The following is a 144,179-nucleotide window of genomic DNA, read 5'->3' as shown; positions in this document are numbered from 1 at the left end:
GGTATTGGTAAGATGCTTTTTAGTTTAGTTTAGTTGAGAGATACAGCGAGGAAACTGGCCTTCTGCCCACCGAGTCACACAGAGAGTTGTGAGTGTGGAATTCTCTGCCTCAGAGGGCGGTGAAGGCCGGTTCTCTGGATATTTTCACCAGAGAGCTAAATAGGGCTCTTAAAGATAGCGGGGTCAGGGGATATGGGGAGAAGGCATGAACGGGGTACTGATTAGGGATGATCAACCATGATCACATTGAATGGTGGTGCTGGCTCGAAGGGCCGAATGGCCTACTTCTGCACCTAGTGTCTATTGTCTATCGACTCTACGTCGACCTGCGATCCTGCACACACTAGGGACAATTTACAATTATGCCAAGCCAATTAACCTATAAACCTGTACGTCTTTGGAGTGTGTGAGGAAACAAGAGATCCTGGAGAAAATCCACGCAGGTCACGGGGAGAACGTACAAACTCCATACAGACAGCATCAGTAGTCAGGATCTAACCAGGGTCTCTGGCGCTGTAAGGGAGCAACTCGACCGCTGCGCCACAGTGCTGACTCTCGAACCATGGTGGTCCTTCTGGGGAATAGACACTCACAGTGGATTTAGACCATGTGACAATGAAAGAATGATAATGGAAGAGAGACAATGTCATGCTGAGACAAGATAATGTGTGACTTTTGAGGGAACCTACAGGCATTGGTGTTCCATTATACCAGCTGCCCTTGACTTTCAAAGTGATAGAGGTTAAGGTTTGAGAAACGTTGCAATAAAAAGTTACCAAGTACAATTTTGTGGAAGTAGTGAACGCATTAAACTGCGAATAGTCAAACTTATTTTTCCCATTGTACTACCGTAGCGCAGCGGTAGAGTTGCTGCCTTAGAGCACCATAAACCCGGGTTCGATCCTAACTGCAGGTGCTGTCTGTATGGAGGTCGAACTTTCTCCCTGTGGTTTTCCCCGGGTGCTCCGGTTTCCTCCCACATTCCAAAGGTGTGCAGGTTTGCAAGTTAATTGGCTTTGGTAATTATCGTTAACATTGTCAATTGTGTTAGTGTATGGGGTTCACTGGTCGCCATGGGCTCAGTGGGCCGAAGGCCCCATTTCTGCACAGTATCTTTAAACTGAACTAAACTAAACTAAACTAAACTAACTAAACCTGTTCCTCAAATATCAATGGAAAAGCTTCATGATGAAAATGAAGGTAGAAGAATTTTTGCCAAATTGTCCTGAGGGTGTAAGATAGAACGAATGAGAACGGGTGATTGCTGATTGCTGGCTGCAGGCTTGTGGGCCTAAGGGCCTGTTTCCACACTGTATCTCTAAAATAAACTAAAGCAAACTGAGCTAAACTTAACTCAAAATGAAACCTAAGTGAATGTGAGGTGAATTCACCTCAATTACCACAGCTAAATCGCATTGGCATTAATCCCAAGGTATACTACTCATAGCACTTAACATAACTGCAAAAGGTTATATACAACAAGGAACTGCAGATGAGTTGTACAGTGAGATTGACTTATTTAGGCAAGGAGGCAGCTAATTCCAACTTTTCATTACATGGATAGATTTGTCCAATAATTACCTATTTTAACAAAAATGAAATGTGTTCTTCAGGAGCCGTGCTTTGCTTACTTAAAATAATCTCTGCACAAAATAAACAATAAAGATATTACCCAATGATTAATAGTGCCTTCTGGTTTTCAGCAGAGAATATTAAAAGCTCCCTCAAGACAATGCCATATGCATCAATCTCACTTCCCCGTGTTGTCAATAGTACATATCAGCAGCTTATATCAATTGCATTAAAATCGATTGATGGAACTTAAAGGAATTGGCATGCTCAAAATTAAAGGGTCTGCATTATTAATGGTTAATGCATCTCTATGAATTGCTGTATTTACATGCTAGTTTTTGCCGTGCAGTTAAACTAATTCCCTCACAGGCAATTTAGTGGCCCTGTCCCTGCGATTATCTGGCAGAATGAAAATAATCACAGACCAAATTGCTTTATTCTGTTGTTAAGTAGCCTAAAATCCAAATCCTTATGGTGGACATACTAAGAATCAGCGTTGATTTCAACAGCTAAGTCACTTGGGTTTTCTTTCATTAGATAGACACAAAATGCTGGAGTAACTCAAGCGGATCATGCAGCATCTCTGGGGAAAAGGAATAGGCGACGTTTCGGGTTGGAACCCTTCTGGGTTCTCCAGTCTGAAGAAGGGTTCTGACCCGAACCGTCACCTATTCCTTCACTTCAGAGATGCTACCTGACCTGCTGAGTTACTCTAGCATTTTGTGTCTATCTTCGGTATAAAGCAGAACCTGCAGTTCCTTATTGCACATGGATTTTCGCTTACTCGCCAGGGTTTCCATAGATGGATGTTGCAACGTTACACTTCAGGGTTGGGTTTGAATCAAGCTCAGATAGAAAGAATCAAAACCTAGAAACAAAGAACTGCAGGCGCTGGTTTATGCCAATGATATACACAAAGTGCTGGAGTAACTCGTGTCTCGACCCGAAATGTCATTTATTCCGTTTCTCCAGAGATGCTGCCTGTCCCGCTGAGTTACTCCAGCACTTTGTGTCACTACAATGTTTGTGGCTGCAGGAGTCAATACTTTACAAACTGTCTTGAGAAATCTTATGTATAAATTTATTTGCCAGATTAATGACTCTTAAAATGAAATCATCTTGGCCTTATCAAACATAAAGGACTTGTCCCACGAGCATGCGACTCCATGCGGCAAGCGCAACCTAAGCGACTCCATGCGGCAAGCGCAACCTAAGCGACTCCATGCGACAAGCACTACCTAATGTAGTCACTTGAGGCGTACGGCCTCGCGGGGCCGGTCCCACTTCGATCGCCGGAGCCGTATGGAGTTGTGCGGAACTGATCCCGACATCGTGCGGGGCTCCGATAAACCGACCGTGTTCAAAAATTCCGTGCGGCAACGGCCTGCCGGCCCGCAGCCACCTCAACGGCGTACATCATGCGCGAACTTTCCGCGGACTTCGCTCGAACTTAATGTCACTCACTCGACCTCCGCATGGCCCCCTCTTCTGGTTTGGTCGCGCTTGCCGCATTGCAGTGGCATGCTCGTGGAACAGGCCCTTAAGGTTTAGCACTACACGCTACCAATCCCAGCTGTGGAGACATTGGTATAGTGTGTCTTGTAGGATACTGTTTTTTTAATTCTTGATCTTGAACTTTTGAACATTGTGCTTTTGTATGTAATTTATTGTGCCTTTGTATGCAATTTATTCTATGTAATGTCTTGTCTTTTATCTGGTCCTTGAGTCTGTAATAAAAAATAAGTTTAGTTTAGTTTAGTGTAGGATCAAAATCTCTTGTATTTGCTCGCCATGGTCCAATTTAACAGTGGTTTTACAATCTTTACTTCTGCTGCTCCTGGCCAACAGCCTACAAAATAGCACTCTTCTATTTTGACATTAATTGGAGATTACTTTAAGAGTTTGCAGGATTGCCGGTGTGGAGCGAGAATGTAACATACTCTCACAATGGATTGAGAGGGCCACAGGGAATTTCTATTCAGAACTTCGGATGCAGATTCAGATTAGTTTATTGCCATATGCACTCGGATGCAATGAAATTCCTTGCTCACATGAATCTCACAGAATAAACAGTGTATGTACACTAATGATACACACCACAATAAATACAAGGGATTTGGGGAAAAAGCAGGAACGGGGTACTGATTCTGGATGATCGGCCATGATCATATTGAATGGCGGAGCTGGCTCGAAGGACCGAATGGCCTGCTCCTGCACCCATTTTCTATGTTTCTAAATCATACAATGCATGAGTACTATCAAGCTATACATAGGTATAACAGGTTTTACTAAGTTTCTATGCTTCAATGTTTACATTGTTGAGTGCAAATCAACAGAATGGAGCAAGGCTGTGAATGTAAAATCCAAACAGTGCAACAGAATATTAATGTTCAATACTGAATAACTATTTGAGGTAGAGTTATGGATATGGGTCAGCACCTTTGGGAATGAGGTGTCAAAGGGGTCGTTGGTTGTGGAATACGATAGCAATGGGGAAGAAGCTGTTCTTGAGTCTGGAGGTCAGAGTTTTCAAGCTCCTGTTTCATCTCCAAAATGTAAAAAGTAGAAGAGAAAATAGTGAATGGCCCAGGGTGATCCTTAATACTTCCAGCCATGAAGATAGAAGATGGAAGGAAAAGATGAGCTTGTGGATGTACTCTGTGACATTGCAGAAACACAACATGATAATGCCTTAAGGATGCAGCAGGGACCTACCCATAATATTTATAATCTGAAAACAGAACTAACACTGTGAACATTTTGTCACAAGTTCTGCGATGGTTTCATGCCCAAATTTGGAAAGCCACTCATTTGATAAATGTTTATTGTTGTCACATGTCATCTGTATGTAAGCTTTAGCAAGATGAAATCAGACAGGGCCTTTGAGGAATATAAAGAAAGCAGGAAAGAACTCAAGCAGGGAATTAAGAAGGACAGAAGGGGCATGAAATGTCATTGGCATGTTGGATAACAGACAATCTCAAAGCATTTGATACGTACATAATAAACAAAAGGATTACCAAAGAGAAGGTAGAACTGCTCAAGGATAAAGGAAGTATTTAAGTAGACACAAAATGCTGGAGTAACTCAACGGGACAGGCAGCATCTCTGGAGAGAAGGAATGGGTGACATTTTGGGTCGAAACTCTTCTTCAGACTGATCAGTTTAGTTTAGAGATACAGCATGGAAACAGGCCCTTCGGCTCACTGAGTCCTCACTGACCAGTGATCCCCGCACATTAACGCTATCCTACACAAACTAGGGACAGTTTTTTTACACTTATACCAAGCCAATTTACCTACATACTGTACGTCTTTGGAGATGAGAGGAAACCGAAGATCTCGGCGAAAACCCAAGCAGGTCACGGGGAGAATGTACAAACACTGTACAGATAGCACCCGTAGTCGGGATCGAACCCGGGGTCTCCAGAGCTGCAAGCGCTGTAAGGCTGCAACTCTACCGCTGCGCCACCGCGCCAGGACACAAAAACAGGGATGTAATGCTGAGGCTCCATATCTGAGGAAGGATGTGCTGGAGTGGGAGAGGGTCCAGACAAGGTTTATGAGAATTATCCCAGGGATGACTGGGTTAACATATGATGAGCTTTTGACATTACTGGGCCTGTCCTGACTGGAGTTTAGAAGGATAAGGGTGACCACATTGAAACTTGCCGAATAGCGAAAGGCCTGGATAGAGTGAATGTAGAGAGGGTGTTTCTACTAGTGGGAGAGTCTAGGACCAGAGCCCATAGCCTCAGAATAAAATGACATACCTTTATAAAGGAGATGAGGTGGAATTTATTTACATAGAGGGTGGTTAATCTGTCAAATTCATTGCCACAGACGGCTGTGGAGGCCAAGTTGAGGGATATATTTAAGGCGGAGATTGACAGATTCCTGATTAGTAAGGGTGTCAGGGGTTACATGGAGAAGGGAGGAGAATGGGGTTGAGAGGGAAAGATAGTCACGCAGTCTGAGTTGGATGATCAGCCATGATCATATTGAATGGCGGTGCAGGCTCGAAGGGCCGAATGGCCTACTCCTGCACCTAATTTCTATGTTTCTATGTTTCTATAGATCAGCTATGATTGAATGGCAGAGTAGACATGATGGGCCGAATGCTCCTCGAACTTATGACCTTATGCTTGCTTCCAAAGGAAGAAAACAATGTTCAGTCTTGAGTCGCCCACACACCTCAGCGACACTGATCTCAGTCTCCAAGGCTGACATCCGAAGTTCCTTTATAAGAGTAAACCCCCGAGAAACATTCGGCCCTGATGGTTTAACTGGCCTCATTTCTAAAATGGCCGTGGTGTACACGGACCGCTTTAACCTCCTACAATTACCGCCTCAGGTCACCTCCAGTTTTAAAAGGACATCCATAGTACCGGGTCAGATTACAGGAGGAAGATCAATAATCTGGCAGAGGGGTGCCAGAGTAACAATCTTGCTTTCTGTATCAGCAAGACCATGTGGCTGATTGTTGACTTAGAAACGCAGAAACATAGAAAGCAGGTGTACGAGTAGGCCATTCGGCCCTTTGAGCCAGCACCGCCATTCAATATGATCATGGTTGATCATCCAGAATCAGTACCCTGTTCCTGCTTTCTCCACATAATCCCTTAGTTCCGTTAGCCTTAAGAGCTCTATCCAACTCTCTCTTGAATATATCCAATGAATTGGCCTCCACTGCCTTCCGTGGCAGAGAATTCCACATATTCACAACTCTCTGGAAGGGGGAAGTGAAGGAGCGTGTGTACATGTTGCATCAGCTGAACGGCAGTCGGGAGAGAGTGTCGACAGCTTCAAGTTCCTGAGCGCACATATGTTTGATGATATGGCTTGGGCCTTGCATATTGCAATGGGATTGGTATTAGTTTATCATTATCATGTGTACCTACTGATATAGGGCGACACGCTAGAGTTGCTGCCTTGCAGAAATAATCTGTCATTTTATTTATATATCATAAATTGTGGCTCCACACTTCTAAAGTTAATTTCCAGTACTTGAGAGATCGTTTTCCATTATTAATACATCACGCAGTTTCAAAATGTACTTTTTCTGATGAGTTTAGTGACTGTCAGATCTTCATGGCCTTCCATGCATTTCATAAGTTCATTAGCCACGGGAACAGAATTGGGCCATTCGGTCCATTTAGTCTGCCCCGCCATTCAATGTAAAATAGGTGAGGTGCAGCAAATTGGAACAGCAGCACTTACTGAGGTGTAAGGCAGTTCAGGTAAAAGCCTCCAGTTATTTGTAGGAAGGAACTGCAGATGCTGGTTTAAACTAAAGTCTGAAGAAGGGTCTCGACCTGAAGAGTCACCCATTCCTTTCTCCAGAGATGCTGCCTGTCCCGCTGAGATGCATTTTGTGTCTACCTCCTGTTCTTTTTTGGGTTCTTTCTTTAGGATTAGGTTTATTAATGTCACGTGTACCGACCGAGATATAGTGAAAAGCTTGTTTCGCATTCAACCCAAACAGATCAGATATAATAAGTTCATAGGTTGTAGGACTAGATTTAGGCCATACAGCCCATAAAGTCTACTCCGCCATTCAATCATGGCTGATCCATCTTTCTCTCACAACCCCATTCTCCTGCCTTCTCCCCATAACCCTTGGCACGCTTACTGATCAAGCATCCATCAATATCTACCTTAATACCATGCATAGATACAATCAGTTCAATCTCAAGTAAAATAGACATAACAAAGGGGAAGATACAGGGTGCAGAATATACTGTAGTTTGTTTCGTTTAGTTTAATTTAGTTTGGAGATACAGAGCGGAAACAGGACCTTCAGCCCACCAAGTCCACACCGACCAGTGATCCCTGCGCGCTAACACTAGGGACAATTTACATTTATACCAAGCCCAATTAACCGACAAACCTGTACGTCTTTGGAGTGTGGGAGGAAACTAAAGATCTCGGAGAAAACCCATGCAGGCCACAGGGAGAATGTACAAACTCCAAACAGACAAACTCCTGTAGTCAGGATAGAACCCAGGTCACTGGCGCTGTAAGGCACCGTGCCACCATTGTAGCAAATTCTTGTGCATCAGTTTCATAGACAAAGTCCAATGAACCTCAATGGGAGAGAGGTGTATCGAACAGTCCCCCAAATTATGGAAGGACCATTCAGAAGCCTGATAGCAGAGGGGATGAAGCTGTTCCTGCCTCTGGTGGTGCTGCTTTCAAGCTTCTGTATCTTCTGCCGGACGGGAGCAGGGAGAAGAAGGAATGACAAGGGTGGGACAAGTCTTTGATTATATTCAGCTGCTTTTCCGAGGCAGCGTGAAGTGCAGATGGTGTCAATGTGGCATACCTGCACAGTTAAATATTTCAGTTCAAAAAAATCAAGCTACTGTCTTATCATTGTTTTGCTTGTTCTCTTGCTCTTAAATAAATGTGTTTGCTCCATAAAGTCTGAAACAAGATCTGATGTGATAGTCTGCCACTATTTATAATGGAAAAATAAGATGCTGTGAAGGCAGGGGATAATTAGGGTGGCTGGAGTAATTAATGCAAAGTGTTTTCCTTGATTATTCAAGACAGAACTGAAATGTCAGGAGTATTGAGGAAACTTTGGATGTCAGAAGGAATTATTAGGATACTCCGAAGAATAAACATAGTATAAAAATCTCGAGTAGGCATACAAAAGAATAAAAGAGATAACAAAACTATATAAATGCAAAGTGATTCAATTGTAATTTGAATCAGTACAATCTGAAATAATCATGTTCTTCCTAAAAAAAAAAGATAGAGAATTGATCTGCAGAGAAGGGAGATGGAACACTATTCTATCGGATGAACAAATCTTATTTAGTTTCATTCTTTAGTAATATTCATTCAATTTAAATTAAATCCAGGTTTCATGAGCATTACTTTTGCTTTTAGAAGCCTCTGGCGCAGTGGTGCAGCAGTAGAGTTGCTGCTTAACAGCGCCAGTGATCCGGATTCGATCCTGACTATGTGTGCTGTCTGTACGGAGTTTGTATGTTCTCTCCGTGACCAGCGTAGAATTTCTCCAGTTTCCTCCCAATTTCCAAAAGAATCTCTGGAACTCTGTGCCACAGAGGGTAGTTGAGGCCAGTTCATTGGCTATATGTCGGGTGGGCGGCGCGACTCACGTCGCAGCGACCTCTGCAGTCCGTCTGTCGTTTTTTTATTTTTTGTCTTGTTTGAATGTAGATTTAATTTATTTTTTTAAACTGCGTATGTGTGTGGGAGGTTGGTGGGGGAAACTTTTAAAATCTTTCCCCTGCACGGAGAACCCGACCTTTTCTCTGTCGGGTCTCCGTTGTCGTTGGGGCCTGAGCACCGTGCAGCGGCCTCCAACCGGAACGACCTGGGGCTCCAGTCGCGAAGCCTGCGGACTACTCACCATCGCGGAGCTGGCCGAGTTGGGAGCGTGAGAAGCTGTGGTGGCGTGCTGCTGCGACCTGATCCCGGCCACGGGACTGTTAGCGCACGCCGGGGGCTCCAACACCAAGACCCGGAGTGTGGTCTTGCATCACCCGGCGCGGCTTTAATGGCCACGGGACACTTACCATCGCCCGCCGGGGCTTTGACTCTGACACCGGGAGGAGAATGAGGAGTGCAGGGGAGAGATACGACTTTGCCTTCCATCACAGTGAGGAGGAGATTCACTGTGATGGATGTTTGTGTAAATTGTGTTGTGTCTTGGTTCTTTTTTCTTGTGTGTATGACTGCAGAAACCAAATTTCGTTTGAACCTCAATGAGGTTCAAATAAAGGGATTGGCTAAAGGGATCAGGGGGTATGGAGAGAAGGCAGGTACAGGATACTGAGTTGGATGATCAGCCATGATCATATTGAATGGCCTATTCCTTGAATCGCCGATTCCTTGAATGGCCTACTCCTGCACCTATTTTCTATGTATCTATGTATCTATAAGTGCAGGTTTGTAGGTTAATTTGCTTCTGTATATTGTCAATTGTCCCCAGTGTGTAGGATAGAGCAGGTGTACAGGGTGGTCGCTGGTCGATGCGGACTCAGTGGGCCAAAGGGCCTGTTTCCACACTGTATCTCTAAGTCTTAAATATGTATGTCTAAAGTAAAGACATTTCAGGGGACAGTTAAGAGTCAAACAAATACCTGTGGTCCCATGAGCAATATTGAAAACAGGAGTAAACAGGTTAGGGACAAATATACAATGGTAGACAAAAGTGCAGGATAAATTCAGCAGGTGCGGCAGCATCTATAGTGTGAAGGAAATAGGCAACGTTTCGGCCCAAAACCCTTCTTCAGACTGATGCAGGATGGAGGGGGGGAGGCGGGAAGAAGAAAAGAAGAGGAGGAGCCAGAGGGCTGAGGGAGAGCTGGGAAGGGGAGGAGACAGCAAGGGCTACCGGAAATTGGAAAAGTCAATGTTCAAGGTGCAGGGATGCAGACTGCCCAAGCGGAATATGAGGTGCTGGTCCTCCAATTTCCGGTGGTGCTCACTCTGGCCGTGGAGGAGGCCCAGGACAGAAAGGTCAGATTCGGAATGGGAGGGGGAGTTGAAGTGCTGAGCCACAGGGACATCAGGTTGGTTAATGCGGACCGAGCGGAGGTGTTCGGTGAAACGATCGCTAAGCCTACGTTTGGTCTCACCGATGTAGATCAGCTGACACCTAGAACAGTAGATGCAATAGGTGAGGTTGGAGGAGGTGCAGGTGAACCTCTGTTGCACCTGGAACGACTGCTTGGGTCCTTGAATGGAGTCAATGGTTTGTTAATTCAGAGGCTTGATCATATAGGTCAGACTGGGTAGAGTTACGAGACTTACTTACCCAAAGGACATTTTAAGATAAGGGTGCATTTCTTAGGAGGTTTGGCATGTCCCCTTACAACTCTCACCAACTTTTACAGGTGCACCATAGAAAGCATTTTATCGGGATGCATCACAGCTCGGATTGGGAACAGCCCCATCCAAGACCGCAAGAAATTGCAACGAATTGTGGACGCAGCTCAGACCACCACACAGACCAACCTCCCTCCTATTGACTCCATTTATATCTCACGCTGCCTCAGCAAGCCCAGCAGCATAATCAAGCATGAACCACACCTTGGCCACTCCCACTTCTCCCTTCTCCCATCAGACAAAAGGTATAGAAGTGTGAAACCGTACACCACCAGATTCAGGGACAGTTTCTTCCCTGTTGTTGTCAGGCAACTGAACCATCTTATCACCAACCAGAGTGTCTCTGGAGAAAAAGGATAGGTGACATTTCGGGTTAGGACCCTTCTATGGATTGAGGGTTGGGGGCAGGAGGGAGGGTGGATGAAGAACTGGAGGCAAGGAAAGACCAGGACAAATCAGGGTCAGGCAGGGTGGAGCCCTGGTAGGCCCATTGTTGGCTAGGGAAGGTGTGATCTCAAGAGGGATGTAATGTGGTGAACTGTGGAACTGGTTAAATGGCTAGAGTAGATGAAGTGGCGATAAGATGGTCGCGGGACACTTACCATCGCCCACTGGGGGCTTTGACTCTGACATCGGGAGGAGAATGAGGAGTGCAGGGGGGGAGAGATAAGACTTTGCCTTCCATCGCAATGAGGAGGAGATTCATTGTGATGGATGTTTGTGTAAATTGTTTGCGTCTTGGTTCTTCTACTTGTTTGTATGACTGCAGAAACCAAATTTTGTTTGAACCTCAATGAGGTTCAAATGACAACAAATAAATGGTATCATTGTATCATTGTAAAGGAGGAAAGAGGGAATGGGAAGCGAGTTAAGTAGAAGTTACTTAAAGTTAGAGAATTCAACCACGTGTCTGACTGCACAGCCTTTGAAGAAATGAGACTCCGAATAATAGATTATGACCAATTCTTAAGGAGTTGGTCTCCACATCTCCGAATACAGATTTGAAAAATTATCTTTTAAGGGGCCTTCTCTTCTATTTCTACTTTCCACTTTCTCTCTTCCTTTTTTATTTTTTATATACACACTTCACGGGAGCATTTCATAAGGTCATAAGTGATAGGAGCAGTCTACTCCGCCATTCAATCACAGCTGATCTATCTCTCCCTCCTAACGCCATTCTCCTGCCTTCCCTTCTTAACCTCGAACACTGGTACTAATCAAGAATCTATCCAGTTCTGTCCTAAAAGTATCCACAGATTCACCAGAATGTAACAACTGGAGGCCAAGCCTACAGAGCTGTGATAGGGAATTTTATGTGACCAGGAATGGGATTTCCAGCAAGATCAGAAAGAGAGGCCAGACAACATGATGACCTAAGGAATCCTTGAGGAGCGGCGCTGTAGGACTGGGAGAGCAGGCAAGCTAGTCTGAATCAGAAAGTTGCTACATGGAATGGGCTTTTAATGCTTCAATGATGCATTCCTACCTCTTCTATTGCACATGATATCTGGAAGGATGCAGAGTGGGACATCCCCAGCAATTAGTTATGGGGCGGTGGATAATTAGGAGGTGTCACTGAAGGCACTAGGCGTGTTGCCCCAACTCCCCCTTGCAGGAGATCTAACAGTGATGGAATAAATGGTGATAGATATTTAAACAATGGGAGACACAGCAGGAGAGAGAAGAATTCTACTAATGTTAACCCCTCGAACAAACGGATATTTTTAAGGCGAAGATTGAAAGATACTTGATTAGCAAGCCTGTCACGGGCTTTGAGGAGAAGGCAGGAGAATGGGGTTGAGAGAGAAAGATGGATCAGCCACGATTGAATGGCGGTGTAGACATGATGGGCTGAATGGCCTAATTCCGCTCCTATCACTTATGAACTTATGGTCTGGTTTAGCTAGTATAATTGATCATTTATTGTATATTGATTTGTGGTTTTGTTATGTTTAATAGACAATAGACAATGGATAATAGGTGCAGGAGTAGGCCATTCAGGCCCTTCGAGCCTGCAAATGGGCCTGCAAATCTCCAGCAAGTAAGAAACTCATCGTTCTAGTCCTGTTGCACGTGGCAATGAGTGCCTCAAGAAGTTATTAAAAAGTAGGCTTGTATTTCAATTGCACCTTCCAGGATTCTGATTCTGCATTATGGACGTATGCTCATAAGTGGGGTAAAAATGGAGGCTGATTGATGACTTTGAAGTGAAACACTAAAGTGAGAATGAAGGCTATTTTGTGCACAGCACTCTCTCACACTAATTATGAGATGACTTCCACAAAGCCCTGGTTAATCCTCACCTAGAGCAATGGGGGAAATTCTGGGCAGCACACATTAGGAGGGATTTTCTGGGCTTGCAGGAAGATTTACCAAAATGGCACCTGGCCTCCAAAGTTCAAATCATGAGGAAATAGTACACAGCTTGGATTGCTTTCCCCAAAAATTAGAAAGTTGAGGGGTGTTCAGATCAAAGTCTTCAAGGAGATTTAACAAGTGCAACAAAGTAGGTAAACTATTTCAGCTAATGGTAAAGTCTAGATCCACAGGAAATATCATCTAAAACATTAGAGCTAGGCCTTGCTGAAGTGGTTTGGAACAACATGTCCATTGGTACAGGTCTGACGTTCTCTACCTCAATTTGGGGTAGCACAGAAGCACAGCGGTAGAGTTGCCGCCTTACAGCTCCAGAGACCCAAGATCAATCCTGACTATGGGTGCTGGCTGTATGGGGTTTTGTACATTCTCCCTGTGACCTTGTGGGTTTTCTCCAGGTGCTACTGGTTTCCTCCCGCACTCCAAAGATGTACAGGCTTGGTTTCGGTAAGATTGTAAATTGTCCCGAGTGTGCAGGATAGTGCTAGTGAACAGGGTGATCGCGAACTCGATGGGCCAAAAGGCCTGTTTCTGTGCTGTATCTCCAAAGTCTAAAAACCAAAGTAAATGTCTAAATGGTAGTTGACATCAAATTTAAATCTGTGAGTAATAATAATTTGGAGTCAAGGGATACGGGGATGGACGTGTGAATGGAGCAAGGCTCAGATTAACCATTATCTCCTTGAATGGATGAACAGCCTCGAGGGGTTAAATGTTTTCTCTTATGTTCATACGAAACAGAAAAGAGAGTCAGGATAAATGGGTTATTTTCACGTTGGAAATCTACACGTTGTCACAGATCAATGTTACTGCTTCAACTATTTACGATCCACATGATTTACTGTATACAATTCACATTAATGACAAGGACAAAGGGGATCTGAAGAAGGGTCTTGTCCTGAAACGTCCCACATTCCTTCTCTCCAGAGATGCCTGTCCCGCTGAGCTACTCAAGCTTTTTGTGTCCATCTTCAGGACACAGGGGAGACTGACTGTATTGTGTCCAAGTTTGCTGATGACCTAAGGATGGTTGGGATAGCCAAAACGAAGGAGGACATAGAGTCTGAGGATGCAAAAATGGTGGATGGAGTGAAGATGGCCATAATGGGGTGAAATATAAAGTTATCCACTTTAGGAAGAATAGCAGGGCAGAATTTTGTAAGATTGGAAAGATACAGCATGGGCGACACGGTGGCACAGCGGTAGAGTTGCTGCCGTATAGCGCTCGCAGCGCTGGAGACCCGGGTTCGATCATGACTACGGGTGCTGTGTGCGGAGTTTGTATGTTCAAGGTTTCAAGTTCAGTGTATTGTCACATGTACCAATTAAGGTACAGTGAAATGTGAGTTAACCGTGACATGTGGGTCTTCTCCAAGATCTTCGGTTTCCTCTCACACTCCAAAGTCGTAAAGGTTGAAAGGTTAATTGGCTTGATATTAATGTAAAATTGTCCCCAGTGTGTATTGGGTGGTGTTAATGTGTAAGGATCGCTGGTCGGTGTGGACTCGGTGGGCCAAAGTGCCTGTTTCCGCGCTGTATAAACTAAAAAAACTAGAACTGAAGCACGGAAACAGGCGCTTTTGCCCACCAGGTCCACACTGACCGTCCATCACCCATTTACACTAGTTCCGTGTTGTCCCACTTTCTCATCCACTCCCTGCACACTCGAGGCAATTTTACAGAGGGCCAATTAACTTCCAAACTCGCACGTCTTTGGGATGTGGGAGGAAACCGGAGCACCCGGAGGAAACCCACGCGGTCACAGGGAGATCTCCACACAGACAGCACCCGAGGTCAGGGTCGAACCCTTGATCCGAGCGCCTCTCGCTACTGAATCATTGTGAGTCACGTTCCCAATATGAATTAAATGGTTTGCGCCAGAAGAAGGGTCTTGACCCGAAACGTCACCCATTCTTTCTCTCTAGAGATGCTGCCTGTCCCGCTGAGTTACTCCAGCTTTTTATCTTGCGCCTATTGAATGTCAGGGTTTAGAGAATCACCATTACAGGCCCTTGTCTTTCCTTCCAAATGCATGTAATCAATCAGATTTAATTACTCCAGCTGCCATAATGGGATTTGAAATCATGTTCTCGGATCAATAATCATGTGTGGCCTCGCCCATTTACACAATGACCATCTCATCTGAACGTATGGTGGATAATTAAGAAGCAATCTGAAACAGGCTCCGTTTCAACACTGAGCCAACATGATCTGTCTCAGAGCAAAAGGTGCCAGGTAGGAAATTAGGCAGCGTGTAGCAATTTGGGAGTTGGCAGCAGAGCAATGGATACCCAACAGAAAGAGTTCATGCCCCGCTGATTAGTGCAACAGAAAAACAAGAACTGGATAATATGTGGTTAGGCCGAAGTTTCAAAAGATAATTATAGTCCACAATGAGCAACAGCTCCCTTGAATACAAAACCTCTTCTACTGCTGTCATCTGCTGGAGGATTTGGTCAGGTTTTAAGAGTGTAAACAGTGTGAAGTTTTGCTTAAATGGGCTGAGCTGTTGATGATCGAATGTACAGGGACTTTACCCTCTGTGTGTGATGGAACCCATGATATGTGTAAACTGAGTTCAGTTCAATTTAGAGATACAGCGCGGAAGTACCACCAGGGGGCGCCGCACGATGGTTTGTTTTATGTGGGGGGTGGGGGCGCGGGGCGGGAACCTTTTTTTCAATCTGGTACCTTGGAGGAGATGCGGTTATTTTCCGGCTCGTATCTCCGGTCGCTCTGCAGCCTAACATCATGGGCCAGGCGGCCTTGCTCGGGACTGACTTTGAGCCCTACTGCGGGGACGTGGACTTACCACCGGAGCCGACCCTTCGCCCAGGATCGACGCTCCAACAGTGGCCTGCGGATTTCACCATCGAGGAGCTCGCAGTCTTGCGTAGAGACCGATGTTGGGAAGCTCCAAAGTCGCAGAAGGTCGACCAGCCCCGACCCGGGGTCAGATCGCCCGGCGCGGGGAGCTGACATCCCCTCGATGCAGGAGCTTGATCGCCCCGACACGGAGGGCCTGACCGCTGGATACGGGAGTCATGATCGCCCCGTCAGCGGAAGGCTCGAGGCCCCTGACCGCGGGAGAACAAAGAAGGGAAGGGATTAAACTATTTTTCTCCTTCCATCACAGTGAGGAATGTGGAGGAGTCACTGTGGTGGATGTTCATGTTAACGTGTCTTTTGTGTGTTTTGTTGCTTTTTACTGGTATGACTGTCTGGCAAATCCAATTCCTCGTATGTTGCAAAACATACTTGGCTAATAAATTATGATTATGATTGTGATTATTATTATCATAATTATGATTATGAAACAGGCTGAGTCCGCACCGACCAGCGATCCCCGCACATTAACACTCTCCGACACCAGGGACAAATTTTACATTGATATCGAGCCAATTAACCAACAAACCTGTACATCTTTGATATATGGGAGGAAACGGCAGATGCTGGAAGGAACTGCAGATGCTGGTATATATACCGTAGACAGAAAGTGCTGGAGCTACTCGGCATGTCAGGCAGCATCTCTGGAGAAAAAGGGAAAAAGGACGGACAACATTTTGGTTCGGGACCCTTCTTCAGACATTGGGAGAGATTGGACCAAGGCAGATAGGATGGAAACTATTCCTCTCGTTATTTTGTACACGTTCTGATTAATAAAATGCTGGATACATTCACCAGGCAAGGAGCATCTGTGGAGGAAGAAACAGTTAATATTTATGGTCAATGACTCTTCCATTCTAAGTGAAGGTTGCTCAGTTTGCCTGCTGGGCATCTATGAATGCAAGCTTTAACATCTTCATGGTATTTCCATCTTTCATTTCGATGCAGCTGTCCACTTCTAATGTGGCAAACTTTTGATAGTTTCCCTTTTCATTACCCAGCCATCTCCTACTTCCTGGCTCTGAATCTCTCTCTGTCTCTCCCTCTTCAAGATACTGGAGGAGCGCCAGAGATTTTAAACTAACAAGACAAAGGTACTTTAGTTGTAAAAGAGCCTCCATTGCACAGAGCAACATTTCTTACAGTGGCTTTGTCAACAGAGACAGATAGCTTCTCTCCAAAGGCAGACAGAGAGACCCTGGAAGCCTCTACACTGAAACATTTGTATCGACGGCATTATGAGAATAGTTGGCCAGATGAGACAATTCCTGAAGGGTTACACACAAATATTATATAAGATGCATTTGTTTTACTTCCCAAAATGGGCTCTTATTTCTTGGGTCCTATTCATTCAGGTTTGTGTGTGGAACCTGTCTCCTTATCCAAGTTTGACTGAATGCATCTCAAGGCACTAAGGTCAGTTCATTCACCATTGAATCTATCTTCGTCTCTCTTTGCACTATGCGCGCTCAATGCTCATTATATGATAACACTTCCTTTGGGAGTTCAATATTAATAACAGCATTTATGAGCTTGGTTGAATATTCCATGTAGCATGAAAGCAAGGAAAAGCATCAATAATTTAACACCAAATGCAAGATCCAAACAAAGAAGATAGATATGTAAATATTTTTCTACTTAAGCAGTATCAGTGCGATGTTGGACTGTGACTTTTAGTTTAGTTTAGTTTAGAGATGCAGCGTGGAAACAGGCCCTTCAGCCCACCGAGTCTGCACCGACCAGCGATCCCCACACGCTAACACTCTCCTACACACACTAAGAACAATCTACAATGTTACCATGCCAATTAACCTGCAAAGCTGTATGTCTTTGGAAACCAGAGCTCCTGCAGAAAACCACGCAGGTCACTGAGAGAATGTACAAACTCTGTACAGACAACACCCTTAGTCAGGATCTCTGTAACCGTAAGGCAGCAACTCTACCACTGTGCCACCATGCCACCCTGTTGATTGATCTTATAATCATTTTAGCTTCCCCCAACTTTTGTTAGCTGTTTCCCCACCGTGTGTGGCATTTAATTTGACAATATCTGTTAAATAGCTCGTCATCGTCCAACTATCTTCTCCCTTCTTGTGTGGGGGCAATGGGTTCTATTAACAGGAGCACCTTTGTCTCACACAAACCACTCCTTTAGGTCTGAAGAAGGGTCTCGACACAAAACGTCACCCATTCCTTCAGAGATGCTGCCTGACCCGCTGTGTTACTCCAGCATTTTGTGTCTATCCTTTAATCTATTCGTCTGCCTGACCACAACGTTGCCATTTCACTTTCTTTACTCCCTCTTTGTCGCAAAAAGACCAATTGCAGGAGTGAGTGATAATGCAGGAGTGAGTGATAATGAATGAATGAATGAATGAATGATTGAATGAATGAATGTATAAGTTTATTGGCCAAGTATATTCACATACAAGGAATTTGCCTTGATGCTCCGCCCGCAAGTGACAACATGACATGCAGTGACAGTTAGGAATGACACATAAAACATGTATTGATTAAAGATGTGAAAATACCAGAGCAGAAGGAGGCTACAGATTTTTGGTTATTGAGTAGAGCTACTACTCGTGGAAAAAAAGCTGTTTTTATGTCTGGCTGTGGCAGCTTTGATAGTCCAGAGTCTGTCAGGCAAAGTGAATTGGTGATCACTGCACCATACAGATTGTGACAGCTTTTTAGCTAAGACTCTTTCGCTTCAATTGCATTCTAAATTACATCAAGAGAGGCAAGGGAGTGTTTAATTGTCATGCCCACTGGTATGAGAACAATGAAATTCTTACTTGCTGCAACTTTACAGGCACATTAACTCAACAACACAAAGAAATAAATATACAATGATCAATAATACATTCAATTATCAGTAATAGAGGGATATGGGCCAATTTTAGAGGGATATGTGCCAACCATGAATGAATGCAACTAGCTTTAAATGGGTCATCTTGGCCAGCATGGATGAGTTGGGCCAAAGGGCCTGTTTCCATGCTGTTTTACTTTATGACTCTTATACTGGCGACCGCACCATAATAGTGCAAAGTACATTGTGCAGCCTAAACAAAGTCCATAGTAGATCGTGACTGGGGTGGTGTTGTGAGTTGGGTTGTGCAGTATGGTTCAAAAGTCATACGGTTGATGGAAGGAAGCTGTTCTTGTGCCTGGAGGTCATGATTCTCAGGATCTGTCCCTGTACCTACCTGCCGATGGTAGCAGCGACATGCGGTCAGCCTGTCAAAAGGATGGCGTTTTTCTTTGAGGAAATTAGCTGCCTGCCTTTCTGAGGTAGAGCTTCCTGTAGATCCCTTCAATGGTGCTATGGTCAACACCAGTGATGGCCACCATCTCTGCAGCCTCCTTCATTCATGGCCATCCAAGTTACTATATCAGGCCATGATGTAATCAGTCCATATGCTCTCCACCGTGCATCTGTGGAAGTTCATTAGAGATTTAGTGGCATGCCGAATCCCCGCACCCTTCTGAGGAAATAGAAACATTCAGAAGTTCATATGATTTAGGAGCAGAATTAGAAACATATAAATATAGAAAATAGGTGCAGGAGTAGGCCATTCGGCCCTTCGAGCCTGCACCGCCATTCAATATGATCATGGCTGATCATCCAACTCAGTATCCTGTACCTGCCTTCTTTCCATACCCCCTGATCCCTTTAGCCACAAGGGCCACATCTAACTCCCTCTTAAATATAGCCAATGAACTGGCCTCAATTACCTTCTGTGGCAGAGACTTCCAGAGATTCACCACTATCTGTGTGAAATATGTTTTTCTCATCTTGGTCCTAAAAGATTTCCCCCTTATCCTTAAACTGTGACCCCTTGTTCTGGACTTCCCCAACATCGGGAACAATCTTCCTGCATCTAGTCTGTCCAACCCCTTTAGAATTTTGTAAGTTTCTATAAGATCCCCTCCTCAATCTTCTAAATTCTAGCGAGTACAAGTCGAGTCTATCCAGTCTTTCTTCATATGAAAGTCCTGAAATCAGTCTGGTGAACCTTCTCTATGGCAAGGTTCTGTCTCTATGGCAAGAATGTATTTCCTCAGATTAGGAGACCAAAACTGTACGCAATATTCCAGGTGTGGTCTCACCAAGACCCTGGACAAACTGCAGTAGAACCTCCCTGCTCCTATACTCAAATCCTTTTGCTATAAATTTGGCCATTAATTAGGCCATTCAGCCCATCGTCCATTCCGCCATTCAATCTTGGCAGAATTCCCACCTTCCCACTCATCCCCATTCTCCTGCTTTCTCCCCATAACCCCCGACACCCGAAACTGTCAATTTCTGCCTTAAAAATACTAATTGACCTGGCCTCCACAGCCTACTGGGGCAATGAATTCCACAGGTTCACCATCCCCTGACTAAAGAAATTCCTCATCTCCGTTCTAAAGGAAACATTGGTGAGCTGTCTTGTGAAGGCATCAATATGCTGGGCTCAGGACCCAGCTTCAGAGATACGAATGAGCACCTAGTGTGGAAACACACCGAGTATGTGTACCTAGTGTAAAAACACACACCTCCAGGTTCAGGGACAGTTTCTTCCCAGCTGTTATCAGGCAACTGAATCATCCCACCTCAAGCAGAGAGGAGTGCTAAACTACTATCTATCTCTTTGGCGACTCTCAGACTATCCTTGATTGGACTTTGCTGCCTCTACCTCGCACTAAACGTTATTCCCTTATCATGTATCTCTACACTCTATATAGCTCATATGTAATAATGTACTGTCTTTCTGCTGATTGGACAGCACTCAACAGAAGCTTTTCACTGTACCTCGGTACACGTGACAGTAAACTAAACTGAACTGAACAAGGAACCGAAGCGTTGATTCTCTCCTCCTCAATCCTGTTGATGAAGCTGCTTCATCGACCCTTGACTTTCTCTTCCTGAAGTCAACAATTAATTCCTGTGTCTTGCGAAAGTTGCTCTGGAGATATGCTCCTGGTAGGACCACCCATGGCGGCAAGGTCGAGGGGGAGGTCTCTGACAAAGAGCAATCCAACCAAGGCCTCAACGGTGGAGCGGGCTGTGGACGATGGCTGACCTTAGTGGAGCATCACAACGGCTGGGAAGGCGGATGAAGGCTGCAACAGAAAGGGGTCTCCGGTCGTCTTGGTCTCCATGCCACTGGATCCTGACCCAAAGACCCTGTCAAGGACCTTGGGGTGGCTTTCTGTGCACCAGTCTCCCCACGTTAAACAAAGTAACGTACAGGCGTCCGTCCTCCATATAGGGAATAATAGCACCCTGGAGACACCCATGGTCAGACATGACCGAAGGAGGCCTATTAATCAGACTCATCATTTACCTATAATTCGTCCAATAACGGTGGTATCATCGGTGAATTTAAAGAACTCTGTCTGACTGCACAGCTGTGGATATTGAGAGAGTAGAGTGTGGATCCTAGCGCAAAGCCTTGAGGTATGGATTCATGTAAGAATGTAAGTGGCGGCACGGTGGCACAGCGGTAGAGCTGCTGCCTTACAGCGCGAGAGACCCGAGTTCGATCCTGACTGCGGGTCCTTGTCTGTACGGAGTTTGTGCGTTCTCCATGTGACCTGCGGAGGTTTTCTCCGGGATCTTCAGTTTATTCCCACACTCCAAAGACGTACAGGTTTGCAGGTTAATTGGCTTGGTGTAAATGTAAAAGTATCCCTCGTGTGTGTAGGGCGGTGTCGGTGAGCGGGGATCGATGGTCGGCACGGGCTGGGTGGGCCGAAGGGCCTGTTTCCCTGCTGTATCTCTAAGCTAAGCTGAACTAAGAATGACTAAAAAATACTACCAATGATTCATTCACACAAATTTTGAAGGTGTCACTTTTAGAAGTTCATTGCTATAAATAGCCAAGGATTCCAATGTAGTAGTGTCATGTGACAGCCAGGATGGTACAAGGTGAATAAGTAAAACCTGGCTCTTTTGTCATCCAGAATATCCTATGTTTAACATTTTTGAGATGGAAATAAATGTCCTTATTCTTCCTTTATCCCATTGAAGGCTTCTCATGTGGACCTCTCTTTCTTTAGCAGAAGAGGTGCAGGAGAACTGAGCACACAGCTTTAAGGTGAGGGGGAGAGATCTAATAGGAACCTGAGGGGTAACTTTTGCGTACAGAGGGCAGTAGACGTATGGAACAAACTGCTGATGGAGGTAGTATTGAAACATTTGGACAGGTACATGGCTGGAACCGGTTTAGAGGGATATGAGCTAAACATAGGTAGGTGGATCTAGAGTAGATGGGACATGTTAATTGGTGTGGGCAAATTAGGCTGAGGGGCCTGTTTCCACGCTGTATAACTCTAGGATTCTATAACAGGCATGAAGTGGGTATCAATACCGGCTCACCGAGTCCATGCCGACTCTCGATCACCCATTCAGGCTGGTTCTGTGCTGTCCCACAGAAGCCAATTAGTCTACAAACCTGCACATCTTTGGAATGTGGGAGGAAACAGAGCACCCGGCGGAAACCCACGCTGTCACGGAGAGAGTGGACAAACTCCGTAAAGGCAGCACCCGTAGTCAGGATCAAACCCGGATCTTTGATGCTGAAAGACAGTGACTCCATTGCTGCGCCACCATGCCACTTCAAGAACTAGTTCCGTGTTAATCTTCTTCTTCTAATCGAGTCCACACACAAGATGTTCAGTCAGAGTTGGACACACGTCTCGGCATCAACGTACAATGGTGTCTGTCTTGTGCTCCTTGTGCTTCTTGTGCGTGGTGATGGAACGATTGGTGGAAACAGGGCCGCGATGTGAACGCTCTTTCCTTGACATAGAAACATAGAAGGAGGAGGCTATTCTGCCCTTTGAGCCAGCACCGTCATTCATTGTGATCATGGCTGATCATCCCCAATCAATAACCCGTGCCTGCCTTCTCTCCATACACCTTGATTCCACTAGCCCATAGAGCTCTATCTAACTCGCTCTTAAATCCATCCAGTGATTTGGCCTCCACTGCCCTCTGTGACAGGGAATTCCATAAATTCACAACTCTCTGGGTGAAAACGTTTTTCTCACCTCAGTCTTAAATGGCTTCCCCTGTATTCTAAGACTGCGGCCCCTGGTTCTGGACTCACCCAACATTGGGACCATTTTCCCTGCATCTAGCTTGACCTCATGTTAATCTACAAGCCTGTACAACCTTTGGGATGTGGGAGGAAACCAGAGCACCCGGGAGGAAAACCACGCGGTCACGGAGAGAATGTACAACTTCCGCATCAAGACCACCTGTAATCAGGATCGAACCGGGGTCTCTGGCACTGTGAGGCAGCAGCTCCAGCAGCTGAGCCACTGCGCAACGCTGACAAATGTATTACCTGCAAATATTTAACCACAATCGCACCTGCACCTGCGACACTTTCAGGCAGTGAATTCCGGGTCATAACAATCGCTGTGTATTTTTTTTCTCCTCTCTTCATCCTGAATTGTTTGAATTCTTACCTGAACATGTGGCGTACTCACAACTGTATTTGCTCATCGCACCTTTGTTTGAATTGCTTGCGTTGTTCTGCTGATGAGCTGATAAAAATAGATGCCAATAATCTCGCTGGTAAAACTTTCGATACTTAGCGAGTGAATTGGCATTGACACAATTAGCCCACTGCTGTTTGCACACAGTACTATGAAGCAGGGATGCCAGAGGCATTGTGTGCCTGACAATTCCTGCCTTCTGAATGTAAAAGCTAGGAAGATACATGGGACTATGCAGATGGGAATCAAGAACCAGAGGACGTAGGTTTAAGGTGGGGAGGAGGGGGGGGGGGGGTGGGGGGGTAGTGTGTAGAGTTGGGGGGTGCGTGGGGGTGGGGGGGTGTGGGTTGTGTGTGGGGGAAGTGGGGGGGGGGAACTTGCTACTGGAGGAGGTAGTGGAGGCAGGTACTATCGTAACGTTTATGGTACAACAAGTACATGGATAGGATAGGTTTAGAGGGATATGAGCCAAATGCAGGTAGGTGGGACTAGTGTAGATGGGACATGTTGGTCGGCGTGGGCAAGTTGGGCCTAAGGGCCGGTTTCAACCAGGAGTGGTTCCATTTCCCCTGGACTGCAGTATGTCTGAGGAGTGTCCCCACTGGGCTCTGCCCCTCAATGTCATGCTGCAGAAGGACCCTGGATTGTGGTCCTCCTCATAGAATCTTGACATTGGCTGCACCGAGCTTCAGTGCGTCCCTCAGCACATACTCCTGCAGTCTGGAGCGGGTCAGTCGGTAACATTCTCCAACGAACGTCTCACTCTGCTGGGAGACCACTAGGTTTCAGGCGGACCAAATGGCATCTTTCACCAAGCTGATGGTCTTCCACCAGCACTTGATGTCCGTCTCCGAATATATCCCTAAGATAAGCCCATTAACCTCTTCAGGATTTATTAGCGCATCAGGCAGTATTAACTAGCAGGTACATGGATAGGGCAAGTTTGGAGATCTGTGGGCCAAACGCAGGCTGGTGGGATTAGTGTAGCTGGGACATGTTGGCCCGTGTGGGGAAGTTGAGCAAAAGGGCCTATTTCCATGCTGTATGACTCTATATGACTCCATCAGGTTAGCTGGCCAGTTGCCGATTGATTCAGGGTTTCTATGTTTCCCCTTCACCTTAAACCTATCTCCTCTGGTCCTCGATCCACCTACTCTGGGCAAGAGACTCTGCTTCTGCCTGATCTATTCCTCTCATGATTTTATACAGCTCTATAGGATTACCCCTCATCCTCCTGTGCTCCAAGGAATAGAGTCCCAGCGTGCTCAACCTCTCCCTATAGCTCAGACCCTCTAGCCCTGACAGCATCCTTGGAAATCTTCTCTGTAACCTTTCAAGCTTGACAACACCTTTCCTATAACACGGTGCCCTAAACTGTACACAATGCTCACCAACGTCTTGTACAACTGCAACATGACCTCCCAGCTTCTTGACTCAATACATAACAATCTGTCTGGCTTATATAACAGTTGGCAGTCTGCTAACACCAAATGAGTTGGCACTCATCTCCTCTATTGAAGAAAGACTCATAGAATCTTCACTATCACCTCATGTGGCATCATCAGCAAATAACAACCCACCCTTTCATATTATCCCATATTCATGGAGTAAGTATAGGGCGGCACAGTGGCACAGCGGTAGAGTTGCTGCCTTACACGGCTTTCAGCACCAGAGCCCCGGGTTCGGTCCCAACTACTGGTCTATCTGTACGGAGTTTGTACGTTCTCCTCGTGGCCGCATGGGTTTTCTCTGAGATCTTCGGTTTCCTTCCACACTCCAATGACGTACAGGTTTGCAGGTTTGCAGTATCGCTGGTCGGCACGGACTCGGTGGGCCGAAGGGCCTCTTTCCGCGCTGGACCTCTAAACTAAAAACTAAACTAAAGTTAAGTGATTTTCTTTTCCCATTTTAATTGGGATCTGCAACACGGGGTCCTGATGCAGGAAAATTTTACGATGACGTTGGCAGTTTTCGCTTTGCATAATTCATGGAATATCATGAAAACTTCTGCTGCTCCAGGAGACTGAGCAGCCCGATGGAGCTCTGTGCGCCACCTGGTGGAAAGCCAGGGAACAGAGGATGACTCAGAATGGAAACCTGCATTTTATCAGCTACATCAGCTCACATCATCAGAGCATCTGCACGCACATCTGTACCAGTGACTTTATTTTCACTGCAGGTATTTTTCACCCCCCCCCCCCCCCACCCCTGATTTTCCACTACATACCTTGGGGAAATCTGTCCGATTCCTACTAAAATAATACATAATAATAAAATGGCATTTAACAGCTTTGCCCACCATTCGGTTTATTTTCTGACCTTCTGTGAAAGTCATACAGCACAACCAGAGGCAGCTCCTCAGAAATTCACCCTCTGATTCTACATGCGCCTGCACCAGGTAATCCGGCAGCTATTTCATACAATCCACAATAGCAGGAGCAGCAGGGATGTCACGCTGAGGCTCTATAAAGCCGCATTTGGAATATTGTGCACTTTGGGCACCATATCTGAGGAAGGATGTGCTGGCTCTGGAGAGAGTCCAGAGGAGATTTACAAGAATGATCCCAAGAATGAGTAGGTTAAACTATGATGAGCATTTGTCGGCACTGGGCCTGTACTCACTGGAGTTTAGGATGAGGGGGGGGACCTCATTGAAACATACAGAATAGTGAAAGGCTTGGATAGAGTGGATGTGGAGAGGATGTTTCCACTAGTGAGAGAGTCTAGGACTAGAGGTCATAGTTCTTTTAGGAAGGAGATGAGGAGAAATGTCTTTAGTCAGAGGGTGGTGAATCTGTGGAATACTTTGCCACAGAAGGCTGTGGAGACCAAGTCAGTGGATATTTTTAAGGCAGAAATAGATAGATACTTGATTAGTACGGATGTCAGAGGTTAAGGGGAGGAGAATGGGGTTAGGAGGGAGAGATAGATCAGCCATTGACACAAAGATTGGTGGAGTTGTAGCTTGCCCAGGGATACAATGGGACATATTGTAAATCGGATAGAAAGTAGGGCGGGGAAGGTAACAGATGGAATTTAATTCAGACAAGTGTGAGGCATGAACATTGATTTCTCTAATTTCAAGTAACAACTGCATTCCTTTTCCATCCTTTTCTCCCTCCCCCCTCTATGCCATAATGCCATAATGCCAACATGTCATTAGCTTTCATCACTGCCTGCTGTACCTGCATGCTTACTTTCAGTGACTGATGTACAAGCACACCCAGGTCTCGTTGCACCTCCCCTTTTCCTAATCTGACATTATTCAGATAATAATTTGCCTAGGTAGATAAAATGCTGGAGAAACTCAGCGGGTGAGGCAGCATCTATGGAGCAAAGGAAATAGGCAACGTTTCGGGTCAAAACCCTTCTTCAGACTGATGCGAGGGTGGGGGGGGTGTGGGGTGTAAAGCAGCAACTCTACCGCTGCACCACCCCACCACCCATGTTAGTGATTTTGAGTTTGCATTTGATCCACCTCCTGAGTTTAAACAAAGAGTTACCACTTGTACCCATACTTCAAACTCAATGAAAGACTCATGTATTTTTAGAGCGCCTTTCATGTTCCATTCAAATGCTTGAAGGCACTTTACAGCTAAATAAGTACTCTTAAAGTGTTGTCATTGTTGTAATGTGGTAAATGTGGCAATTTGCACTTAGCCATCTCATAAAGAGGGGAACACAAAGTGCTGGCGTAACTCAGCGGGTCAGGCAGCATCTCTGGAGGACATGGATAGGGGATGTTTCAGGTCAGGATCCTTTTTCAGACTGATTGTGGTGGGGAGGGAGGGAGGGGGGGTTGGAAAAGAGGTGGAAAACAAGATGACTTTAAACTGGAAAGAGCGCAAAGAAGATGTACGAGTACATTGCCAGGACTTGAGGGGCTGAGCTATGGGGAGAGGTTGTAACTGTGAGTGTTTAATTTAGTTTAGTTTAGTTTAGTTTAGTTTAGTTTAGTTTAGTTTAGTTTAGTTTAGTTTAGTTTAGTTTAGTTAATTTAGTTTAGTTTAGTTTAGTTTAGTTTAGTTTAGTTTAGGTTAGTTTAGTTTAGTTTAGTTTAAGTTAATTTAGTTAAATTTAGTTTAGTTTAGTTTAGTTTAGTTTAGGTTAGGTTAGTTTAGTTTAGTTTAGATTAGTTTAGTTTAAGTTAATTTAGTTAAATTTAGTTTAGTTTAGTTTAGGTTAGTTTAGTTTAGTTTAGATTAGTTTAATTTAGATTAAGTTAATTTAGTTAAATTTAGTTTAGTTTAGTTTAGTTTAGTTTAGTTTAGTTTAGTTTTTTAGTTCAGTTTTGTTTAGTTCAGTTTAGTTTAGCAGGAACGGGGTACTGAAACAAAGGTCAAAGCTCTGTTGTCATTCGGGAATCAATAGAAATTTCGGAACTGATAGAGTCCTAGAATCATAGAGTCCCACCTGCCTGCATTTGGCCCATATCCCTCCAAACCTGTCCTATGGCATCTGAAGGCAGGTACAGGATACTGAGTTGGATGATCAGCCATGATCATATTGAATGGCGGTGCAGGCTCGAAGGGCCGTATGGCCTACTCCTGCACCTATTTTCTATGTTTCTATGTTTCTATCCATGTACCTGTCTAAATGTTTCTTAAATGTTGCAATAGTACCTGCCTCAACTTCCTCCTCCAGCAGCTCATTCCATACACGCACCACCTTTTGGGTGAAAAGGTTACCTCTCAGGTTCCTATTAAATCTTTTCCTCCCTCACCTTAAACCCATGTCCTCTGGTTTTCGATTCCCCTACTCTGGGCAAGAGACTCTGTGCGCCTACCCAATCTATTCCCCTCATGATTTTGTGCACCTCCATAAGATTAGATCTTTGTTTAAATTAGGGTGTTCAGAGAATTGGAACCAAGGCAGTTCAATGGAATTAAAGTAGAAAGCAAAATGATTTCCTTAAATGGCAGAACAAAGTCTAGAGGACCTGGATAGCCTAGTCCTGCTACAATGAAATCCATAACAACGTTGCAGTAACAACAGGTAGTGCTCCCTTTAGAATGTGTTTTGCTGTTTTCCCACATGAACCAACAGGAACTACGAATAAATTGCTTTGAAGTGTTTTGGGATATCCCCGAAAAAGGGCTAATTCCTTATACAGTCTCGCCCAACTTTCAACATTCAAAATTCTCCTCTTTGCTGCAAGGTGAATATAAATGCAATAAAGTTCTCACCCTCCTCCTGGGTATGGGACATCTAATATCAGGCTTTGAATAATGACACCACAAATGGCAGTGCCCGTGTGTTTAATATATGCAAAACGAATTTCACTGGGTAGTTGCATATGTAACAAATGGTGCACCATTGAAGTATTGAATCATGCCGAGGAAAATGGTCTATGGCCTTGACTCAATTTTACTGTCGGCCCATGACCAGTGACACTTAAACTGGTGCACGGTGAAATACAGACAATAGAGGCTGCAGGCCCTGGAATCTGGAGCAAGACGCAAACTACTGGACGAGCTTGGGGCCGCACGGCGGCACGGCGGTAGAGTTGCTGCGTCACAGCACTTGCGGCGCCGGAGACCCGGGTTCCAACCCGACTACAGATGCTGTCGGTACAGAGTTTGTACGTTCTCCCGGTAACCTGCGTGGGTTTTCTCCGAGATCTTCGGTTTCTCCCCATGTCTTCTCCAAAGACGTACAGGTTTGTAGGTTAATTGGCCTGGTATAATTGTAAATTGTCCCTAGTGCATGTTGGGTAGTATGAATGTGTGAGGATCATTGGTCGACACGGACTCAGTGGGCCGAAGGGCCTGTTTTCTCTACTGCCTGTATCTCTAAACTAAACTAAATGAGCCTCCATAATGAACATACAGCATATAATCCTCCGACATTTTTGCCACAAAATCCAACGGGATCCCACTACTGGCCACATCTTCCCATCTCCATCCCTTTATGCTTTCTGCAGAGATCCATTCCCTCTGCAACTCCCTGGTCAACACGTTCCATCCCACCCAACCCACTCCCTCCCCAGGTACTTTCCCCTGCAACCGCTGGAGATGCAACGCCTGTCCCTTTACCTCCCCGCTCGACTCCATCCAAGGACCCCGACAATATTTTCAGATGCGGCAGAGGTTCACTTGCACCTCCTCCAACCTCATCTTTGGGCTGTCATGGTGGTGCAGCGGTAGAGTTGCTGCCTTACAGCAAATGCAGCACCGGAGACCCGGGTTCGATCCCGACTACGGGTGCTGTCTGTACAGGGTTTGTACGTCCTCCCCGTGACCGCGTGGGTTTTCTCCAAGATCTTCGGTCTCCTCCCACATTCCAAAGACGTACAGGTTTGTAGGTTAATTGGCTTGGTAAATGCAAAAATTATGCTTAGTGTGTAGGATAGTGTTAATTGCAGGGATCGCTGGTCGGCGTGGACTCGGTGGGCCGAAACGCCTGTATCCGCGCTGCATCTCCAATTTTTTTAATAAATTAATAAATAAATAAATGTGCATTAAATGAACCTCCATATTGATTCTTATAAGGCTGCCCCTTGTGTGATTCATTTGTGCCATTAGGCTGAAGTTATGACTGCACTCAATCAAAGTTGGGTTTACAAGCTTAACGTACTATTAAGGCTTGGCAGATACTATAAGACTTTACTGAAAGGCACCAAACTTCATAACATTGAATTGTGATGACATACAAAGAGACCATTTGCCTCAGTGACTTTATTTAGGCTCAGTCATGGAGTCCTACAGAGTGGAAACAGGCCCCTCGGCCCAACTTGTCCACACCAACCAACATGTCTCAACTACACGAATCCCACCTGCCCATTTCCCTCCAAACCTGTCCTATCCCTGTACCTGTCTAACTGTTTCTTAAAAGAAAGCGAATGGTATGTTAGCATTCATAGCAAAAGGATTTGAGTATAGGAGCAGGTTCTACTGCAGTTATACAGGGTCTTGGTGAGACCACACCTGGAGTATTGCGTACAGTTTTGGTCTCCTAATCTGAGGAAATACATTCTTGCCATAGAGGGAGTACAGAGAAGGTTCACCAGACTGATTCCTGGGATGTCAGGACTTTCATATGAAGAAAGACTGGATAGACTTGGCTTGTACTCGCTAGAATTTAGAAGATTGAGGGGGGATCTTATAGAAACTTACAAAATTCTTAAGGGGTTGGACAGGCTAGATGCAGGAAGATTGTTCCCGATGTTGGGGAAGTCCAGAACAAGGGGTCACAGTTTAAGGATAAGGGGGAAATCTTTTAGGACCAAGATGAGAAAAACATATTTCGCACAGATAGTGGTGAATCTGTGGAATTCTCTGCCACAGAAGGTAGTTGAGGCCAGTTCATTGGCTATATTTAAGAGGGAGTTAGATGTGGCCCTTGTGGCTAAAGGGATCAGGGGGTATGGAGAGAAGGCAGGTACAGGATACTGAGTTGGATGATCAGCCATGATCATATTGAATGGCGGTGCAGGCTCGAAGGGCCGAATGGAAGGGCCGAATGGCCTACTCCTGCACCTAATTTCTATGTTTCTATGTCTATGTAACATTGGGATAGTCCCTGCCTCAACTACCTCCTCTGGCAGTTCGTTCCATACACCCACCAGCCACCCTTTGTGTGAAAAACTTCACCCTCAGATTCCTATTCAATCTTTTAACCTTCACCTTAAACTTATACCTTCTTTAGTCCTCGATTCACCTACTCTGGGCAAGAGACTCTGTGCATCTACACGATCTATTCCTGACATCAGAGAGAAATTCTGTCAATCGCACCTATTCTTTCCCCAGAAGTCTGCGATTATTCTCTCTCACCTGCCTATCCAGTTCCCTTGGTAATTCTTCTTCTGCCAATCCCCAGAGTTCAGCCAGAACCTATCCAGCCAGAGAGAAACAAGAAGGTACACAAAAATGCTAGAGAAACTCAGCGGGTGCAGCAGCATCTATGGAGCGAAGGAAATAGGCAACATTTCGGGCCAAAACGTTGCCTATTTCCTTCGCTCCATAGATGTTGCTGTACCTGCTGAGTTTCTCCAGCATTTTTGTGTACCTTCGATTTTCCAGCATCTGCAGTTCCTTCTTAAACAGAGAGAAACTAGACAGCACTCACAATGCAACACGGCCCAGAGCTCTTTTAAAAGTTAATGAACACCAATAAATGCCACAAATAAAATATAAATATTATTATTAATATTTTTATTAAAATATAAACACTACATACATAGAAACATAGAAAATAGGTGCAGGAAAATAGGTGCATTCGGCCCTTCGAGCCATTCGGCCATTCGATATGATCATGGCTGATCATCCAACTCAATATCCCATCCCTGCCTTCTCTCCATACCCACTGATCCCTTTAGCCACAAGGGCCACATCTAACTCCCTCTTAAATATAGCCAATGAACTGGCCTCAACTACCTTCAGAAAATTCCACAGATTCACCACTCTCTGTGTAAAAAATGATTTTCTCATCTCGGTCCTAAAAGACTTCCCTCTTATCCTTAAACTGTGACCCCTAGTTCTGGACTTCCCCAACATCGGGAATAATCTTCCTGCATCTAGCCTGTCCAACCACTTAAGATTAAGATTATATAAGATTCCCTCTCAATCTTCTGAATTCCAACGTGTACAAGCCGAGTCTATCCAGTCTTTCTTCATATGAAAGTCCTGCCATCCCAGGAATCAGTCTGGTGAACCTTCTCTGTCTTTCCTCAGATTAGGAGACCAAAACTGTACGCAATACTCCAGGTGTGGTCTCACCAAGACCCTGTACAACTGCAGTAAAGCCTCCCTGCTCTTATACTCAAATCCTTTTGCTACAAATATTTCATCACAAGATGTTGCTGAAGATGATATGACATTCAACACAAGTTGTAGTACGTTTATGACCGCTCTATTCTGTAGTGTTAACCCTTTATTGTAACATCTATGTTGACTCTATGTAAGTAATCCACCCGTTCTTTAGATATTACTCATTCATTGACCCTTTACAGACAATCAACTCTATCCTTAGATTCTGGAAAATTGACAAGTTTATGATCCAAAATTCAGATCAGCAGCGGTTTGTTTGATGTAACTTGATGATTATACAATCTTTGGTTTAGTTTAGTTTTAAGATACATCGTGGAAACAGGCCCTTCAGCCCACTGAGTCTGCGCCAACCAGTGATCACCCGTACACTAGTTCTATCCTACAGACTAGGGCCAATTTACAGAGGCCAATTAACCTACAAGCCTCTATGTCTTTGGAGTGTGGAAGGTAACAGGAGCACATGGAAAAAAACCCACGTGGTCACAGAGAGAACGGACAAACTCTATACAGACAAGCACCTGGGGTCAGGGAGGAACCCGGGTCTCTGGCGCTGTAATGCCCCTGTCCCACTTAGGAAACCTCTGGAGACTTTGCGCCCCACCCAAGGTTTCCGTGCAGTTCCCGGAGGTTTTTGTCAGCCTCCCTACCTGCTTCCACTACCTGCAACCTCTGGCAACCACCTGCAACCTCCGGGAACCGCACGGAAACCTTGGGTGGGGCGCAAAGTCTTCAGAGGTTTCCGTTCAGGTTTCCTCAGTGGGACAGGGGCATAAGATAGCAACTCTACCACAGCGCCAATGTGTCGCGGTCTGTTCAAATGACATCACTCTATGTGGGATGACATGGACTCAATGGCCCGAATGGCCTCTTTCTGTATCTCTCGATATTTCCTTCAGCTTTCAAGGATTTGTGCACTTGTACGAGGCATAGTGGCGGTGCAGTGATTGTTATTGGATTTGTAATACAGATGCCTGGAGGAACAATGTAACAATCCAAACAACATCAAAGGAGCTCTGGAACTCTGCAATGAGTTAATTAACTGGGATTTTAAAACTACCGGGGCGTTCGGCCCCGTAAGTGGACCAGCAAATCATTCTTTACAAGGGCAATTCGAGGGCGGCACAGTAGCGCAGCTGTTAGTGCTGCTGCCTCACAGAGCCAAAGACCCTCGGGTGCTGTCGGTGTGGAGTTTGCATGTTCTTCCATGTGACCACTGTGTGTTTCCACCGGGGTTCTCTGATTTCCTCCCACATCCTAAAGACGTGTGGGTTTGTAGGTTAACTGACTATAAAAATAATTCCCATCGATCAGTGGATGGTAAAATTGGAATAATATAGAACTAGTGTGATCCATCGTCGGCACGGCCTATTTCCATGTTGTATCTCGCAAAGGAAAATTGGGGATGAACAAGAGATGTTGGCCTTGCTAATGATGACCCAATCTCCAAAAACATTAACAAGTGAAAGCACCACATTCCATCTGATTAGCCACAATTTAGAATTGTACCATTTAATCTCTAATACTGTCTGCAAAAGATTGTCACTTCACGAGTCTCTTTGTTGTTTCAGCTGCCCACTCAGCCAGTCTATGCCCGTCCAAGGGTCGCTGCCTCAAAAATGCAGCCGGCATCAACAGAGACCCACACCATCCTGGCCACACACTCATTTCACTCCTGCCATAGACAACAGGCAACAGACAGTAGACAATAGGTGCAGGAGTAGGCCATTAAGCCCTTCGAGCCAGCACTGCCCTTCACTGTGATCATGGCTATCATCCACAGTCAGTACCCCGTTCCTGCCTTCTCCCCATATCCCTTGACTCCTCCATCTTTAAGAGCTCTATCTAACGCTCTCCTGAAAGCATCCAGAGAATTGGCCTCCACTGCCTTCTGAGGCAGAGAATTCCACAGATTCACAACTCTCTGGGTGAAAATGTTTTTCCTCATCCCCGTTCTAAATGGCCCACCCCTTATTCTTAAACTGTGTGGTTCTGGACTCCCCCAACATCAGGAACATGTTTCCTGCCTCTAGAGTTTCATCGGGATATAGGAGCCTGAAAACTGTAACGTCCACATTCAGGAACAGCTTCTTCCCTACAACCATCAAGCTATTAAACACAACAACCTCTAAATCGCCTCTGAACTATGTAGATTTGGGGGCATTATTTTTTACTTTGCATTATTATTGTTTATTTATTTGTCTGATTGTTTATTTATATACATTTTCTTTAAACCAGAATATTATTTAAATATAATGAAATTACATTTAATTTTTTTTAATTCAATATTAAAAATATGAACAAGAATTTCATTGTTTGTGATTGGAGATTCATGGCATTAAAACTTTCTTGACTCTCTTGACTGTTACATCATGTTCATATTAGTTTATTCAGATTAGAAATTGCAGCGAGTTCTGGAAGCAGCCCAGACCATCGCACAAACCGACTTCCCTTCTATTGACTCCATCTACGCTTCACGCTGCCTCGGCAAGGTCACCCAGCATAAACAAGGATCACTCCCACCCTGGTCACTCTCACCCCTCCCCTCTCCCATCAGGCAAGTAGTTCAGAAGTGTGAAAATGTCAACCACCAGATTCAGGAACAGTTTCTACCCAGCTGTCATCAGGCAACTGAACCATCCTACCAACAACTAGAGAGCTGCCCTGACTCACTATCTACCCCAATGGAGACCTGCGGACTATTTTTAATTGCTCCTTGCTGGATTTTATCTTGCACTAAACTTTGTACCCTTTATCATGTATCTGTACACTCTGCATGGCCCAATTGTAATCATGTATAGTCTTTCAGCTGACTGGAGAGCTTTTCACTGTACCTCGGAACAGTTTGACAATAAACTATACTAAACTAAACTAAAATTCATGTACACCCAGGTACAATGAACCTTGTCCTTCCTTGCATGAAGCTGATGGAGTGTACAGTCTACATAATAATGGTGGATATAACAATGTGTACAACAACAAATGAAAAACAAAAGAATGGTGCACAGATTGTAGTGAAGTCTGAAGTAGTGCAAAGACGACTTTTCTCCTATTTTAAGAAAGTACTGCAGATACTGGAAAAATCGAAGGTAGACAAAAAGCGGGAGAAACTCAGTGGGTGAGGCAGCATCAGTCTGAAGAAGGGTCTCGACCCGAAAATGTCACCCATTCCTTCGCTCCATGGATGCTGCCTCACCCGCTGCGTTTATCCAGCTTTTTGTCTACCTTTCTCCCATTTTATCACACTTCCAAGTTTAACGTCAGCCACAACAACGGAAGTTTTATCCTGCAAATCCAGGTTTGTCACTAATCCACACAGATCAAGGCAGTGGTTCCAGCACAATGATCCCTGAGGATCAGCACCACCTCTTACGCTCCAATCTGAAAATAAAAACCTTCCTTATCCACGGTGCTCGTGACCCTTTCCTTCTGCCGGCTGCAATGTTGCTAAACGGCCGCGTGTATCAGATGTCAGCGCAGACAAAGAGATTCAGAATAAAGAAAAAATATTACGTCTATGGGAAGGCAGGCAGGGCCCAAATAAAAGATAAGCCTTTTTGCAATCATGTAAACAGAATGCTTAACAAATCAACTTATAATTTGTCTGTAACCCTTTTTCACGTAGCCCACAGCTGGCCTGGTTCCTTTATCATTGTTACTTTTTTTGCATATCTTTCATTCATTTGTTCTATATCTTTCTGTATCACCTCGTTTACCTTTCCCCTCTTCACCTGACTCTCAGTCTCAAGTCAAGAGAGTTTATTGTCATGTGTCCCAGATAGGACAATGCAATTCTCCATTGCTGCAGCACAACAGAATATTGTAAGCAAAAATACAAAACAGTTCAGTTCAATATACGATAAAGTGCTGTTACAGTTCAGAGTCTGTTTGTTGGCGAGTTTGGCTGTGGGGAATCAGGCTATTAAACTCGCCAGTCTGAAGGTCTCGACCCGAAACGTCACCTATTCCTTTTCACCACAGATGCTGTCTGACCCGCTGAGTTACTCCAGCTTTTTTTGTGTCTTTCTTCAAACCATGGGTATAACCCTGTGCCAGAGAATACATCCAAGACAGGTCGGGAGGTGTATCAAATGTTACTGGTATGAAATGAGGGTTCAATGTTTAAGCTCTGAATATTCCTTCCAAGCACATGGACACAGGGCGGCACGGTGGCACAGCGGTAGAGTTGCTCTATTACAATGCCAGAGACCCGGGTTAGATACAGATTACAGATGCTGTCTGTACGGAGTTTGCACGTTCTCTCCGTGACCTGCGTGGGGTTCCCCGGGTGCTCCGGTTACCTCCCATTCAGGTTCATTTGGCTTCTGTAAAAAATGTGAATTGCCCCTGCTATGTGTAAGGTAGTGTTAGTGTGCGGGGATTGCTGGTTGGGCATGGACTCGGTGGGCCGAAGGGCCTGTTTCTGCGCTGTATTTTTAAACTAAACTTAAAGAAAAATACTCTGTGATTATTTTGTTGTAATCAAAATTTGTCGATCAATCAGAGGTCATGTCCAAACTTCTTGACACTGAGACCAGGTTGAACCTCAGTGGGTGGTGATGCAACCCTTGGTGTTAGCACACTCACTCCCCACACACACACACACACACACACATGATATAGCCACACCTAAAGTTAGTCATCAGGATCCGTTGGGCATGTTTGCCCATCATTTGTTTGGAGGATCCTGTCGTGACACACATGATTCATGTTGGATCTTTGAATTAATTGTACTATGGATCATGTGGCAACTGAACAGTGTATGTATGGGCTATACTATTTTTTTTATCATTAATGTTTTATTATTATTAATGTTCAGTGTTTTCTGAGTCATTCATAACTGTCACTGTATGTCATGTTGTTACGTGGATGGAGCACCAAGGCAAATTCATTGTATGTGAATACTTGACCAATAAACTTACTTACTTTTTTCAAAATATATATTTTAATCATAATCTAAACTCATTGTGATGACAGAAATTCCTTTAGGTTCAGTCAGGAGATGAGGAGGAATTTCTTTAGTCAGAGACAGTGTATCTGTAGAATTCATGCCACAGACAGCTGTGGAGGCCAAGTCAATGGATATTTTTAGGTGGACATTTGACTGTTTTTTTTCTTAAATTGGTGGCGTTACAGCGCCAGAGGCCCGGGTTTGAACCTGACAGCGAGTGCTGTCTGTACAGAGTTTTACGCTCTCCCCGTGACCCGAGTAGGTTTTCTCCGAGATCATCGGTTTCCTCCCACGCTCCAAAGACATACAGGTTTGTAGGTTAATTGCCTTGGTGCAAATGTAATTCGTCCTGGTGTGTGTAGGACAGTATTAGTGTGCGGTGATCGCTGCTCAGTGCAGGCTCGGTGGGCCAAAGGGCCTGTTTCCACGCTGTATCTCTAAACTCAAGTGAACTAAAACGGTCAAGAGTTATCGGGCAAAGACAGGGGAATGGGGTTGAGAGAGAAAGATGGATCAGCTATGATTGAATGGCGGGGTAAATTTGATGGGCCGAATGGCCTTATTCTGCTCCTAGAACCTCTGACGTTGCTGTAGAAACCCACCATTCATGCCTTGCTTCCTCCTTGCTTAATCTAGCTCGAAAAGTCCAGGCAAGTCTCCCAACTCCCGTCTTATGTAAATTTACACTTCACCAGTCATCAGATCAAAGCGATTGTATATGTTTAGTGTCATTAAGACGTGGATTTACACAGGCACTGTGTGACTGCTGGATCTCACTTCAATTATGCAAACTACAAAGAGCTTATTTTATCAAACACACTCCGCTGTCCTTGAAACTGAATTCTGCTCATGTATTTGTGTTACATTCAAAGCGACTGAGGCTGTGATTTTGTAATTTTGAACTGAGTTCTGCTGTGTCATATTTGCGATGGATCTTTCATCCTCTGTGTCATAAGAGTTTAACGTTAGCTCATGATGAACTTGTTCAGTGTCACCTTAACAGGCTTCTCAACCGCGGCTCTCTGTGGTTTAGGAAGCCCACATCACTGACTGATTCCACAGGCTCCAGCAATTTAAAGCAAGTGGAGGTAATTCACAACTGCTGCGTATTGTCATAAGCGTTTTGTCCTCCAAACCTTCTGCAACAGTTTTGGCGTTTACCGCCTGTTTCCTCTGGACTAGTCGGATATGGAGAGGACACAAGTGCTGGAAAAACTCAGAGGGTCAGGCAGCACTTTTAGATAGACACCAAAAGCTGGAGTGACTCAGCGGGACAGGCAGCATCTCGGGATAGAAGGAATGAGTGACACACTTCTTTATCGTCGTTAGCTTAGTTTAGTTTACAGATACAGTGTGGAAACAGGCCCTTCGGCCCATTGAATCCACGCCAACCAGATTCAGATTCAGATTCAATTTTAATTGTCATTGTCAGTGTACAGTACAGAGACAACAAAATGCATTTAGCATCTCCCTGGAAGAGCGACATAGCAAACGATTTGAATAAAAATAATAATAAGTGTCCGGGGTGGGGGGTGGTGATTGGCAGTCACCGAGGTACGTTGTTTAGTAGAGTGACAGCCGCCGGAAAGAAGCTGTTCCTCGACCTGCTGGTTCGGCAACGGAGAGACCTGTAGCGCCTCCCGGATGGTAGGAGGGTAAACAGTCCATGGTTGGGGTGAGAGCAGTCCTTGGCGATGCTGAGCGCCCTCCGCAGACAGCGCTTGCTTTGGACAGACTCAATGGAGGGGAATGAGGAACCGGTGATGCGTTGGGCAATTTTCACCACCCTCTGCAATGCCTTCCGGTCGGAGACAGAGCAGTTGCCATACCAAACTGTGATGCCTTTGTTGGTAAGGATGCTCTCGATGGTGCAGCGGTAGAAGTTCACCAGGATCTGAGGACTTTGTGAGGACAGATGGACTTTCTTCAGTCTCCTCAGGAAGCAGAGACGCTGATGAGCCTTCTTGATCAGAGTAGAGGTATTGTGGGTCCAAGAGAGCTCATCGGAGATGTTGACTCCCAGGAACCTGAAGCTAGAAACACGTTCCACCTCCGTCCCGTTAATGTGGATGGGGTGTGCGTGCCGCCTCTGGACGTCCTGAAGTCTACAATGAGCTCCTTGGTCTTCTTGGAGTTAAGGGCCAGGTTGTTTGTCAGACACCATGCTGCTAAGTGCTGGACCTTTGTAATTTCCCTGAGTAGGCCAGCTCATCGTTGTTGCTGATGAGGCCAATCAGAGTTTAATCATCTGCATACTTGATTATGGTGTTAGTACCATAACAGGTGTGCAGTCATAGGTGAAGAGGGAGTAGAGGTGGGGGCTCAGGACACAGCCCTGTGGAACTGATTCCACAGGGTGAGGGTTTCAAGAGGTGTGGAGGTAATTCAACCTCACAGACTGGGGTCTGTTGGTTAGAAAGTCCAGTATCCAGTTGCAGAGGGAGGGGTCGATGCCCAGGTTACTGAGTTTGGTGATCAGTTTTGATGGTATAATGGTGTTGAATGCTGAGCTGTAATCGATGAACAGCATTCTTACGTAAGTGTCTCTGTTGTCGAGGTGGACTCAGCGAGATCTCTGTGAAGTGCCGTTGGGATGGCACACCTCTTTATCGTCGTTAGCTTGCGGTAGTTTAAAGATATAGGGATCCAGTGTGGGGGGTAGGCAGCTTTTGAGGTGTGCCAGGACCAGCCAACGATCACTGGTACACTAGTTCTATCTTACACACTGGGGACAATTTACAGAAGCCAATTAACCTTAAATCCTGCACGTTTTTGAAATGTGGGAGCAAACCGGCACACATGAAGAAAACCCACATGGTGACGGGGAGAACGTACAAATTCCGTACAGTCAGCACCCATGGTCAAGATAGAACCCGGGTCTCTGGTGCTGTAAGGCAGCAACTCTACCGCTGCGCCACTGTGCCACGCCCCTGAAGAATTGACCTCTGAAAAAAATGTCCCGGGCCAAAAGGTCAACTATCCATGTTCTCCAGAGATGCTGCCTGACCTGCTGAGTTACTCCAGCATTTTGTGTAAACCAGCATCTGAAGTTCCTTGTTTCTTGGATTATTTCTCTGAGTTTCTCTGAAGAACGGTTTCCCCCTTACTCTACCTGCTTCCCCCCACATAAAATACCGAAACAAATATTGAAAAAAAACTAAAAGACACACTCTAAACATAACAAATAAAAAAAGACAGCCACACCGTGGGCGGAGGCTACAGCGGATGTTTCCTCCCACACCCCAAAGACGTGCTGGTATGTAGGTAAATTGGCTTGGTTATAAATGTAAATTGTCCCAAGTGTGTGTAGAATAGGGTTAATGTGTGGGGAATCGCTGGTCGGTTGGGACACGGTGGGCCGAAGGGCCTGTTTCTGTGCTGTATCTCTAAACTAAACTAAACTAAACCAAACCCCTCATCCTGAAGGAAAGAACTGCAGATGCTGGATTAAATCAAAGGTAGACACAAAAAGCTGGAGAAACTCAGTGGGACAGGCAGCATCTCTGCAGAGAAGGAATGGGTGACGTTTCCAAGGCTTGCGCTCCAAGGAATAGAGTCCCAGCCTATTCACCCTCTCCCTATATTCAGGTGTCCTCGAGACTCTTGATAGGCGCCCATAAATAAAATGTATTATTATTATTATTATATTTCAGGCCATCCCATTAGATGTGATGTTTAAAATGTATTCATGTCACTCCCAATGGCAGCATTTATTATCTATCCCTAATAACTCCTTCCTGGAAGAGGTAGTTAAGAGGCAACTATATTGGTGGGGCTGGTCACATGGGTGGGCCAAGTATGGTTTCTTTCCCTGAAGAGAATATGAACCTGATGATTTTTTTACAATGTTCCCATAACTTCACAATTACCATTTCCAAGAGTAGCATTTATTACAGAGTTAAGCATCGGTATTGGTTTTTTATAGTTATGTGCACCGAGATCCAGTGAAAAACTTTGCTTTGTGAGCTATCCAGGTAGACCACACCATTCATGAGTGCAATCATACCATACATAACTACAATAAGATTATAAGATCAGAAGATCCTAAGTGATAGGAGTAGAATTAGGTCATTCGGCCCATCACATCTACACCATACATCTTGTCCCCCTAAACCCATTCTCCTGCCTTCTCCTCATAACCTCTGACGCCCGTACTAATCAAGAATCTATCTCAGTTTGCTTTAAAAAGCTCGCAAAACAAAGTTTTTCACTGTATCTCGGTGCACATAACTATATAAAAAACAATACCGATGCTTAACTCTGTAATAAATGCTACTCTTGGAAATGGTAATTGTGAAAAATATCCACTGACGGCCTCCACAGCCATCTGTGGCAAAGAGTTCACCACCCTCTGACTAAAGAAATTCCTCCTCATCTCCTTCCTAAAAGAACGTCCTTTAAATCTGAGGCTATGACCTCTAGTCCTAGATTCTCCCACTAGTGGAAACATCCTCTCTATATCCACTCTATCCAAGCTAAATCCACTCAACCCATCCATAGAAGCAAAAGAGAAAAGAAACAGTTCTGATTATAGTATTACAGCTACAGAAAAGTGCAGTTTTTTTTTAAGTACAAGGGCCTCAACAAGGTCAATTAGCAGATCTTAAGCATATGAAAGATCTATTCAAGAAGCTGATAACCGCAGGGAAGAAGCTGTTCTTGAAAGTGGACTCTTGTATTTAGATGTCCTATTGTGAGATTCATATTCATGTCCACAACTCAATGGTCCAGAACTTCACCTGTCAGTCCAATAACTCAACAGCTAAGCTATTGTTCCTCCTGTTGATTAACAGGGTTGTCCCTGCACGTTTTCCATAGTTGGTCCAGTTTGATTTACTGTGAGAAATATCTGTCTGCTTTCCCACATCGCAATTGATAATCCTCTGGCTACATTTAAACTTCAAAGTAAAGGAAGGATCTAACTGTTGACAAGCATCGAGGTTTGTCGGTGAATCTACACTCTGCCACCTGGAGATCCGTTATGAATTATTCAATATCCTCTTGTCAACAACCAACAGCACTCCAAGAACATTATTACTGTTTTTTGATCGTCAGCCATTATCTGAGTCAGTTATGGGTCATGGTCATCCACGATTTACTGCTCATCCTTCTTTGCTTTGTGGAGATGATAATTGAGTTCATAAGTTCATAAGTCATAGGAGCACAATTAGGCCATTCGGCCCATGGAGTCTGCTCTGCCATTCAATCATGGGTGATCTATCTTTCCCTCTAAACCCCATCCCCCTGCCTTCTCCCTTGAACACTTGACACCCTTAAGGGCCTGTCCCACTTGCATGCGATTGCATGCGTCTGGCGTGACCAAACGTGGTCGCTTGAGGTGTACGGGCCGCGCGGGGCCGGTTCCTCTTTGAAGCACGTAGGCGTATGGAGTTGTGTGGGGCTGATCCCGACATCGCGTGGGGCTCCGAAAATCGCGCACTGTCCGAAAATTCCGCGCGCCAACGGCCTGTCGGCCCGCAGGCGCATTGAGGGCGTACGCAGCATCGATGACGTCACCGCCCGATGCTGTGCCGCACCCAAATTCAGTCGGCCCGCCTCCTAGCTAGCTGATTGGTAAGTATGACGCGAATTATTTCACGCGTGTACTTTGCGCGTACCTACTGCGAACTTAGCACTAATTTAGCGCGAACTCCGCTTCCGTTTTGGTCGTGCCAAACGCATGCAGTCGCATGCAAGTGGGACAGGCCCTTTACTTCTCCTTTTTTTGCGTATGGCGTGCACAGCCTAATGTTGTAGGACAACTTGTTCTATTTTATCCTATTTGATTGTGCATGCCGGGTTGATTGCATTCGTCGAAACAGGGCGGACCACATGAAGGTTGCAATCTCCCACCCCAAACGCCCTTACTAATTGAGTACCTGTTAATTTCTGCTTTAAATGTTTTTCTTTGTTTGTTTCTCATGTGTATGTATGCATGTGGATACACACTGGACTCATTTTTCCTCGTATATTATATTGTTTACAGTATACAATGATTACATATTCCTTTGTGCTGCTGCAAGTAAGAATTTTATTGCTTTATCAGGTACATGATATGACAATAAAACACTCACGACTCTCTTGACTCTTGACTAAAAATACCCAAAGACTTGGCCTCCACAGCCGTCTGTGGCAATAAATTTGATAAATTCACTACCCTCCAGCTAAAGGTTTTTTCCCTGAATGCTATAGTTCTTTGTGGTATTTTGAAACAGATGCACATCAAATATTGAATTCAACCTTGCATTGTAGTATCGATATAGAAAAGGAAGTGCAATAATAATCCTATAAAAATTCAGAAACAGTAGTTCAGTCGGTGTATCGCAGCCTAGTGCAGAAGAAACTGCCAAGGACATCTGAAGGCCCCCTTCCATGGCGTTAAATAAACTGATGTTAGTTACGATACGATACGATACAACTTTATTTATCTCAGGAGGGAAATTGATCTGGCAACAGTCACGAAACATAAGATGGATGAAACATGAAATTAGAGTGACGAGTGGAAAGGATTAGGGATGTGCAAAGATTGGGGAGGAGGGAGGAGAGTCAGAGTCAGTCTACCCAACGACAGAAGGGGGAGGAGTTGTACAGTTTGATAGCCACAAGGAAGAAGGATCCCATGTGACATTCTGTGCTGCATCTTGGTGGAACCAGTCCGTTGCTGAACATACTCCTCAGGTTGACCAGTGTGTCAAGGAGGGGGTGAGCTGTATTGTTGGATGACAATACATTTACCACAGTTCAGACGTGGGTCCAGGAGAGATACTGCTTCTACTGCTTTGCGTTAATTCCCTCCGTGCTTATGTGGGTTTATCTCAGGAAGACAATCAGCCCTCATTGTGTTGTCACAAGGTAATACAGTACAGTACAGGAACAGGCCCTTCAGCCCACTATGTTTGTGCCGAACATGATGCCAAATTAAACTGATATCATCTGCCTGTACATGATCCACACCCCCCCCACCAGTCTGACTGTCCCTCTGATTCCATTGTGTCTCCATTTGCTTTGGAACTAGATAACAATGGTTCTACATTTCACTTGAATCTGTATCTCTTTTGATCTTTAACACTTCCTTATTTCTGTAACTCCCTCTCCCCTGACACTCAGTCTGGAAAAGGGTCTAGTGCCGAAACGTCATTACTTCTCTCCGGAGATGCTGCCTGTCCTGCTGAGTTACTCCAGTACTTGTGTCTATCTTCGGTGTAAACCAGCAACTGCAGTTCTCCAACACAACCCTAATTCCTGAGCAGTTTTATTGCCCTCAACTTAGTGTACAACACTCAATGTTTATTTTAACTAAACTAGCTGTGCTGTGGAACCTAAACACCGTGATAAATCTATTTACTGCCTCACTAACATCCTTGGGTACCATACGTTGGCCATTTTTACCATCATAATTCCCATGTCTGTAAGCTCGATGGTTCAACACATTACAAACTATTCATTTTCTCCGACACTGACTCAGTGTACTACAGCTATACACTTGTACTGTATGTGATATGCTCATCTAAAATGGATCTTTTAAGTTTAGAGATACAGCGCAGAAACAGGCCCTTCGGCCCATTGAGTCCACACTGACCAGCGATCCCCACACATTAACGCTATCCTGCACACACTAGGGACAATTTGCACTTATACCGACCCAATTAACCTACAAACCTGTACGTCTTTGTAGCGTGGGAGGAAACAGAAAATATCGGAGAAAACCCACGCAGTCACGGGGCGAATGTACACACTCCATACAGACGGCACCCGTGGTCGGGATTGAACCCGGGTCTCCTGCGCTGCAAGAGCTGTAAGGTAGCAACTCTACCGCTGCGCCACTATGCCGCCCAGGCCAGGTGGACATTTTGGGTGGGCCGTAGGACCATTTTCTGTGGCGTTTGACTCGATCACTCAATGGTCATGTCAAGTGAAGGAGTAAATCTCCAGTTACTGTAAGCCGTTCCCATAGAGCACACAGGGGTCTCATCTTGCACTGCAATATTCTGGTAATGCAACTGCAGTTGTGAATCTCAGGCTACAACCTGGCATTACACATCTTCGGTCCTGTCCCTGTCATGAATGAGCCATCGGGTGCAGAGTACAAATCAATACGTTCCTTGCATTTCTTCAGCCTGGGCTGTTAATACTCACAGATTCGATTTACAGAGCAAACTATCAATCAGTCCGACATATAATCATTTAACAGCCCATGTACACTGTGTGGAGGCACCTATCATTAAAAGACCAATGGATGGGTTGGCTAACATCAGACAGTTATAAAGATTCTCATCTTCTCAAGCATCTAGTACTATGTTAAAGGCGCTCTATAAATGCAAGTTGCTTTTTTTTTTAATTCAATTTAACAGCCTCACAAAAGTACAATCTTCAGCACAGCATTACAGGTTTAGATTTTCAGTTTAGTTTAGTTTAGAGATGCAGCGTGGAAACAGGCCATTCGGCCCACCGGGTCCGAGCCTACCATCGATCCCCGCACATTAACACTATCCTACACACATGAGGGACAATTTACATTTATACCAAGCCAATTTACCCACATACCTGTACGTCTTTAGAGTGTGGGTGCAAACCGAAGATCTCGGAGAAAACCCATGAAGGTCATGTGGATAACGTACAAACTCCGTACAGACAGCAGCCATAGTCGGGTCTCCGGCGCTGCAAGCGCTGTAAGGCAGCAACTCTACCGCTGCGCCACCGTGCCTGCCCAATGCAGGGCCCATATACAGGCGTACTGTATATGCCCAATTTCAGGGTCCCATATTGCAGGACTACTGTTTCATAAGTGATAGGCCCTACATTTCAATAAGTATACTCCACATTCAATCATGGCTGACATTTCTCCATCTTGGACTCACCCCTAAAATTTCAATAAGTGTATAGGAGCAGAATTAGGCCATTGACTTGGCCCATCAAGTGGCAATACTCAGCAGATTCAACGCTCATGGCTCACCTCCTTCCTAAAGAAAAACATTTCATTCTCTCCCACACATCCTCTCCCCACTCTATCCAACCCTTTTGTCTCCCAGATGCCTTCTCCCCATCACCACCTGAAAATCGTATTAATCAAGAATGTATCTGTCTCTGCCTTAAAAATATCCATTGACTTGGCCTCCACAGACTTCTGTGGCAATGAATGCAGCAGATTCACCACCCTCTGTCAAAATAAATTCCTCCTCACCTCCTTCCTAAAGAAACATTTTATTCTGATGCTCTGGCCTCTGGTCCTAGACTCTCGCACGAGTGGAAACATCCTCTCCACATCCACTCTATCCAACCCTTTCACTACCTTTGTCTCCGTCACTGTCCGGATCATACAATAGACGAGAAGCTAGTGATGAGTGCAGATCTGTTCTGCGATACATGTTGTGGATGAGAAGTGAAAAATTGTACACGGTTTTCGGGAGGAAAAGTAGAAATAAAATTCTACCTGCTGGACCTTTGTCCTCCGTTACATGCGACAAGTGGGCAAAAGATTCTTTGAGTTCAGGTTGTAACGTTCAATACCAAGAAAGTCAATGAAACTAAGTTTCAGAAGCAGAGTTCAATGTGGAAATCAGACGTTACAATGTGTTTAATTATATTAGAACACATTTGAGTATTGATTGCAGCCCTCAATGCAGCTTTCAAGTAATTACAACTAAATTTGCGAAGCTGAGGGTAAATTAGACCCATGATTGTAGGGAGTGTAGCCAGGTAGATCGGGTTTGGGGTAAGAAGGTCAAGAAATCCTTTAGATTATCTTTCTGTGAGGATAAAACTCATGAGGGGAATAGATGTGTGAATGACAAGAGTCTCTTACCCAGAGTAGGGTAATCAAGAATCAGAGGACATAGGTTTAAGCTGAGAGGGGAAATGTTTAATTGGTACTTGAGTTTCTCACACAGAGGGTGGTGGGGATATGGAATGAGCTGCCAGAGCAGGTAGTTGAAGCAGGTACTATAACAGCATTTGAAAGACACCTGGGTATGAAGGAGCTGCAGATGCTGGTTTAAACCAAAGATGGACACAAAAGGCTGGAGTAACACAGGCAGCATTTCTGGAGAGAAGGAAAGGGTGACGTTTCGGGTCGAGAACATTCTTCAGACACCTGGACAGGTACATGGATAGGAAAGGTTTAGAGGGACATGGGCCAAATATAGGCAGGTGGGATTAGCGTAGTTGGTGTATCTAGGTCAATATGCACAAGCTGGGCCGTAGGGCCTGTTTCCATGCTGTATGAATCGAACGGGTAGCATTTTGAATTCAGCAAGAGTAAAATGAGGTGCTTGCATTGACAATGTGAAAAGTACAAGAGAGGGTCTGTTTTACCATGATGGCTTGAACGGTGGCGTGCTACAGATGTCCAGCATGTTGGAGTGAGTGACCCCCATTGCCGAGGTTGGTCCAGGATCACTTCCACCATCGCCAAGACACTGTGTTCCAGGCATGGCTGGATTATAGCCTTGCAAAGGGGTGGATGTGTTTCACTTGGTGAAATAGAGAAAACAGAGGGACAATACCAGAGGTGTTCCTTAGAAAGAGAATGATGTGTATTTTGATTTAGTTTAGTTTAGATTAGTTTAGTTTAATTTATTATTGTCACATGTCCCAAAGTACAGTGAAAAGCTTTTTTGTTGTGTGCTATCCAGTCAGCAGAAAGACTGTACATAATTACAATCAAGCCGCCCACAGTTTACAGATACAGGATAAAGGGAATAACGTTTAGTGCAGGGTAAAGTCCAGTAAAGTCCAATTAAAAATAGTTCGAACCTTTCCAATGAGGTAGATGGTAGGTCAGGACCGCTCGTTAGTTAGTGAGAGGATGGTTCAGTTGGCTGACAACAGCTGGGAAGAAACTGTCCCTGAATCTGGAGGTGTGCATTTTCGCACTTCAGTACCTCTTGCCTGATTGAAGAGGGAGTGACCAGGGTGAGACTGGTCCTTGATTATGCTGGCGGCCCTGCCGAGGCAGCGTGAAGTGTAGATGGAGTCACATGAGGATAATGTCTCTCATTCTCTTAGCAATCATAAGGAAGAATGGGAACAACATAAAGAGAGTTGACATCTTTGAAAGAAACAGTGCTACGCTGCAGGTACAACTTTATAGCATAAGTTGCAAATGAGGCGTATTAAAACAATCTTTATTTCACCATCCAAGGAATCTACTGGAAACACGAAGCTGAACGTTTAACTGATGACATGGAGACGCAAGTTCAAATCTCACCATAGCAACTGCAGAATTATAAATTCAGTTAATTGAATAATCTGCCGTAAAGGTGCAAAAAGCTAGTGTTAATAATGGTGACCTTGGATTACCTGATTACAATAGAAACCCATCTGGTTCATTAATGCCCATTAGAGTTGGTAATCTGCCATTCTGACCTCATCTGGTCTTTTAGACTCCCACGGCCATTTTAGGACTGCAGAGATACAGCGCGGAAAAGTGTCCTTCAGCCCACCAAGCCCGCCCTGACCAGCGATCACCCCACACACTAGAACTATCCTACACACTTGGGACAATTTACAATTTTACCGAAGACAAACCTGTACGCCTTTGGAGTGTGGGAGGAAACCGGAGCACCCGGAGAAAACTCACACGGTCACTGGGAGAATGTACTAACACCATACAAACAGCACCCGTAGTCAGGATCGAACCTGGATCTCTGGCGCTGTAGAGCAGCAACTCTACCACTGCACCACCAAGACACACGTAACCTGTGCTCTAAGCAAGCTGCTCAGTTGTATGAAACAAGACGGTGGCGCAGCGGTAGAGTTGCTGTCTTACAGCACCAGAGACCCGGGTTCGATCCCAACTACGGATACTGTCTATACGGAGTTTGTACGTTCTCCCCGTGACCTGCGTGGGTTTTCTCCGCGATCTTTGGTTTCCTCCCACACTCCAAAGATGCACATGTTGAAAGGTTATTTGGCTTGGCATAACTGTAAATTGTCCCTTGTGTGTATAGGGTACTGTTAGTGTGTGGGGGTCGCTGGTCGGTGCAGACTTGGTGGGCCGAAGGGCCTGTTTCCGCTCTGTATCTCTGAAACTAAACTAAACTAAAAGACATAATCACTCATTACCATGTTGCACCTTGGCAGTACCTTTACCGCATTAGCTGCTGTGGGTCGAGGAGCTTGCTCACCGCTAACGTCCCAAGGACCTGCTTCCAATGATTGCAATGGACAATAGACAGTAGACAATAGACAATAGGTGCAGGAGTAGGCCATTTGGCCCTTCGAGCCAGCACCACCATTCAATGTGATCATGGCTGATCACCCACAATCAGTACCCCGTTACTGCCTTCTCCCCATATCCCTTGACTCCATTATCTTTAAGAGCTTTATCTAACTCTCTCTTGAAAGCATCCAGAGAATTGGCCTCCACTGCCTTCTGAGACCGAGAAGTCCACAGATTCACAACTCTCTGGGTGAAAAAGTTTTGCAGCCTGCAAATGAATGAAAAACATCACACCCCCTCAGTTACCTTGCATCATTGTGAATCCACAACCTTTGTTTTACTCTTGCAAGTAATTTAAGGCCTGCCAGAGAAGCTTTTAGTACAGATTAATACAAATGGGTAATTTAAAACTATATTAAAGAGCCTCTTACAAAGGTTAAACATGCTACATTGTATTGTCTCTCAACAAGCCCTATCGGAGGCTTAAAGATTATTTACAACCTGTCCTGTTTCTAATACCCTAATTTGCTCAATGTATATTTATGGCAGATTTATAAATTATTATCCTCCTTACAAGTCAACAGCAGCGGTTACATTTTCTCTGCTGACCGAAGACTCTTCAGTGCCATCCTCAATGTGATAAGGTTTTAGAGCACTGAAATTGGAAACATGTGGTCAGGGATTAAGGAATATTGCTTTAATCCAGGATTTCTCATCTACCCCTGAATGTAATTACAGATAATCCAATACCAAGCGCAAACGAGAACAGATGCTCAGTGTCTCAGAAAAGAATTATGTATTTAATATATCCCTGATGCTCTGATTTAATGCAGTAAATGGAGGTCAACTATTCCTTCCAAAACCTAATGATACAGTTGAAATTCCGGATTACGCACAGAGCTGGTGTGTGGACATATTGGTGGGTGTGCACATTTAAATTGAACAGAGAACATTGACACAATGAAAGAAGCCATGGATTAATGGCCCAGCAAGTAATCCACATTTGTTTAGTTTGTGCCAGAGGTACATTGACCCTGCATAATTGTCTAGGAAAATGACAGGGCAGCGGCATCTTCTCAGGTTGCCTTGAAAATCCCAGAGTTACAATGTGGTTTAATTTAGTGTTGTTTAGCTTATTTTATTTTACTTTAGTGTATCTTAGCTTAGTTTAGTTTAGTTTATTTTAGCTTAGTTTAGCTTAGTTTCATTGTGCTTTGTTTCGTTTCATTTAGTTTAAACCAAGGATAGACACAAAACTCAGAGGGACAGGCAGCATCTCAGGAAAGGGCGACCTTTTCAGGTTAAGACTCTTCTTCAGTCAGGAATCACAGAGGGGGAGCAACGAGGGAACTTGTTCCAGAATGCTCGTCGGAGAAAGGACGAGAACCTCTTCAACGTAGGCATACCTTGAGGAGATTTCGCAATGGAGAAAACAAAATGTGTAGGAAGGAACTGCAGATGCTGCTTGCACTGAAGATAGACATAAAATGCTGGAGTAACTCAGCGGGACAGGCAGTATCTCTGACCAACTGTGGTCAGCTTAGTTTAGTCTCCTCGATATCCCGCAGCTCCGCTCTTACTCCCCCTCCCCCCATTCGTAACAAGGAGAGAGTCCCCCTTGTCCTCACTTTCCGCCCCATCAGCCGTTGTATACAACATAAAACCCTCCAACATTTTAGCCACCAATAGGATCCCACTACTGGCCACATCTTCCCATCTCCACCCCTTTCTGCTTTCTGCAGAGACCGTTCCCTCTGAAACTCCCTGGTCAACTCGTCCCTTCACACTCAAACCACCCCCTCCCCAGTTACTTTCCCCTGCAACCGCAGGAGATGCAACACCTGTCACTTTACCTCCCCCCTCGACTCCATCCAAGGACCTAAACAGTCTTTCCAGGTGAGGCAGAGGTTCACGCACCTCCACCAACCTCATCTACTGTATCCGCTGTTCCAGGTGTCAACTTCTCTACATCGGCGAGACCTAGCGCAGGCTCGGCGATCATTTCGCTGAACACCTCTGCTCAGTCCATCTTAACCTATCTGACCTCCCGGTGGCTCAGCACTTCAACTCCTACTCCCATTCTCAATCTGACCTTTCTGTCCTGGGCCTCCTCCATTGTCAATGAGGCCCAGTGCAAATTATAGGAACAGTGGCTCATAATTCAATAAGGTAGTTTACACCCCAGCGGTATGAACATTGACTTCTCTAACTTCAGATAGCCCTTTCTTTCCCTCTCCGTCCACTCCCCCTTCCCAGTTCTCCCACTAGTCTTACTGTCTCCACCTACATTCTATCTTTGTCCCGCTCCCCTCCCCTGACATCAGTCTGAAGAAAGGTCTCGACCCGAAACGTCGCCCATTCCTTCTCTCCAGAGATGCTGCCTCACCCACTGAGTTCCTCCAGCATTTTGTGACAACTTTTAGTTTGGTTTAACTTAGTTTAGTTTATTTTAATTCAGTTCAGTTCAGATCACAGGTGCAGGTTTGAAATAGACACTTCATCCCACCGAGTCACACTGATCACCCGTTCACACTAGTTCTATGTTATCCTACTTTCTCATCCACTCCCTATACATTAGGGACAATTTTACAGAGGCCAATTAACCCACAAACCCGTACATCTTTGGGATGTGGGGAGTAACCCGGAGCACCCAGAGCTCTTGTCACACATCTAAGTGAGTCCCATTTGCTCACATTTGGCCCAGATCCCTCTAAACCTGTCCTATCTATGTACCTGTAGGAATGTATTTTAAATGTTGTTATCATACCTGCCTCAACTACTTCCTCTGGCAGATCATTCCAAATACCCACCAATCTGTGTGTGAAAAAGTTGCCCATCAGGTTCCTATCTTTCACCTAAGCAGTCGCACTGAGTCATAATAAAGCGTGGAAACAGGCTCTTCAGCCCTATTTTCAAATACATATATTTTCAAATACTTGCCCACGCTGACCAACATGTCCCATCTACACTAGTCCCTCTTACATTTGGCCCATATGCCCTCTAAACCTGTCCTATCTATGTCCCAGTCTAATTGTATCTTAGACGTTGCAATAGTCCCTGCCACAACTACCTCCTCTGGCAACATGTTCCATACACCCACCACCATTTGTGTGAATTTCCTACTTTAAACCCACCCTCCTGTTCTTAATTCCCCAAACTTGATTAAAAAAAGACCTGCATTTACCCTATCTATTCTTCTCATGATTTTATAAACCTCCGTAAGATTCCCCCTCAATCTCCTGCGCTCCAAGTCCTAGCCTGCCCTACCCCTCCCTATAGCCCAGGTCCTTGAGTCCTGGTGACATTTTCAGAAATCTTCTCTGCACTCTTTTCAGTTTAATGGCATTTTTCCTATAGCAGGGTGACCAAAACTGAACCAAATACTCCGTGCATTCTCAGCAACGTCTTGTACAACTGTAATGTAATGTTTCAAATTCTATATTTAATTACTTGTCTGATGAAGTGACACAAAAGCCTTCTTCACCACCCTATCTGTCTGCGATGCCACCTTCAGTATCATCCGACACTTTTTCAGCATCAATATCTACCTTTGCCATGAGGTGGCTCTCCTCACATACAGTCTGTCTGTCCTTTGCGTCTTTTTTTTGTTATTTTTAGTGTGTTTTAAATGTATGTGTTAATGTTCTCTGGTTTGTTTTATGTGGGGGGTAAGCGGAGGCGTCAGGGGAAACTTTTTTTCAATCTCTTACCTTGCCGGAGTTGAAATTGTTTCCAGGATCGTATCTCCGGTCGCTCTGCAGCCTAACACCGTGGAGCTGGAGACCTTTCTCGGGACTAACTTTGAATGTGGACTTATCATCGGAGCCGATTCCTTGCCTGGGATCGACGCTCCAACCGCGGCCTGCGGACTTTAACATCAAGGAGCTCACAGTCTCGGGTTGAGACCGACGTCGGAAAGCTTGAAAAGCCGCACGATGTTCGACTAGCCCCGACCCGCGGTCAGATCGCCCGGCGCGGGGGAGCTGAGATTCCCGAGTAGGAGCTTGATTGCCCCGACGAGGAGGCCCGCCAGCGACTTCGGGAGTAAGATCGTCCCGTCAACGGAAGGTTAGAGGCCCCTGACCGCTGGAGGACAAAGAAGGAAAGAGATTGAACTATTTTTTCGCCTTCCATCACAGTGAGGAATGTGGAGGAGTCATTGTGGTGGATGTTCATGTTAAAATGTATTTTGTGTGTTTCTGTTGCTTTTTATTGGTATGACTGTCTGGCAAATCAAATTCCACGTATGTTGGAAAACAAACTTGGTTAATAAAGTATGATTATGATGTCCCATCTAAATTAGTTCCACCTGCCTGCATTTGGCCCATATTTGAATATAATTCAGTAACAATATTACTCTGAGATAGTTTATCAAATCTCACTATGTTTTGGTGCCATTTTTCAAGATTCGGGTCAAAGCGTCATACAGCGCAGAAACAGGCCGTATAGTGCAGCGTGGTCATACTGGCCAACATGTCCCATCTACTCTAGCCCCACCTGCCTACGTTTGGTCTTTATCCCTCTAAACTTGTTCTATCCATGTACCTGCCTAAATGTTTCTTCAACATTGCGATAGTCGCTGCCTCAACTACCTCCACCAGCAGCTCGTTCCATAGACCCACCACCCTTTGTGTGAAAAAGTTACCCCTCAGATTCCTATTAAATCATTCCGTCCTTCACCTTAAACCCACATCCTCTGGTTCTCGATTCCCCTGCTCTGGGCAAGAGACTGTGCGTCTACCTGAGCTATTCCTCTCATGATTTTGTGCACATTTTACAGAGTACAGATATTGTATAATGTATAATAAATAGAAATTCAATAAACAAATAGCAATAATACTTGTGGAAATAAAAATCTCTAAGTATTTTAAGTGCAACTAAAGACAACCCATAGAAGTTCATGATTGAGGTTGGAGTTGTGTGGTGTTACAAAGAGTTTGATGGTTGTTGGGAAGAATTTATTCTTGAATCTGGTGACCACAAAATGTCCAGCCCGGGTTTGAAGGTCAGTGCCAAGGGAATGCCGCAATGATGAGAGGTTTAAACCCCCTTAACAACTTCCGTGGTGGGATTCATGGGCAGTTCAGAGTGCCAGAGGTTATGAGGAGAAGGTAAGAGAATGGGGTCAGGAGGGAGAGATTGATCAGCCATGATTGAATGGCCGAGTAGACTTGATGGGACGAATGGCCTAATTCTATTCAAATTCCTTTTGACCTTATGTAAGTTTGTAGATAACTCTAAAGTGGATGGCATTGTTGATAGCGAAGATGGTTAACAAAAATTACAGCAGGATCTTAATCAGTTGGGCAAGTAGGCTAAGGAATGGTTAATGGAGTGTAATGCAGATAAATTCGAGGTGCTGCATTTTGGAAAATCAAACCAGGTCAGGACCTTCATAGTGAATGGCGAGGCCACTTGTGATCCTTAAACGAGTGAAGTAAACTTCCAAGCTAATGCTTTCCGCTGCGCGTTTTGTCCAGCCCTTTTGAGTTCCTCGTCCCATTCGCTCGTCACATCCGCTGAAAGTAAAGTTTGGGGAAGTGCTTGAGGAGGAGGGGGCGGTTGTTGAGCAAAGTTTTGTTAGCGGGGAGAAGGATATTCCGAGTAAGTTTCACCGCCGCCGCCCCAATGTGTCAATTTCCAGGCGGGTTTGCAGAATGAAATAACATTGGTGAAACCGCAGAGTTGCACCTCTTGCGGCGCCGACCGCTACACACGGGAGATGAAGCTACTCGCGGGGTTACTGCCCTTCTTCCTCTCGGCGCTGAGCTGCTGCCGAGCCGGCTACTTGCGGCTGGACTTGAAGATCTCCCCCATCTCCAACATCTCCGGAGAGTTGCTCTTGGAAAGGTGGAGTCCCTTGCTCAATGGCATCGCCCTCGCCTCTCAGCCCGCTGGTTCGGTCAGCTTCATAAACATGGTCAATAACCTGAAAGGAGACGTTGGCAGGGGCTACTATTTGGGAATCCTAATGGGAACGCCTGCCCAGAAGGTGAGGAGCACTTTTTTTTGTTCAAGTTTAATGGGAGTCGGGGGAGGGAAGGGGAGTGTGCAACTTTTTCATAGCCTGTGGGGAACCCCATTTGGGTCTGAAGAAGGGTCTCGGCCCGAAGCAGCAACTGTTCCTTCGCTCCAGAGATGTTCCCTGACACGCTGAGTTTCTTCAGCTTTTTGTGTCTACCTTCGGATTAAAAACCAACATCCGTATTTCCTTCCTACACGTCGTCTATGTCTCGGGTGGGATAGAGAAGGACAATAGATACAAAGTACTGGAATAATTCAGCGGGACAGACAGCACCTCTGGAGAAGTTTCGTTTGTTGTCACGTGTATCGAGGTACGGTGAAAAGCTTTTGGTGGGTGACGGTTCGGGGGCCGGGACCCTTCTTCAGATAAATAAGGGCAGATTATCAGCTCTGCCCCGCCCCGGTGAGTCTGCATCTGAGGCAAACAGTTGTACGTTTGATTCCTACACTAGGCGCCCTATCACACAAAAATCTGAACATTGTAGTTGCCTACAGTAGCCACTATTGGAGGAACAGCACCTCATATTTCACTTGGCCAGCTCAATTCACAACACAATGGTATGAATTTTGATTTCCCTCCCCCACCCTAGTTCTCCAACTAGTTTTACTGTTCTGGTGAATTTTACTGACTCCTCGCCACCATCCACTGAGCTAACAATGAACCATTTTACATTTTCCTTATTGTCTGCTTTGATCTGTTGTTCTCACACCTTACCCCCCCCCCCATATCTCTAGACTCCTTCTCCGTCTGATGAAGGGTCTCGAATAGAAACGTCACCCTTTCCTTCTCTCCAGAGATACTGCCATCCCGCTGAGTTACTCCAACATTTTGTGCCTTCACTAACACAGAACGCTGTCGCACAGCCTGTTCCTCATCATCTTGGTTGCTGGAGGTATCTGAAGAAGAGTTCTCCACCCGAAATGTCACCCGTCCATCCCCTCCACAGGTGCTGCAAGGCTCGCTGAGTTCTTCCAGAACTTTGTGTTTTAGTTTCTGGAGTTGAGTTTAATTTATTGTCACGTGTACCGAGGTACAGTGAAAAGCTCCAGCTGCGTGCTAACCAGTCAGCGGAAAGACAATGCATGATTACAATCGAGCTACCCACCGTGTACAGATGCACAATAAAAGGAATGATGGGAATACATTTTAGTGCAAGATAAAGTCAATGAAGTCCGATCAAACATAGTCCGAGGGCATCCAAAGAGGTAGGTAGTAGCTCAAGACTGCTCTCTAGCTGTTGGTAGGATGGTTCAGTTACCTAATAAGAGCTGGGAAGAAATGATGGTAAATTGGCTGCCCTCGTTCCTGCGTTCCAACTTGTTGTAAGCACTTCTTTAACTCTATGGTGCTTTGGGATGATATGTGGCTGTGAGTGAAACTGCCTAAATTGAAGACTTTCCCCAAAACATATGCATTGTCCTGGCTACACAAAATTGCTGGAGAAACTCAGCGGGTGCAGCAGCATCTATGGAGCGAAGGAAATAGGCGACGTTTCGGGCCGAAACACTTCTTCAGACCCTGTCCATAGATGCTGCTGCACCCGCTGAGTTTCTCCAGCAATTTTGTGTACCTTCGATTTTCCAGCATCTGCAGTTCCTTCTTGAATGCTTTGTCCTGGCATTTTGTGCCCTGGTGAGTGATCCTTTCCCCTTAGAAATCTAGCCCACTGAAGCTGAGTATAATATCAATTCAAACAGCTTGAAAAAAGATAAGGCACAAAATGCTGGAGTAACTCAGTGGGTCAGGCAGCATCTCTGGAGCAAAAGAACAGGTGACTTTTCGACTCGAGACCCTCCTTCGGACTGAGATTCAGGGGGGCGGCAAACTAGAGGTGTGAATAGGTACAGAACAAATCGGAGCCGGCACCGTTTGACCAAGGAAAGTTGGAGCCCACAATGGTCCATTGTTGGCTGTGTAAGAGGTGATAACAAACTGAAACGAGCAGTGAAATTAGCAGGGCAACTAGGGTGGAGGAGGGATGGAGAGAGAAGGAATGCAGGGGTTACTTGAAATTAGAGAAATCAATATTCATACTGCTGGGTTGTAAGCTGCCCAAGTGAAATATGAGGTGCTGTTCTTCCAATTTGCATGTGGCCTCACTCTGACAGTCGTGGAGGAGGCCAGGACGGAAAGGTCAGATAGGAATGGGAATTGTTTGAAAAATATATAGTGACCAACGCCCAAACCAGCCAGCAGCTTGGAATGAGTTTGTGAGAGTGTGGTTTTCAAATCATCTTGTTCTGGTTTATTTTCACAGCTCGAGGCTGTCAGCCTCGAAAACATTGTGTCCCATGACCTGCCAAAAAAAGTTTCATGAAGTTGTTAAAGTGACCACCCCCTGGGTTACATTTTCTAGAAAGTCTGAAGAAGGGTCTCGACCCAAAATGTCACCTATTCCTTTTCTCCAGAGATGCTGTCTGACACATGGAGATACTCCAGCCTTTTGTGTCTATCTTCGGTTCAAACCAGCATCTGCAGTTCCTTCCTACGCTCCCTTCCATTTACTCCCATCTACACTTCATGCTGCCTCGGCAAGGCCAGCAGCATAATCGAGGACCAGTCACATCACGGTCACCCCCACTTCTCCCCTCTCCCATCAGGCAAAAATGTGCAGAAGTGTGAAAACGCACACCTCCAGATTCAGGGACCATTTCTTCCCAGCTGTTATCAAGAAACTAAACCATCTTATCACCAACTAGTGAGAGATTCTGGGTGACTCTCTACCTCATTTGGAGACCCTCGCACTATCTTAGTTCGGACTTTTCTGGACTTTATCTTACGCAAGATATTATTCCCTTTAACATGTATCAGTACACCGTAGATGACTCGATTGTAATCATTAGCAAGTGACTGATTAGCACGTAACAAAAAGCTTTTCGCTGTACCTTGGTACACGTGACAATAAACTAAACAAAATGTTCATGTGCCTATCTAAAAGCCTCTTAAACGCTATTGTCGTATCTGCTTCAAACACTTCCCCTGGCAGTGCGTACTAGGCACCTACCTCCCTTTGTAAACAAAAAAAGCTTGCCCCATACATCTCCTTTAAACCGTCCTCCTCTCAACTTAAAGCTGTAGTATGTGACATTTCCACCCTGGAAGAAAGATTCTGACTGTCTACCCTATCTATTCCCCTCCTCATTGTATACATCTCTAACAGCTCACCTCTCTGTTTCTGATGCTCCAGAGAAAACAATCCAGTTTTGTGCAGCCTTTCCTTTTGGTTTATACCCTCTGATGGAGACAGCTGTTCTGATAAACTTCACCTGCACGTTCTACAAAGTCTCCACAGGTTTGCTGTCGTGGGGCAACCACAGATGCACACAATACTCCAAATGCAGCCAAAGCAAAGTTATACTCAGCTGCAACGTGACTTCCTGACCCGTACTCGATTCCCAGACTTGTGAAGGAAAGCATACCATACACCTTCTTTCCCACTCTACTTGAAATCAGCCTTCCTCACCTGCTTTGGTCCAGAGATGATCTACAATAACATGGTTGATTCTGATGTGAACTGAGTAGCACAATAGACCACTTTTAGTCGTAATTAGAAAGGGGAATAATTATTCAATTTTCCATCAACATTCATATTTTGCAAATTCTAATGCAGGGCGGCACAGTGGCACAGCGGTAGAGTTGCTGCCTTGCAGCGTCAGAGACCCAGGTCCAATCCTGACTATGGATGCTGTCTGTATGGAGTTTGTACGTTCTCCGTGTGACTGCCTGGGTTTTATCTGGGTGCTTCGGTTTCCTCCCACACTCCAAAACACATGCAGGTTTGTAGGTTAATTGGCTATAGTAACATTGTAAATTGTCCCTAGTATGTAGGATGGAACTAGTGTAGTGGTGGTCAGCGTGGGCTCGGTGGGCCGAAAGGCCTGTTTCTGTGCTGTATCTCTAAATTAATCACAGCTCATAGTGTTGGTGCTGAACACGTCAAGTTAAACTATTCTCTTCTGCCTACACATGATCCTTATTCCTGGCCCTCCCTAGATACCATGTAGATTTCGACTGTTCTATACTTGCCCCATCCTGCCAGCTTGTTTGTCCCTAGATTCTTATCTTTCCTTCTCCCTTCTTATGCTCTGTTTGCTTATGGAGGCGACCTAGATAAATGTAACTTCCAATATCACACGTGCCTCAGGGGAAACTGGTCACATGACTCGGGGGAATGTGACCAACTGATAAAAAAAAGTTGAGTGGTGCTAGATAGACACAAAAAGCTGGAGTAACTCAGCGGGTCAGATAGCATCTCTGGAGAGAAGGAATAGGTGACGTTTCAGGTCAAGACCCTTCAAGGTTGAGATACAGGGGAAAGGGAAATGAGAGATATAGACGGTGGTATAGAAATATAGAACAAATTAATGAAAGAAATGCAAAAATGTACCGATGGTAAAGGGAACGGGCCATTGTTAGCTGTGGGCTAGGTGAAAATGAGTTGCGGACAACGAGACTCAACAAGACAAATTGCCAAAGATTTTGAATCAAAATTGAGATTGCCAATTTAAAACCTATTCTAACCTACAAGCTGGTTTGAAGAGGTCAGTTTTAATGATATTTCATGCAGCATAGAAATAATTAACATTCTGAACTGCTTCTAGTAACAAATTCTATTTTTATGCAATAGTGCCACAAAAGCACCTCGGAACTCGTAGAATCGTACAGCATGGAAACGTGCCCTATGGTTCACTGAGTCTGTGTCCACACTAAAGCTCCCAGTTACAATACTTCTTCACTGAACCCATTTTGATTTAATTCTCCCCACGTTCCTATCAACTTCCGCAAGTTTATCTCAATCAACCACACCCTGGGGATAATTTACGGAGCCATTTACCTATCAACTTGCACATCTTTGAGAGATGGGAGTAAATGGCGATAAACCATGCATTTTAGTTTAATGTATTATCCTCGCGTATTGCAAAAGGCTTTTGTTTACAAGCTATCACACGTTCACAAGTTATAGGAGTTGACGGGCCATTCGGCCCATCGTGTCTTCTCCGCCATTCAATCATGGCTGAACTATTGCCTCCTGTTCCCATTTTCCTGCCTTCTCTCCATAACCCTCGACACCCGTTCTAATCCAGAATAAGTCTATCTCTGCCTTAAAAAATATCCACTAACTTGGCCTCCACAGCCCTCTGTGGTAATGAGTTCCACAGATTAACTACCCTCTGACTAAAGAAGTTCCTCCTCACCTCCTTTCCAAAATTGCGCCCTATAATTCTGCGGTTCTGACCTCTGGTCCTAGACTCTCCCACCAGTGGAAACACCTTTTCACATCCACTCGATCTATGCCTTTCATTATTCTGTAAGTTTCAATGAGGTCCCCCAACCCCCTCAACCTCCTAAACTCCAGCGAGTAGAGGCCCAGTGCTGTCAAGCGCTCATTATATGCTAACCCACTCATTCCTGAAATCATTCTTGTCAACCTACTCTGGTTCCTCGACAGAGCCAGCACATCCTTCCTCAGATATGGGGCCCAAATTTGCTCACAGTACTCCAAATGCAGCCTGACCAGCCAAAGAAAAGACTATCCATGAATACCATGAAGCTGCCCACGTGTCTAATATATGCAAAACGAATGTCACTGTGCAGTTGCATTTATGACAAGTAAAACCCTAAAGAATATTTCATGGAATAAAGAATAAAGGGCGCAGCATTTTTCAGGGAGAATGCAAACTCCACATAGACAGCACCGGAGGACAGGGTTGCGAGATTGTGAGGCAACAAGTTCTACCAGCTGTAGATAGACACAAAATGCTGGAGTAACTCAGCGGGACAGGCAGCATCTCTGGAGAGAAGGAATGGCATCCAGAGACACAGCCTGTCCCGCGGAGTCACTCCAGCATTTTGTGTCTATCTTCGGTGTAACCCAGCATTGGAAGTGGCGGCGCTGGTGAACGGCTGCGGCTCGCCTGCAGTCCATTTGTGTTTACTTTTTTGTGTTGGTTTTTTTTCGTTTTGTCTAGTTAAGTTTTTGGTTTTTAGGTTGTGTTTATGTGGGGGGGGGGGGTTGAAACGGGGCTTGCTGTCTCTCCTTTCGGGGGAATGCGACTTTCTTGTCGTATCCCCCTTCTCTGCCTCCGTCTGCGCTGAGGCCTAATGGCGGAGCTGGCGACCTCGAGACTCCGGAAGCAGAGCCAGTCAGGACTTGCCCTGGGCTCGCTCCCGTGAGGGCGGCCCGGCTCAGGGCTGGAACGGCGCTCCCTTGCGGGGCTGTGACGCTCCCGTGAGGGCGGCCTGGCGCAGGGCTGAGACTCTTCCGTGAGGGGCTGTGGCGTCCCGTCGGAGCGGCCCAGCCCGAGGGAGGAACGGCGCTCCCGTCGGAGCGGCCCAGCTCGAGGGAGGAACGGCACTCACGTGAGGGCGACCCGGCTCAGGGCTGGTACGGTGCTCCGATGGCTGGGACGGCATTCTGGCAGCGGTGACCTGAGTCCAGGGTTCAGCCGTGGGCCGGCGGCTGCGTCCGCTGGACTGGAGGGCGGCAGCTTCGACCACCCCAGGCCGCGGTGTTTGAGCCGGACCGTTTGCGGGGTTCGGTGAGCCGCGGGACTGTTTGTGCCATCGCCCGGTGGGGTATCACCTCAGCGCAGAGGGAGAAGAGGAGGGAAGAGACTGCAGCCCTTAGATTTTTGCCTCCACCACAGTGAGGAAGTGCATCGAGGACTCACTGTGGTGGATGTTAATTTGTGTTTATTGTTGTTTATTATTGTATTATTGTATGTATGACTGCAGGCACGAAATTTCGTTCAGACCGTAAGGTCTTAATGACAATAAAGGTAATTCTATTCTATTCTATTCTATTCTATCTGCAGTTACTTGCTACTAGCTTTATCATATTCCCAAACCATTTGCCCAGTGTTCTTTTTAAAATGTGTGTGTTTTTTTTGTATATATATGTTCCCTGTCTCCCAATTATGTTCACAGTAAGGTTAACTTGATTTAATTTCCAACAGTACTATGATCTGGTAGGATTTAATATACTGGCATTTTCCTATGTGGTTGTCTGATTGCTCCTCTGTGACGTGTCTTGTATGTTTCACTACTTTAGTCACACAATGGGAGTTCAAGTTGACTGTAATGCATAGTTTAACTAAAGCCGAATGATTCTTGCGCTTAATTATGGAGAAGTTGACACACGAAACAAGTCTGCAACAGCGTCGACTCGTAGACTCGCAGGGAATGACACAACGGGAAGTCAATTATCGTGCAGTAGACAATCTATGTCTAATTCAACCAACCCCTTCAAACACGTCTCTGAATTCTGCCTGTTTAAAACGTTGCAATCCGCAGTGCTGTCGTGTGAAAACCTCTTTCCTTCTTATTACGCAAAGCCTCTGGCCGATTTTACAGATGACACAAAACCAAGCCTTCGGGCTCCCAGTTCAAATTGAGCGCATTCCTGAATAAAAGCACACACTCAGTAGTACGCCTGCCTCACAAGGTTCCTCATGATTCCAGTAGGCGTTCTCCATGTGACTGGGGTGTTCACAATGCACTTCTCACAATCTATCCCCTTGCCCTGCCTCCTGCAAGTAGAATCACTCTTTATGAACAATTTAACCTGGGATTCTGAGAAAGTCACTCCAGATTCAAAGTGAACAGGCATTTTCAATGGTTCAATCAATGGAACGTTATTGTCACATCTACTGAGGTACAGTGAAAATCAAATTTTCATACAAGTCAATAACAATATTACCAATATACTGCACATTCATTGGTAAGTACAAGTGTGTAGGGTGCTCATTCCACACCGCCACCACTCTCTGCGTAAAGAAGTTCCCCCTCGTATTACCCCTAAACTTCTGTCCCTTAATTCTGAAGTCATGTCCTCTTGTTTGAATCTTCCCTATTCTCAAAGGGAAAAGCTTGTCCACATCAACTCTGTCTATCCCTCTCATCATTTTAAAGACCTCTATCAGGTCCCCCCTTAACCTTCTGCGCTCCAGAGAATAAAGACCTAACTTATTCAACCTATCTCTGCTTAGTTGTTCAAATATTACCTATATACTGCACATTCACTGGTAAGTACAAGTGTGTAGGAGATATACTGAGACAGTACACAAGACTCGCTATGTTTTGGTGCCATTTTTCAAGATTCGGGTTACAGAGTCGTAGAACATGGAAACAGGCCCTTTGGCCCAACCTGCCCACACCGGCCAACATGTCCCATCCACACTCGTCCCATCTACATGAGTCGCCTGTCTGCGTTTGGCCCATATCCTTCTAAACTTGTCCTATCCATGTACCTGTCTAAATGATTCTTAAACGTTGCAATGGGACTTGCCTCAACTACCTCCTCCGGCAAGCTCATTCCATACACCCACCACCCTTTGTTTAACACAAAAAGTTCCCCCTTGGGTTCCTATTAAATCTTTTTCCACCTCCCAGTAAACCTATGTCTGCTGGTTCTTGATTCCCCTACTGGGGAAGAAACTGTGCTTTTATCCGATCTATTCCTCTCATGATTTTGTGCACAGTGGCCACGGGATGGACTGGGAATTCTGAAGACGGGGAAGAGTTGGAGAAATGACCACTCCGAAGGCATCAGTGAGGGAGCTCTATAGAAACAAGGAACTGCAGATGCTGGGTTACCCAAAAGACACAAAGTGCTGGAGTAACCCAGCAGGTCATGCTGCATCGCTGAGGAGCGTGAATGGGTGATATTCTTCTGGTCAGAACTCTTCTTCAGCCTCGGAATTGGAAGGACTCGCTTCAGAAGGAGTGAGGGAGGTCTACTACTCCTCCTCATCCCTACGTTCTGAAGGTCGAAGGCTGCACCAAGACGTTAAGTTCCGCTAGTGTCTTTGCCTCTGCCTTTCTGGCTTCCAATTAATGATTGCTGTGTTTCCTTTGCTTGTAGATGAACATACTGGTTGATACAGGCAGCAGTAACTTTGCTGTGGCTGGTGCACCCTCTAACAATGTGGAGACCTTCTTCAACCCAAAACTGTAAGTCCATACGAGTTGGCGATGGTGGGCCTCTATTTTGTTGGAGTGGTGAGGTAGGGGGGGGGGGGGGCCTGAGTGCAGTGGTTTGAAGAGGGTCTTTGTGCAGCGTAGACACCAGTTCCGAGTTTGCAATATTATCGCTGCTATCTGTGGAGTTAGTCATCATGTGTGAGAAGATTGCCTATATTGGTCTAATGTTACTCGGTGTGGCTATGTTTAATGTTAGTATTGTCGAGCTCCATCATGGAGTTTGATGTAAAAGAAGTTCAGCATTCAACTTCTCTTACATCAAATCACAGGGGGAACGTACAAACTCCGTGCAGACAGCACCAGTAGTCATGAGCGAACACGGGACACTGGTGCTGTAAGGCAGCTACTCTACTGCTGTGCCACTGTGCCGCCTGAGTTGATCTACCCATTCCACCCTTTAATATAACAAGGGGTCCAGAACAAGGGGTCACAGTTTAAGGATAATGGGGAAATCTTTTAGGACCGAGATGAGGAAAACTTTTTTCACACAGAGAGTGGTGAATCTCTGGAATTCTCTGCCGCAGAAGGTAGTTGAGGCCAGTTCATTGGCTATATTTAAGAGGGAATTAGATGTGGCCCTTGTGGCTAAAGGGATCAGGGGGTATGGAGAGAAGGCAGGAACAGGATACTGAGTTGGATGATCAGCCATGATCATTTTGAATGGCGGTGCAGGCTCGAAGGGCCGAATGGCCTACACCTATTTTCTATGTTTCTATAACCTTAATTCATGCAGGCTCCAACTGAATTATTGCAACTCGCTTAGTGTTGGGGGTTATAACTCCTGGGTAGGTTCATTTTGAAAGTGTCCATCCATCTTGGACAGTGGAAGAAGTACCTTAGTATGATTCTCGCTGTCTCCAGCTGGTTCTTCCTAATTATTCAATTTCCACTTGGATGCGGAGAAGTAGAAGTGTGAATTAGAAATCGCAACCATTGGCTTGTTCTTTACCAGTTTTTGTGCTGCAGTGTGTTTGTTTATTTATTACAAATTTATTATTTGTGTCCACGTGGGCGATGACAGTTTCTGTTTTACATTGTATTAGTTTTTAGTTTTAGAGATACAGTGCGGCAGCAGGTCCTTCGGCCCACCCAGACCGCACCGACCAGCGATCCCCGCTCGTTAACAGTATTAAAAACACACCAGGGACAATTTACATTTATACCAAGCCAATTAACCTACAAGCCTGTACATCTTTGGAGTGTGGGAGGAAACAAAAGATCTTGGAGCAAACCCACGCAGGTCGTGGAAAGAACGTACAAACTCTGTACAGTCAGCACCCGCAGTCGGGATCGAACCCGGGTGTCCGGCACTGTATTGCCCCTGTCCCACTTCGGAAACCTGAAGGGAAACCTCTGGAGACTTTGAGCTCCACCCAAGGTTTCCGTGCGGTCCCCGGAGGTTGCAGGTGGTTGCCGGAGGTTGCAGTTAGTGGAAGCAGGTAGGGAGACTGACAAAAACCTCCGGGAACCGCACGGGAACCGCACGGAAACTTGGGTGGGGCGCAAAGTCTCCAGAGGTTTCCGTTCAGGTTTCCTAAGTGGGACAGGGGCATAAGGCAGCAACTCTACCGCTGCACCACCTACTTGAAGTACAGCTGTATATTTGTTGGCTTGGATTTGATTTCAGTGATGTACGTCCACTTAATCTGTTCCGGCTCATTGGAAGAGAGCTATGACTATTTGATTCTGTTTCTCTGGATGGTTAGATAATTCCACCAGCCGCCAGTCTTGTGATTTTGATTAGCTAAAATATTTCAGAGAATGTTTGTAAATGGCAAATGTTAAAATGGAAGTAACAAAGGTCTAGCAACTGTGGAGCGATACACGTATTAGGGCCTAACAGCTTTTCTGCAAATCAGCAGTTTGTTTAATATGTGAACTAACAATCCACAGCAGACTATTTAGTCAAGAATATTGAACCACTACAGAGGGAACGACTGTGAATCCTCCAGATAATCATATTCTGGGCCTTTAAAGGATCTACTTTGAAATCAAAGGAAGTGATGAGGTGGTTAGTGAGCTATCAATGCTAGTCTTCAATCTGACTTCACTGTTTCTCTTGTGTGTGAGGAATTGAGGAATTAATTAAGTCTCCAGGGAATTGCTTCCACCTCCCAGAATGCAAGCATTCCCGACTCTCCAAATGTCTTATGTATCCCACCAGAGATTATTTAGCAGAATCTCTCTGCTTTTGCATTCTATTTGAATTTCACGTTAAGTATTTATATTGTTTGACACCAATAATCACACGTTTTATTAGCTTTGGTAACTTTGGAATATGGATAGAGGATAATGTGTGTCAGTTCTCAGTTTCCATGAGGTAATATTGTGTTGTTAATTGTTAAATGCAGGACATGTATAGCACAACGAGCTTGTCTACGTAAAAAGGACACAGAGTGCTGGAGTAACTCAGCGGCCCAGGCAGCATCTCTGGAGAACATGGATAGGTGACATTTCATGTCAGGAGTCTATAGAAGAGTCCCAACCTGAAACGTGTTCTCCGGAGCTGCTGCCTGATCCGCTGAGTTACTCCAGTACTGTTCTTTTGTGTAAACCAGCACCTGCAATTCCTTGTATCTAAGTTTATGTAAGTACTTGATTAGTTAGTGTAACAAGGTACAGTGAAAAGCTTATACGTGTTGGCTGTAAACATGAAACTAAATCACAGGGAAATCAAGTCTTAAACTGTTTTCTGACAGCATTTATTGTCTTTCAAGTCACTTGAAAGACACTTGAAGCATGATTATAAAAGTTGAATTTGTGTGCTGTTAGCAGTGGTTCAACGAGAACTATCTCCGCCAACTGGGTCAAAAGATTCTGATTTCTATTTGTTTAATTTATTATCCTCGCATGTACCGAGGTAACGTGAGAAGGTTTTGTTTGCGTGCTATCCAGTTAAGAAGGGACTATACGTGAATACAATCAAACCGTCCATAGTGCACAGATAAAGGACACGACATTTAGTGCAAAGATATAACCTTGAAGTCCGATTAAAGACTTGAAGTTCGTTTATAACATTGAAGTCTGTTCAAAGGGCACCAATGAGGTACATGAGCAGTGAGGACCGCACTCTAGAATCACACAGTGTGGAAACGGGTCCTTCGGCCCATCTTGCCCACACCGGCAGACATGTCCCAACTACGCTAGTCCCACCTGCCCGTGTTTGGTCCATATCCCTCCAAACCTGTCCTATCCATGTACCTGTCTAACTATTTCTTAAACGTTGTGATAGTCCTTGCCTCAACTACCTCCTGTGGTAGCTCGTTCCGTACACCCTCCACCCTTTGTGTGAAAATATTACCCCTATAGATTCCTATTAAATCTTTTTCCCCTTCACCTTAAACCTATATCCTCGATTCACCTACTCTGGGCAAGAGACTCGGTGCATCTCCACGATCTATTCCGAGCTGAAGAGGACTACACTCTATGATAATAATCGGCATACACAGAGTGGACTTTATTTTGGCAATGGCAAGTGAACCTTAAAAGTCATGCAAGTCAATTTAAAGATGTATTTAAGAAGGAACTGCAGATGCTGGAAGATCGAAGGTACACAAAAAATGCTGGAGAAACTCAGCGGGTGCAGCAGCATCTATGGAGCGAAGGAAATAGGCAACGTTTCAGGCCGAAACCCTTGGGTTTCGGCCCGAAACGTTGCCTATTTCCTTCGCTCCATAGATGCTGCTGCACCCGCTGAACTCAAAGATGTAGTTCTTTCCCTTTTTTTCCCTTTAAGGATCTGAGGAAGTAGATCAGATGACCTTCGACAGTTATCTTGCTGCTGTTAAATCTGTTCCTCGTAAAACCAATCTTGTAAAACCAAGAAGGGTTGGAGAATAATGGCAAATATTAGATAAAAAATTTACTTAAGTGAGACGGGTAGTTGACCGAACAAGTTAAACACAAGTTAGGTTTATTATCCTCATGTGTGACGAGGTACAGTGAAAAGCTTAGTTTTGCACGCAAAGAAAACCAGATCATGTTATACATAAAGACAATCACGTCGACTCAAGTACAATAGGTAGAGCAAACGGGAAGATGGTGTTGAATATAGTTTTCAGCCTTGTAGTATATCAGTTTGATAGGCAAAATTTAATGTCTACCGATAGACACAAACAGCTGGAGTAACTCAACTGATCAGACAGCATCTCTGGAGAAAAGGAGTAGGTGACGTTTTGGGTCGAGACCATCAGATTGAGAGTCAGGGGAAAGAGAAACAAGAGATATAGACGGTGATATAGAGAGAGAGATATAGAACAAATGTCCGCAAATCAGTAAAGGTGAATCGGGCAGTGCCCTAGCTTCTGGAAGGAGAATTTATCCTATCCAGTTATATCAGTGTGTTGGTCTATTCCCCAATTCCTCCTGTACTTATCTCGCTTTCCTTCATGGTCTTCTGGCACAATTCCACCCAGGGGCAAATTCTACTTTTGTGTGTAGACACTGTGGGCCTGATGAAGAGCGACAATTGATGCTGCCAACTCTGTCAGTTTGAGCAGTGAATCAGAACTGGTATAATGGCCTCCTTTAGACTTTACTTTATACTTTAGAGATACAGCGTGGAAACAGGTTCTTCGGCCCATCGTGTCCTTGCTGACCAGCGATCACCCGTTACACTAACACTATCCGACATACTCGGGACAACTTGCAATTTTACCGACACCATTTAATCAACACACCTGTAGATCTTTAGTGTGTGAGAAGAAATCCGAGCACCCGGAGAAAACCCACGCGGTCACGGGAAGAATGTACAGACAGCACCCGCAGTCTGGATCGAAGCCCGAGGTCTCTAGCGCTGTAAGGTAGCGACTATAACATTGCATCACTGTGCCCTCCTCGAAGAGAGAGAGAAGCAAGGATTCTCTCTTGGGCTCAGGAAAGCATTGCTGCCCCTTCTGAGATGTCTACAACAAACGCCCTGTCCCCATCGCCCAGGGTCATCACTCGCACAGAGCCATCCTCCCAAATGGCCAATGGCCTATTTTGACCCCTACTTCAAGGACACTATCTCTATTGAGTTCTAATAAGATGCAGGCTAGATGCAGGAACACATTTACCTATGTTGGGGCAGTCTAGAACTAGGGGTCACAGTTTAAGAATAAGGGGTAGTCCATTTCGGAACAACTTCTTCACCCAGAGAGTTGTGAATCTGTGGCATTCTCTACTACAGAAGGCAGTGGAGGCCAATTCACGGGATGTTTTCAAGAGAGAGTTAGATTTAGCTCTTTGAGTTAAAGGAATCGAGGGATATGGGTGGAAAAGCAGGAACGGGGTACTGATTTTAGATGATCAGCCATGCTCGAAGTGCCAAATGGCCTACTCCTGCACCTTTTTTTGTGTTTCTATGATGCAACAGAAGGCTGTGGAGGTCAAGTCAGTGGATGTTTTTAAAACAGAGATAGCTTCTTGATTAGTACGGGTGTCAGAGGTTATGCAGTGAAGACAGGAGAATGGGGTTAGGAGAGAGAGATCAGCCATGATTGAATGGCGGAGTAGACTTGATGGGCCGAATGGCCTAATTCTACTCCTGTCACTTATGACCTTATGCCCCCTGAGGTTGTGAATTAAATAGAGTTACAGCACTGATGACTCCTGACATTAGCTCCCCATCTGCTTGTCATGGAGCCCTGGATGAGATGAAAGTTAGTGAAGCATGAATAGCCCCTGGCAGGAAAAGTAGTGACATTGTTAAGTTGATCCTTGTTTCATTTTAGCCCTCGAATTCTGCCATCTGGGCAGTTGTTCCCTCTGAATGGGTTTGATGCATTGCTTTCAGGAATTGCATTGCCATTTTTATGAAGAATCCCGTGGTACATCTTTTTATGGGATTAAATGGGAAAATTATTTGGTGGTGTGCCAAGAATCTGCCGGAACTTCAAGAGAAAACTCTCATCAGCAAACATCAATAATGTTTGTTTTCTTTCCAGAACCCATTCAGATCCTCCCCTGAATCTCAGTCTGAAAAAGGGGTTCGACCCAAAACGTGGCTGTCGAAGGTTTCGACAGCCATGATCACAATGAATAGCGGTGCTGGCTCGAAGGACCGAATGGCCTCCTCCTGCACCCATTCTGCTATGTTTTTTAAAACATAATCTATTCCTTTTCTCATAGGTTTTAGGTTGTAGGAGCAGAATTAGGCTATTCGGCCCATCACGTCTACTCTGCCATTCAATCATGGCAGATCTATCTTTCCCTCTCAACCCCATTCTCCTACCTTTGCCCCGACACCCATTCTTGTCGCGTGCTATCCAGTCATTGGAGACACTATACATTGAGGCGTCCATAGTAAGCTACAGTAGGTGAATTCGATCCACCTCTGCCCCATTCGAACATTGGATTTATTGCCCAACCTTGGTGGAGGGCACTGGACAATTTGGTTTAGTTTAGAGATACAGCATGGAAATATGGCCTTCAGCCCATTGCATCCACGCCGACCGTCCATCACCTGTTTACACTAGTTCTATGTTATCCCACTTTCCCATCCAGTTCTTACACACCAATGCATTCTCGATGTCCTTTCTGTACTCCATCTCATCATTACCTGATATCCGGCCCACAAAGGTGGGATCGCCTGCGTGTTTGAAAACTCTGTTCGATTTGAACATCGCCGCACAGTTGAGTGTGAACAAGAAGTAAAGAAGGGGGGCTAAGAACACAGAGATACTGTCTGACCCGCTGAATTACTCCAGCTTTTTGTGTCTATCTTCCATCAAAATTCATGTCTGACATTCCCTAGCTACATTAAGCGGAAGTGCAAAGATTACTTGGTTACGCAGAATGTCTTGTGTTGGAGATCAACGGGGAAGATTGCTGCAAATTGGTGGGCGGGTTTATTTCATTATAACCCACTGCCAAATATCACATATCACATGTTTATAAAGCACTAATAATATGTTGGGCTCCATGTTTAGTTGTGGGCCATTGATTAGTTAACCTCTTTAGTCAGAGTGGTTTACAGTTTCAGAGCAACATAACCTGCCTTCTGGCAAGGTGAATGTATACTGTATGCTTGGCTTACCCTTTACTTTTGACAAGGAGTTCCTGGTCTGCTGTATAAAAGTCCTGTTCAATTTTGACATATTTCTTCTCTGCTCATTCACATGGCACTGGTCCAAGCCTCCAAACTCCATCCTTCTAAGTGAAGTGTGACTGAGGAAAGGTTAGATGTGGTTGGGAAAACAAAATGCAAAGGATTTCAACCCTTTCACACAAAGGGTGGTGGGTGTATGGAATGAGTTGACAGAGGAGGTAGTTGAGGCGGGGACTATCCCAACATTTTTTATTTTTATTTAACTTTGTTAGAAGTTCAATAATGTGGTACCACAGTACCTAATACTTGTTGACATATTACATTTCATATACAACTTCTTATTTTTTAATTTAATAATAAAACAGAAATAAGGAAGAAAAGAGTAGAAAAGAGGATATCCCAACATTTAAGAAACAGTTGGACAGGTACATGGATAGGACTGGTTTGGAGAGATATGGACCAAACACGGGCAGATGGGACTAGTGTAGCAGGGACATGAAGGGTAGTGTGGGGAAGTTGGGCCAAAGGGCCTGTTTCCCACACTGTATCACTCTATGATTGAGTGGGGCAGTAAATGTTGGGGGCAAGGAGAGAGGGGTGGGGCGAAAGGGAGAAGTGGTAAGTTTTAAGTATAGGATAATGAATGGGTTCTGGTTTTACAGACATTCATAATTTAATTAATTTTAAGTTCATTTTTATCCCTAAATGATGACAATTACATATAATTATCACATGGTAACCACACCTGCATGGTATTGTAGGAAATAGCACACAAGACTGAATAAAAAAGATCATGTTGTTTTGAATCTGTGGTGAATCTCTGGAATTCTCTGCCACAGAAAGTAGTTGAGGCCTGTTCATTGGCTATATTTAAGAGGGAGTTAGATGTGGCCCTTGTGGCTAAAGGGATCAGGGGGTATGGAGAGAAGGCAGGTACAGGATAATGAGTTAGATGATCAGCCATGATCATATTGAATGGTGGTGCAGGCTTGAAGTGCCGAATGGGCTACTCCTGCACCTAATGTCTATGTTTCTATGTTTGGTCATTTAAAAATAAATCGGGTTAGATCCTGATTATGGGTGTTGCCTGTACGAAGTTTGTATGCTCTCCCCCTGTTAATTCTGGCCAAATTGGAGCTGAGTAAAGGCTTCTGTGCTGCTAGGCCATTTGGTCAATTTAAATGTACCTTCTGCAGAAATGAGACAAGCTGCAGATTGGTGCCAGCTTGCCTGTGGCCCAGATAAGAGGTGCAGTGAAAGAATGGGATATCTGCAGATTCTTACAATTAGGTGTAAATTGCATGAAACGGATTGGGTGAATGCAAACCAGACACACATATTGTAAATATTGTTGCAAAGCTTTACTTTGCCAGATGTTGATTGGATTAAGTGTTGAGCCTTGTCTGGGTTACTTGAATATCTCGGCACATGTTGCATAATTCATCTTTGTTAACTTGCATCCAGAAACTTCATCAGATACATTGTATTAGTTAATGTATTATTGTTAGGGAATTGTTTGTCATGTACTGTGTTCATCGATATGTGTTATTGGACTGTATAGAGACCACCCCCATGTGGTTCGGCCCCTCAAGGTTCGGGGACCTATAAAAGGTAGCTCCCACGAGGTCCAATGTCGATCTTCTGGATGAACGCTTGGGACTGGGTGACCTTTTGTAGTGTCTCTGCTTGCACGAGGCTAGAAGGGATTGGCCAAGCAGATACAAGGATCGAACCTACGGTGATTAGGTATAAGTAGTGGGGAACTGTTATTGTGTTTTTCTAAAATAAAGTTTAGTTGCACAAGTGCTGGACTCAGTATTTTCTTGACTTAAACTAGACTGGTGGATGCTTAGAACGAGCTAATTACACCCGTGACTGCGTGGGCCTTCTCTGGGTGCTCCGGTTTCCTCCCACACTCCAAAGACGTATAGGTTTGTAAGTCAATTGGCTTCGGTAAAAAAATGTAATTGCCCCGAGTCTGTAGGTTAGTGCTAGTCTGCGGGGATCGCTGGTCGGCGCGGACTCGGTGGGCCGAAGGGTTTGTTACCGCACTGTATCTCTAAACGAGACCAAACTAAACTTGGTCTGCAGAGGTTTAAAATGGAGCAGCTCAACATTGCCATCTTCCCACATGGGCTGAAGACTTGACCACCACTCACACATAATCACAGAAGCTTTTCCATTAGCAGAGCATGCCAAGCAGCCAGGAACACTACAGAAATTACCCACCCACTTTAATTACCTACATACCCTTAAACACAGCCCCCTCGCTCCCCCATCTCTCATTAGTGCCAAGGGTTAAAATCTGGCCTCAAATCTCTAAAATGTTTAATTCTTTTTTTTTGGATGGTGCTTTAATTGTATATTTCAGTCCTACAGCGTTTCAAAATTAAAGCTGTACATGAGCCAAAAATAAATTAAGCTAGTGGGTCCAAGGAGATAGGGATTTCCACAGAGCTGTCAGCAATCAAAAGATTGATGAGAATTCATTAACTCCATGCAAAGACATTCACTGTATGGTGCAAGCCTGTAATTAGGACACTGTACAATGAACCCGTTGCCACCTTTCTTAGCAGACATCCATTCTGGAAATGTTAAGTGGTCTCCAATTTTAAGTCTGCCTCGGTTTTTGGGAGATGGACACAAAATACTGGAGGAAACTTAGTGGGGAAAAGGGATAGGTGACTTTTTCGGGTCCAGACCCTTCTTCAGACAGACTGAGAGTCAGGGAGGGGAACTAGAGGTATGGAAAGGTACAAAGAGCAAATGACTGAAAGGTACGAAAGGAACAAATCAAAGCCAGCAATAATGATCAAGGAAAGGTGGAGCCCACAATGGTCCATTGTTGGCTGTGTAAAAGTTGACATTGTGTAGATACCATTTCCTTCCTGGGATAAATAAAGTTCTATCGTATTGCATGCAAGCAGTTAAGCTAAGCAGGGCGGACTACTCGGGTGGGGAAGGGACAGAGAGAAAGCGAATGCAAGGGTTACTTGAAATTGGAGAAACCTGTAAATGCACATTGCAAAGCCAGACAAATATGTGCCTGGAATCCTCCTTTGAACCTCTATTGTTCACTGCAATGGGCTACCCATCCTGACCCTCTCCCTTTAGTGAATTGTGGAAACTTAGAAATTATCAATCGCATTGATGTAGTCAAAATGTCAGTATGGCATTATCCAGAAAATGGCATGAAAACATGTACAATTTGGGCGGTGCGATGGCGCAGCGGTAGATTTGCTGCCTTACGGTTGCCAGAGACCCGGGTTAGTTCCTGAAGATGGGTGCCATCTACAGAGTTTGTACGCTCTCCCTGTGACTGCATGGGTTTTCTCATGGTGCTCAGGTTTCCTCCCGCACTCCAAAGATGTACCAGTTTCTAGATTAATTGGCTGTTAATTGACCCTAGTGTGTAGGATAGAACTAGTGTGCAGATGATAGTTGGTTGGCGCGGACTCAGTGGGCCGAAGGGCCTGTTTCCATGCTGTATCTCTAAACTAAACTAAACAAGTCATATACTGTGGGTAGACACAAAATGCTGGAGAAACTCAGCGGATGAGGAAGCATCTATGGAGAGAAGGAATGGGTGACGTTTCAGGTCATGACCCGAAATGTCACTCCTTTCCTTCTCTCCATTGATGCTGCCTCACCCGCTGAATTTCTCCAGCATTTTGTGTCTACGTTCGATTTTATCCAGCATCTGCAGTTCTTTCTCCCAAGTTATATACTGTGACTCGCATCTTTTCCTATGCGGAGGAGAAGAATGTGTTTCTTTGCTCTGAAGTGGGATGATATTTTGTGCAAGACATTGTTCAGTTAACACAGTAGGCGGTGCAGCCAGATATTCTGTTCATTATTTCCAGTACTTTGTGTTGCTGTGTAACATCAGTAAAAGGCATCTGTCCTTAACAAAATTAATGGGTTTTGGACGGGCAGTGTAGACTGGTGTAGCAGACAGGTGGGCCCGTTAGCCCACCAAGGCTACAATGGCCATCGAACGTATATTAATTCATCCAATTTTCTTCCAGTACTCTCATCAACTTCCTCTTTCCAACATCTTCCCTCACTGATTTTGTCCTCATCCACTAACACAAAGAGTAATTATAGAGGACAATTAATTTATCAACCTTGATGTCTTTGGGAAATGGGAGGAAATAGAGTCATAGGGACAGACAGCCCTTCGGCACAACCTGACCATGCCAACCAGCTTAGCCCATCTAAGCCACACATTTTGTCCATATCTCACCAAAACCTTTCCTATACATGTGCCTAAAGAAGGGCGTCGACTGAAACATCACCCATTTCTTCTCTCCAGAGATGCTGCCTGTGCCTGGCCCACTGAGTTACTCCAGCTTTTTGTGTCTATCTTCGGTTTAAACCAGCATCTGCAGTTCCTTCCCACACATATCTATCTAAATGCCTTTTAAAAGTTGTTATCATATTTGTCTCAACTACTTACTCTGGCAGTTCATTCCATATTCTCATTCCCACTGTGTCAACCAAGTTGACCCTCAGGTTCTTATTAAATATTTTCTCTCTCATGTTAAACAAATGTCCTCTAGTTCTTGATTTCCCTATCCTGAAAAAAAAAAGTATTTATGCTATCTATGTCTTCACAATTTTGTACATAACTGTAAGATTATTCTTCAGTCTCCTGCACTCCAAGGAATAAAGTCCTTGACTGTCCAAATTATCTCTAAATCTCAAGCCCCCAAGCCCTTGCCACATCTTTGTAAAGGATAGTCCAAGGGTCACCAAGATAGATAGTAGTTCAGCACTGCTGGGAATAAACTGTCCCTAAATCTAGAGGTGTGTTTTCCAGATTACCTTTGGCCTGATGGGAGAGGGGAGGAGGGAGTGGCTAGGATGCGATTTGACCTTGATTATGCTGCTGGCCTTGCCGAGGCAGCGTGAGGTACAAATGGAGTCAGTAGAAAGGACGCAGCCAACCTGTTCAGCCACTCTTGAAATCTTCTCATTCCACAAAGCCAGTCTGGCTTTGTTCTGCCTCCAGGAAGTATTACATTTTTTTCTTTAGATAAGAGGATCAAAACTGTGTGCAGTATTTCTGGTATGGCCTGGCCCACACCCAATATCATTGTAACAAAGATTCTCTATTTTGTAAACCCAATCTGTTGTGATAAATGGCAAGATGATGTTTGCTATCTTAACATCTTGCTGCACCTGCCTGTGTACTTTATTGTAATATTATGCAAAGAGCAAATGCATCCCTACATGTTTAATTCATTTAGACTTTAGACTTTCGTGATGCAGCACAGAAACAGGCCCTTCGGCCCACCGAGTCTGCGCTGACCAGCGATCACCCGTACGGTAACACTATCCTACACGCTAGGGAATTATGAAAAATTTTTGCGGAAGCCAATTTAGTTATAATGGCGGGCGAATAAGCAAGCCACCTGTGGTGAATCGCAGAGATCTTTATCGTTGAAAAGAACAACACGCCACAACACCATCCCCCCCACCCAAAAAAAACTCAGCTTCTGCTTCTCCCTGCAACTGCTCCATCCCCAAGCAACATCCTGGTGAGTTAGGCACCAAAAGCTGGAGTAACTCAGTGGGCCAGCCAGCATCTCTGGAGAGAAGGAATGGGTGATGTTTCGGGTCGAGACCCTCCTTCAGACTGGTTAGGGATAAGGGAAACGAGAGATGTAGATGGTGATGTAGAATGATAAAGAACAATGAATGAAAGATATGCAAAAGAGTAAATAAAGGAAACAGGCCATTGTCAGCTGTTTATAGGGTGAAAATGAGAAGCTAGTGCGACATGGGTGAGGGAGGGATAGGGAGAGAGGGAATGCCGGGACTACCTGAAGTGAGAGAAATCAATATTCATACCAAGCGACATATGAGATGCTGTTCCTCCAATTTGCGCTTTGCCTCACTCTGACAATGGAGGAGACCTAGGACAGAAAGGTCTGTGTAGGAATGGGAAGGAGAATTAAAGTGTCCAGCAACCGGGAGATCAGGTAGGTTCAGGCGGGCTGAGCGTGATTGCAACATCCTGGTGAGTCTCCAGTGCTTTTACATCCTTCCTATGCCTTGATGATCAGAACTGACTAGCTGTGTTTTGACCAAGTTTTGTAATGTTGAAGTGCAATCCCTCTACTCTGTGTTCAATGCCCTGACTTTTCACACAGAGAGTGGTGAATCTCTGGAAGTCTCTGCCACAGAAGGTAGTTGAGGCCAGTTCATTGGCTATATTTAAGAGGGAGTTAAATGTGGCCCATGTGGCTAAGGGGATCAGGGGATCAGGGGATATGGAGAGAAGGCAGGTACGGGATACTGAGTTGGATGATCAGCCATGATCATATTGAATGGAGGTGCAGGCTCGAAGGGCCGAATGGCCTACTCCTGCGCCTATTTTCTATGTTTCTATGTGAAGACCATTATTCCATTTTCCTTCCCAGCTATGTTATCTACCTGTATTGCCACCCTCAAGGATCTAAACATTTGCACTCCTAGACCCGTCTGTTCCTCTACCACATTGATAGTGCAAGTCCTAGCCTCATTAGTGCTCCCAAAATGCATAATCTTTGCCTTTTTTTAGGATTAAATGCTGCCATTTTTCAGCACATGCGCGGCTGAGTAGCACAGCGGTAGAGCTACTGCCTTGCAGCACCAGAGACCCGGGTTCGATCCTGATCACGGGCGCTGTCTGCACGGAGTTTCTACGTTCTCCCCGTGACCTGCGTGGGTTTTCTCCATGATCTCCGGTTTCCTCCCACATAACAAAGACATCCGGGTTTGCAGGTTATTTGGCTTGGTATAATTGTAAATTGTCTCCAATGAATGTAGGATAGTGTAAGTGTGCAGGGGTCGCTGGTCGGCACAGACTCGGTGGGCCGAAGGATATGTTTCTGCGCTGTATCTCCAAACTAAGCTGAACTAAACATCAATATCTCTCTGCAGCCTAAGACTACCCATTTCACTTTTGTAAAGTGTAATGTAATTCTACCCTTATGATGTCCTTGATAAAAAAAAGATGCCATATGGAAAAATGTTGGGCTTGGTTTTTCCTGCCTTTATAATGTCCAGGGCTGAGTGGTACACTATGTTCCCTGAGTTCACTATGACCTTGATGTTGTTTCCACAACATGGCCAGATTACTTGAAGACTGCACTCTTCCACCTGCGATTACCTCTGGGAAATATTCAAAGCATAAACCTGGCATTTACAGAATCACTTTTATTTATCTGTTGGCTAGAAGGAGGACAAGCTTGAATTGTTTTTCTCTGAAACATCGGAGGCTGAGAAGAGACCAGATAGAAGTATATGAAATTATGAGAGGCATGGATAAGGTAGACGGTCAGAACCATTTTCCCAGATGGAAATGCCAAGGACCAGAGGGCACAGTTTTAAGGTGAGCGGGCAAAGTATAAAGGAGGCGTGCAGAGCAAGCTTTTTTTAATACACAGAGTTTACCTGGAACGTGCTGCCAAGGATGGCGTTTGATGCAGATATGGTGGTGACATTTAATAGGCTTTCAGATGGGCAGGAAATGGAGGGTTATACAAGACAGGGGAGATATAAGCGGAGTAGGTTCATTTAATTGGATATCATGTACATGATGGACACTATGGGCCGATGGGCCTTCGCTGTATGGTTCTAAGGTGCCACTTCTATTCTGCATACTCGTCTGGCCATTCTTGTATGATATCTGTGCTTTTACCTTTTAGCTATTTACCAACGCCATAGTCTCTTCCAGCCCTGTATCTCTTCAATAATTCTAAAGCTCTGTCATTCTACCAGGTCTCATCCTTGGATTTTTAATTTTAGTTTTAGCGATACAGTGCAGAAACAGGCCCTTCGGCCCATCGAGTCCGTGCCAACCAGCGATCGCCGTACACTAGCACTATCCTACAACCCTGGGACAATTTTACAATTTTACCGAAACCTGCAAACCTGCACATCTTTGGAATGTGGGAGGACACCAGAGCACCCAGAGAAAACCCGATGTGGTTACAGGGAGAATGTACAAACGCTGTACGGACAGCACCCGTAGTCAGGATTGCCGTTGAGTCATTGGTAACAGTCTTAATCCTGTCGCCTTCCAGTAAGCTCTAGAATTTGGCCACTAAACATCTCTGCATTATTAAGTAACTCTTCTGTACCTCTGGCTGTCGTGCAGTCATTGCGTTTCCTCATAACCCAGTGTGTGACTGTCATGTTTTGCTTGATAAACTGTGAAGTGCCTGTGGCTGTGTCTGCTACATTAAAGAGTTATATATAAACAAGCTATTGTCAGGCATCACCCATTTGGATAAATATGTTTTTCCTGTTTGCCGTGCCTCTGAATAATTGTGTTTCCGTCTCCCTGATGTTCTGGCGAAAATCACAAGAAAATGACATTTTCCACAATACGTTTGTTTAAGAAGGAACTGCAGATGCTGGAAAATCGAAAGAAGACACAAATGCTGGAGAAACTCAGTGGGTGAAGTTTGAAGAAGGGTCTCGACCCAAAACGTTGCCTATTTCCTTCGCCCCATAGATGCTGCCTCACCCGCTGAGTTTCTCCAGCATTTTTTTCCACAATATTAGTGATTTGATTTTTTTTTCCCCAAAGAAAATATAACTTCAAAAGCTGAGCCTTAAAAATATTAAAACATGCTGAACTTGGTTTTCATTTTTTATGTTTCACCCAGCCCACGGCTCAGAAGCCAGAATTGAGATTTCACTAATGTGTAGGAAGAAACTGCAAATGCTAGTTTATACCCGATGATACACACAAAATGCTGGAGTAATTCAGTGGGTCAGGCAGCATCTCTGGCGGGGAATAGGTGGCGGTTTGGGTCTTATGAACAAAGCTGACCATCACATTAATCAGACCCGGATCTGCAATAACTTGATTGATCCATCTATTTATAATTAACTTGACCATGTTAAATTTGCACTCTTCCTGCTGCTTGCTTAAAATAATGGCTTTCGTATTCTTTTAAATGTAGTTATAGTTTAGTTTAGAGATACAGCGTGGAAACGTGCCCCTCGGCCCACTGGGCTCTCGACGACCAGTGATCACCCGTACACTAGTCCCATCCAACACACGAGGGGACAATTTACAATCTTTACTGAAGCCTACAAACCTATTCAGTTCAGTTCAGTTTTATTTGTCATATGAAGGTTAACACAGGGTCAACGGTACAATGAAATGTGTTAGACAAGACATCGGGTCACCTCAGGAATGATATTGCAAGGATAAAAATAAGATTAAAAAAGATAAGATAAAAGTGACACTGGTAGGTAAAAGACAATAATAAATAAAAAATAAAATAATCAACATATATGATGTGTTTATAAGTTCAGAAGCATGATGGCCTGATGATAAAAACTGTTCTTAAGTCTGGTGGTACATGCAGCCTTGCTCCTGTATCGTCTGCCTAACGGTAACAAGGAGAACAGTCTGCGTGCTGGGTGGCTGTGGTCCTGTGTGCCTTCCGCAGGCACCACCTGTGGAAAATGTCCTGAATGGCCGGGAAACAGTTGCCAGTGATGTGCTGTGCCGCCTTCACCACTGTCTGTAGCAATTTGCGGCTGTGGGCAGAACAGTTCCCAAACCAGACTGTGATGCAGCCCGTCAGCAGACATCTTTGGCGTGTGGGAGGGAACCAGAGCACCGGGAGGAAACCCACGTGGTCACAGGGAGAGCGTACAAACTCGGTACAGATGGCACCCATAGACAGGATCAAACCCGGGTCTCTTGCGCTGTGAGGCAGCAACTCTACTGCTGCCCCACCTTGATCCATCTGTTTATCATTTCCTTGACATTCCTCCACCATCCGGCCCCCACATATCTCACTGACCTCCTCTCCCCCTACCAACCCTCACGGTCCCTCAGATCCACATCTGCCGGTCTCCTCTCCATCCACAAGTCCAACCTCCGCAGTTTAGGGGACAGAGCCTTCTCCAGGGCAGCTCCCAGGCTCTGGAACTCCCTCCCCCAACTGATCCGCAATTCCGTGTCCCTCACCATCTTCCAGTCCCGCCTCAAGACCCATCTCTTCACCTCTGCCTATCCTTAGCCCCACGTCCCCCTGCCTTTTCATCTGTGCATTAATTGCCTTATGTATTGTATTGAATTCTGTCTTTACTTTGTGTACTAGTCATGTCTCTACTATTTATTTCATTCCCCTTACATGTTTTTCCTCTACCTGCTATATGTTTGTAAGGTGTCCTTGAGGCTCTTGAAAGGCGCCCATAAATAAAATGTATTATTATTATTATTATTATTATTATTATTATTATAAATTTACATACTTCCTGCTGCTAGCTTAAAAAATATCAGTCTGGATCAGTCTGAAGAAGGGTCTCGACCTGAAACATCACCCTTTCCTTCTCTGCAGAGATGCTGCCTGTCCCACTGTTGCTCCAGCATTTTGTGTCTATCTTCAGTTTAAACCAGCATTTGCAGTTCCTTCCTACATATGCTTAAACATATGGCCTTTATTGTCTTTCAAATTGTGAAGGGGCTTCCTTTCATTTTCGATGATCGTTGATTAGATCTGTGGCAAGGATTAGGTATCATTGATCACTAGAGCCCCACTTGGCACTGTGCTTTATTTCCTCATATTTTCTCCTCTACCTTGGTTCCTGCTCCATTGTTTGTTTGTTTGTTTGTGTCCCAAGGCCCTATCTAGATAAATGGCCAAGCCTAACAACAGTGGATGCATCGCGCGGCGCCTGGTGAATTATTTATTATGGAAATGGCCGTTTGGTTTTGGTGTTTATTGCTCTGGCGTGCGACTTATCATTTCCACTCTGCGATCCTGTTAATGCTTTAAACTTCAGCTTTGTCTTTCCGTGGCTCCTGGCTGGCTGCCAGACTCCCCGGGAAGTCTAATACCTGGTAATTATCGAGCAAGCCTGAAAAAAAATATTGCTTGCTGGGGCGTAAAATACTTGGAATCTGTCCTCGTTGAGAGAACAAAGTGATGATGGTGCAGTACCCGGACGGAAGAGGTCACTTTGTAATGTTGTCTCCTGCTACGCAAGGGTAATGCATATCTGGGAACATTTGCTGACCTCGTCGGGAGTCCGACCACTCGCTGGTGCTGCAGTGGCTACGTTTAGTTCATTGTCACGTGTGCCGAGATACAGTGCAAAGCCCCTGCGTGCTAACCAATCAGCAGAAAGACAATACATTATTACAATCAAGCCATCCGCAGTCGACAGATATAGCATCAGTAACAGATACCTGTCCTTAAAATATTGTTGGGTTTAGGACTGGCAGTATCGACTCATGGAGCACATGTGTTCCATGGTGGCTCACCATGTCTTCAATGGCAATCAAACATGCGTTAACCCAATTTTCTTCCTGGACTCCCGTCAACCTACTCTTTCCAACATCCTCACTGATTCTGCTCTCAACCACTAACGCTGACTAATTACAGAGGACTATTAATTTGTCAACCTGGATGTCTTTGGAAAATGGGAGGAAATGGAGTCATAGCAATAGACAACATGGAATCCAGCTCTTCTGCCCAACTTGACCATTCCGACCAGCTTAGCCCAGCTAAGCTAGTGCCATTTGCCCAGTATTCAGATACAATGATGTAAAGGGAATAATGTGAATAACGTTCAGTGCATGGTAAAATTCAATCAAAGATAGCCCGAGAGTCTCCAATGAGGTAGACAGTAGCTCAGGACTGCTCTTTAGTTGTTGGTAGGACGATTCAGTTGTCTGATAACAGTTGGAGAGAAACTGTCCCTGAATCTGGAGTTGTGCATTTTCACATTTCTATACCTCATGCCTTTTGGGAGAGGGGAGAAGAGGGAATGGCCATGGTGGCCTGGATAGAACAGAAGTGGAGAGGATGTTTCCACGAGTGGGAGAGTCCAGAATAAAAGGACGTATCTTTATAAAGGAGATGTGGAGGAATTTATTTAGTTAGAATACGGTGAATCTATGGAATTTATTGCCACAGACGGCTATGGTGGCCAAGTCATTGGGTATTTTTAAAGCGGAGATTGACAAGTTCTTGATTAGTGAGGGTGTGGAAGGTCACGGGAAGAATGAGGTCGAGAGGGAAAGATAGACTAGCCATGATTGAATGGCAGACTAGACTCGATGGGCCGAAGGACCTATTTCTGCTTTATGACATGAACTTGGTGATACCAGGTACCCATTGTGTAATGGCCAAGAATCTCAAGGAATTGGTTGTTAACTTGGGCTCTCGTCCAGCTAACATAGGAGATATAGCAACAATAACCAGCCCTTCCCTACACTGTCCACTCGAGTCCATTTTGTCTACTGTACAATGCCACTGAAACCAGCAAATCCACTCTGTATGGGTGCTGCTCATGACCTCTAAGGGGTAGTGCCATGGGGTGTTTCTTGTTCACTCAAGGGTAATTCTGAATCTACTGGACTCTTCTGTCACTCCACCAGAGCAGATGATTTGAGTCACGGTGGGTATTTATACAAAACTTACTCTAGGTACTACCAGCGAGCCAAACTGATTTTATTTTGGTTTAGCTTATTTTGAAATTTCATCCATAATGCTATTACATTATGTGTTGATACTGAAGAAGGGTCTTGACCCGAAATGTCACCCATTCCGTCTCTTCAGAGATGCTGTCTGTCCCGCTGAGTTACTCCAGCATTTTGTGTCGACCATGTGTTGATTGAGTTCTGGCAAGGAGTTTCAATTACATATGCAAGCACCTCGCAAATTATACATGTTGGATTTATGCGTTTTTAAAATGCAGCGCTTTTTTCTTTTAATTTAATTTACGCGCTCGTATTTTTGAAATAACTCACTCACATTTACTGCCGGCATCACCTTAGCATATACATTTAATTGCGTGGTTTTGAATCGCACGCTATTTTTCAATCACGTAACCCCAGCGTAAAACGCGAGGTGCCTGTACGTAGGGTTTAGTTTAGACCAGTGCTTCTTAAACTATTGAGTGCCATTCACCCTTGAGTCTTTATCACAAAATATCTTTCATCCTCAACTAAAATTTCTTATGTTTTTTTTGGTAATTTCCGTCTCATTCTCCCCTGTGTATAATTGTATATATAATAGTAAGATTAAACGAGAACTTACCAGTTTGAAGTTTGATCTGTATTTTATGAGGAGTTACGATGAGGGATTACGTGAAGAAGCCCGCCCCAGGACGCATTGCGGCATAACTTCAAAGCAGCGGTGTGGAATCACAGACAGACACGTATTTGAAGTAACATAGTAAAGAATAAAGAGACATCAATTATCAGTTTGATCCATGTAATGAGGGTGGGAGCGGAGGGCACGTAATCCCTCATCGTAACTCCTCATAAAATACAGATCAAACTTCAAACTGGTAAGTTCTCGTTTAATCTTACTATTTTACTTCGGAGTCACGTGAGTGACTTCGTGAAGATTTCAAAGCTCTGTGATTTCAAACCGTGTAACAGCTTATATCACTCGCTGCCGAAGCCTTTGAGGGAGGAAGCATGTTATCATAATCAACCAATGATTCTGTTTATAGAAAAAACCAATGGTATTTTTACAATAACACTGAAGAATTTTAAATGCTCCCCTTGGCTAATTTGAATATTTGCAGATTGGAATCTTCCTGCAAATAAAAACAGGTTTTGTCAACAGTTTATAATTATTTATTTCTCTGAACGTTTTACCCCCACTATTCTGCTGTAGCCAGGATGTGGTTTACAGGCACGTCCATTCTTTTGCCGTTGACGTGGAAGCTTCTCCTGTGGGATGACAACTTTGTACATGTTAATTTATCCCAGGAGCTTTAACCTGCTTGAGCCATTTCAAAAAAGGCTTGTTACCCGACCACAAGGTGTTTTGTGACCAACCCACAAGGCTTTTCATCTCCCTCGCATAATTAGGTTGTGTCTATGTAAGGTAATAGGGTCTTGGCACATACCGTGTTTTCGGGCGGGTAGCTCGGTTTTAGGACTGGATAAGGTGTTCCTGGTCTGGTTTGACCATTCCCTGAACAAATGATAGAGATCTGGTCTGAAGCTGTGAGCATGGTGTCCAGTTGAAAATAGGAGTAGTGACTGGACACTCTGTGCTGCTCCATGTGCCTTTAACATATGTTTTAGTGCATAGAAGGTTCAGGTTTAGGACTCTGGCTGGTGGGATCCCCTGAAGTGTGGTTAACCACTGTGACATCCCATATATAGGTGTACCTAGTCTAGGGGTTTAGAGTTTTAATACCCTTCAAATTTACCACCACCCCATGGCCTGTTATCCTGTAGCTGTTTTGAAAAAGAACAGGCAGGGCAATTCTAGCTGTGTTGATGGCACTGTAGCCGAATCCTTCATCATGATGAAGGTTCTCCAGGAATTCCAGTTCGTAGTACCTGTATCGGATGAGTAGGTTCTCCCTGTATCCTTGCAGTACTTCTCTTGATGCTGGACAAGTGTTGTAGTCCAGTGGATGTTCAAAAGGATGCTGACATGGTGTCGATTATTCAGTATAACAATCCCAGTCCCAGAGGCTTGCGCAGAATCTGCAGCTCAGGAGCTTATTTCTCATGGCACAGTTGATTTGTGCCCGGCTCCGATATTAATAATTCTGGGTACTGGAAAAACACCATCCAAGTTTCAACAGCCATGTCATGGCGTGAAGTGAAACAAGGGCTGCGTAAGTCCGTCAGGTACTATCAAATACCTGAAGCAGAATCCTTTTGTACTGTGCATTGTTCTCGATTGGTGAGGCAGAAGGGAAAAATACATAAAATTAATTTCATCAATGCAGCGTGAACGCATTTGTCTATCAATATTATAAATACATTCTTGAATGACAACATGACCTATAGGTCAGAAAAGTTAATATATATAGCTGACGATCTTTCTGCTGGAACTATCTGTCCCAGAGAAAAATTTTTAATGAGGATTCCACTGGCCCAGGGTCTGGTTTCCCCCTGCGACATACATAGGACATCCCCAAACACCTGGTGATATAGCGTTAATGCAAATAATCGATATCAGTTTCACATTCCATTTTAATTGTCATTGTCAGTGTACAGTACAGCGACAATGAAATGCATTAATATCTGTTGCATCATATAGCTTAATAGTTTTGTTAACTTTATATGAAAACATCTAATTGATGTAGTCCTTAATATTATGTGACCTGGTGTCTGTCACTGTATTTTCCTTACCGCCCAGGTAAGTTGTTGATGGTCAAATACATCTATGGATATACCATTGCCAAATTGGTTTGACCAACTTCTCATATGATACCGACTTTATGCTGCCATATGGTTAATATAGGCCACCTCCATAGTGTAGTCTATTTATACCCATACATGCAAGTGCTTTAAAACTCATAAAATTCACCCGAACATTTTTTAGATAATTAATGCCCAGTATAAGTGGTAACCCCACCACTGTCTTTCTGATATTACTTCAGTGGGTAACTTCATGAGATGCTCAATGACAACCTATATGTTGTTTTTGATACTAACATCTGAATGATGTAGACAGAAATGGTACCATTTTTTTTTTTTCCCAATTACTCTGTTATTTGTCGAGTAGTTGGTAGTTTGACCATTACTTTGTGCTTGTTTGTGCCAATTCAACTATGTTGTCTCTTGGCATCCTTATAGTTACGTGGACTGAATTAATATGAAAGCCAAGATAGTCCAAGAAAGCGCTCTATATGCTGGTAGGAACCAGACCCACCTACCTCCATGGTTATTGGCGGTTTTGTGTTTTCTGTTTTCTGAGTGCTTTTGTTCTGAGGATGTGCTGGCGACGTTGGGGGGGACGCATTTTCCAGGGGGTCCGCGGCGGGCCCTGATCTAAAAGATCTTTGGGGATAGTGCGGCCCCAAGCTTTCACCAGTCCCATATTCTAGACATAGACTGGTGGATGCCGTGAGGTGCTGCTGTTAGGGTATCGAAAGTCGTGGTTTGCTCGTCCCTTGGCCTGCCCTCATGATGCCGAAGGTTTTTGATACCTCTTCGATCTCCTTGAGCTTTTTGTTCAGATCTCTCCCAAATAGCAGTGAGTCTGCCTCTGCTGCTGGGCTTTGCTCAAGCCTGCATCTTTGAGATTGAGGGCAGGTGTTGTATTTCCCTTCAGAGATTATTTAGTTCGAATCGTGGTACACCTTAATACCAGCACTTTCTGGTGGCATGTGTTGATCTCGTTATCTCCACAGAACAAGCATAGGCTGTGATAGCTGACATCAGGAGCCTTCGGATCCGCTGTAGCTTGAGTTTTTATGCCCGCATAAGGGCCCCCACAACTTCCAGATTTTGCTGTTTTAGGCTTATTCCCCTTAAGGCCTCATAGTTCTCTGGTGCTGTATATTCTTGCTGGCTGCCATTGTTTTGGCTCCGGCGGTGCTCCAGCCCGTGGGGTTGCTACGAAGCGGTCCACCACACCCAACAGCTGTTCCTGATCCTGCACATCATGCATACTCCCGATTTTGTCCGCCTGCCCCATTTGCAGACCAGCCCTGCCCTGGTCACCAATGCTAGCCTCCTGCTCCAGCCCGTGGTATGAGGGTAGCAAAGGGCAGTGCCTGAACGACACTATGGAGGAGGTGCCTGTCCTGTCTCGCCGGGAGCGCTGCTGTTCCCGGTGGACCTTCTCCTCCAGGAGCTGCTAAGTGCAGCTCAAGCGGCTGTCTCTCTCTGCTTTGGTAGAGACATGTCCCCCTCCGACGAATCGGAGACGACCGGCCGTTTGGCTTCCTGGCCGCTTTCCCAGTCCGCCGTGTAGGCTCTGGCGAGACTGGCTTGGCTCGGTCTCAGGGATAGCGAAAACGCTCTGCGAGCGACGCTGCCGCCGGTTGCTGCCCCGCTGGTAGAGTTGGAGCGGGGCAGTTTCTCTTTGCGAGTTTTTTGCGTTGAGTTCCTGAAATCTGTAATAAAACACAACTGCAAACTCACCTTTCCAATGCCCAAGAGCCGCTCCTGCAGCTCAGGCGGCTGTCTCTCCCCCTCCTGGGTGGAGAGACGTCCCAGTCCGATGTCAGCTCCACCGCCGGGTTTTACACACATCCAGCCCGCTGCTCAGGTGCTAGCGGGCTGGCTCGGTCGCGGTGTCGGGTTTGTGGACCGCCCGCTAAGCGGTCCACCCCTGTTTGCTGCCCAACGACGTCCTTTCGTCGAGCGGGCAGGTGCAGCATTTCCCCCCCCCCAAGCCCGCAGCTGATGCTGACGGCTTGGTGCAGTGTCGGGAGCGGGCCGCTGATTAGCGGTCCTTGCTCTCTCTCTCTCTCTGCACTCGGGCTGCTGCTCACCTGCACTCGGGCTGCAGCGCACTCCACGCCAGCACTGCACAGTGGGTCCCCTTACCGGCTCCGCAAATGTCGGAAGCCTCCTCCCGCCCGCCTGCCTGCCTCACCTGGACAGTACTCGAGGGCGAGCGAGGACTGAGGGGAACCCCAACGCAGTGCCAGCGCCGTCTTCCTGCGCTCTCTGGATGTCGCCCCTGTGGAGTGTTACCGGCACCGGCACAGCTCCCATCCATGGTCCGCCGGTGAGTGCGGTCCTTGTTGCGTCTTTCCTCCCCTCCCGCGAACGGAAAAACTCCTCCCGGAGTCCAAGGGGGCCGCTTGCACGCCCTGCGGGGAACAAGCAGACGCAAAGGGGCTGTAACAGTAAAGGTAAGTACTTACCTAAACTTAGATTTTTTCTCGTTTCTTCGGGAGCCCTGACTCCCGGCTGCCGCTTTGCATGTCTGAAACGTAATGCCGCAATGCGTCCTGGGGCGGGCTTCTTCACGAAGTCACTCACGTGACTCCGAAGTAAAATTTATGTTGTCACATGAGCAAAAAACATAAATTAACTCGTTTCTTATGTGTTTATTTTATTCAACTTTTTGAACATCCTAAAAATATGTAAAGAAAAACAAGGAGTGAATGAGTACACGCCAACCAGCGATCTCCGTACACTAACACTATCCTACACACACTAGGAACAATTTACATTTACACCAAGCCAATTAAACTACAAACCTGTACGTCTTTGGAGTGTGGGAGGGAAACCGAAGATCTTGGAGAAAACGCACGCACTCACGGGGAGAGCGTACAAACTTCGTACAGACAGCGCCCGTAGTTTGGATCGAAGCCGAGTGCTGTAAAGCAGCAGCTCTACCGCTGCGCCATCGTGCCACCCTTTAAAACCTTGTTTTAATTTTTGTCTTCTTGCTCAGATCTACCACCTACAAACCTCTCGGCTTGGATGTCACGGTGAGATATACCCAGGGGAGCTGGGAAGGTAAACTTGGCTTGGACGACATCTCCATACCTGAAGGTCTCAATGGCACCGTCACGATCAACATTGCCACAATTCTACAGTCAGAAGATTTCTTCTTGCCCGGAATTAAATGGCAGGGGATTCTTGGCCTGGCCTACAGACAACTAGCAAAAGTAAGCTTGCTTTTATTTTAATTTATAAGAAAAGAATTATTGTTCCAGTTATCTTTGTCCTTTCTGAAGAAATCCAACTCGGAATTATTGAAAATAAATTGGAATTATTGGGTGGGGGGGGGGGGGGGGGGGGAAATCTCTAGCCAAAAAAACCCAAGATATTCGCTTAACATAGATGCACAATGCTGGAGAAATTCAGCGGGTCAGGCCTCATCTCGGGAGAAAACAGATGTGAAGTTTTGTATCGGAACTCTTCATTAAACTGATGGTAGTGGGGGGAGCAGAAAAAAACAGAAGTGAGAAAAGGAAGGACAAATCGGGGCCAGCCATGGATTACCTAGGGTGAAGATGTTCCCTGATAGGCAGATTATTGGATAGAAGCAGATGTGAACCCAAGAGGGATGCACAGTGTGTAGGAAGGAACTGCAGATGCTGGTTTAAACCGAAGATAGACACAAAAGGCTGGAGCAACTCAGTATCTCTAGAGAGAAGAATGGGTGACGTTTCGGTCGAGACCCTTCTTCAGACTGGTTGTAAACTGTGAAGCCAGCTAATGGACTTTTAGTGGCGGATGGAGGAGGAAAAAGGTGGGGAACATTTGCTTTGCTGTTTCTCGCAGGGATCCATTCAATTCCTATGCATTTTGTTCCTTTTGCAGCCGTCCAGTTCCATCGCGCCTTTCTTTGACTCCCTCGTCAGACAGCTGGAGATTGCCAATGTATTCTCTCTCCAAATGTGTGGCGCGGGCCTGTCAATGAGTACAGAAGAGCAATCAAGTCCCGTGCAAGGCAGTTTGGTAAGTGACGGGGGGGGGGGGGGGGGGGGCTTTTTCAAGTACACAAGACGCTGGTTGTGCGCATAGCTAAGTGCTTCCAAACCACGGGGACTTCCTAAAGTGTCGCACTGTGTTGCAGAGAGAGCCGATAAGAATAGATTGAGATGTCCTGGCTGAGTGTGCACGGGGAGAATGTACAAACTCCATACAGATAAGCAAGCACCCGTAGCCAGGATCAAACCTGCGTCTCTTGCACTGTAAATGCTGTAAAGCAGCAACTCTACCGCTGCACCACCGTGCCGCCCTTCTTTAATAAGAGGACCATTAACTTCATTAGTTTGGTCTCCATCATTGACAGCAGCTTGCCCTCCACATCTTTTAGAGAAGTATAAGCTCACAAGAGAAAAAGACAGGGTAAATGCACAGAATCTTTTGCTCAGAGTAGACTTGAGAGATACAACAAGTAAACGGGTCTTTCAGCTCGCTCAGTCGACGCCGATCACAGAAGACTTCATGCACTTTTAATTAATGTCTACTTTCCAAAAAAGTGCTGAATATTGTTTATTTTTCTTGTTCTTTTTAGATTTTGGGTGGAATTGAACCAAGTCTTTCTCAAGGGGATACTTGGTACACCCCCATCGTAGAGGAATGGTACTACCAAATTGAGGTTCTTAAGCTGGAAGTGGGAGGACAAAATATCAACTTGGACTGCACAGAGGTAAGCATGGTAATAATACAGAGGTGTGGTTTTCCTACAGGTGAGACCTCACTTTTCCTATAGGTAAGGCACGGGGCGGCACAGTGGCGCGGTGGTAGAGTTGCTGCCTTGCAGCGCCAGAGACCCAGGTTCAATCCTGACGATGGGTGCTGTCTGTACGGAGTTTGTACGTTCTACCCGTGACTGTGTGGGTTTCCCCCAGGTGCTCTGGTTTCCTCCCACACTCCAAAGATGTACAGGTTTGCAGGTTAATTGGCTTTGGTAAAAATTAAAAATTATTCCTCTTGTGTAGCATAGTGTTAATGTACCGACCGGGTGATTGCAGGTTGGCATGGACTTGGTGGGTTGAAGGGCCTATTTCCACGCTGTATCTCAATTCTAAATCTGAAGCAAAGTATGACACAGTATCAGTATGTATCAGTTCAGGAAGAATTTGAGACTGGTAACTTCAACGAGTTTACACACTCACACATTAACATGACAGGAACTTGAATTCCATTTGTTGACAATGAAGTAAAGTAAGTGTTTAATAACCTCATTATTCAGGCTTGCATTTCTCATGTTTTAAGATAAAGATCCCCCAATTAGTAATGTATACTTTTTTCAATGATTATATCTCGAGCATGGAATATTTGCGACATGGAATCATAGTAATAGAGTCTCACAGCATGGAAACTGGCCCTTCAGCCCAACTGGTCAATACTGACCAAACTAGCCCCAAAGTGAATCCCATTCTTGAGTGGCAGCATTTTGAAACAGTAATCCATGCCTTTATTACATCTAGGCTGGATTACTGTAACACACTATTTTGGAGTTGCACGATCTTCACTGGCTCATCTCCAGTTGGTTCAAAATGCTGCTGCTCGCCTTTTGGAAACTGGAACTCGAAAGAGGGAGCACATAACGCCAATTCTGGCCTCCCTCCACTGGCTCCCGGTGTACTTTCGAATTCATTTTAAAATTATTTTATTTGTTTTTAAATCTCTAAATGGGCTCGCCCCGCCTTACCTCTCTGAACTGCTCCACCCATACGCTCCTGCCCGGGTGCCTCGGGTCAGCTGATCAGCTGCTCCTGGAGGTACCGAGGTCTAAGCGGAAGCTCAGAGGGGATAGAGCCTTCTCTGTTGCTGCTCCGGCACTCTGGAACACCTTGCCGTTGCACATCAGACAGGCCCCCTCACTGTCCATCTTCAAAACCAGTATTAAAACACATTTATATTCCTTGGCTTTTGACACTGCTTGAGACTTTGCTCCTGTTTTTAGTGCTTTTAATGTTTTTAATTTTATTGTTTTTACTCTTTCGTTTAATGTTTTTATTATTATGTAATAATTTCTTGTCCATGATTAGTCGTGTACAGCACTTTGTTGCAACTGTGGTTGTTTTTAAAGTGCTCTATAAATAAAGTTATTATTATTATTATTTAGTTCAGATTGACACAAAATGCTGGTAAAATTCAGTGGGTCAGGCAGCATCTCTAGGGAAAATCGATCAATCACAATATTACTTTATTAGCCATGTATGTTTTTGCAACATACGAGGAATTTAATTTGCCAAGTCAGTCATACAAATAAAAAGCAACGGAACACACTAAATACATTTTAACAGACATCCACCACATTGACCCCTCCACATTCCTCACTGTGATGGAAGACGAAAAAAAAGCTCAAATCAATAAGTGACGTTTCAGGTTGGGGGCCTTCTTCAGATCTGAAACGTCACCCAAACATATTCTTCAGAGATGCTGCTTGACCCATTGGTTCACTCCAGCATTTTGTGTCTATTTTTGGTATAAGCCAGCATCTGCAGTTCTTTTTCATTTCATCCCATTTGTTATTTTGGAGATAGTCTGGAAACGGACCCAGCAATCCACCCAATCACCCCGTACACTAGCACCATCCTACACACTAGGAACAATTTAAAGAAATTAGCCTACAAACCCACACAAATTTGGAGTGTAGGGAGAGGAAACCAGAGCACCCGGGAAAAACCCATACACTCACGGGGAGAACCTGCAAACTCCGCACAGACAGCATCCGAGGTCAGGATCGAGACAGCCTTTGGCGCTGTGAGGCAGCTACTCCACTGTTGCATCGCTCAGTTGTACGACAGGTGAAACCAAGCTACAGAGAATTTCTGGACAGAAAGATGATGGTGCTGTTATTGTGAAATCACACATTTCTTTGCACTTGGCAAAATATGCGGTGTGACCTAGAAAAATCTTAAAACTTTGGGGGAAAGTTAACAGATTGTGTACCTCTTTTGAGGGATGAAGAAGCAAAAAGAACCACTTGACCTCGTATTTTGTGCAAGTGTTTTTTTCTGCCTGAAGTTTGTGTGTGTGTGTGTGTGTGCGCGTGTCTCTGTGTGTGCGCGTGTCTGTGTGTGTGCGTGTCTCTGTGTGCGCGTGTCTCTGTGTGTGTGTGTGTGTGTGTCTGTGTGTGCGCGTGTCTGTGTGTGTGCGTGTCTCTGTGTGTGCGCGTGTCTCTGTGTGTGCGCGTGTCTCTGTGTGTGTCTCTGTGTGTGTGTGTCTCTGTGTGTGTCTGTGTGTGTGTGTCTCTGTGTGTGTGTCTGTGTGTGTGTCTGTGTGTGTGTGTGTGCGCGCTTGGGCAACAGCAGGAGTACTCTGTTGTGTGATGAGGCGTAGGCTGGGATGGAGATGGGCGGCGCGGCTCTGGCCAGCAGCGGCCTCTGCAGTCTGTCCGCGTATTTATTATTTTCTGTCTGTGTTTTAATGTAGTTTTTGTTATTTTTTGTTGGGGTGTGTGTGTGGGGGGATGGGGGTGGGGTGGGAGGGGGGGGAAACTTTTTAAATCTCTCCCTGCACTGGAGACCCGACCTTCTCTCGTCGGGTTTCCCTTGTCGTTGAGGCCGCAACGAGGAGCGGCCTCCAACAGGGGGAAGCCGGGGACTCAGGTGCTACTCACCGTCGCCGTCGCGGGGCTGGCCGAGTCCGGAGCGGTTGGAGCGGGTGGAGGAGCGCTGCTGCTGCTGCTGCCGCTGCTGCTGCTGCTGCTGAGTCGGAGGCTGCTGCTGAGTCGGAGGCTGCTGCTGCGGGTCTGCGGACAGCGGCGCCGGGAGCCCGCGGATCCCTAGAGAGAGACCGCTTTTCGGGGCTCCTGCAACGGCGAATTCTCCCGCCCGAGTTGCGGGGTCGAAGAGCTCCTGGAGCGGGGCCTAACACCATTGCCCCGCGCGGCTGGAACGGCCGCGGGACTTTACGAGCGCACACCGGAGGCTCCAACACCAAGACCCGGTGTGCGACCTCGCACCACCCGGCGTGGCTTTAATGGCCGCGGGACAATCGCCATCGCCAGCCGGGGGCTTTGACTTTGACTCTGACATCGGGGGGGAGAGAGTGCAGTGGAGAGATAAGTTTTTTTTGGCCTTCCATCACAGCTATGTGATGGATGTTTATGTAAAATGTAATTATGTTGTGTCTGGGTCTATTTGTGTGTAATGTATGGCTGCAGAAACGGCATTTCGTTTGGACCTCTAGGGGTCCAAATGACAATTAAATTGACTCTTGACTCTTGACTCTTGAGATGGACAGAAATGTAGAGAATGTAGCGAAAGGTCACACACACGGAAGCTACATCATTCCTCCAATGTAATTATGCAATTATTGATGAGGTGAAATCTGACTGTGGTGCCCCAGTAGTTGAATAGTTGTTGACTTGCTGAAGACTTAACCAATGAAGAGTAGCCACCACAATGTGCATTATTACACCCTGATATGAGTTTGTTTCTTCAGAAACGAATGGAGGGGGTGTACACCTCCACTACGGTCCGCATTAACCAACCTGATCTCCCTGTGGCTCAGCACTTCAACTCCCCCTCCCATTTCTGGCCTGGGCCTCCTCCATTGCCAGAGTGAGCACCACCGGAAACTGGAGGAGCAGCACCTCATATTCCGCTTGGGCAGTTTGCACCCCAGCAGCTTGAACATTGAGCTCCAATTTCTGGTAGCCCTTGCTGTCTCCTCCCCTTCTCAGTTCTTCCTCAGCCCTCGGGCTCCTCCTCTTCCTTTCTTCTTCCCATCCCCCCCCTAATAGGTACCTGAGGGTTAACATTTTCACACAAAGGTTGTTGGGTATATGGAGCAAGCTGCTGGAGGAGGAAGTTGAGGCAGGAATGATCATAATAATATTTAAGAGATATTTGAGCAGGTACATGGATAGGATAGGTTTGGTGAGATATGGGCCAAGCGCGGGCAGGTGGGACTAGTGCAGAGGGGGCATGTTGGTCGGCTGTGGCAAGTTGGGCTGATGGGCCTGTTTTCACACTGTATGACTCTGACTATCTCTTCAACCACTGAGCAAGGTGACTAATCATCTGCTGAAAAGTTACTTGGCAAACATCCCAGTCAGCCAATCTGATTTTAAATGATCCAGTTCCAGGTAGCTGACGTGTACAAGCGATCAGTAAAGCCACAGGAATGTTGATTTAAGGTGGTGTACTATCAGTGGAAAATATTAATGCAGCTTAAACCCAATGGGTGTTTCATTAAAGGAGCCTCTGCAAGTGAGATAAGGTCACAGTAGCTTTAAACAGGAGTAGTTTTGCCTGCTGTAAGTAGCCTTTAACTGGGGGCTGAGAATGTAAGTGGGGTTTCGCTGGAACGGGGTGAGGCGTGTACACTGCAGTGGAGATTAATGATTAGACAGATGAGTTTAGTATCGATTCATTTAGGTTTCACGCAAACCTCTGTTGGTGATAGAATGAAAGAATTTGCATATACAGATCCTTTGTCAACATTGTCAGCCCTAACTTTGGGCTGCGCTTTAACTGTTTGGTTGCCTTCAATAGCTGAACTTGTTTTTAATGTTTGGCTCGGAATGTGTCGGAATGCTTCTCACCCACATTGCAGTATTCTTGTTTTTCTACAACTAGGTTCTTCTGTGAATAAACAATAGTTTGTTTTTTAAACCAAATGCAGTTGGAAAAACTGCCAGGGGGTGAATTATATATATTTTTTAGTTTAGAGATACAGCATGGAAACAGGCCCTTCGGCTCACTGAGTCCGCACCGATAACACGATCCTACACACACTAAGGACAATTTTTACATTCACCAAGCCAATTTACCTACATACCTGCACGTCTTTGGAGTGTGAGAGGAAACCGAACGATCTCAGAGAAATCCCACGCAGTAACGGGGAGAATGTACAAACTCTGTACAGACGGCAAACACCTGTAGGTCCGTAAAAGGGATCGAACCCAGGTCTCCGGAGCTGCAAGCGTTGGAAGACAGCAACTCTACCGTTGCGCCCACTGTATGGTGTGTTATTCTTAATGACCTTTGGATGATAAGGGTATCAGAACACAAGGAAATCTCAACCAAAACTGACCCTGCAATGTTAATGTGTAGGAGGGAACTGCAGATGCTGATTTCAACCAGAAATAGACACAAAATGCTGGTGCAACTCAGCGGGTCAGGCAGCATCTCATACGAAAAGGAACGGGTGATGTTTCATGTCAGGTCGGAAGAAAGGTCTTGACCAGAAACATCACCAATTCCTTCCCTCCAGAGATGCTGCCTGTCCCGCTGAGTTACTCCAGTATTTTGTGTCTTTCTGAACCAGCATCTGCAGTTCCTTCCTACACTTTTCTCCGGAGATGCTGCCTGGCCCACTGAATTACTCCCAAGACTTTTTGTCTATCTGCAATGTTAATGATTGGCAATAACTCTTAACACAAATGTAAATAAAATTGCTAAATCGCACGCTAGCATGATTTGTCTGCACTGGCCAAATTCTAGGCTGGCAACTCAAATCGTACCACCCTCCCACAGTAGTATGTGCTGGTTAAATTGTCTGAATTGAGGATCTGGGCTATTAATCTAGAGATGTTACTTTAAATCTCCTGCTGACAATTGGGGAAATTGAAATTCAAGTCACTAAATAAGACTTGGAATTAAAATGCTAGCATCGTTTTGTCTATGAAAATAGTGAATTGTCTTGCAAAACCTGTTCAATTGTTCACTGAAAACCAAAAAAGCCTACTAATGCTGGAAGTCTGAAATAAAAAGGGCAAATGTAAGGAAACTCTCCATCACTTCGGCAGCATCTGTGGAAGGAGAAATAGAGTTAATGGTTCTGATTTAAGAAACTCTTGTCAGAACTTATTAAGTTGGGTTGGCACTGTAGCGCAGTTGATAGAGTTATTCCCTGAGAGTTCCAGTGACCCAGGTTCAATCCTGACCTTCGGCACTATGTGTGTGAAGTGTGTACACTCTCCGTATGGCCGTGAAGGTTTCCTCCAGGTGCCTCAATGTTTGGTGGAGCAGTATTTCTAAGATGACACTTCCACAAACTGGTCGACATTCACGGAAACAGGCCTTTCGGTCCACCGAGTCCAGACCGTCTAGCGATCCCAACACGTTAACACTACCACACACACATACGCGCGCGCACACACACACACACACACGCACACGCACACACACACACACACACACACACGGGACAATTTTACATTTATACAAAGCCAATTAAACCACAAACCGGTCGGTACGCCTTTGCGGCTTGGGAGAAAACTGAAGATCTCGGAGAAAACCCACGCAAATCACGGGGCGAACATGTAAACTCCGTGCAGACAGCACCCATAGTCAGGATCGAACCCGGGTCTCTGTCGCCGTAAGGCAATAGCTCTACCGCTGTGCCACCGTGCAGCCCACTTGGATTAACATTTTCACCCAGAGAGTTGTGGAATTACCTGCCAGAGAGGGCAGTGGAGGCCAAATCACTGGATGGATTTAAGAGAGAGTGAGATAGAGCTCTAGGGGCTAGCGGAATCAAGGGATATGGGGTGAAGGCAGGCACGGGTTATTGATTGGGGACGATCAGCCATGATCACAATGAATGGCGGTGCTGGCTCGAAGGGCCGAATGGTTTCTGCACCTACCTTCTATGTTTCTATGTAACCCCATTAATTTGGTTGACCGCAAAATGCCTTCTGACCTGAAGACACTATCAGGCCAAAATGAACTTCCAACATGGAGATATAAATCTATAATGTACTGATGCAAAATAAACTGTGTGTGTTACTATGGAGCCCAGGCTAACCACTGATGAATACCTTGCCGTTCAGTTCCTATTTGTGTACATTTTTCAAAGTGGTCCACCAGAAGGTAGGCATATTTGGTGGGAAGACCATTGTAAATATTTACGTTGTTGGATCAGTCCAGTTCTTTCACTTGGATTTAGGGGTGGGAGATTGCAACCTTCAACGTGGTCCACCATGTTTCGACGAGTGCAATCTACCTGGCGTGCATAAACAGAAGATCAAACAGATCACGCCATACGCAAGAAGAAGTAGACTTAGATTTAGATATGTGTTGGCAATTCTTGCAAGAATAAAAAGCAAAGGATATGTGTATTGCCAGACTTGGATTTGTATTGGCCACAAATGCAACCACCAAGCGATTGAACAGTACTAACTCTTAACTAAACTTCAAACTACAAACTTATCTTGGTTGAACTGGGGACTTTGGGCTTTTGTTTAGTCTTGCACAATATTGAGGTTTTTTTATTGAACTACTTTTGCTTGTTTATTATGTAACCTGTATTATGTACAGTGCTGCTGCAAGTAGGAATTGTCATTTCCAACTTGTCGAGACCCAAAATGTCACCCGCTCCTTCTCTCCAGAGATGCTGCCTGTCCCGCTGAGTTACTCCAGCTTTTTCTTCTATCTTAGGTTCAAACCAGCATCTGCAGTTCCTTCTTACACACTCTTTACTTTTGACTCTCTTGGAGTGAGACTATCTTGTTTAGTTTCGAGATACAGCATGGAACCGGGCCCTGTAGCCCACCTAGTCCAACCATCGATCACCAGTATACACTAGTTCTATGTCACCCCACTTTCTCATCCACTCCCTACACACTGGAAACCAAATATCCTGGATACCCGCACATCTTTGGATCTCTTTACCTCTCATGTTTAGTCCAGCTTATAGTCCAGTATAGCATTCAGCGGAACCTGCCATCTCTTTAGAATGTGAATTAACATTAGGTTGTTTTCTTTCCCTCCTCAGTATAACACAGACAAGGCCATTGTGGACAGTGGCACCACCCTCCTGCGTCTCCCAGTGAATGTCTTTCTTGCAGTTGTGATGGCCATTAAAGACAGCTCACAGGTAAGAGACTCAGTCATGTTCTAATCCCTTGGCCAGGCACTGGGCCTGTACTCGCTGCAGTTTAGAAGGAGGAGGGGGGAACCTCATTGAAACTTAGCAAACAGTGAAAGGCCTGGATAGAGTGGATATGGAGATAGTGTTTCCACTGGTGGGAGAGCCTATGACCAGAGGTCATAGCCACAGAATAAAAGGAATTATACCTTTAGAAAGGAGATGAGGAGGAATTTCTTTAGGCAGAGGGTGGTGAATCTGTGGAATTCATTGCCACAGAGGCTGCGGAGGCCATGTCAATAGATATTTATGTGGTGGAGATTGATTACTACTCATGACGCCATTCTCCGGTCTGCTCCCTGTGTACTTTGATGCCCTTACTAAGCAAAAAACTATCGACCTCTGCATTAAAACTACCCAATGCCTTGGCCTCCACAACCGTCCATGACACATAATACCCCATATGTGGCATAACCATCGTGCTATGAAGCTGCAACATGACTTTAGATTTTTAATTTGGGATCGTGTGTAAACAGGCCCTTCGGCCCACAGAGTCTACGCCTTGCAGCGATTCCCGCACACTGACACTATCCTACACACAGTAGGGACAATTTACAATTATACAAAGCCAATTAGCCTACAAACCTGTACGTCTTTGGAGTGTGGGAGGGAACTGGAGCACTCAGAGACACCTCACGGGGTCATGTGGAGAATGTGCAAACTCCGTACAGACAGCACCAGAAGTCAGGTTGGAATCCGGATCTATCAAAGGTTAAAGATTATTTTATTGGTCACATACAGCTAGGTGTAGTGAAATGCTTCTTGCCAATGCAGCACATAAAGAAAGAATACAGACATAACAGTAATAAAGAAATTTAAACATAAAAACATCCCCCCACAATGGTTCCCATTATGAGGGAAGACACAATGTCCAGTCCCCATATGGCACTGTAAGGCAGCAACTCCTCCACTGTGCCACCATACTGGCCCATGTCGGTAATTGAGTCCATGTTAGTAATAAATTGAGGGACAGCTGCTCCTTTAATTGGGGAAAAAGGCCCAGTCCCCATATGGCACTGTAAGGCAGCAGCTCCTCCGCTGTCTCTGGGGGGAGGACTGATTGCACTCTCACATATATTCTTTTGCCCAGCCCATCAAAGGGAAGCCACTTCTCTTGTCCTCCTGATTGAATATTACTGATTGTATGCTGCGGTGTCACCTTCAATTAACCATTCTACATTTCCTGATCACTTTCTGCTTTGATCTGTCCTGTTCACGCCTTCCCCTTCTACATCTCTCTCGACTCCCTCCCCCATGACTCTCCGTCTGAAGAAGGGTCTCGACTCGAAACGTTACCGATTCCTTCTTTCCGGAGATGCTGCCTGTCCCGCTGAGTCACTCCAGCACTTAGTATCTATCTTCGGTGTAGACCAGCATCTGCAGTTCCTTCCCACACAAGAGAAGCCAGTCGCAGACACGTGCAGTCATTCTGTTAATTGGGCATTGTTTGAGCACGGTTCCTATCTGCTCAAGTTCAAACAAATGCCTCAAAACTCATTGGCCAGCGGTTCATTCTATAGCGATAATGATCCCAAACATACTGCTAAAGCAACAGTTTTTCAAAACTAAAAAATGGCCAATTCTTGAGTGGCCAAGTCAATCCCCCGATCTGACCCAATTGAGCATGCCTTTTAAATGCTGAAGAGAAAACTGGGGATTACCCCCAAAACAAGCATAAGCTAAAGATGGCTGTAATACAGGGTCTGGCAGGGCATCACCAGAGAAGACACCCAGCAACTGGTGTTGTCCATGAATCGCAGACTTCAAGCAGTCATCGCATGCAAAGGATATGCAACAAAATGCTAAACATGACTACTTTCATTTACATGACAGTGCTGTGTCCCAAACATTATGGTGCCCTGAAATGGGGGGAGGGGACTATGTATAAACACTTCTGTAATTTCTACATGGTGAAACCAAAATATATAAAACTGGCCTTTATTAAAATCTAACAATGTGCATTTTAACCACGTGATTTTTTTTTCTATTTCAAATCTCAAATTGTGGAATACCGAGGCAAATAAATAAATGATGGTTCCTTGTCCCAAACATTATGGAGGGCACCGTGACTGCACAGCACAGGACAGGAACAGGCCCTCTAGTCCACAATATCCAAGCCGCACATGGCACCCAGTTAAAAGCCTCTGTCTGCATGGGATTGTGTTACTGTTTCTTGGAAAGACTCCTGTTGACCCATCACCGCGTGCGATGTATAGAGTTTGTCGGCTATATGGGTTGACAGCTGAAAATCTTATTGCATGAACCCTACCTTGTGTCTAAATCATTTGTGCTATTCTGCTAAATCAAAGAATGCATATCTTCATCAAACCAGACACTGGTTGAATGTGAAGCCAGCCACAAAATGCTGGAGTAACTCAGCGGGGCAGGCGGCATCTCTGGAAGGAAGGAATGGGTGACGCTTCGGGTCGAGACCCTCCTGGATACCAATCCCTCTACCAGACGTACACCGGCCCTATCTCCTAACATCGCTACATTAACGACTGCATCGGGGCAACCTCCTGCACAAATTTCTTCTATGCCTTTTCATACTTCTAGTTTCCCTCTCCCCTGACTCTCAGTCTGAAGAAGTGTCTCGACCCAAAACGTCACCCATTCCTTCCATGCAGTGATGCTGCCTGTCCCACTTAGTTACTCCAGCATTTTGTGTCTGCATAGATTTCATTTAATCCTTTCAATAACATTATGAATCGTGCTTTTTGCAACCAACCATTCGTAAAGCACTACATTTCTAAAAGCCACCTGCATACTTAATGTTTGCCCGATTAACATAATGGCTCCTCTGGCTGAGCTGTTGGGTCAAGTGTAATGTATATAATTAGCATATTATGCAAATGTGACCTTTCACCCTTTTTCTATTAGCATAAAGTACCATATCCATTCGCTTGTTCCTGCCAAGATGCCTGTAAATAGCTTAAACATCATTTCTAAATGTTTCCTAGAGCTGTAATTTGCAGTCAGGGAATGACTTTGCACCTTGGTTTAATAAAGGCCTTTTAAAGAAAGTAGTGAGAGGACTGTGCAGGAAGGAACTGCAGATGCTGATATAAACCGAAGATAGACACAAAATGTTGGTGTAACTCAGCGGGACAGGCAGATTCTCTGGAGAGAAGGAATGGGTGATGTTTCGGGTCGAGACCCTTCTTCAGTCTTGCTGACTTACTCCAGCATTTTGTGTCCATCTTCGATTAAAACCAGCATCTGCAGTTCTTTACATCACATCCCCTGAATCTCTCTCTCCACGGTAAGTCTGGTCATTGAGGCGTATCTGCTCCAATTTTCTCTGCAATCCCTCCACTGATCCACCACTCCTCCCTTGAAGGCCCCCTGCCTCGCAGTTACCTTTAGCCTCCAGGTCTGAAGAAGGGTTTCGACCCGAAACGTTGCCTAGTTCCTTCGCTCCATAGATGCTGCTGCACCCGCTGAGTGAGTTTCTCCAGCATTTTTGTGTACCTTTAGCCTCCATTTTGTTTGTCTATTTCATCTCTAAAGCTGCAATGTTATGGATATTATAATTTAAGGAGGTCAGTGGTGACTCCAGATTATAGGTTATAAAGATCGACACAAAAAGCTGGAGTAACTCAGCGGCACAGGCAGCATCTGTGGAGAAAAGGAATAGGTGACGTTTCGGGTCGAGACACTTCTTCAGACTGAGAGTCAAGAGGAGAGGGATACTAGAGGTATGAAAAGGTACAGAATAAATTTGTGCAGGAGGTAGCCACGATGCAGTCGTCAATGTAGCGGAGATAAGGTTCCGGGATTGGACCAGCGTAAGCCTGGAACAGGGACTATTCAACATACCTTACAAAGAGGCAGCCATGCAGTAGCTGGGCCACCTGCGAGTGCCCATGGCTACGCCTTTGATTTGGAGGAAGTGTGAGGGAGTCGAAGGACAAGTTGTTGAGTCGTTATGAAACGTTCTGCAATTCCAAGGAGCTGCAGATAAGACGAAAGGGTTCCTTCAGACATTGATCCATGGTGTGTTGTAGAATACTCGCTAACCTATCCAAATATTGACCTTCAGAATGGCGAATTACAATATGTGGCTGAAGTGAAAGAGGTTTAGAGTAATGACTCCATTCAATTACCATTCCTCTTACATTCTCATGGCTTTTACTCAAATTACATTCACGGCCAAGAGAGGAGGGACTGCCTGGGATGTGGAAAGTGTTTAAGAAGGAACTGCAGATGCTGGAAAATCGAAGGACACAAAAATGCTGGAGAAACTCAACGGGTGCAGCAGCATCTATGGAGTGAAGGAGATAGGCAACGTTTCGGGGCCGAAACCAATGGTTTCGGCCCCGAAACGTTGCCTATCTCCTTCGCTCCATAGATGCTGCTGCACCCGCTGAGTTCCTCCAGCATTTTTGTGTCCGTGGATGTGGAAAGGATGTTTCCACTGGTGGGAGAGTCTAAGACCAGAAGTCATAGCCTCAGAATTAAAGGGCGCTCTTTTAGAAAGGAGGTGAGGAGGAACTTCTTTAGTCACAGGTATAAGTGTAGTTAATCTGTGGAAATAATTGCCACAAAGGGCTGTGGAGGCCAATTCAGTGGATATTTTTAAAGCGGAGATAGACAAAGTGTTGATTGGAACGGGTGTCGAGGGTTGTGGGGAGAAGGCAGGTAAATGGGATTAGGAGGCAGAGATCAGCCATGATTGACTCGATGGGCCGAATGGTCCAAACCGACTCCTATAACTAGTGATCACTCATCAAGTGAAGACAACACTTGGGGCCTGAGGAAGAAGCCTTTTGCAGCTTGTTTGATCATCGCAGCCATAGATTAACTTTGTGCTCTTTATTTGCTCTCACACCTAATTGATACAATTTGTTCCTATTAACAGGTCGAGTCATTTGCCGATGGGTTTTGGGCAGGAAGTCAGCTGGCCTGCTGGCCACAAGATTCCAAACCTTGGTCTTTCTTCCCCAAAATCTCCATCTACCTTCGAGGAGAGAATTCCACCCAGTCTTTCCGCATCACCATCTTGCCACAGGTAAGACCGGACCTGAATTAAAGCAATCCTCTGCATGCATTCATAGTCATACAGCATGGAAACAGGCCCTTTGGCCCAACTTGCCCATGCCGACCAACATGCCCCATCTATACTAATCCCACCTGCCCACGATTGGCCCAAATCCCTCTAAACCTCTTTCATCCACTCTGGTTGGCATGGTGGCGCAGTGGTAGAGTTGCCGCCTTACAGCGCCAGAGAAACGGGTTCAATCCCGACTCTGGGTTCTGTCGGTACGGAGTTTGTTCGTTCTCCCCGTGACCTGCGTGGGTTTTCTCCGAAATCTTCGGTTTCCTCCCACACTCCAAAAACGTGCAAGTTTGCAGATTAATTGGCTTGGTATAAATGTAAAAAATGTCCCTAGTATGTGTGTACGGTAAGAGTTAGTGTGCGGGGATTGCTGGGCTGCGCGGACTCGATGGGCCGAAGGGCCTGTTTCCGTTCTGTATCTCTAAAACGTAAACTAAAAAGAGTTTATCTATGGAACTGATGTGCTACAGTTCTGAGAATTACATTCTGCTCTTTGTTTCTTCCCGTTTGATTGATACGAGTGTCAGGGATTACAGGGAGAAGGCAGGAAAATGGGGTTTGGAGGACAAGATAATTGGCCATGATTGAATGGCGTAGTAGACTGTATGGGCCAAAAGTCTTAATTCTGCCCCTATCACTTATGACCATCACTTATGACCTATTGTACTTGAGTTTGGTTTCATGCATTCATCTATAGTATTACCTGATCTGTTTGTATAACATGCAAAACGATGTTTTTCATTGGACCTCGGTACACATGACAATAATAAACATACAGTGATAAAGCGTGAAAATGGGCCCTTCAGCCCAACTTACCCACAACGGCCAACATATCCCAGCTACACTAGTCCCACCTGCCTGTGTTGGGTCCATATGCCTCCAAACCTGTCCTATCCATAGACCTGTCTAACTGCTTCTTAAATGTTGCTATGGTCCCTGCCTCAACTACCTCCTCTGGCAGCTTGTTCCACACACCCACCACACTTTGAGTGAAAAAGTTACACCTCCGATTCCTACTAAATCTTTTCCCCTTGACCTTAAACCTATGTCCTCTGCTCCTCGATTCCCCTACTCTGGGCAAGAGACTCTTGTGTATCTACCCGATCTATTCCCCTCATGGTTTTATACACCTCTAAAAGATGACCCCTCATCCTCCTGCACTCCAGGGAATCAAGTCCCAGTCTACTCAACCTCTCCCTAGGCCTCAGATCCTCTAGTCCTGGCAACATCCTTGTAAATTCTATCCACTCGTCACTTTAATCTCATGTTTCATGTATTTTGTGTTTTTATGACTGTTGGCAGATCAATTTCCCTCCTGGGATAAATAAAGTTTTAGCGTATCGTATCGTAAATCTTCTCTGTACCCTTTCCAGCTTGACAACACCTTTCCTATAACATGGTGAAACCTGAAGCTGAACCCACTGAGCTTGCCTACATCTGTTCTGCGTTTGTTATCTATCCCGCAGTTGTACATCCAGCCGATGGCAGATATTGGAACCCTGATGGAGTGCTACCGGTTTGGAATCTCCCCGTCGTCCAATGGCTTGGTTTTGGGGGCCACCGTGATGGAAGGTTTCTACGTCATCTTTGACCGAGCACAGAAACGCATTGGGTTTGCAGCCAGCTCGTGTGCGGGTAGGTCGTAAGGAATAGGAGTAGAATTAGGCCATTCGGCCCATCAAGTCTACTCTGCCGTTCAAACATGTCTGATCTATCTCTCCCTTCTAACCCCCATTCTCCTACCTTCTCCTCATAATCTCTGATACCTGTTACCAATCAAGAGCCTATCTCCGCCTTAAAAATATCCACTGACTTAGCATCCGCAGCCTTCTGTGGCCAAGAATTCCACAGATTCTCCACCCTCTGACTAAAAAATATTTCTTCTCATCTCCTTCTGAATAGAACGTCCTTTAATTCTGAGGTTATGACCTCTCATCCGAGACTCTCCCACTATAGACAGTAGGTGCAGGAGTAGGCCATTCCAATAGTTTCCACTGGTGGAAACATCCCCTCCACGTCCACTCTAGCCAAGCCTTTCACTATTCTGTACCCTTTCAATTCTCTTATTTTTCTAAACTCCAGCGAGTACAGGCCCAGTGCTGACAAATGCTCATCGTAGGTTAACCCACTCATTCCTGGGATCATTCTTGTAAACCTCCTCTGGACACTTTCCAGAGCCAACGCATCCTTCCTCAGATATGGCGCCCAAAATTGCTCACTATATTCCTAATGCGATCTTACCAGCACCTTATAGAGCTTCAACGTTACATCCTTGTCTTTGTAGGTCCTTGCCCATGGTCAGGCTTCTACACTTAGGTTCACCGAACACTTTGCCCTGTTGCAACGTGTCACAGTGGCCACAGTGCCGTTTAAACAGCAGCCGTTTGCAATCCTGAAAAGCAGAGGCTGAATAGGCCTTGACCCCAGTGGTTGCTAAAAGAATACAAGGCTTGTTTTTGTTTTTGCAAAGCAAGCCGTTCCTTGTAGAATTGGCTTAACATTGCCAAACCTGCTCCGTTATGACAAAGTCCTTCTGTTGCACCACATAAATGGGCCCTCTCTGTGAAGCTGTAGCTATAAGCAATGCATAAAGGATGTTAGAACAAGGGGGCAATTAATATTGTATGGCATATCTGAGCCCAGTTCTCAAAAGACTGCTGTTGGAAAAATCACACTATTTTTACACTATTTTTAGTGACCAAATATGTTTGTGAAATGTGTTGGTGATTTTTGAGCAACGTGGATTACAAATTATAAAAGATTTACTTCCGCCGATCATGCTCGCTGTGGTTATCTTCTTCCCAAGGTTTATGCTGAAAGACACAAGCAGATAGAGTGGTAAAGATGGCATATGGTATGCTCGCCTTCTTTAGACAGGGCACTGAGTACAAGAGTCAGGAAGCCATGATGCAGTTTTAAAGGACTTTGGTTAGGTTGCATTTGGAGTGTTGTTTGCAGTTCTGGTCGCCCAATACAGGAAGGATATGGACACATAGAAACATAGAAATTAGGTGCAGGAGTAGGCCATTCGGCCCTTCGAGCCTGCACCACCATTCAATATGATCATGGCTGATCATCCAACTCAGTATCCCGTACCTGCCTTCTCTCCATACCCTCTGATCCCCTTAGCCACAAGGGCCACATCTAACTTCCTCTTAAATATAGCCAATGAACTGGCCTCGACTACCCTCTGCGGCAGAGAGTTCCAGAGATTCACCACTCTCTGTGTGAAAAAAAAGTTCTTCTCATCTCGGTTTTAAAGGATTTCCCCCTTATCCTTAAGCTGTGACCCCTTGTCCTGGACTTCCCCAACATCGGGAGCAATCTTCCTGCATCTAGCCTGTCCAACCCCTTAAGAATTTTGTAAGTTTCTATAAGATCCCCTCTCAATCTCCTAAATTCTAGAGAGTATAAACCAAGTCTATCCAGTCTTTCTTCATAAGACAGTCCTGACATTCCAGGAATCAGTCTGGTGAACCTTTGGGGAGTGTGCAGAAAAGTATAGAAATATAGAGCAGAAACATGCCTTTTGCCCCCCCTGTCCGCACCGACCAGCGATCCCCACACGTTAACACTATCCTACACACACTAGGGGCAATTTACACATACCAGGCCAATTTACCTACATACTTGTATGTCTCTGGAGTGTGGGAGGAAACCGATGATCTTGGACAAAACCCGCGCGGTCACGGAGAGAACGTGCAACTCCATATAGACAGCACTCATAGTCGGGATCGAACCCGGGTCTCTGGCGCTGCAAGGCAGCAACTCTACCACTGCGCCACCATGCCGCCCCTACAGTATGATGTAGGAAGGAACTGCAGATGCTGGTTTACACCGAAGATAAACACAAAGTGCCTGAGTAACTCAGCGGTTCAGGCAGCATCTCTGGAGAAGGAACAGGTGATGTTTTGGGTTGAGACCCTTCTTCTTCATATAAGGGCGGAGAGAATACTAGATTTTGTGACCTTGGCAGAGGAAGAAGCTGCCACCAACAGAGTGGTGTGCACCAGGAACATTTAGTGTTAGTTGTGAGATACAGCATGGAAACAGGCCCCTTGGCTCACTGAGTCCTTGCTGAACATTGACCCAGTCACAATAGTTCTGTTGGCTTACATTTACAGGCCCTTCGGCCCACCGAGTCCGCGCAGACCCGCGATCCCCGCACATTAACACTATCCTACACATACTGGGGACAATTGACACTTACACCAAGCCGATTTACCTGCAAACCTGTACCTCTTTGGAAGGCGGGAGGAAAACGGAAAATCTCGGAGGAAACCCGCGCAGATCATGGAGAGAACGTACAAACTCCGTACAGACAAGCACCCATAGTTGGGATCGAACCTGGGCCTCTGGCACTGCAAGAGCTGTAAGGCAGCAACTTCTACCCCTGCGCCACCGTGTTTTGTAGAAAACGAAAGTGCCCCCTTCCAAACACTTGGAGCATCACCAGCTGGAGCCTCTGTCATTCTGCAGAGGTTATCAACTCTTGTTTCTCTTTCCAATCTTGTGCCATTTGCTTCTTTCTCGGATTTTGAAGGCGGCTCTTAGCACTGGGTTTACAGGTTCAATTGGATCACGCGCAGTCCCGTGGCCAGGTCTACATTATTCATGCATAGTCCTTCCTGATGTCACTAGGTCATACAGCCACGGGGAGTGAGAACAGTTTGGGTTCAGATGGTTGATGGTTTCTTTATTGTCACGTGTAGGAGGTACAGTGAAATACATTTTTTGCAGACAGATCCGCAAGACGTCGATCAGTATGGGTGTTGTCGGGAATTTTGTGTATTATAAGGAAGATGAGATTGGATTTAAGAGAGAGTTAGATAGAGCTCTAGGGGCTAGTGGAGTCAAGGGATATGGGGAGAAGGCAGGCACGGGTTATTGATATGGGACGATCAGCCATGATCACAATTAATGGTGGGTGCTGGCTCGAAGGGCCAAATGGCCTCCTCCTGCACCTATTTTCTATGTTTCTATGAGTAGGATATAGTTTGGTTATCCCTTTCCCTCTAGCTGGGATTGCTCTGAACTTCATTAGAATGCCTGATTAATGACTGAATGAAAGAATGATGATTGAATGAATGAATAAATGAGTGAATGCATGAATGAATTAATTAATTAATGCATGAATGATTGAATGAATGATTACGTGTATTATCATTGCACAACACTGTGCAACAAAATTCCATTACATCTCCTCCGGTTTTAAAGAAATACAAACACGTCAACCATTGACACATATGTACACTTATTAGTAAAAATAATAAATAAGTATTTAAAAAGAATTTTAAAAGAATGTTGCATTTCTTGGAATTACATTTTGCTTCCCCAGTGTTCTCTGTTGGAATTAAGTTCTTTTATCGCACATGGGTAGAAACTATTTTCTATTAGTGCGGGTGTCAGGGGTTATGGGGAGAATGCAGGCATTAAGAGGGGGAGATAGATCAACCATGATTGAATGGTGGAGTAGACTCGATGGGCAAAATGGCCTAATTCTGCTCCTATCACTTATGAACTATCGCCGTACGTAAGCACAATCGCCCTAGTTAGTGCAGTATGCACAGAGCAGCCCAACAAGTCCATATGCAATAGGCGTCAGTTTGCCACTGTTTTCCAGTCCCCGCTGCAGGTGGCCACAAGGGCCCTTTGCAACCGTCTCCTCCTCCACTTTGGTCATCCCACGAACCGTCGTGTGAGCTTTTGCAACTTTGTCGGCACCAAAACGTTGCGAGACTTGTGTAGGAAGAAAGTATGATAAACTAAACGAATATGAGCATCTTATATCATAATACATATACATATCATAACTTTTTGTTTATTATATTGTTGCAAGTAAGAATTCCATTGTTCTGTTAGGGACATATGACAATAAAACATTCTTGACCAAACGCATCAATCCCACCGATCGCAGCGAATGTTCAAACAATTGAGAACTGAAGGAAGTGAAAGGGACAGAGCATCCATCAAAGATTTTCAACGTAAATTACATAACGGAGGATTTTAGGAATGTCCACTCCTGTCCCATCTATGTAAAGGTCTGTGGTTCCTGTATTGGTCACCTCAGAGCCCACAAAACAAGCGCGAGGGACTAAGTCAAGAAGAGGCAGATTGCATTTACATAGGGAAAAGGTATATTGACTAAATGAGCTAACCGCTAACTCGGGCTTGCTGAAGTCAATTATCTCTGCATCAATTTCTTCTCAGCTGAGCTTCATAAATGGAACAGGGTTGCTTCAAGTCACTGGTTTATTTTTAGCATTTGCATTTTTCTTTCCCTCGGGTTTTGACAGAAAGGAGACACGTCTTCTATCACAACTTAGCGACTTGCCCTTCAAATGTTCCCCACCTCTTTCCGACTAACTCTGCAATGATGTGTTCCTTACTATGAATGTCTGTTCAATCTCTGTTGTATGTGCCATGCATGGAGCACTGTAACATCGCCAGGAACTCTGCTTCAGACATTCATTTCCAATGGAAATATCTGTTGCCACCCATATCCTCAGTGAGAGGATATGGGTGGCACAGCAGTAGAGTTGCTGCCTTACAGCGCCAGTGACCCGGGTTCGATCCTGATGATGGGTGCTGTCTGTACCGAGTTTGTACGTTCTCCCCGTGGCCTTCGGCGGTTTTCTTCATGTACTGTGGTTGCCCCCCACACTCCTAAGACGTAGAGGTCTGGGGGCTAATTTGCGTGGTATAATTGTAAATTGTCCCCAGTATGTGTAGGATACTGTTCGTGTGGGGGGATCGCTGGTCGGCGCGGACTCAGTGGACCGAAGAGCCTGTTTCCGTGCTGTAGCTGTAATCTAAACTAAACTAAATTAAAAATATCTGCATCACAAAATTGGCATGTACAACAGAAGACAAATTTGCACAATGGTTAAAAACAGGATGGATACAAAATGCTGACGTAATCAGCGGGTCAGGCAGCATTTCTGGAGAAAATGGATAGGTGACGTTTTGGGTTGGGTCCATTCTTCAGTGATTATAGTTTGGAGAGTAGGCGGGGGAGAAAACTGGAAGTAAAGAAAAAAAAACAGGACAAAACTGGGCTGACAACAGAGTTGCCCACAGGTCATCTATAACTCTGGCTGAGAATAGTTGTGCTATAGATAGACCCAAAGCTGGAGTAACATCACGGGATAGGCAGCAACTCTGGAGAGAACGAATGGGTGATGTTTTGGGTCAAGATCCTTCTTCAGATGCTCTTGAGGATGTGGACAGGATGGTTCCACCAGTGGGAGAGTCTAGGGCCAGAGGCCATAGCTTCAGAATAAAAGGACGTACCTTTAGAAAGGGGAAAAGGAAGAATTTTGTCGAGGGTGGCGAATCTGTGGAATCATTTGCCGCAGAAGGCTGTGGAGGCCAAGTCAATGGATATTTTTAAGGCGGAGATGGATACATTCTTGAAACGTACAGGTGTCGGGGGTTATGGGGAAAAGGCGGGAGAATTAGGTTGACGGGGTGGTAGATCAGCCATGATTAAATGGTGGAGTAGACTTGATGGCCCGAATGGCCTAATTCTGCTCCTGCAACTTGTGAACTTATGAACTCGGAATTAGGGTTTGATAAGGTCCAGTGCATTACACTGGCATGTTCGTGCCTTAAAATTAGGATGTTATAACAGGAACAATAAGATTTCTCCCCCATCCTGGTGAATTACCATTTCACCCACTATACCACCCACTTTCTCCTCCCCCGTCCCACTTGCACCTACATCCCTCCCTCCAGCCTTACTCTCCTCATCTGACAGCCTTATGTCGCCTCGTCTCCTCGTCATCCCCTCCCTTTGTCTATCCATCTGCTAATCAAAGCCCCTTTCACCCGTATCCACCTATCATTCGCCGGGCTATGTCCCACCCCCACCTCATTCCCAGCTTTCTTTCCCCCTTCCTGCAATCAGTCTTGAGAAGGGTCCTGACCCGAAACATCACCTATCCATGTTCTCCAGAGCTGCTGCCTGACCAGCTGAGCTCTTCTAGCACGTTATGTTCCAGTCACGATTCCAGCATCTACAGTCCCTCATGGCCAGTTTCATGTAATATTTGAAGTACCAACCTGCTACATCATGAAGGAACGGCTTATGAATTTTGCCCTTGGGAAAACTAGTAAATTCCAAGCAACAAAAATGAACTGCAACATGCTGTTTTATACTAAAGCTAGACACATAATATTGGAGTAACTCAACGGGTCGGCAGCAACTATGGAGGAAGTGACTTTTCAGAACGGGTCCCTTCCTCAGGCTGAGATACTGACTCAGTTCACAGCACCAGAGACCCGGGTTCGATCCTAGCTGTGGGTGCTGTCTGTATGGAGTTTATACGTTGCCCCTTGTGACCACATGGGTTTTCTACAGGTGCTCTGGTTTCCTCCCACACTCCAAAGGCGTACAGGTTTGTAGGTTAATTGGCTTTTGTAAAAATTGTAAATTGTCCCTTATAAATTGTAGGTTAGTGCCAGTGCGTGGGGATCACTGGTCAGTGCGGACGCGGTGGGCCGAAGGGCCTGTTTCCATGCTGTATTTCTAAACTGAACGAAACATGCTGAGTTACTCCAGAATCTTATGTCCAAACTCTTTGAGCAACTGATTGTCACTGAGCACTGAATTGGACTTGTTTTTTCTCTTCCCACAGTCATCGATGATGTCTCGGTCTCTGAAATTGCGGGTCCGTTCTTGGCGACTGATGTCTCGAGCAACTGCTTCAGGGAAAGGCCAATGACACAGCCCGCCCTCTGGATCATCTCCTACTTCCTCATCGCGCTGTGCAGCATTACCCTCCTAATTTCCATCATCCTGCTGGTGGTCCCTTGCGGCCAGCGCAACAGCAATGGCCTCACCGACGACTCGTCCCTGATCAGGCATCGCTGGAAGTAACGCCACTCCCCCCCCCCCCGACCGCACACACTTCGCCAAGAACACCTTGGAGCCGACGCGGCGGTATTTGCACTAACGGCACCGGCGTCCCCTGGTGCCCAACAAACATTGGTGGCTAAACCCAACCTTAACAATGTACTTGTATTACCCTACAATGCAGACTGCAATGAAGTGAGCCTGTTACCATTTGGAAGTTGTCCAAACTGTCTTAGTAAGAAGAGTCTCGACCCAAAACATCACCCATTCCTTCTCTCCCGAGATGCTTCCTGTCCCGCTGAGTTATTCCAGCATTTTGTGTCTACCTGTCTTAGTAAGAAGCCTGCTTGATGCAGGCATTTTGTGCAGATCTAAATAGTGTGATACTATGCCCTCGCTTGGATAGACAGTTAAACTGGATCCCACTTAGTAAGAAGCTTGCTTGATGCAGGCATTTTTGTGCTGATCTTAATGGTGTTATCCTATGCCCTCGCTTTCTGAAGGATAAGGTCATAAGGAATAGGAGTAGAATTAGGTCGTACGGCCCATCAAGTCTACTCCGCCATTCAATTGTGTGCTGATCTATCTCTCCCTCCGAACCCCATTCTCCTGCCTTCTCCCCATAACCTCTGACACCTGTGGTCATTTTTTTTTTTTTTGTTTAGTGAGGAGTTGCGTGTTATGAAGTTGTGGGTGGATTTTCTAAGTGCAATATCATTGTTTCTTGCCTCAGGATAACATAGGAGTGAGCTACATAAAATGCCGCTGATCTTAAGATTCTTGTCCACGGCCATTTTGAAAAACCTAAAGGAAAAATGGACAATTTTTTCTAGTCAATTTTTCTTCCTTCGGATCACAAGCCAATTCAATTGAATGAATCGTGTTTTTTTTTTTTACTTTCCATTTATATCTGAGTGTTTTTTATATAGGAAGGAACTGCAGATGCTGGTTTAAATCAATGATAGACACAAACAGCTGAAGTAGCTCAGCAGGGCAGGCAGCATCTCTAGAGAGAAGGAATGGGTGACGTTTCTATCTGAAGAAGAGTCTCGCCCCGAAACGCCATCTCAAAGTGATTTTTTTTTGTTGCGGTGAACTGCCACGGTTATGGCAATATTTTCATGCTAAACTCTTGGAACTTTGAAGTAACCAACGGAGTGTGCGGTTGTTTTCCTTGGCACCTCCACCCAGCTGGCCGCAGGTGTCTGCAATGTTCCCAGGTCTGCATGGTTGTTTATAACAGCGTCACCGCAGCATACTGGACCATTCACTTGCGCCCAACTGTTCTGGTCCTGGCCTCCTTCACACGGTGAGACACTTTAAGGCAGCCATGAGGTTCTGCTGCCACCCAGAGCCAGCAAGCGGAATTGCAGCCTTGTAACTTGCTCCACTTATTTTTAAATCCAAGTACAGTTCCAGCCATGCATGTCCGCACTCCTTTCCTGAACACCCTTTGTGTTGTCAGGACCAGCACTGTTAATTGGCCGGTTCATGGTCTCAGTTCTAAATTACCTTTGCAGGCCTTAACATTGCTAAAATGCCACTGTGTAATTGCAGCAAGCAAGTGGGTCTCCCTTGTAGCTCCGAGATGATTAGATGACAGCGAAAAGCTTGTACCTTTCACAATGTCACCGCTGGTTTCAGCTTGCACGACTCCATGGATTCTGCAGCCTTGTGTATAGTTTACAGAGGTCTAGTTGGATGGGAGATGGGGGGGGATTTCCTCGTGACCATTCCGCAACGCACAGGAAAGTCCGAAACTTCTGAGAGAGACTGGTGTATGGAACAGCTCCTCATTGTGTTCCCCTGAAATGTGTCTCTTATCTACTGGGAGCTATGATAATGAAATCTGGTCACTTTGAATGAGAGATGAGGATGACTCTGATGCAGATGTGTTTGCCTTTGAATGACCCCATCATCAGGAGAGTTTGTGACTTTGAAATTGCTGGCGAGGTTGATACGAGTTCTTAATAAAGTCCAGCAATGTCTTGAGGTGTGAAAGTAACGCACATCCTATTGATGTAGTTATCTGCCTATGGTGGTTTTTTAAAAAAAGATTTAGATAAACTATGTGCCATACTGAACACCCAGTGCCAACATCACCTATCAGCCTGTCGTATAGAGACAAGCAAACAGTAAATCTCTCTCTGTTTAGCCCAGCACTCTAGATTTGTATCCCTGCATTGTTTTCAATTGCAACTTCAGTTCTATCGGCTTTGAAGTTTAAATATGTTTCAGGACTTGGGAAACTTATTTCATATAGGGCCCCCAATAAAGAAACTGCAGGTCAGCAGTCACACTGAGAGTTAAGCTCATTCCATGAAAATGAAGGAAGCCAAGCCAAAGACACGTTTAATAACAATCTTAAAAGCAACTTCTTCACGTCCACCTCAAGTGTTTGTGAAATAAGGAGAAAAAAAACAATTGTGCAATCTTGAAACTTTATAAAGTGTTTTTGATATCTGAAGGATGTATTTTCTCAGCGTTACACAGCATCCCTGTGCTAATCTCGTTCTTAAAGATGAAGTCTCTTAAATGTCCAGCCTTAAAGTTTGCCAAAGTATATTATAAAACTTTTGATTTCACTCTACTGCGACACAGCCGTCTTGTGATGATGTAAGATGCAAACCAGTCACTTTAACTGAATAGCACATTCTGGGCCGAAACCCCAGTGTATTGAGTCTTAAATAAAATGGCTGCCAGTGATTTTTTTTTTTGGTTCATATTAAATTGAAGATTGATATGTACTAGAACTTATTTGAATTACTTTGCATTTATAATACTTTTATGAAGATTAAAGAGGCAAAATGTTTTTGCCAGGTAAGAAATGCCAATGTTGTAAGATATAAATTTATGGCCATAAATTGGGAGCTTTGATAATGCTGATGAGTGGGAATGTGCTGAAGCTAGGCTTTTGCTTGAAACTACTACTAGCTTTTGCTAGTTGCTCTGCAGCAACAGATCTTGTGGCGTTTACTGTGGCAGGTAGCTGTCTTCTCCGAGTCTGACTGTCATTTAGTTTATCGTCACGTGTAACGAGGTACAATGAAAAGCTTTATTTGCTTGCGAACCAGTCAATGGAATACGCATGATTACAATCGTGCCATCCACAGCACAGGTGCATTATACAGGGAATAACTTTTATTGCAAGGTAAAGGCTGATCAAAGGTAGTCCGAGGGTCCCAAATGAGGTAGATAGTCCATATCCCTCTCTACCCTGCATATCCGTGTGTCTACTAAAAGTGTCTTAAATACCACTGTTATATCTGCCCCCACTACCATCCCTGTCAGTGTGTTCCATGTATTCTTCCAGAGTCGGATAGTTGTCAGGAAGGAGCTGGCCACAAGCCCATGTACATGTTCTCATTCTCCAACTGGTCCAGTGCAGGATGGAAAGCCTGCGAGATCACGTCTGTAGATCTGTTGTGGTCGGTAACTGCAGGAGATGTAACACCCTGTCCCTATTCCTCCTCCTTCATGTCCATGGACCCCAGCTGACCTTCCAGGTGAGACAGAGGTTCATGTGCACCTCCTCTAACCTCATCTACTGCATCCACTGTTCCTGAAGTGGCCTCTGATACATCAATGAGGCCAAGCATAGACTAGGCGGGCCATTTCGCAAAACACCTGCGCTCGGTCTGTCAATGCTGAATCGATCTCCCGGTTGCCAACTGTTTTAACTCCCCTTACCCTTTTCTGTCTTGAGCAGCCTCCATTGGCAGAGTGAGGCTGCACACAAACTTGAGGAACAGCCCTTCAAATTCCGCATGGGTGTCTTGCAACCTAACAGCATGAACATTGAATTGTCCAAATTTAGATAACTAACACACTAGGGCAGCAGAGTGGTGCAGCGGTAGAGTTGCTGCCTTAGAGCGCCAGAGAATCGGGTTCGATCCAGACCATGGGTGCTATTTGTACGGAGTTTGTACGTTCTTGCTGTGACCGCGCTGGTTTTCGCCGAACACTTGCGCTTGGTCTGCCGCACTATCCCACACACACTGGGGACATTTTGCACTTATGCCAAGCCAGATAAACTGCAAACCTGTGCGTCTTTGGAGTGTGGGAGGAAACCGAAGATCTTGGAGAAAATCCACGGGGAGAACGAAGATAAATTCATACAGACAGTATCCGTAGTCGGGATCGAACCCAGGTCTCCGACGCTGCAAACACAGTAAGGCAGCGACTCTGCCACTGTGTCGCCCATTGCACCACCATGCCGCCCTTTTATCGATGGTAGAGGACGCAGTGACATTAGAATGAATTGTCAGCGATGGCCATTTAGACTTGGATATATTAATAAAATGGTAATTGTCGAGCACTTTAATGTTACTCAGCCCATCCCTGAATGTTGCATTGGGTCTTGTTACTTGCAACATGCAGGTGGCATCAATGTTCCTGTAAGGCTACAATAATAGCCGCTTACTGTTTCCTCGTAAAGCCTCACAATTTCCATTGATGTAGGGTCTCACAATCTCCATGTTATAGAATCATACAGTGTGGAAACATGCCCAACTTGCCCTCACTGCCCACCTGTTCCACCAGCCTGTGTTTGGCCCATATCCCTCCAAATATTTCCAGAAGAGGGATATGGGCCAAGTGCAGGCAGGTGGGGCTAGTGTGGGTGGGACATGTTGGTTGGTGTGGGCAAGTTGGGTCGATGAGCCTGTTTCCACACTCTATGCTCTGACTATAAACACCGAAATAGGCCATTCGGCCCACCATGTCCATGCATCAATCACTGAGGAAATGCAAGTAGTATTGTGCAGTCACCAGCAGATGTCCCCACCTCTGAGTTCATGATGAAAGGAAGAGCTTTGAAGTAGCTGAAGATGGGTGGGCTATCTCCAAGGACACTGCTCCAGCAACCTCATACCCATCATTTGGTGTCGGGTATGAATCTAACCATTGGTTTATTTCCCCATTGATGTCCAAGCCGCCCTGATGCCACATTCGGTCAATTGCTACCTTGATTTTGCGATCAACTCACCTGCAGACTAAGCCATTTGATGCACATCTAAACCAGGTCTGTGATGAGATCTGGAGCCCGAACACTCTTTAGACTGACCAGGGTTTCAGTTACTAAAAAAAATCAAAGTGTTGGAGGAATTTGTGTAGGAAGGAACTGCAGATGCTTGTTTACATCAGCACCGCTGGAGAAAAGGAATAAGTGACATTTTAGGTTGAGATAACATGGATAGGCGATGTTATGGGTCAAGACCCTTCTTCGAACTGAGACTCTCCATTCTCCAGAGATCATAAGAGTCATACAGTGTGGAAACAGGTTCTTCAGCCCAGCTTGCCCAATCCGACCAAGGTGACCCATCTACACTAGTCCCACCTGCCTGAGTTTGGTCCATATCCCTCTAAACCTCTCCTATCCAAATGCCTTTTAAAAATTATCATAGTTTCTGCCTCAACAACCTCCTCTGGCAGCTCGTTCCATACACCCTCTGTGTCTAGGTGCTGCCTGACCTATTGATTTATTCCAGCACTTACGTGGTTTTTTTTTCCTCAGTATTCCAGCATCTGCAACTCCCTGCATCCTGGGGTCCAATTCCCAGCCTCCCTTTAAAGTTACAGAATTGACTGGAAAATGTATTATCACAGCGGCCAAACAGCTCAGTAAGTAAAAAAAAATGTAGCTTCGAGAGAGACCCACAGATGTTGAAATCTGGAGCAGAAAACACATTCTGGAGGAATTCAGCGCATCAAGCAACGTGTGTGTGTGTGTATGTGTGGGTGGGTGGGAGGGGGGAGGGAGGGAGGAGAGGGATGGGAATGTTGTTTTGGCAAGACCTGTATCTGGACTGAGAGTAGAGAGGGAGTTAGTCTGGATAGAGAGAAGTGGCGCAGAGGTAGAGTTGCTGCCTCACAGCGCCAGAGACTGCTCACTGCTGGTGCTGTGTGTATAGAGTTTGTTCATTCTCCCCGTGACCGTGTGAGTTTTCACCGGGTACTCCGGTTTCCTCCAACACTCCAACGTTCGCCGACGACACCACTGTTGTTGGACAATTTACAGGTGGTGATGAGTCAGAGTATAGAAGTGAGATCGACCAATTGACCAAATGGTACCAGCACAACAACCTGGCTCTCAACATCAGTAAAACCAAGGAACTGATTGTGGACTTGTAAGAGGAAGGATGATGATCTACATTCCTGTTTATATCAATGGGGCGATAGTGGAGAGGGTCAAAAACGTCAAATTCTTGGGCATGCATATTTCCGAAGATCTTTCCTGGACCCAGCGCACTGATGCAATTATAAATAAGGCTCATCAACGCCTCTACGTCCTGAGAAGATTACGGAGAGGCGGTATGTCAATGAGAATTCTCTTGAAATTGTACTGAGTTGGATGATCAGCCATGATCATATTGAATGGCGGTGCAGGCTCAAAGGGCCGAATGGCCTATTGCTGTACCTATTTTCTATGTTTCCATTCTACAGGTGCACAGTAGAGAGCATACTGACTGGTTGCATCGTGGCCTGGTTTGGCAACTTGAGCGTTCAGGAGCGGAACAGACGGCAAAATGTTGTGACCACTGCCGAGTCCATCCCTGGCTCTGACCTCCTCACCATAGAATGGGTCTATCGAAGTCGCTGCCTCAAAAAGGAAGGCAACATCATCAAAGACCCACACCATCCTGGCCACACACTCATCTCACCACTGCCATCAGGAAGAAGGTACATGAGCCTGAAAACTAACGTCCAGGTTCAGGAACAGCTTCTTCCCCACAGCCATCAGGCTATTAAACACCACAACAAATAAGCAATGAAATACAACAGACTTATTATTACTGCACTATATTTATTTATTTATTGAGTATGTAAGTGTATATATGCACACTGAACTTCTTTTTCTCTTTTTTCTCTCGTTATGTATTATGTTTACATATTCTGTTGAGCTGCAGCAAGTAAGAATTTCATTGTTCTATCTGGGACATATGACAATAAAACACTCTTGACTCTTGACGTGGCATGCTGGCTTGCAGATTAATTGGCTTTGGTGAAGATTGTAAATTGTCCCTAGTGTGTAGGATATTGCTAGTGTACGGGGATCGCTGGTCGGCGCGGACTCGGTGGGCCGAGGGGCCTGTTTCGGCGTTGTATCTCTAAACTAGATTAAACTAATAAGCTAAATGAAGTGAGAGGGAAGGATGAGACATGGGCAGATGGAACGAGAAAAAGGGAAGGGGAGTGTGGAGGTAGATGGGTGTGAGTTGGAACCAGTAAGGGCCGCACGATGGCGCAGTGGTTGAGTTGCTGTCTTACAGCACCAGAGCCCTGGATCCCAGGACCGATCCTGACTACGGGTGCTGAGTAACTTATCGGGACGGGCAGCATCCCTGAAGGAATGGGTGACGTTTCGGACTGAGAGTCAGGGGAGAGGGAAATGAGAGACATGGAATGGTAACGTGCGAAAATGAGTGATGAAAGGGAATGAAGATCAAGGAAGAATAGATCATTGTTAGCTAGTGGACAATGCCACAGCACCGCCCTATTTTCATGTACAGTAAACCCTTGTTTTAAGGGACCTCTTTATATGGAGTTTGGTTACAGCAGATGGCCCTGCTGATGGCTATCGACACTGCCCCCGCCTGGCAACGTCTATCCGGCTACCCCTGCACCGCCCCCTAGCTCACGCCACTTCCATGCTGGACCTACTGCTGCCACGCCCAACATCACCACCGCCACCACCACCACCACCAACCCTTACCTGCACTCTAGCCACCCACGTGCCACGACCACTGACTCCACTGATCCTCGCCTCTCCCCCGGCCACCAGCAGACCAGGGCCATCAACTCACCTGAATACCAGGCACGGGTTCGATCCTGACTGCGGGTGTTGTCTGCACTGAGTTTGTACGTTATCCCCATGACTGTGTGGGTTTTCTGTGGGAGCTCTGGTTACCCACCACGCTCCAAAGACATACAGGTTTGTAGGTTAATTGGCTTGGCATAAGTGTAAATTGTCCCTAGTGTGTGTAGGATAGTGTTAATATGCAGGGATCATTGGTCGGTGCGGACTCATTGGGCTGAAGTGCCTGTTTTCTGCCCTGTACCTCTAAAATAGGGGCCTCCAAACGTTTCAGCATGAGGGCCACATTATATATTTGGCACATTTTTGCGGGCCGTAGGAAAAAGTTAATAAATGTCAGTTTTATAAATTTAATGAACTCGGGAGAGAGTGAGAGAGAGAGAGAGAGAGAAGGAGAGGATTAGAGAGAGAGAGAGAGATAGTTTAACAAACTTCAACGGGGGGGGGGGTGGGGGTGGGGGGGGGGGGGGGGGGTGGGGGGGGGGGGGGGGGGGGGGGGGGGGGGGGGGGGGGGGGGGGGGGGGGGGGGGGGGGGGAGGGGGAGGGGGGGGGGGGGTTGGGGGGGGGGGGGGGGGGGGGGGGGGGGGTGGGGGTGGGGGGGGGGGGGGGGGGGGGGGGGGGGGGGGGTGGGGGGTGGGGGGGGGGGGGGGGGGGGGGGGGGGGGGGGGGTGGGGGGGGGGGGGGGTGGGGGGTGGGGGGGGGGGGGGGGGGGGGTGCGGGGGGGGGGGTGGGGGGGGGGGGGGGGGGGGGGGGGGGGGGGGGGGGGGGGGGGGGGGGGGGGGGGGGGGGGGGGGGGGGGTGGGGGGGGGGGGGGGGGGGGGGGGGGGGGGGGGGGGGGGGGGGGGGGGGGGGGGGGGGGGGGGGGGTGGGGGGGGGGGGGGGGGTGGGGGTGGGGGGGGGGGGGGGGGGGGGGGGGGGGGGGGGGGGGGGGGGGGGGGGGGGGGAGCAGAGAGAGGGCAGAGAGAGAGAGAGAGAGAGAGAGAGAGAGAGAAGGGAGGCAGGGAGAGAGGGGCAGAGGGAGGGCAGAGAGAGAGGGCATAGAGTGGAGAGAGAGAGAGGGCAGAGAGGAACGATCGCACGTTATAACACGCGCATTCTGGCCGCCGCCGAACAAATTGCACCCTTCTTCACGGCGGCGTGATGTCTCGGCTCTGACAATTCGAGGAACCTAAACGGTAACAACACTAAGAGCAGCTCCGGGCCGCCGAGCTCCCCGACTCGAATCGACTCGATGTCCAACTGACACACGCTCCGTCCTGCACTGAGCTTGCTGCGGGCTGGATAAAATCTCGTGGGGGGCCGGATGTGGCCCAGCGGGTCATAGTTTGGAGACCCCTGCTCTAAACTAAACTTTACCACACCTTATTCGACAACTTGACCATAACAACCAAAAAGTACACCACTGTTTAAGAAACAGTTAGATAAGGACAAATTGGGATATGGACCAAACGCAGGCAGGTGCGAGTAGTGTAGCTGGGACATGTTGGCCGGTGTATCATTCTATGACTATAACAAATGCAGGCCTGATTTTGAGAAATCTTTGTTTATGAAGTCGAGGGAATCTTTGAGAACTATTAAATGAAATAATCTGTTTATTTATTGATCCAGCCAATCTTACTTCACCATGTCCAGGCTCAAAGTCATTGCATGGTGTCATCAAATTGGTATTTTTGGCTAGAAATCTATTCTACACATGTACAGTATGAGTGAATGCTTCTGCCATCTCCCTTCAGGACCTGCTCCACTGTTTTAACACTAACTTTTTAGTTTAGAGATCAGCACAGAAATAGGTCCTTCGGCCCACCGGATCCGCGCCAACCAGGAATCCCCGCACATTAACATCATCTTACGCACACTAGGGACAATTTACACGTACACAAAGCCAATTTACCTACATACCTATATGTCGTTGGCGTGTGGGAGGAAACCAAAGATCTCGGAGAATACCGATGTGGTCACGGGGAGAACATTTGAACTCCGTACAGACAGCACCCATAGTTGGGATCAAACCTGGGTCTCCGGCGCTGCAAGTGCTGTAATGCCCCTGTCCCACTTAGGAAATCTGAACGAAAACCTCTGGAGACTTTGCGCCCCACCCAAGGTTTCTGTGTGGTTCCCAGAGGTTCCCGGAGGTTTTTGTCAGTCTCCTTACCAGCTTCCACTACCTGCAACCTCCGGCAACCACCTGCAACCTCCGGGAACTGTGAACGGGGCCAAAAAAGAAGCCGCCGCTGGAACCAACGACGAGCCTGGGACCGTGGTCAGGGACGAGCCCGGAGATGTAGTCGCAGCCTGCACTATAGCCCAGGCGGTGGCCGAGCTGACGGCTGGAGTCTACAGCCAGGGCCAGGCCGAGTATGAGAACCAGGCCGAGTTCCATGCTCTGGCGCTGCTCTACGACCTGAGTAGGTCCTGGGGCAGGGAATGGGAATGAGTGGAAGTGGAGGGAAATGAGGAGGGGAGAGTTGGGGTGGGGAGTGGGGTGGTAGAAGGAGATGGGGGGAGGGGGAGGAGGCTACCCTCTCTTCCCACTCCCTCTCTCTACTCCCCTCCCTCTCCACCCCTCTCCCTCTCTACCCTCTACCTCTTCCTCCCTCGGTCCTTCTTCACCCTCTACCCCCTCCCTCTCTCTCTCTACCCCCCTCTAAAATCCATCCCCCTCTCCCTCCCTCTCTACCCCCCTCCCTCTCTGCCCCTTCCTTCTCTACCCCCTCTCTCTCTACCTTGCTTCCTTTTTTGCCCTCCTGATTCCCAGAGTAATCTTGATCAACTGGTGAGCCAAGGATCACAAATGGAGTTTAAATTAGATAAGTGTAAGGTGTTGCTTTTCGGGATGTCAAACCAGATTAGGGCTTTCACAGTGAACAGTGGAGTGCTGGGATGGTGTTGTAGAACAGAGAAACCTAGAAGTACAACTACATGGTTTCCTGAAAGTGGCATCACGGATGAACAGGGTGGAGAGGAAAGCTTTTGGCATGCTGGCCTTCACCAGTAAGGGGTTTGAGTATAGAGGTCGGGATGTTATGTTTCACTTATACAATACGTCGGTGAGGCTGCACTTGGAGTTACGTGACCTGTTTTGATCACCCTGCTATTGGAAAGATGCCATTATACTGAAAGAGTGCAGAAAAAATTCACAAGGATGGTGCCAGGACAGCAGGGCCTGAGCTACAGGGAGAGGTTGGACAGGCTAGGACTTTATTCCTTGGAGTGCAGAGGGCTGAGGGTGGTCTTATAGAGGTGTATACAATCATGAGGGGTATTGACAGGGTACAATTTATGCATTTTCCCCAGAGTTGTAGAAAAACGCATAAACTCTTGTGACGATGGCTTATTGCCAATGGCCCATGCGTAGGGAGGGGCTGCAGATATGGGTTTAGACCAAAGACAGACACAAAATGCTGGAGACACTCTTGCAGATCAGGCAGCATCTCTGCAGAAAAGGAATAGGTGACATTTCAGTTCAAGACCCTTTCTCCATAGATGCTGCCTGTCCTGACCAACTGAGTTACTCCAGGTTTTTGTGTCTGCCTTTTTGTTATCAATCCTTTGTACTTCTCAAGTACAAATCTCATGAATATTCAAAGTTTCAATGTACGTTCTGTGGTTTGCTACCAATATTTGAAACAGTACATTGGAACAGGAAGTCAGTGGTTCAGGTCCCTGCCTCAGGCTTAATTTGCCAATCTGTTACCTCTTAATAGACAATCTTAAAAGACAATCAGAATTATCTCTTAAATTTACTTTAGTTTAGAGATACAGTGCAGAAACAGACCCTTCTGCCCACCAATCCCTGCACATTACCACAATCCTACACACACTAGAGACATTTTTTACTGAGACAATTAACCCACAAACCTGTACTTCTATGGAGTGTGGGAGGAAACCAAAGATCTCAGAAAACCCTTGCGTTTTCAGGGAGAACGTACAAACTCAATAAAGACCGCACCCGTAGTCGGGATTGAACCCTGGTCTCTGGTGCTTTAAGCGCTGTAAGGCTGCAACTCGCCCGCTGTGCCACTGTGCTATCTATCCAGTGTTCGGCATAGTTGAAGTCTCCCAACAACCCAAGAAGGGTTTTGGCTCGAAAACGTTGCCTATTTCCTTCGCTCCATTGATGCTGAGTTTCCCGCTGAGTTTCTCCAACATTTTTGTCTACCTTTGATTTTCCAGCATCTGGAGTTCCCTCTTAAAGCTTTGGGTGTATGCTGCTGGCTAGAGAGATACAGAGAGAGATGCTGGGACCAGGAGCACTGTGAAAACAGTCATGTAATCGACATCTGGTGAGAGCAGAGCTGAAGGTAACTTCAATGATTCAAGGACACTTTTATTGTCACATGTACCGAGGTACAGTGCAATGCTTTGTTTTGCATACAATCCGGTCAAATCATGTCACAGCCCTCACTCGAGGTAGTGTGGCCATGTTTTGGCACCGACAAAGTTACAAAAGGTCCTATCTAACGCCTGCTGCCGCACGTGGCAGCTGACCCCTCCCCCGCCGGCTCTCGGCGGTCCTCTTCTCTCTCCGACAGCCCCCTCTCTCTCCGCGGCCCCCCTCTCCCTCTGACAGTCCGCTCGCTCCCCAAAGACCTTCTCGCTCTCTGACCACCCCCTCTCTCTCCGACAGCCCCCTCCCTCTCCTACGGTGTCTCCTCTCTCTCTCTCTCTCCGACACTCTCACTCCAGCGGCCCCTCTCTCACCCCGAGGGCCCACCTATCTCCCTCCCTCCTCTCTCTCCATACTAAACGTTTGTTCTGCATTTTGTTGTTTGTTTGACACGGCAGGTTATACCCTGTTGACATAATAGAGTCAACATTTCGACATCCCTGGGGGGTGGGCCAATGTTAGAAACATAGAAACATTGAAATTAGGTGCAGGAGTAGGCCATTCGGCCCTTCGAGCCTGCACCGCCATTCAATATGATGATGGCTGATCATCCAACTCAGTATCCCGTACCTGCCTTCTCTCCATACCCCCTGATCCCCTTAGCCACAAGGGCCACATCTAACCCTCTTAAATATAGCCAATGAACTGGCCTCAACTACCCTCTGTGGCAGAGAGTTCCAGAGATTCACCATTCTCTGTGTGAAAAAAGTTCTTCTCATCTCGGTTTTAAAGGATTTCCCCCTTATCCTTAAGCTGTGACCCCTTGTCCTGGACTTCCCTAACATCGGGAACAATCTTCCTGCATCTAGCCTGTCCAACCCCTTAAGAATTTTGTAAGTTTCTATAATATCCCCGCTCAATCTCCTAAATTCTAGAGAGTATAAACCAAGTCTATCCAGTCTTTCTTCATAAGACAGTCCTGACATCCCAGGAATCAGTCTGGTGAACCGTCTCTGCACTCCCTCTGGCAATAATGTCCTTCCTCAGATTTGGAGACCAAAACTGTACGCAATACTCCAGGTGTGGTCTGATTGTTGAGTGATAAATTTGTTTTTATGGTCTCACTGCGCCCGAATCTCAGATGTGCGAACAAAACAGTGGTTGTCGAGGAAATGAAAGTTACTAAAGAGAAAGTAAATCACCCCATGGGCGTAGGTGAACACTGCAAGTTCAGCATAACATCTGTGAAATGACTCAAAGGTAGACACAAAAAGCTGGAGTAAGTCAGTGGGACAGACAGCATCTCTAGAGAGAAGGAATAGGTGACATTTCAGGTCGAGACCCTTCTTCAGACTCAACCTGAAACGTCACCCATTCCTTCTCTCCAGAGATGTTGCCTGTCCCGCTGAGTTACTCCAGCATTTTGTGTCTACCTTCGATTTAAACCAGCATCTGCAGTTCCTTTCTACACAAGTCCGATCACTATGGCACAGCGGTAGAGTTGCTGCCTTACAGCAAATGCAGCGCCGGAGACTCGGGTTTGATCCCGACTACGGGTACTCTCTGTACGAAGTTTGTACGTTTCCCCCGCGACCTGCGTGGGTTTTCTCAGAGATCTTCAGTTTCCTCCCACACTCCAAAGACGTACAGGTTTGTAGGTAAATTGGCTTGGTAAATGTAAAAATTGTCCCTAGTGTGTGCAGGATAGTGTTAATATGCGGTGATCGCTGCTCGGCACGGACCCGGTGGGCCGAAGGGCCTGTTTCCGCGCTGTATCTCTAAACTAAACTAAACTAAACTAAACTAAAGTAAATCAGATGGCCGGGGCGGGAATTTAGCTGAGAGGCCGGTCACTAAGGATCCAAAAGGTCGTCCTTGCGCCCTTCTGACTGCACATCAAAACCGCTGGACCCTTACCCCGGTCACCACCAACTCCTTGGATGGGATCCAGTACCAGTGCAATAAAGGGCGAGTGCCCAGAATGGGAGCAGGTACTGCGAGAGTACCTAGATCGCCAATCGCCCAAGATAGATGCAAAATGCTGGAGTAACTCAGTGGGTCAGGCAGCATCTCAGGAGAGAAGGAATAGGTGGCATTTCAGGTCGAGACCCTTCTTCAGACCCAAGTGGGTCGAGTATGCTGATAAATCATGAGAGGGTCTGGGACCCGCTGGACAGAAGTATTGAGAAGAAGCCAGAAAACGTCAAGCAAAACGAGCCTCTGAGTATTGTAAAGCTATAAAAATTGGTGAAGGTGTAGGCCGTTTGGCCCTTCCAGCCAGCACCGCCATTCAATATGATCATGGCTGACCTTCCAAAGTCAGTACCCCTTCATCCTTAGCCAGTGGTATATGTAAGTTATGGAGAAAAGCAACTGAAAGTTCAAAGTCGAAGAAGCAATTAAGCTGTAAAACAAGGAGTGTAGGAAGCAAGGTTTCAGTCAGTTTATTGTCACGTACCAATTAAGGTATAGTGAAATTTGAGTTACCATACAGCCATACTAAGTAAATTCCACGTTCCTCACTGTGGTGGAAGGCAATAAAGTTCAATCTTCTTCCTCTTTGTTCTCCCACGGTCGGGGCAGTCAAACCATCCGCAATTGGGGCTATCAAAGCTCCCACAGCTGAAGATCGAAGCCCCTGTTGAGGTGATCGAAACTCTCCCGTTGGGGCAGTTTAAATTCTTACTGTGGCTTAGAGCTCTCGAGTTGGCCTCTTCTTACCAGAGACCGTGGGCTTCACAGGCCCCGCGGTTGGAGTTTCGACTTTTCCCCGGAAAATGGATCGCAAGCTCCGCGATGTTAAAGTCCCGCAGACTCCCGCGGCTTGGAGCGCCGGTCGGTCTCCGGGAAAGGCCGCCAACTCCACGATGTTAGGCCGCAATGAGGATAGAGATACGATACGGGGAAAAATCGCATCTCCGTCGAGGTAAGAGATTGAAAGAAAAGTATTCCCCCACCCCCCCCCCCCCACATCAGACAAACCAAGGAACACTGAAACATGCTTTTAACACATACTAAAAATAACAAAAAGGAAGAAATAACAGACAGACTGTTGGAAACTGCGGTTGCTGGCTTAAACCGAAGATGGACACAAAATAGCTGGAGTAACTCAGCGGGAACAGGCAGCGTCTCTGGAGAGAAGGAATGGGTGACGTTTCGGGTTGAGACCCCACTTCAGAATGGTGAGTAAGTTGGGCGAGAAGGTAGCAGAGGAGGAACAAAAAGAATCAGCTGCAAAAGCTCCTGTATCAATTTCAAACACAGTTTGAACATGCTAATCAGGAATAGGGGAAAGCAGTCAGAATGTGCGAGATTGCTAAACTGAAGGCTGCAGCTACAGCAGCGGAAAAATGCACAATCCTACAGGTAAGTTAATATGTCCTCAGAGTGGAATTAAGCCATTCGGCCCATCAAGTCTACTACACCATTCAATCATGGCTGATCTATCTTTCCCCTTCAACCCCATTCTCCTGCCTTCACCCCATAACCCCATGACAACCCTACTAATCTAGAATCTGTCAATCTCCGCCTTAAATATATCCACTGACTTGGCCTCCACAGCCGCCTGTGGCAATGAATTTCACGGATTCACCGCCCTCTAACTAAAGAAATTCCATCTAATCTTTCCAAAGGTACATTATTTTATTCCGAGGCTATGGCCTCTGGTCATAGATTATCTCACTAGTGGAACCATCCTCTCCACAGCCATTTACTCTATCCAGGCATTTCACTATTCGGGTGGTTTCAATGAAGTCTCCCCTCATCCTTCTGAACTGAGAATGGAGCAGCTGGGCTTGTACACTCAGGAGATTAGAAGGATGAGAGGGTATCTCATTGAAACATATAAGATCGTTAAGGGTTTGGACACGTTAGAGGCAGGAAACATGTTCCCGATGTTGGGGGAGTCCAGAACCAGAGGGCCACAGTTTAAGAATAAGCACTAGGCCATTAAGAAATGAGACAAGGAAACACTTTTTCTCACAGTGAGTGGTGAGTCTGTGGAATTCTCTGCCTCAGAGGGCGGTGGAGGCAGGTTCTCAGGATGCTTTCAAGAGAGAGCTAGATAGGGCTTTTAAAAATAACAGAGTCAAGGGATAAGGGGAGAAGGCAGGAACGGGGTACTGATTGGGGATGATCAGACATGATCACATTGAAGGGCCGAATGGCCTACGCCTGTACCTATTGTCTATTGCCTATAGCCGACTCATCCCTGGGATCATTCTCGTAAACCTCCTCTGGACCCTCTCCAGAGCCAGCACATCCTTCCTCAGATATGGGGCCCAAACCTGCTCACAATACACTAAAACGGTAACAATAAAAGCCCTCCGCCAGCTGGGAAGGGTAGATAAATATAAACCTGCTGATCTTATCAAATACCAACATTTGGTCCGAAGAGGTACGATGTGCACCTCTGGAACTGCAGAAGACATTGAGGGGGAGAGTGGATTGAGGAGAGTTGGATGAGATAGCCCGGAGATATGGGGGGAGATTTGGAAAGCCGGAGTGGGACCTGGAGTTCCACCACCTCGTGATGGAAGTCAGGGCATAGCATCATCCGTACCCATTGAACCTTCCCCGATGAACCCACTTACCACCCGCAAGACCGATCCTGGGGCACAGGCAGCCTAGCGGGAAGTCACATACGGCAGACTGTTTACAGAGGAACAGCTGTCTGACAGAAGAGGAAATGGACAACAACCAGGACAGGCTCCAGATACAGCTGGAGTAAACTGCCCAAGCAAAATATCAGGTGCTGTTCCTCCAATTTGCACTGGGTCTCACTCTTAACAATGTAGGAGACCCAGGACAGAGAGGTCAGTGTGGCAATGGGAGGGGGAGTTAAAGTGTTCTCAGTTCTCCGACCACTCATACCGTCTCCGACTACATTTTATCTGTTTGCTTTGTTGCTACCTTCTCCCAGCTAACAATGATTTATTCTATATTTTCCTTGAACTCCATTCGCTTTATCCTGTTTTCACACCTTACACTTCGTAATCTATGTAACTCCATCTCCCCTGACATCAGTCTGAAGAAGGGTCTCCTCCCGAAACGTCACCTATTCCTTCTCTCCAGAACCGATGAGTTAATCCAGAATTTTGTGTCTAACTTCGGTTTAAACCAGCATCTGCAGTTCCTTCCTACACGTGGAATGTTAACCTTACGTGAAAACATAAAGGTCAGGGTAGAGACCAAGAGAGAGATCATGGAAGGGAGGTATTGCACCACAGGAGTGCACCCTCACCCGATCAGCGGTGAGGGAAGAACTCACCAGTATGGTACGATCAAATTACAGAATGATCTGCGTTGGAATGGTCAGACTCATCAGTATTGATGTGGATAGGGAACTGGCTGGCAAACAGGAAGCAAATAGTAGGAGTAAACGGGTCCTTTTCAGAATGGCAGACAGTGACTAGTGGGGTACCACAAGGCGTAGTGCTGGGACCCCAGCTATTTACAATATATATTGATGATTTGGACGAGGGAATTGAATGCAACATCTCCAAGTTTGCGAATGACACTAAGCTGGGGGGCAGTGTTAGCTGTGAGGAGGATGCTAGGAGGCTGCAAGGTGACTTGGATTGGCTGGGTGAGTGGGCAAATGTATGGCAGATGCAGTATAATGTGGATAAATGTGAGATTATAGAAACATAGAAACATAGAAATTAAGTGCAGGAGTAGGCCATTCGGCCCTTCGAGCCTGCACCGCCATTCAATATGATCATGGCTGATCATCCAACTCAGTATCCCGTACCTGCCTTCTCAGTATCCCGTACCTGCCTACCTGCCACAAATTATCCACTTTGGTGGCAAAAACAGGAAAGCAGACTATTATCTAAATAGAGCCGGGGGCTCCAACATTGTGACTTTTAGACAGGGAGCGGGGCCGTAAATCGCCCGGCACGGTCTAACATGGCCGTGGGACTTAGCATCGCCTGCCTGGGGCTTGGACATCGGGAGAGAAATGGAGAACAGGGAAGAGAAAAGACTGCCTTCCATCACAGTGGGTTCACTGTGATGGATGTTTGTGTGAATTAAATTGTGTGTATGTCTGTAGGAAATTGTCTTTGTTTGTATGGCTGTGGAAACAGAATTTTGTTTGAGCATCACTGAGGCTCAAATGACAATAAATGGTATTGTATTGTATTGTATTGTATTGTACTTCCAGCATTCCTTTGCTTTATGTTTCCTGAAAGTTTGTATGATTGCATTCTAGTCTTGGTAACTACTTAATCCTTTAAGAGAAAGCCATTAACTGGTTTAAAGTATGCATTTTGTTTTGTTTTGTTTAGTTTAGAGATGCAGCACAGAAATGGGACCTTTGGCTACCTAGTGTGCTCTGACCAACGGTCCCCAGACATTAACATTATCCGAAACACTAGGGACAGTTTTTTGTGACTTTAATACCAAACCAATTAACCTACAAACCTGTACGTCTTTGGAGTGTGGGAGGAAACCAGAGCACCTGGAGAAAACCCACGCAGGTCACAGGGAGAACGTACAATCTCCGTACAGACAGCACCTGTAGTCAGGATCGAACCCGGGTCTCTGGCGCCGTAGGGCAGCAACTCTGCCACTGCGCCATTGTGCCGCAGCTGAAAATGTGTCTAAGAACGGAACGGAGGCTGGCTGGACAATGGTGCCTTCCTCACCTTGGTGCCACTGTGTTATGTTGCGTTGTGGACTTTCTGTGTTTGTGCTTTTTTTTTAATTCTATTTTTTTAAAAATATGTTTTAATATTTATTATTCATTTATTTTTATGATACTGACTGTAAAGGGAAATTCATTTCGTTGTCTCTAATTGAGACGATGACAATAAATTTGAATACAATACAATACAATACAACATGTTGGTTGCAAACCAGTTGAGTGAATTTCATGATGTGTTGACAAGGTTTGTGGCAATTTTGTTTTCCTCTTAAATCACAGTTCAATTGGCAAGATCGGATGTTGTGCTTTCCGCCAACTCCCTTTATGAAGGGAGGTCATGGCTGGAGACCAGTGTGCCTTGATAACTGGGGCACCAACAATGCAAAACAAGTCTGTAGGAAGATGGAATTCATCAGGTAACGCTAAACCAAATGGTGCATTTCTGGCACATTCCCTCAAAGAGAATAATTTACCTGATCATGATCTTTCACTTTAGGTTTTACAATTATGTTGCCAGGGCTCGAGGGCCTGAGCTATCGGGAAAGGTTGAGCAGGCGAGGACTTGATTCCATGGAATGTAGGTGGTTGAGGGTGAATAATCTGTGAGCTATTAAATTGTTGCAAGAGGATGGTGCCATGACAACCGGTTCAAAGCATTCAGTAAAGATAGTAACCACCAGTGCCACATCCTGGCAGACGGCATGTGAGACATTGTGACTGTTTCCATCTATAGACCACTATCACAAGTTCCCCAAGTGGAACAAACCAGGGAGAATAATCAGACGTCGCCATCTCATAACCTACCACGAAGAAGGATGCAATAAAGAAAGTCCAAGAAGTATTAGAATACTGGCTTATTAGCCTGTACCAAGAACTGTAAATAAGAGCAGATATTACATGTGTTTTAGAGATAAATGATGATCTGCAAAGTGAAGCTGTTGATTGCGGTGATAACACAAAAGATACTGATCAGCGTTGGGACATCTCAAGACATCAGACTGATAAATAATCTGATATCTCAGTTTACTTGTCGCTTTACCTGCCCTCCTTGACTCCATCCAAGGACCCAAGCAGTCTTTCCAGGTGAGGCAGAGGTTCACCTGCACCTCCTCCAACCTCATCTATTGCATCCGCTGCTCTAGGTGTCAGCTGCTTTACATCAGTGAGACCAAGCGTAGGCTTGCCGATCGCTTCGCCCAACACCTCCGCTCGGTTTGCACTAACCAACCTGATCTCCCGGTGGCTCAGCACTTCATCTCCCCCTCCCATTCCAAATCCGACCTTTCTATCCTGGGCTGCCTCCATGGCCAGAGTGAGTCCCACCGTAAATTGGAGGAGCAGCACCTCATATTTCGCTTGGGCAGTTTACACCCCAGTGGTATGAACATTGACTTTTCCAATTTCAGCTAGTCCTTCTCCCTCCTTCCCCTCCCCTTCCCAGCTCTCCCACAACCCACCGACTCCGCCTCTTCCTTTCTTCTTCCAGCCCCCCACCCCCATCTTCACATCAGTTTGAAGAAGGGTATTGACCCGAAACGTCACCTATTCCTTCGCTCCTTAGATGCTGCCTCACCCGCTGATTTTCTCCAGCATTTTAGTCTACCTTTGATTGTTCCAACATCTGCGGTTCTTTCTTAAACATCTCAGTTTAGTTTAGTCTGAAGCAGAGTCCAGAGGTGCTGTCTGACCCGCTGAGTTACTCCAGCTTTTTGTGTCTATTAGTTTAGTCTAGTTTAGTTTACTTTAGTTTAAAGATTTCTCGTGAGGGCAGAGCTGAAGATGACTTCATGGCTATGTAGCGTGGTCTTCAGAAGGTAAGACATCTAGGAAAGGCCATTTTGTGAAGGGACTGTATGATGAGAATGAATATATAAGCAGGCAACATAATTGCGATGCACAGAAACGCATAGAGTCTCTTACCCAGAGTAAGTGAATCGAGGACCAGAGGGCATAGGTTTAAGGTGAAGGGGAAAAGATTTAATTGGAATCTGAGGGGTATTTTTTTTACACAAGGGGTGGTGAATGTATGGAACAAGCTGCCAGCAGAGGTAGTTGAGGCAGGGAATGTACCAACATTTAAGAAGCAGTTTGACAGGTACATGGATAGGACAGGTTTGGAGGGATATGAACCAAATGCTGGCAGGTGGGAATAGTGTAGCTGGGACATGCTGGTCGGTGTGGACATGTTTTGCCGCAGGGCCTATTTCCACACCTTATCACTCTATGACTCCATGGCTTATAATTAAGATCTCTCTCGCCTAATAAGGAACAAAGATGGCTTTTGTTCATTCAGCCCTTGGATGAGTGACAACTTGAAATGATTGACTTCAGAATTGTGAGAACCTTTGGGTTAGAACAAAGGCTTCCTTTAGGAGATTGAAGGAAAAATTAGTACTAAAGTAGGGCAGTCCGAGTCATCGGCAGCGCCAACCCAGGAACCAAATATACCAGATACAATGATCTTTGCCAGGAGCAGCCATCACAAGTGGGAGGGACCTGAATTCTAAACTCAGAGAAGGCGACAGAATGAACCTGGCCAATTCATTCATACAGGTAATATCTGAATCCAAGTAATGAGTTTTGTGTTTTTGTTTAAGAAATGATGTTGGAACAGTAAAGCAAATTAAAAGTTATTAGAAGTTAATGGGTTGCATTCATGCTTAAGTAACTCAGTTCAGCTTAGTTTATTGTCGCGTGTACCGAGATACAGTGAAAAGCTTTTTGTCGCGTGCTAACCAGTCATCAGAAAGAAAAACATGATTACAATCAATTAACAGTGTATAGATACGTGGTAAGGTAATAACGTTTAGTGCAAGGTAAAACCAGCAAAGTCCAGTCAAGGATAATCCGAAGGTGATCAAAGAGGTAGATAGTAGTTCAGGACTGCTCTCTGGTGTGGTAGGATGATGCAGTTGTCTGATAACAGCTGGGAATCTGGAGGTGTGCGTTTGCACATTTCTATACCTTTTGCTTGATGGGGGAGGGGAGAAGAGGGAGCGGCCAGGGTGCGAATCGTCCTTGATTATGCTGCTGGCCTTGCCGAGGCAGCATGACTGAGGAATAAATGGAATCAATAGAAACTCGAGTATTAATAAAGATAAAGTTGTACGAGATCGTGGTTCAGATTCTTTTGTTGATTGACATGTCAGTTGATACCCTTGTACAAGTAATAGTTTCAACAATCCTTTATGACGCTCCTCACAATTTACCTCATTGATCAAGTTTATGGTCATCTACTCTAGAATCTTCTTCTGATCTTATTATATTTTTTTGTTTTTTAGTACTCTGATGTACCCCCATAAGTATTACTTCACCTCCAACAAACCTAGAACTGAAACAATGTCTTACTGACTAACTTATTTTCTCCACAACAATGCTTATTTTATTTCATGAGGCCATAAGTGATAGGAATAGAATTAGGCCATTCGGCCCATCAAGTCTAGTCTGCCATTCGACCATGGCTGATCTATCTCTTCCTAACCCCATTCCCCTGTCTTTCCCCCATAACCCCTGACACCCATATTGATCAAGATATTATCTAGATTTTTTAAATATCCATTGTCTTAGCCTCCACAGCCTTCTGCGGCAAAGAATTCCACAGATTCACCACCCTCTGACTAAAGAAATTCCACCTTGTCTCCTTCCTCAAGGAACGTCCTTTAATTCTGAGGCTATGACCTCTAGTCCTAGACTCTCCCACCAGTGTAAACTCCTCTCCACATCCACTCTATCTGCATTTAATTATTCGGTACGTTTCGATGAAGTCCCCCCTCATTCTTCTAAACTCCAGCGAGTACAGGTGCAGTGCCGTCAAACGCGCATCATATGTTAACCCACTCATTTCCTGTTTTGCTCCTATGATTATCCCACATCAATCAAATTTATTTTTGACTAATTCATGTACAAGCACTTTCGTGTTCTTAATGTCTGTCTTTTACTTGGCGATCAGTGAAACATGGTTGCAGGAGGGCTGTGATTGGAAACTAAATATTCCAGGATTTTGTTGCTTCAGGTGTGATAGAATTGGAGGGGCAAGAGGTGGAGGTGTTGCATTGCTTATCAGGGAAGATATTACAGCAGTGCTTTGGCAGGATAGATTAGAGGGCTCGTCTAGGGAGGCTATTTGGGTGGAACTGAGAAATGGGAAAGGGGTAGCAACACTTATAGGGGTGTATTATAGACCGCCAAATGGGGAGCGAGAATTGGAAGAGCAAATATGTAAGGAGATTGCAGATATTAGTAGTAAGCACAAGGTAGTGATTGTGGGAGATTTCAATTTTCCACACATAGACTGAGAAACACAATCTGTAAATGGGCTGGATGGGTTGGAGTTTGTAAAATGTGTGCAGGATAGTTTTTTGCAGCAATACATAGAAGTACCTACTAGAGAAGGGGCGGTGCTGGACCTCCTGTTAGGAAATGAGACGGGTCAGGTGGCAGAGGTATGCGTTGGGGAACAGTTCGGGACCAGTGATCACAATACCATTAGTTTCAATATAATTATGGAGAGGGTCAGAACTGGACCTAGGGTTGAGATTTTTGGAGAAAGGCTAACTTTGAGGAGATGCAAAAGGATTTAAAAGAAGTAAATTGGGACAGTTTGTTTTATGGGAAAGATGTGGAAGAGAAATGGAAGACATTTAAAGGTGAAATTTTAAGAGTACAGAATCTTTATGTCCCTGTTTGGTTGAAAGGAAATAGTAAAAATTGGAAAGAGCCATGGTTTTCAAGGGAAATTGGACACGGTTCGGAAAAAGAGAGAGATCTACAATAATTACAGGCAGCATGGAGTAAATGAGGTGCTTGAGGAGTATAAAGAATGTAAAAAGAATCTTAAGAAAGAAATTAGAAAAGCTAAAAGAAGATATGAGGTTGCTTTAGTAAGGTGAAAGTAAATCCAAAGGGTTTCTACAGCTATATTAATAGCAAAAGGATAACGAGGGATAAAATTGGTCCATTAGAGAGTCAGAGTGGACAGCTATCTGCAGAGCCAAAAGAGATGGGGGAGATATTGAACAATTTATTTTCTTCGGTATTCACCAAGGAGAAGGATATTGAATTATGTGAGGTAAGGGAAACAAGTAGAGTAGCTATGGAAACTATGAGATTCAAAGAAGAGGAAGTACTGAAACTTTTGAGAAATATAAAAGTGGATAAGTCTCCAGGTCCGGACAGGATATTCCCTAGGACATTGAGGGAAGTTAGTGTAGAAATAGCAGGGGCTATGACAAAAATATTTCAAATGTCATTAGAAACGGGAATCGTGCCGGAGGATTGGCGTACTGCGCATGTTGTTCCATTGTTTAAAAAGGGGTCTAAGAGTAAACCTAGCAATTATAGACCTGTTAGTTTGACGTCAGTGGTGGGAAAATTAATGGAAAGGATACTTAGAGATAATATATATCCGCATCTGGATAAACAGGGTCTGATTAGGAATAGTCAACATGGATTTGTGCCTGGAAGGTCGTGTTTGACTAATCTTCTTGAATTTTTTGAAGAGGTTACTCGGGAAATTGATGAGGGTAAAGCAGTGGATGTTGTATATATGGACTTTAGTAAAGCCTTTGACAAGGTTCCTCACAGAAGGTTGGTTAAGAAGGTTCAATTGTTGGGTATTAATGGTGGAGTAGCAAGATGGATTCAACAGTGGCTGAATGGGAGATGCCAGAGAGTAATGGTGGATGGTTGTTTGTCAGGTTGGAAGCCAGTGACTAGTGGGGTGCCACAGGGATCTGTGTTGTGTCCACTGTTGTTTGTCATGTACATCAATGATCTGGATGATGGTGTGGTAAATTGGATTAGTAAGTATGCCGATGATACTAAGATAGGAGGGGTTGTGGATAATGAAATAGATTTTCAAAGTCTACAGAGGGATTTATGCCAGTTGGAAGAATGGGCTGAAAGATGGCAGATGGAGTTTAATGCTGATAAGTGTGAGGTGCTACATCTTGGCAGGACAAATCAAAATAGGAAGTACATGGTAAATGGTAGGGAATTGAAGAATGCAGGTGAACAGAGGGATCTGGGAATTACTGCACAGTTCCCTGAAAGTGGAATCTCATATAGATAGGGTGGTAAAGAAAGCTTTTGGTGTGTTGGCCTTTATAAATCAGAGCATTGAATATAGAAGTTGGGATGTACTGTTAAAATTGTACAAGGCATTGGTGAGGCCAATTCTGGAGTATGGTGTACAATTTTGGTCGCCTAATTATAGGAAGGACGTCAACAAAATAGAGAGAGTACAGAGGAGATTTACTAGAATGTTGCCTGGGTTTCAGCAACTAAGTTACAGAGAAAGGTTGAACAAGTTACGGCTTTATTCTTTGGAGCGCAGAAGGTTAAGGGGGGACGATAGAGGTCTTTAAAATGATGAGAGGGATAGACAGAGTTGACGTGGATAAGCTTTTCCCACTGAGAGTTGGGAAGATTCAAACAAGGGGACATGACTTGAGAATTAAGGGACAGAAGTTTAGGGGTAACATGAGGGGGAAAGCTAGATGCAGGAAGATTGTTCCCGATGTTAGGGAAGTCCAGGACAAGTGGTCACAGCTTAAGGATAAGGGGGAAATCCTTTAAAACCGAGATGAGAAGAGCTTTTTTCACACAGAGAGTGGTGAATCTCTGGAACTCTCTGCCACAGAGGGTAGTTGAGGCCAGTTCATTGGCTATATTTAAGAGGGAGTTAGATGTGGCCCTTGTGGCTAAGGGGATCAGGGGGTATGGAGAGAAGGCAGGTACGGGATACTGAGTTGGATGATCAGCCATGATCATATTGAATGGCGGTGCAGGCTCGAAGGGCCGAATGGCCTACTCCTGCATCTAATTTCTAATTTCTATGTTTCTATGAACTTCTTTACTCAGAGAGTGGTAGCGGTGTGGAATGAGCTTCCAGTGGAAGTGGTGGAGGCAGGTTCGTTTTTATCATTTAAAAATAAATTGCATAGTTATATGGACGGGAAAGGAATGGAGGGTTATGGTCTGAGCGCAGGTATATGGGACTAGGGGAGAATACATGTTTTGCACGGACTAGAAGGGTCGAGATGGCCTGTTTCCGTGCAGTAATTGTTATATGGTTACGCAAAATTGAGCTGCAAAGAAAACAGCAAGCAAAATACAGACTGATGGGGGGTGGGGGGGAGAAGAAAGGAGAAACTCAGCGGGTGCAGCAGCATCTATGGAGCGAAGGAAATAAGCGACGTTTCGGGCCGAAACCCTTCTTCAGACTGATGGGGGGTGGGGTGGGGGCAAAATACAGATCCTGGACAGTTAATCATCTTAAATCTTCAGGGATATCTCTAGGTTCCATTGTTTGCTGGGTTTGTTGTTAATATGTTTAACATATTACCGTATTTACACAAATGAAATTTGGTTTGCTTTGGCAAAGCTCTATGCAAATACTCCCACTCCCTCCTATTGTGCGGTTTAACCTGAGCAGGTCGGACCAGTTTAACATGCAGGGCTAACTTCTCTTTCCCTTTAAATCAATCCTAAGTGGTCTTGTGTACAATCTCTAACCTTAATCGATATATTGCCACATCTATTGTGAGCAATTTTGAATTGAATAATTGAATTGAATTGAATACATTTTATTAGCCAAATATGTATACATGCAAGGAATTTGCCTTGGTACTTTGCTGGCAAGTAAGAACACGATACAATAGACAATTAAAAATAAAGCATTATAATTTAAACATGAAGAATGACATAAAATACCAGAGCACAAGGAGGCTACAGACTTTTGGCTGTTGAATAGAGCTACTGCTCGTGGAAAAAAAGCTGTTACGTCTGGCGGTGGCTGCTTTGACAGTTCGGAACCGCCTTCCAGAGTGAAGTGCTTCAAAGAGTTTGTGGCCAGGGTGAGAGGGGTCAGAGATGTTCTTACCCGCTCTCTTCATGGCCCTTGCAGTGTACAGTTCATCGATGGGGAGGGAAGGTTGCAGGCAACAATCTTCTCGGCTGATCGAATGATGCGCTGCAGCCTCTGGATGTCACGCTTGGTGGCTGAGCCAAACCAGACCATGATGGAGAAGGTGAGGACAGACGCTGTGATTGCAGTATAAAACTGGACCATCATTGCCTGTGGCAGATTGTGTTCTCTCAGCAGCCGCAGGAAGTACATCTTCTGTTGGGCCTTTTTGACTGTGGAGTCGATGGTGGCCTCCCATTTAAGGGCCCTGGAGGTGATGGTTCCAAGGAACTTAAATCATTCCACAGATGTGGCTATTGTTGATGGTGAGTGGGGTGACGGGAGGAGGAGCTCTCCTAACACCTACAATCAATTCCACCAATTTAAGAGCATTGAGCTCCAGGTCGTAGTTATAGAACCAGGACGCCAGCTGTATCACTTATCTCTGTGGGCAGATTCTTCCTCAACCTGGACCAGTCCGATCAAGGTTCTGTCATCCGCAAACTTGAGAAGCTTGACAGAGGAGTCTGTGGAGATGCAGTGGTTGAAGTAGAGAGAGTAAAGGAGAGGGGAGAATACGCAGCCTTGCGATGCTCCTATGCTGAGGGTCGACGGGTCCGAGATGTCCTTTCCCAGCCTCACATGCTGCTTCCTGACTATCAGGAAGTTGTTCGGCACAGAGTTTGAGGGTAGAGGGGGAAACATTGTCCAGTCCTGGAGATTTCCAGCTTTTCTGTTTCCTGAATAGCTTTTCCACCTCTTCAATTGCCATTGTTAGTGTTGGAGAAGTGGCCAGGCTGATGTTGGACAGCCAGGAGGGGGTGGGTAGTGGACGAGGGCCCAGTCTGGAGCAAAGCTCTGCTCTAAGATATTTGGTCTGGAGTCAGCCTGTAAGTAGGTGTGAAGTGGTGATTGGGGAGGAGTGGGTGGGGGAGAGAGGGGGGGTTATGTTTCTGTTTATAAAAACCTGCAGAACTCGTTCAGGTCATTGGTCAGCTGACCCCAGTCCAAGGAGCAGGGGGTTTTCCTCTTGTAGCTGATGATTCTTGCAAGCCCTTCCACACTGAAGAAGAACCATTAGCTGAGAACTTGCTCCTCAACTTCTCAGAGTACTTGGCAGCTCTGATTCCTCTTCTCAGCTTGTACTTGGTCTGCCTGTAGAGGTCTGCATCCCGCTCCTGAAGGCCTCATCTTTAGACTGGTGAAGCTGTCTGAGTTCTGTTGTAAACCAGGGCTTGTCACTGTTGAACCTGATCCAGGTCCGAGTGGGAATGAAACTGCCCTCACAAAAGCTGACATATAATGTCACAGTGTCTGTATATACATCGCGGCTTGTGGTTGCTTCCCTGAACACATTCCAACCAGTGCAGTCAAAGCAGGACTGTAGGTTTTCAATGCCCTTGCTTGTCCAATTTTTCATTGTTCTGACCACAGGCTTAGCAGATTTTAGTTTCTGCCTGTAGGTCGGAACAAGGTGAACCAAACAATGATCAGAGAGTCCCAGAGCCGCAGGGGGAACAGAGCGATATGCATTCCTGATTGTAGTATAACAATGATTGAGTGTTCTCTCTCCTCTGGTGGGGCTGGTAATGTGATGTCTGCATTTTGGAACCTCTCGGCTGAGGTTCGCCATGTTAAAATCCCCCAAAACAATGACCATGGAGAAGTCACTTTCTACTCTCATTACCTGGTCAGCGAGTTGCGTTTGCGCCTCACGTACACAGGCTTTGCGTGGGGGGGGTTGTTAAGTCCAGCGCAAATAAAAGGTGTAAATTCTCTCTGCGAATAAAAGGGTTTGCAATTTATATAAAAAGATTCCAGATTAGGAGAACAGAAGTTAGACAGCACAGTGATGTCGCTGAACCAGCCCTGGTTGGTATAGAAGCATATTCCACCGCCTCTTGATTTCCCCGCTGCCTCCGTTTCCGGCACCATATCTGAGGAAGGAAGGTGTGCAGGCTCGAGGGGGCGCTGAGGAGGTTTGCAAGAATAATCTCAGGAATTATTAGGTTAACCTATGATGAGCGTTAGTCAGCACTGGGCCTGTACTCGCTGGAGTTCTGAAGAATGAGGGGGGACCTCATTGAAACATAGTGAAAGGCTTGGATGGAATGGATGTGGAGAGGATGATTCCACTAGTGGAAGAGTCTAGGACTACAGGTCATAGCCTCAGAATTAAAGTATGTTCTTTTAGGAGGGAGGTGAGGAGAAACTTAAAGATAAAATTGAATGATTCAGCATTACTTCTCCAAGTTATATGAGTTACCGTATATTGGAAAGTAAAAATGTTTGCTTTTTAATTACTACGGTTAAAAGCCAGTGGCTGAATTTCATGCCCATATTCAAATTGCATTGCTCCATTATAAAGCATAGGTAGAGTCCATTATGGGACCAAATTAATCTATTAATTTTTTGGAACAAGCAAAACATATAGGCTGTAGGCCGAGGAGCTTTTTTGTGCAGTTTCGTGACCCAACTCTATTACTGCAAAAGACTTGGAATCTGATGACGAATATTCAGATGAAGATCAGATGTAATGTAAAAAAATAAATTGGGGAAATAAATGATTATATAAAGTTTTATTTTAATGTCGATCGTTTGTTTATTTGGTCAAATTATTTAAACAATGAGTGAATTACTTATGGTAGTGGCGTGCTGGTGAATGACAGTGTGACAGTCCACCCACCCATCCACACATACACACATCCACACACACATCCATCCGTACGCACACTTCCATGCATGCACACACACATATAAGGACACATACATCCATGCATCCACACACACATCCGCATACACACACATCCATCCGCACGCAGACATGCATACATCCATCCACACATATACATCCGCACACACACATACATCAACACACACATCCACACATACATGCACACATACATCCATTCACACACACATACATCCACACATCTACAAATACACATTTGACAGGTTTGCACAGACACACACACAAACTACAGATACTCAATCAATGCAAAACTTTTAGGGTTCTTTTAGGTTAAAGGTATTAGCCCTCGTTTGCAAAGGCACCATGGGGGGGTCTCTAACATAAATATAGGCTCATTGTAACTTAAAATGAATACTCATCGAGTAAACATCAGAGCATTCGATTCTTGGTCAGGATGTGACATTTACATTAGAAATAAGACTTTACTCTAACAGGTCTGCCCCCCAACCTGGCATTGCCCCAGTCCCACTATGGCCGTGACCCCCACTATGGCAGTCAGTGGGGTTCAGTAAAATGGGGGGACCCAGGGGATCTGTCCTGACCCTTTAATTAGGCAGGTTCATGAGCCCTTAAAACCTGGGACCTCTGCGGCAGTCTCATTCATTTTCCTATTAAAGCGACTGGAAGATGCCTTGCAGGTCTGTCCCCAAGCCTGGCACTGCCCCAGTCCCACTATGGTGGTGACCCCCACTCTGGCAGTCAGTGGGGTTCAGTAAAGGGAGGAACCCACAAAAACTGCCCTCACCCATTAATTAGGTTGGTTCAGGAGCCAGAACTCTGCAGCAGTCTCATTCAAAAAACACACACACAATTATATTCATTATATTATTTTTATATAATATAATTATACTTAATTATATATGATTGTAGTCATATTTACGTCATATGTATGAACTCAGGGGACTCAAGTATATATATGTATAATAATATATAGTTTAAATGGACTGCAACACGGAAATAGGCTCCCCATTTTCCCCAGGAAACGACTACAAAAAGTAGTAAACACTGCCCAGTCCATCATCGGCTGACGTTCCTTCCATCGAGGGGATTTATCGCAGTCGCTGCCTCAAAAAGGCTGGCAGTATCATCAAAGACCCACACCATCCTGGCCACACACTCATCTCCCTGCTACCTTCAGGTAGAAGGTACAGGAGCCTGAAGACTGCAACAACCAGGTTCAGGAATAACTATTTCCCCACAGCCATCAGGCTATTAAAACGGGATCAGACAAAACTCTGATTATTAATAACCACTTTCTGCTATTTGCACTTTATCAGTTTATTTATTCATGTATGTATATATTTATATCATGGTATATGGACACATTTATCTGTTTTGTAGTAAATGCCTACTATTTTCTGTGTGCTTAAGCAAAGCAAGAATTTCATTGTCCTATACAGGGGCACATGACAATAAACTCACTTGAACTTGAACCATTGTGTAATATTACTATTGGCCACTACATGGCGCTTACTTTCCCGATCTCATTTTCTAATTAGTTTAATTAATTGATGTGCAACTTTTGGCACTGACGAGTTATGACATCCTTCTCAATTATATTTCATCTAAATCTGTGGAAAATTCCATGTAGTTCCGAGATATGGTTCACGAAAATTGATTTCTAGCCACATTTTTGATGCTCAGCCCGCAGCCTAATATGAAATACAAGAAGCCC

At 45.5% G+C, this 144,179-nt stretch overlaps 1 protein-coding gene across 1 annotated transcript; it reads left to right on the top strand.

Annotated features, from left to right (window-relative positions):
* Positions 1-54,568: 54,568 nt before the first annotated feature.
* bace2 (beta-secretase 2) lies at positions 54,569-115,801 on the top strand. The gene is made up of 9 exons (XM_055645129.1): positions 54,569-55,057; positions 63,954-64,042; positions 89,243-89,459; positions 90,118-90,255; positions 90,818-90,952; positions 98,986-99,087; positions 104,000-104,149; positions 105,664-105,832; positions 112,837-115,801. Exons 1-9 carry the CDS (start codon positions 54,788-54,790, stop codon positions 113,076-113,078), a joined length of 1,512 nt encoding a protein of 503 aa, XP_055501104.1. The 5' UTR covers positions 54,569-54,787; the 3' UTR covers positions 113,079-115,801.
* Positions 115,802-144,179: the final 28,378 nt, after the last annotated feature.

Source organism: Leucoraja erinacea, chromosome 13, assembly GCF_028641065.1.
Source record: "Leucoraja erinacea ecotype New England chromosome 13, Leri_hhj_1, whole genome shotgun sequence".
Classification (NCBI taxonomy): Eukaryota; Metazoa; Chordata; class Chondrichthyes; order Rajiformes; family Rajidae; genus Leucoraja; species Leucoraja erinaceus.
This window is presented reverse-complemented; position numbering and strand designations above follow the sequence as displayed.

What these genes read in the sequence shown, in the direction of transcription:
- bace2 (XM_055645129.1), top strand. Translation starts at nt 54,788, where the DNA reads ATGAAGCTACTCGCGGGGTTACTGCCCTTCTTCCTCTCGGCGCTGAGC. An exon ending in TCAACTTGGACTGCACAGAG is followed by an intron (nt 90,953 to 98,985) that starts GTAAGCATGGTA and finishes TTCCCTCCTCAG; the next exon opens with TATAACACAGACAAGGCCAT. An exon ending in TGCAGCCAGCTCGTGTGCGG is followed by an intron (nt 105,833 to 112,836) that starts GTAGGTCGTAAG and finishes CTCTTCCCACAG; the next exon opens with TCATCGATGATGTCTCGGTC.